The sequence below is a fragment of the Lithobates pipiens genome, unplaced genomic scaffold, assembly GCF_037356315.1.
Source record: "Lithobates pipiens isolate NorthernLeopardFrog02 unplaced genomic scaffold, aLitPip1_a1.2 Scaffold_18, whole genome shotgun sequence".
Classification (NCBI taxonomy): Eukaryota; Metazoa; Chordata; class Amphibia; order Anura; family Ranidae; genus Lithobates; species Lithobates pipiens.
Window position 1 is genome coordinate 559,262,956 of NW_027507758.1, and position 144,179 is coordinate 559,407,134.

General features: G+C 43.8%; 1 protein-coding gene across 1 annotated transcript; it reads right to left on the reverse strand.

The window, feature by feature from the left end:
* Positions 1–13,539: 13,539 nt before the first annotated feature.
* Positions 13,540–98,903, reverse strand: CDC5L (cell division cycle 5 like). Its single transcript, XM_077488956.1, has 16 exons — positions 98,726–98,903; positions 90,293–90,396; positions 89,899–90,060; positions 86,636–86,763; positions 77,364–77,463; positions 77,056–77,274; positions 69,229–69,376; positions 60,704–60,892; positions 57,212–57,360; positions 52,644–52,806; positions 50,697–50,861; positions 48,124–48,204; positions 44,620–44,865; positions 41,997–42,194; positions 20,849–21,061; positions 13,540–15,397 (listed from the first exon to the last, which is right to left on the reverse strand). Exons 1-16 carry the CDS (start codon positions 98,768–98,770, stop codon positions 15,293–15,295), a joined length of 2,415 nt encoding a protein of 804 aa, XP_077345082.1. The 5' UTR covers positions 98,771–98,903; the 3' UTR covers positions 13,540–15,292.
* Between the last annotated feature and the right edge of the window lie 45,276 nt (positions 98,904–144,179).

Genomic DNA, 144,179 nt, shown 5'->3' on the forward strand with positions numbered 1-144,179 from the left:
CAAGATAAATTTAACTAAATCAGAGATATTAAATATTAATCTGGACAAAATCTTTGACATGGAAGACTAGCAATCCCCGACATTCAAAAATATTACAACGCAGTTGTACTGTCAAGAATCCCAGAGCGGGTAAGGGAAAAAAACGAAAAGAGGTGGGTTAAAGTAGAGTAAGGTAAGGTTGAATAGTATAATTTGGGATCCCCCAAACGTTAGAGCACTAGATGATAAAACACACGTTTTAATACAAAACACATTGAATATTTGGGATAAGATTTATAAAAAAGTAATTGGGAAATATAATTCACCATTAATTTCACTATACGAAATTAATTATTTTATCCCGGGGAAAAGGTCAATAGGAGGGAGTTGGATAAAGGGGGCGAGGGGGCAATTGAGGGATGTCATGAAGGAAGGAAAAATTTCGTCACTGCAGGAAATTAAAAAGAAAAGGAATTTAATGGGAATCACTGAGTGGCGGTATCTTCAGTTGAGGCATTTTATAAAAAACTTACCTCAGCCCATTAGAGGTAGCGATAATCTGGTGCCATTAGAAAGGCTATGTATAACGGAAAATACAAAGGATATGATATCAAAAATGTATAACTTGCTGCTGAAGATGGGTGAATTGGAGATCCTGCCATATATTAAACAATGGGAGAGGGAATTAGGATCACAAATTCATAGGAACACGTTAGGAAAGGTGTTGATATTAACCCATAGTTTGTTGGTGGACAGTCAAACTGCGGAGATGAACTACAAATGCTTAACTAGGTGGTATGCTACCCCAGATAAGACTAGCAAATACCATACTGCCGATTCAGCTGAATGTTGGAGAGGTTGCAACATGCTAGGAACAACGGCCCACCTGTGGTGGGACTGTCCCATTATTAAAAATTATTAGGAAAAGATCCTGAGCTACATAAGAAAAATCACTAAACAGGAAATAGTGAACGACCCTTGGGTCATTTTGATGCATGGAGTAAAAGGAGGGATTGCACAATACAAAAACTTGCTAGTCCCATTCCTCTTAAATGCAGCAAAAAGACTTATACCCAAAAAATGGAGATCAGTGGATAGTCCAACACTATGGGAGTGGGTAGATGCAGTAGAAGAAACCTATAATGTGGAATGTTTAAAGTATAATCTGGAGGAAAGAAAATGAGGGGACTAGGGAAAAATGGAAGTGTTGGAGGGAATTTAAAAAAACGTGGAGTTATGTTGAAGCCTTGAGGTCCTAGTAAAAGAAGACGATAGTAAAGATAGCCCGAGGAAGGGAGACAGAAAGTCCGCATGGAGGTAGGGGTGGGTACAGGGAGGTAGGGGTGGGTACTGGGAGGGAGGGAGGGGGGCGTTGGGAGTAAGGGGGGGGGGCTTAAGATATGCTGCATTGTGGAGAATGTGATTATTTTGGAAATGAAAAGATGAGAGGAGGGGGAGGGGAAAAACAAACAAACAAGGGAATTCCTCTGATGTTCTCAAACGGCGGTTTCTGCAGCGCCAATAACACCAGGTTCAGATCCCATGGGGGTAACGGTGAATGCACCAGAGGAACTACAAATCAGACCCCCTGAACAACAGTGCTCACTAGATAGTGAGATGCCAGGGGTCGCTGAAAAAAAGACAGCCAAGGCTGATAATGGTCCTTTAATGGTGCTCAAAGCCAACTTCTGGTATATTCCTCGCTGTAGAAACAGCAGGATCCTTGAAACTGAAAGGATGGCATCCGTGCACCCATTCTCCTCACACATAGAGATGAATGCCTTCCTGGTAAGACAGTATATCTTCAGAGAAGATTTCCGTGCTCTCAACATAGTTGAGATCACCGAGTCCGATAGGCCTCGGTATCTTCGCTTCTGCCTCTCAACAGCCATGCCGTTAAAACCAGCTATGGTAAAACAAGATGGAGAATCGGACCTTCTGACACAGAAGGTCCTCTCGCAACGGCAGTCACCAGGGAGCCTTCGCAACCAGGCGTACTAGGTCGTGCGCCAGGAACGCCAAGACCAATCCGGGGCATTAGTATTACTGGAACCCCCTCGGCCTCCACTCTGCGGAGCAGACGTGGTAGTAGCTTTAACGGAGGAAAGTCGTACTGATCCCATGGAGCCACCAGCCCGATTGACGCGTCTGCCCAAGGATCCCTTATCCTGGATATGAATCTCAGCCCTTTCCGATTGAGATGGAAAGCCAGGAGATCCACGTCTGGTGTGCCCCACCACAGGCACAGTAGCCTGAATATCTCTGGATGCAATGCCCATTCTCCTGGGCCCAGTATCTGGTGACTTAGGTAGTCCGCCTGACAGTCTTCTACTCCCGGGATGGTAATGGTCACAAGGCCGGTACCTGTTGCTCTGTCCACTGAAGGATGTGAGCGACCTCCCGTGCTGCAGCTGAGCTTCTTGTTCCTCCTTGATGGTTGACATATGCCAACGCCGTGGCGTTGCCTGACTGAATCCTGATCGGACACCCTCGTAGTCTCATCGACCAAGTGGAGAGGCAAAGCCTGATCGCTCGGAGTTCGAGCATATTGACCGGCAACTTGGGTTCCTCACCCAACCAGAGACCCTGGGTTTACTGTACTCCGAGCACCCCACCCCAGCCGGTCAGGCTGGCGTCTGTTGTGATCACAGTCCAATGCAGAGGAAGGAACGACTTACCGGACCGAAGTACCGGGGACGTCAGCCACAAAAGCAGGCAGTCCCTGACTGACTGGCTCACCTGAATCTGCCGATCCAGGGATAACGGAGATATGTCCCATTTTGTCAATATCTCCTTCTGCAAGACTCTGGTGTGAAAGTGGGCCTACGGTACTGCCTCGAGGGAGGTCACCATGAGGCCCAGGATTCGCATGCAGAAAACGCAGCGACGACGACCTTTGGTTCAGCAATAGTTTTTCTGCGGGCTCCGAGAGTCTGTCTGGCTTCTGACAGTTTGTCTGAAGGGAGAAAACTCTTGCTTCCAAGGAGTCCAGTGGTAAGCCTAGGTACTCCATCGCTAAATCGGTATGAGCACCTACATTTTTAGGTTCAACAGCCACCCAAATACCTGCAGGGTTTGCCTGGTGATCGCCACATCCTCCTTTAATTCTGAGGCAGAAGCTGCTCTCAGAAGGAGGTCGTCCCGATAACTTACAATTGCGATCCCATGTTGTCTCAACAATGCCAAAATTGAAGTCAATACCTTGGTAAGGACTCGGGGTGCTGAAGCCAAGCCAAAAAGGGATAGCCACAAACTGGTACTGGCTTCCCCGACTGCATTTCACAGAATCCTCTGATGCCTGAGGCATATGGGTATGTGCAGCTTCGCATCCTGGATGTCCAAAGATGCCAGGGAGTCCCTTTGATGGAGTGCAACGACTACTGAGCGAACTGATTCCACACTGAGCCTCTGTACTTAAACAAAGCAATTGAGGCTTTTAAGTCCAAGATTGGACGTACCCCTTCCTTCTTTGGGGACTACAGATTGGCGTAGAACCCCTGGAACCTTTCCAACACAAGAACAGGCACTATCACCCTGTGGCTTAGCAGGTCCCATACTGCCCCCAGCGAGCTGGGAGTAAGGGTATGCTGGAGGGGAAGAAACGGTTTGGTGGCCAATAGAGGAACTATCTTGTAGCCAAGGAAATCAGTTTGCAGACCCATTGGTCAGATAGCCCCGAGGCCCACCGGGCTGCAAACTCCCGAAGGCGACCCCCCCACCTGTATGACGGGCGGGAACAAACCTTCATGCGGTAGCACTTTTCTCGCAGGCTATAATCCTTATTGGTCACAAAGGTATAAATCTACTTATGTGCGCCAAATGCCTTTGCAAATCCAGATATTACCCTGTAAAAGTAGTGGTGTCAATAATTGTGCTGTGCCAAGAGCAGAGCTGTGGGAGGGACCCAGCAGGCCCCACCCACTACAACCTTCCTGCTGAAAGCTACAGGAAGGGGCAGAGACCAGACCAGTTACCCTGCACAGAGACAGCTAGCAGCAGTGGCTGGTCTTTATTACAGGCCGTTCAGTAAAGCTTTACATTGGATTACTACACAGGTCAGGAAGAAATACACAAAGAGTGCCAAGATTCAAGGAAAAATACACATGACTCTTCTATTTAAACATAATTATCCCAGAATTTGGCTTTAAGATCCTCTAGTCTGTCACCCCATGTTTCTAAAATAGCTTTTTTTTTTTTTTTTTTTTTTTACGTTTGCTATAAACAAACTGGGAGTTCCAGGCTGGTTTAAAGTGTAACTAAAGCAAAACTTTTTAGTTCTGGATAGAGCAGAGGTGCATTAGAACAGCTGTCTGTGTCCCCGTTATGGAGATTCACCCTCGCTGTCCTGTTTACCATTATTATCGTAAAAGAAAATTTTGGGCTGTCCCCAGAAAAGTAATAGAAGAGATCATTTTCCAATGGGGACACTAGTTCTGGTGACCTGGGGGTCCCCAAGGAATTCCCTTAATTTTCAGGGATTTTGTCTCACTTCCTGTTTGTCTATGGGACAGGAAGTGAAGGGAAATCTCTGCAATTGGACACAATATCTGACTGTTTATAAACCTATACTCTATATTTTCTATACACACATTTGCCCCATTTTGGATAGAGTTCCAAGTAGTTTTCTAGCAAAAAAAAAAAGATTTTAACTTGTAAACAGATCTCAAAAAGAGACTCAGTCCTTAAGTAGTTAAAGTTTTTGTGTGCAGAGTTTAGCGTTAACATGGGTGACAAGCAGACACTGGGTCTCATCACATTTAGAAGTTCTATATTAAAAATGATTATGACATTCCAGTGTTTGTGATAACGTGTATATTAAATTATACACATTATTATTATAGTGAGAATAAAGAACCGTTAACGTGGGCATGCCCTCTTCTGATTACATTCTCACCCCACCCTACCCTCGAAAAACACATATGAGCTAAACAGCCATCTCACACTGTCTTCTCTCTCCTATAGGCAAATGAGTGATGGGGCTAATGTTTGGACGAGTGTGCCAAGGAAAACCTAATCCAATAAGCAGAATACCTTTCACAAGATGTGACTGGCACATTTTTCAACTGTTTGCCTTGTCCTTTCTTCCAGGCAGGAACTGCAGCTGAATTTCACTGCGTCTGCGAGACATGAAACGTTCCTCCGCGCTCTGTCCATCCACCATAATGGGAAACAGACACGCTGATAGCTTCTCTATGAATGCCGCTGTTAACAGTTACTCAACACGCAACAGTGGAATGGTGGTTTAAAAAGGTATTGTTCGAGATCTTTAACCCCAAAACAAAAAATTAGCAAACTGCAGCTTACCAATTCTTAAAGCCCAACTCTGGGCAAATAAAAAAAAAATGATCCCTTGCAGTGGGGCTGTGCTGGCACTGCAATGGTTAATTGCTTGTTTGTCTAGACCAGCCTTTCTCAACCTTTTCAACACAGAGGAACCCTTGAAATAGTTCTCCGGTCTCTGGGAACCCCTGCTAAAAATTAGAAATCTACAACTCATGATACATTAGTGTGATGGTCAGTGGGAAGAATGGTCCTTACACTTGTGGTCATTGGGAAGAATTACCTCCTTACAGATAGCTAAAAAGATCAATGATGTCGTGGGAACTTATCTGAGAGGCAGAAATTGCCCAATGCTGAAGGAACCCCTAGCAACCTTTGGAGGAACCCTGGTTGAGAATCACTGGTCTAGGGGACAATAAAAGGAAATATATACTGGATATAAAAAAGTCTACACACCCCTGTTATGTCAGGTTTCTGTGACAAAGATAAATAATTTCTGAACCTTTTCCACCTTTATTGTGACCTATAACCTGTAGAACCTGGGGTTAAAATATAAAAAAATAAAATAATGTGGTTGCATAAGTGTGCACACCTTCTTATAACTGGGGATGTAGCTGTGTTCAGAATTAAGCAATCACATCCAAACTCATGTTAAATAGGAGTCAGTACACACCTGCCATCATTTAAAGTGCTTCTGATTCACTCCAAATAAAGTTCAGCTCTTCTAGTAGGTCTTTCCTGACATTTTCTTAGTCTCATCCTACAGAAAAAGCCATGGTCTGCAGAGAGCTTCCAAAGCATCAGAGGCATCTCATTGTTAAAAGGTATCCGTCAGAAGTGTACAAAATCATGTTTTCAAGGCATTAGATATACCATGGAACACAGTGAAGACTGTCATCATCAAATGGAGAAAATATGGCACAACCGTGACATTACTAAGAACTGGACGTCCCTCTAAACTTTATGAAAAGATGAGAAGAAAACTGGTCAGGGAGGCTGCCAAGAGGCCTACTGTGCTGCCCCAATGGTGCATAGAATTTATATAGACTGTTTTCCTAACCATTTTCTATGGACGGTTTATATTTAATTCATACGCTGCCATGTAGTGACCTTTTATGGTAATACACTTGTTTTACATGTCTTTTCCCTTATGCAGGACACACTTCCTTTGTATGTAATGCTCCACCTTTTCTTCCTGTGATTGTATTTCCTGTGTAATGGATGCAGCTACAAGCCACATGTATTCTGCATTGTAAGCTACAGACAATATCTTTTGACCGCATAAATACTACAGCCTATTTATCTGTTTGTATCCGGTCATCTGCTGTAACCTGATGCTCAGAATAAAAGCATCTTGTGGATGGAATCAGTATTTGGCGAGTTCAAACTATCTGATGAGGATTGTCCTCAGTGATGACATCTTATACAGGCCAGGCATAGAGGTCTCCTTAGTGATAAATCGCTTCACAACAATTGGAGTCAGAATACCTACAGCAATATTAGGAATAGGAGCTACATGAATATCTGGCAAGTACCGGCTGTGTGGTACATATGAAGAATACGGGAGATTGTTGTCATATGTCTGGGCTATGGGGTAGAGTGGCAAGACGGAAGCCTTTTCTTACAAAGAAAAACATCCAAGCCTGGGTAAATCTAGCAAAAACAGATCTGAAGTCTCCCAAAAGCATGTAGGAAAATGTGTTATGGTCTGATGAAACAAGGTTGAACTTTTTGGCCATAATTGCAAAACATATGTTTGGCGCAAAAACAACACTGCACTTCACCAAAAGAACACCATACCCACCGTGAAGCACGGTGGTGGCAGCATCACATTTTGTGGCCGTTTTTTTTCTCCTAGCTGGAACAGGGGCCTTAGTCAAGGTAGAGGGAATTATGAAGTTCCAAACACCAGTCAATATTAGCACAAAACCTTCAGGCTTCTGCTAGGAAGCTGAACACAAAGAGGAACTTCATCTTTCAGCATGACAATGACCCAAAGCATACATCCAAATCAACGGCTTCAACAGAAGATGATTAACGTTTTGGAATGGCCCAGAGATGAATATGATTGAAAATCTGTGGGGTGATCTGAAGAGGGCTGTGCACAGGAGATGTCCTGACAATCTGACAATTAGAGTGGTTTTTACAAAGAAGAGTGGGCAAATATTGGCAAGTCAAGATGTGCCATGCTGATAAATTTGTACCCAAAAAGACAGAGTGCTGTAATAACATCAAAAAGTGCTTCAACAAAGTATTACTTTAACCACCTCAGCCCCAAGCCTCTTTTTGAGATTTGTTTAGAAGTTAAAATCGTTTTTTTTTATATATATATATTTTTTTCCCTAGATAATAAAATGGCGGACATAACAAAGCTTGGTCACACTGTATTTGCACAGCGGTCTTACAAGAGCAATTTGTTTTGAAAAGATACACTTTTTTGAATAAAAAAAAAATAAGACAACTTTGGCGTAACATTTATCTTTCACAATATAGAAAAAAATTAGGCTAAGTAAATTGATACCCAACATGTCACGCTTCAAAATTGGGCCCGCTTGTGGAATGGTGACAAACTTTAGCACTTAAAAATCTCCAATTTTTTGTTACAGAGAAGGTCTAGGGCTAGAATTATTGCTCTCACTATATCAATCGCGGCGATACCTCATGCGTGGTTTGAACACCATTTTCATATGCAGGGGCGAATTAAGTACGCTTTCACTTCTGCACGCAAGCTCGGCAGGACAGGGTGCTTTAAATTTTTTCATTTTTTTCTTATTCATTTTTACACTGTCAAAAAAAAAATAAATAAATAAAAAATTGTAGAAGAAAAAAAAAAGCATGACAGGACCTCTTAAATGTGAGATCTGGGGGGTCAAAAAGACCGCAGATCTCACATTTACACTTAAATGCGATAAAAAAAAAAAAAAAAAAATTAAAAAAAAAATTGAAATTTTTTTTTTTTTGCAAAAAATAAAAATCTCCCCTTTAAAGACCATTGGGCGGAAGTGACGTTTGACGTCACTTCTGCCATCTAATGTTATGGAGCCGAAAGAGGGCCATCTTTCCCTCATTCGGCATCCAGACTCGGAGGGGAAAGGACGCAATCATCTCCATCGCTACCGATGGCTCCAGTAAGCGGCAGAGACGACTGGAGTGTGGCAGGAGGGGGCCCTCTCCCACCCGATAAAATTATCTCGCCATTAATCCACCGCAGAGCCCAATTTTATCTTAACCACTTAGGCTGACAATTGGTCCGCCGCTTAAGCACCAGAGGTCTTTATAATTTCGCACTGCTCTGTTTTAACTGGTAATTGCGCGGTCATGCAATGCTGTACCCAAACTAAATTTGCGTCCTTTTCTTCCCACAAATAGAGCTTTCTTTTGATGGTATTTGATTGCCTCTGCGATATAAACGGAAAAAGACTGAAAATTTTGAATAAAAAAAAGATATTTTCTACTTTTTGTTATAAGAAAAATCTAATAGATTCAATTTTAGTCATACATTTAGGCCAAAATTTATTCAGCCACGTCTTTAGTATAAAAATAAAAATAAAAAAAAGTCAATAAGCGTATATTTATTGTTTTGCGCAAAAGTTAGTGTTTACAAACTAGAGTACATTTTCTGGAATTTACACAGCTTTTAATTTATGACTGCCCATCTAATTTCTTGAGGTGCCAAAATGGCAGAGCAGTACAACCCCCCCCCCCATGACCCCATTTTGGAAAGTAGACACCCCAAGGAAATTGCTGAGAGGCACGTTGAGCCCATTGAATTTTTTTTTGTCCCAAGTGATTGAATAATGACAAAAAAAAAAAAAAAAAAAAAAAAAAAAAGTTGTCACCAAATGATATATTGCTCACACATGCCATGGTTATATGTGGAATTACACCCCAAAGTACATTTTGCTGCTTCTCCTGAGTACGGGGATACCGCATGTGTGGGACTTTTTGGGAGCCTAGCCGTGTACGGCACCCCGAAAACCAGTCACCACCTTCAGGATGTCTAAGGGTGAAAATTTTTGATTTCACTCCTCACTACCTATCACAGTTTTGAAGGCCATGAAATGCGGCCATGAAATGGACAAATGCCACAACCCCCCCCCCCATGACCCCATTTTGCAAAGTAGACACCCCAAACTATTTGCTGAGAGGCATGTTGAGTCCATGGAATATTTTTTATTTTGACACAAGTTGCGGGAATAATTACAAAATTTTTTTTTGCACAAAGTTGTCACTAGATGATATATTGCTCACACATGCCATGGGCATATGTGAAATTACTTGTCCTGAGTACGGGAATACCACACGTGTGGGACTTTTTGGGAGCCTAGCCACGTATGGGACCCCCGAAAACCAAGCACCCTGGCATTTTATGCACAACATTTAGATGCTTATGTCACACATCACCCACTCTTCTAACCACTTGAAGACAAAGCCCTTTCTGACACTTTTTGTTTACATCAAAACTATTTTTTTTTGCAAGAAAATTACGTTGAACCCCCAAATATTATATATTTTTTAAAGCAAAGGCCCTACAGATTAAAATGGTGGGTGTTGCATTTTTTTTTCCCACACAGTATTTGCGCAGAAATTTTTTGTTATCTTAGGGAATGTAAATATCCCCTATGATAGCAATAGGTAGTGACAGGTATTCTTTTTTTGAAAAAATTGGGGTCTATTAGACCCTAGATCTTTCCTCTGCCCTCAAAGCATCTGACCACACCAAGTTTGGTGTGATAAAATGCTTTCCCAATGGCGCTGTTTATATCCGGAAGGGGGGGCATTCCCTCCCACTGCTTGTAAAAGCAGTCTAGAGGCTAATTAGCCGCTAGGATTGCTTTTACATGAAAGCCGATAACTGGCTGAAAAGAATGATACCAAGATGATACCTAAACCCGCAGGCATCATTCTGGTATAACCAAAGCCCAGCAACATACCAGTACGTTGCTGTTTCTTGTTGGACATATATTGTAATCTTTTTTTTCATGCAGCCTATTGGCTGAACGAAAAAAAAAAAAGATTGATCGGTGGGTATGCCCAACATTAGAATACCTCCCTTCATCCACCTACTTCTAATGATGGGCATAGGCAAGTTATGCCGCATACACACGGTCAGACTTTTCTACGGGCAAGCCTCCGTAGGAATTTCGACCGTATGTACGCGGCATTAGGAACAAAATCACTCCTCCGCCCCTGCTGCCCCCATGCTTCGCCATATACGCTCTTTTTTTTTTTTTTTAACTGTGGTGGTGAAATCACCTCCTACAGCGTTGGAGTCATGGCTTTATGTATCGTGGGAGCAAACGCTGTTGCTGTCAAGATAAATAAATCCGTGCTGCAACTGAATGACGTACCTGCTAAGCAAATTATGGTTAACATTAAAACAAAGTAACATTACAGTATAACAGTAAGACCATACCATACCTGCAAAGCAAATACCAAAAAACAAAAAAACAGTAACATTGTTTAACACAACCTGTGCCTAAAATATCTATGCCGAAGCATGGGGCATCCTCCCGCAAAAAAGTTATGCCGCGTACACACGGTCTGACTTTTCTACGGGCAAGCCTCTAAATCCGCGCTGCAGCTGAATGGAGCACCTGAAAACAAAAAAAATGGTTAACAAAACACAGTAAACAGTAAAGTATAAAAAATTACATACCTGAAAAGCAAGCATGATAAAACATAATAAAACATTGCAGACTAGAATATAGCAGACAGAGCAACAATAGAGAGAATAGAGAGAGAGAGAGAGAGAGAACACTAAAACAACTTTATTTTATATATTTTTTTTACACTTTTTTTGTAACTGTAATTGTAACAACTAACAGTTCGGGTCTCTCAAAATGCGATGGCATCTTGGGAGACCCGGTGTAAGTGTGTTCTAATCTGTGAAATGCTGTACCCTACACTCGTACGCTACGCTGTACCCAAAACAGTGACACGCTCTTGTAATAATTGTCCACGTACAAGTGGTACCCCTTTCTGAATAAGGGTGACACCAAGTTCCACACTATCTTGCGAGCGCTCCCTATGTAATCTGGGCAGTCGTCCGGCTCTACGTAACTATCTTTTCCCTCATAAACCGTAAAGCTCCATAAATAGCCTGTTGCCCTGTCACAGAATTTATAGAGCTTGATCCCGTATCTGGCACGCTTGCTGGGAAGGTACTGTTTGAAAGACAAGCGGCCAGAAAATTTAATCAGGGACTCATCAACGCAGACAACTTGATCGGGAGTAAACAAGGCTGCAAAACGTTGGTTGAAGTGGTTTATGAAAGGCCAAATTTTGTAGAACCGATCGTATTCAGGGTCTCCACGAGGATGACAAAGTTCATAGTCATTGAAGTGCATGAACCGCAAGATCTGCTCGTATCGTTTCCTGGACATGGAGGCAGAGAACACAGGCATATGGTCAATTGGGTGCGTGGACCAATACGTCCGCAACGTCATGAATTTATGCCCATGTTGAGGAAAAGGCCCAGAAAGGTCTTAAATTCGGAAACTGTAATTGGTTTCCAATCTCTGGCAAGGGAAGGCAACTGGGGATTAGCAGCGATGTGTTGACCAGCATATAAATTAGTTTGGTCCATATTAGATCTATAGAGATTTTCCATGAAAAACAACAAATAAAAATCAAGTGGCGTAAAATCAGCTGTCTCCACCTGAATAACGGGTTGGCCAGTGAATGGGGGAAGTACGGGTTCTGCAGAAGTGGTGGGCATCCAATCAGGATTGGCGAATTTTGCAGGAAGGACACTATGGGAAGGATGGGCCTGTCTTTGTCTTCTTCTTAGTGGCAGCGGGACACTACTTATGCTTGAACTGCACTTATGGGACTCCTCACGTCACCAAGTGTTACTTCCGTGCTGGATGTACTAGGCCGCTGGTGCTTGCCAGTTCACCGGAATAGCGGCGCTAGTACTGACTCTCTGCTCCATACGAGGGGCCTGCAGTTCTTGCACCTCAACAACATCAGATCAGGATCGGGTACACCTGAACTTAACAGGGACCTCACCTTCATCGCCAGAGCTATCTGTCATGGAGCCGCTGGCTACAGGATCGTATTCTGAGCCTGAATCTGACAGATGAGTGACCTCCTCTTCACTATCTGTCATGCTCAGAAACGTGTAGGGCTCTTCACTAGTGTACCTTTGATTTGCCATTTTGGGCTCTAAATTTACTGGTACAACTAGTGAGATTCACAGGTTAAAAACAAAAAAAAGGCACCTAGGCCGTCAGCAACTGTATAAAACGCTACCAAAAAAAAACGTAGCAATCGCAGGGATCAGGCCTGAATGTGCGAAACGCTGCAGATGTGTGTTGTGTTTTGTAATTGACAGTGATCAATACTACACTTGGGTGGGCTGGTCTGGGCGGAGGGGCAAAACGCAGGTATCTGGGCTGACCCCACTAACAATGCGTTTTTTGGAACCCTAAACTGCTGGGGATGCTAGTATAGATCTTATCAGATCAGATATTAATCTGTTCAGATACTATACCACCAAGGGAGGTGTATGCTTTGCGCGTGGGTGTTAGCGGTACTGGCACTAACCTGACGCTGCCTGGGGCGACGCAGACCCTAAAACCTAATTGATATCACCCGCCGGGCGATCAGGGGGTTAAACCTTTATTGGGTAATAAATGGCGGGTGCCCTGATGCTATAAAAAGAAAACTAGCCAGCGTCACCCGTAACACTTATACGGTGATATGGGCTGGTTTACAATTTTCCTGTTTGGCAGTTTCCGGTTCCCTGTAGGCAGCAGTATAGCCCATTATTACAGGTTCTTCTATAGCACTGTTAATTTTTCAAGATATATAGTGTACATTCACATCAGTCTCTGCCCTCAAGGAGCTTACAATCTAAGGTCCACAAGTCACATTTTTATATTATATATATATATATATATATATATATATATATATACACACACACACATACACACACATACATACACACACACACACACACACACACACACACACACACACACACACAAAAAACACTAGGGCCAATTTAGATTGGAACTAATGAACCTACCAGCATGTCTTTGGAGTGTAGGAGGAAACTCACGCAGGCACAGGGAGAACATGCAAACTCCAGGTAGGTAGTGCTGCCAGGCAGAAGTGCTAACCACTTAGCCACTGTGGTTCCAATTGTATTTAAATTCCTGAACCCCTCAGTGGATGAGAAAGAAAATGTGCTCAGTAGCTATACAACTAAAGGTGCTTTCAGAATCTGATAAGCCCAGATATATATAATAATAAAAAAAAATTTAAATATAAACTGAAACCGCATTTACTTTATTATACATTAATATTTATTATACATCAATAACCAGCAGGCAAATAAAACCTCTAAGATTAAAGGATGATCCAACGCTGCCATCATGCACGTTTGGAATGGAATTATAGAATCTTCAACATCAGTAAAAAATAAAAATAAAAATAAAGTAATTCAGCTAGTGAAGTTAGGTGAATGACACCAAGATGAAAAGTATCACTTGACTGCAGCCCATCTGTTTGTGAGCAGATGAAAAAGTAATTCTGGACATAACAAAATAAATTGCATATATAAAATGGTGTAGCTCTAATACTCATACAATGCACCACACTAAATGAATCTAATAAAACAAAAAATGAAACTAAAATAAACATATAATCAAAGTCTTTGTAATGTGTATTAATCCACCGCTGTGCTCCTCAACAATCTTCTCATATAAGCAAGTGTTTCCACCACCAGGTGAATTGTGCTCTCACTCCTATTAATCACAGGCTTATCTTTCTTACAATTTTAGACAATAATCCCCCAGGGATTGATATCGCCTCTCTTATCCTTGGATATGGGTTTCCTCTCTCAAAAGCTTTTCACGTGGACCACATGAAATAAAAAAGCAACTGCATAGTGCTCTCTGTATAAATCATTAAAATAGCCCCATAAAATTGAACTTACAAGAAGTTACATAAAAAAAAAAAAAAAATATAGCATTTCTGGCTCGTGAGCTCACCACGCCACTCAGGCTCTCAGTGGTCACGTAACGATTCAGGGCTGGGCTTCTCCCTCCTACAAGCATGACGCCAATAGTATAGCTTCTTTAGTAGTAGATCCTACTGAAGAAGCCATCCTTTTGGTGACATGCTTATAGGAGGGAGGAGCCAAGCCCTGAATCATTACATGACCACTGAGAGCCCGAGTGGTGAGCTCACAAGCCAGATATTAAGAAAAGCTGTTTTTTATTTAACTTCTTGTAAGTGCAATTTTATGGAGGTATTTTAATAAATGATTTACACAGAGAGCACTATGCAGTTGCCTATTTCATGTGAAAAGCTTTTGCGAGAGGAAAACCATATCCAAGAAGGAGAGAGGAGATATCAATCACAGAGGGATTGGCTGGAGTTGTAAAAAAGATAAGCCTGTGCTTTATACGAGAAGATTGTGAAGGAGCACAGCGGTGGATTAATACACATTACATAGACTTTCATTATATATTTTATTGTAATTTTGAATTTTATCAAATCACAGATTCTTTGAGTATGATACAGTGGAGTGGATTGTATGAAAATAGTGCTGCACCATTTATTTATGCAATTTTCGATTTGTTTGGTGTGGTGAATAACTGATGGTGGTACAGCAGCTATTTCATATCTATTATTGTTCATTAACATTACATTAATATTATTGAGATTTATGTATGTTTTAGTATACAGGTCACCGATTTAGTTTGTTTGCGTTTTAGGATATCAGGTAGCGCCGATTGTTTCACTTTATTTATATAACAAAATAAATGTTCTCTGCTTTATTCATTTCAGGGACAGTCTTTAAACCAAATATGTCTGATCAGTTGACGGCAAATAAAACGGGTTTATGTTTTTATGGGCTATTAAAGCATGGCTCCCCACACGATACAGAACAGTCTTTAGGACACAGCAGACACACACTGTAGCAGTGGGATGTGGTTCCGGCCTTCACTGATCACAGGTAGCAGGAGCTGTACATGCAAAAAAAAGGGCCAATGTCTGGCTAAAACTTATGCGGCTAGTATTTGGATACAGAGCCTTCCTTCTCAAGCAGGAGTTCTGCAAATCTTTGCTGAAGTTCCCTTTCTCTCTCCTCTTGCCGCTGAACATCTTCTTTTAAAAACTAAAAAAAAAAAAAAAAAAAAAAATGGATTAAACATTATTTTAAACTGAATTTATACCATAGTAACACAAATTGTACCTCTGCAACAAACACTTGCAATAATAAAATAGATAAAAATCTAAATTTTTCATATGAGCTTTACCAAATTGCTGTAATTTCAAAGGCCATTTTCATGATTTTTGAATCTGCAGGTTTCATTAAAGCTGAAGTCCGCAAATACTCATCTCTACTTCAGCGATAAGACGTCCGTGAGGTCTCTCGCTGTCATCTTCTCCAAGGATTTCAGGTCTTTGGCCATCTTGATCGGCCAGTGTAGAATAAAGCAACGCCCATGCAGGAGTTCATTCCTTCAGACACCAAAGCACCCACCGTGCCAATAATGTACCCCAAGCTGTGAATGTGCACATTCTAAAAAGGACTTAACAGGCTGCTAAGGTTGGTTCATTGCAGAAAGGAAATACTGTATTATGTCCTTTCTGTACTAAAGAACCTACCTATTCAATGTGTGTATAATTATATATATTATACACACAGTATATACAGTGGGGAAAATTATTTGATCCCCTGCAGATTTTGTAAGTTTGCTCATTTACAAAAGAAATGAAGGGTCTATATTTTTTATCATAGGTATATTTTAAATGATAGAGACATAATATCAACAGAAAATCCAGAACAAAAACATGATACAAATGTTCTAAATTGAGTTGCAGTTTAGTGAGTAAAATATATTTGACCCCCAAGCAAAACATGACTTAGTACTTGATGGCGAAACCCTTGTTGGCAAGCACAGAAGTACAGTGAGGGGGAAAAAAGGTATTTGATCTCCTGCTGATTTCGTAAGTTTGCCCACTGACAAACAAATGATCAGTCTATAATTTTAATGGTAGGTTTATTTTAATAGTGAGAGAACAAAAATATCCAGAAACACAGGTAACGAATTGAGATTAGGAGCACTCTTAAAACTCCTAAGCTCAGCTTGTTACCTGTAGAAAATACACCCATCCACAGAAGCAATCAGATGCCAATCTCTCCACAATGGCCAAGACCAAAGAGCTGTCCAAAGATGTCAGGGACAAGATTGTAGATCTACACAAGGCTGGAATGGGCTACAAGACCATCGCCAAGCAGCTTGGTGAGAGGGTGACAACAGTTGGTGCAATTATTCGCAAATGGAAGAAACACAAAAACAATCATCCCTTGGTCTGGGGCTCCATGGAAGAGCTCACCTCGTGAAGTTTTAATGATCATAAGAAGGGTGAGGAATCAGCCCAGAACTACACAGAGAATCTTGTAAAATGATCTCATGCAGCTGGGGCCAGTGTCACCAAGAAAACAATGGGTAACACACTATGCCGTGAAGGACTGAAAACCCGCATGGCCCCCCTGCTCAAGAAAGCCCATGTACAGACCCATCTGAAGTTAGCTTATGAACATCTGAATGATTCAGAGGAGAACTGGGTGAAAGTGTTGTGGTCAGAGGAGACCAAACTCTTTGGCATCAACTCAACTCGCCGTGTTTGGAGGAGGAGGAATGCTGCCTATGACTCCAAGAACACCATCCCCACCGTCAAACATGGAGGTGGGAACATTATGCTCTGGGGATGTTTTTTCTGACAGTACAACTTCACCACATCAAAAGGGACAATGGAGGGGGCCCATGTACCACCAAATCTTGGGCGAGAACCATTTTTTACACTTCAGTTTCACTTAGAATGCATTAAGATAAAAAAAAAAAAAAAAAATCTTCTGCCTTCACAACCCCTTTAAGAACATATGCATGAGAAATTAGCTTACAAATCTACTTAGAAATAGTGGCTTGAGAAACAGCCTGACCATTGCGAGGACCATCAGGCATCAACCAAACATTTGGTTGCCTTTAAAATCTCCATGGAGGTTGGATACAGTATCTCACAAAAGTATACCCCTCACATTTTTGTAAACATTTTATTAACTTTTCATGTGACAACACTGAAGAAATGACACTTTGCTACAATGTAACGTAGTGAGTGTACAGCTTGTATAACAGTGTACATTTGCGGTCCCCTCAAAATAACCCAACACAGCCATTAATGTCTAAACCGCTGGCAACAAAAGTGAATACACCCCTAAGTGAAAATGTCCAAATTGGGCCCAAAGTGTCAATATTTTGTGTGGCCACCATTATTTTCCAGCACTGCCTTAAGCTCTGGTGAACTCCATGCCCAATGGGGTTAACAGGTTGCCACCGGAGTCCTCTTCCACTCCTCCATGACCACATCACAGAGCTGGTGGATGTTAGAGACCTTGCGCTCCTCCACCTTCCGTTTAAGGATGCCGCACAGATGCTCAATAGAGGCTTCCTTCTGGGACAACAGCCATGCAGGCCAATTTGATGCAGTGTGCGGCGTATGAGCACTGACAGGCTGACCCTCCCCATCCCTTTAACCTCTGCAGCAATGCTGGCAGCACTCCTACGTCTATTTCCCAAAGACAACCTCTGGATATTACGCTGAGCATGTGCACTCTACTTCTTTGGTTGGTCATGCCGAGGCCTGTTACCGAGTGGAATATGTCCCGTTAAACAGCTGTATGGTCTGGGCCACTGTGCTGCAGCTCACTTTCAGGGTCTTGGCAAACTTCTTATAACCTAGGCCATTTTTATGCAGAGCAACAATTCTTTTTTTCAGATCCTCAGAGAGTTCTTTGCCATGAGGTGCCATGTTGAACTTTCAGTGACCAGTATGAAAGAGTGAAAGCGATAACACCAAATTTAACACACCTGTTCCCCATTCACACCTGAGACCTTGTAACACCAACGAGTCAAATGACACCAGGGAGGGAAAATTGCTAATTGGGCCCAGTTTGAACATTTTCATTTAAGGGTGTAGTCACTTTTGTTGCCAGCGGTTTAAGACATTAATGGCTGTGTGTTGAGTTATTTTAAGGGGACAGCAAATTTACACTGTTATACAAGCTGTACACTCACTACTTTACATTGTAGAAAAGTGTCATTTCTCTAGTGTGGAGTGTGGGAGGAAACCCACACATAAATATATATATTATTACTACAATGTGCTCGTTCTTTGTCATATGTTCCAATATGTTTTTGAGTATATACACACTCCGGATGCGGTGATAAGGTCTGCCCGATTAGTAGATTAATGCATCTTAGTTGGAGATGTGTGCTGGATATCATTTAAAAATGCCCCACTATCCATGTAGCTTCTGGCCAATGGGAGATGCAGGGACAGATGGGGTCATCTGTTGCTAGGCTTCTCTGATTGGTTGACAGCAGAGTGGAGGTGATATATAGATTTGTCTATGAATCGTGCCCTCAGTTGAAGTCCGTGTGACGGAAACCGGTCAGAGCGCTGCTTACACAATACTACAGCGGTGGCGCTGTGCGCTCCACAGCCCTCCAAGCTTTAACCAGCAGTGAGAGATACTTCCTGCAGGACGAAAGTGCTTCTGGAAACAGCTGAGTATAGCAAGAGCACCCTCTGCATGTGATGTTGATTACTTTTTATGTGATGTATGCAGCTTTTACCTAAGGAATGATTTTATTTGTATGGGGAAGTTTGTTTGAATAAAAGGTATTACTCTATATGCGAATCTGTTTTGCCTTATATGTTAACCCCCGCATTCCTGGTAAAATATGTTGAGGAGGAAATAGGAAGATTTCTCCGATGTATATTGGATATCTACTTCATGAGAAAAGTCTTTTCCCTTGCACACCTGGTGATCTATGATGAGGATGAGGAAATAAGACACAGCTAATGGTCTGCAAGCTTTGATTGAGTGCCTCCTTACCCAGTTTTTTTCTGAGTTTGCCCACCAGGGGGACTGTGCAAGCCCCCTGAGTTTGCCAGTCTTTACCAACTCTTCATATGAACTGTATATCACTTCGCTATACATCCAATTACGATTTTAAGGTGGATGGGACATTGAGGATTTTCATGATTGGACTAATCTCAGATTTTTTTGCGCTGTTTCAGTAATTTTATTCTCAGCATTTGCAATGCGTTTATATTTTTTAATAACCCTTTGAGATTTTATACGTTTTGACGTTTTAAACAGCAGCTGTATATTACCCTTTTTTTTATATTACTATACTAAAAGGTTATTGTATTATCAGGTATCTGCTTTGCCTGCTCATTTGTTTTGAGGTCAGAATTGGTGCTGAGGTGGGATTTCGTTTTTTTTTTTTTTTTTTTTAACCAAACTTAACCGTCCTGTCCGCGGGCACCTTTTCTGGGAATGGAAACTGGTTATTCATCACTGGCCTGCCATGCTACCACAGGCGTTTTTAGGGCCCATGAGGACCCTGCAAATGGGAAGTGGCCACTTCACTGCCAGCTGTGTTGGCGCCTGAAAAAAACGAAGCTTACACTCTGCAGTCCAGAAGACCCGGGATTTAGCGCGTCGCATGACCAATGAATTAGGCGAGTATTTGAGCCATTTAGGTAGGGCTTTTTTTGGGGGGGGGGGGGGGGGGAATGGGTCATGTTTTGTGTTTGTGTGTGCACATGCATTGGAAGATAAGCCTAGAGATCTGCTTTAACAAAGAGTTCTGGTCTAACAAAATAGCAGGATACTGCTTGCAAACAAGTAGCTGCTGAAATCATTAACATAAAATTCCAAGCAAAAAGTTGTATTTTACTTATCTCAGTTGAAGGGCTAAATAAAAGCTCAGTTTCAGCTGTAATCACATAAACAAACGCCTGCCAGCAATAATAAAAGCATACCACAGACATTTAAAAAATTTTTTAACCAGCTTACAAAAAAGTAATAACAAAAAGAGCAGGATAGTGGGGATTTTGGGTTAATTTGGATAGAATGCAGAAGTTCACTTCTACAATGGTTCTCCAAAAAAGTTTCCACACTTTTTGTAACTATTACATAAAAAAAAAAAAGTTTGGAAACTTTTTGAAGACCCCTTGTATATTCAAGCAGTAAAAGGAGTTGTAAAGGCAGAAGGTTTTTTTTATTTATTTTTTTCTCTTAATGCATTCTATGCATTAAAAAAAAAAAAAAAAAAAAAAAAAAAAAAAAAAAGCAGCCTCTCCAGCAACCCCTAATTTCTTACCTGAAGTCCTTCTCTCTGCAGCAATGTCCACGAGTGCTTTAGCTGTCCCAGACACTCCTACTGAATGGCTGAGACTAAGCAGTGGTGCCATTGGCTCCAGCAGCTGTAAATCAAAACCCGTCAACCAATCAGGAGAGAGGGGGTGGGGCTCCATATCTGAATGGATTCAGGGAGCTCTGACTTGTCTCGGGTGCCCCCTGTAACAAGCTGCTGGCTGAGGGGCACTTGATAGGAGGAGGGGCAAGGAGAGCAGAAGAGGGATCCGAGAAGATGAGGATGTGAGCTGCTCTGTGGAAATTTAGCTGCACAGAGGAGGTATTGCCTGTTTGTTTTTGTTTTAAACGAGCCTTTACAATCACGCCATGAACACACAATCCTGTATTTACCTCTATCCTCCTGGGGATGGCGATATCCTCGTGCCTCTTCAGCTCTTCAAATGTCTTGTACTCTAAGTTTGCCTGCTCGTACTGATCCCAGATCTCATTGAGCTGTTTGATAAGTCCCATGGCTCGCGACTGATAGCCGCCAAGTAAAATTTTTAGTTTCTTCTCCATCTTGGCTGCTCTTTTGGCTTCTGCTGTCATGTGAGCCCTGTTAATCTGAAAAAAAAAAAAAAAAAAAAAAACAACCATTCATTTAGACAGCAGTCTTCGTGAAAATATATATGAACAAAAATTCCTTATCAGAAACTGGACGGCTGCTGGACAACTCCAAAGAAAAATAAATAAAAACACACAACACACGTAGTAGATTTGGTACTAAAAATATTACAAATAATGTCTACAGACAAGATTGCTTAATCTGGTTATACTTGATGTGGTTAACTGTAACCTGTTAGCTGTCACGCAATGATTATCTGCTGCATCCTCATGACTCTGAATCAATGCGTATAAAGTGTAATGCAAAGTACTAAATCAAATAAAACAGTTATTCGAAAAAAAAAAAATATTACAAAATAGTTAAACTAGATATAAATCCAATCACTCAACACTTACATAAGCTTTAAATAAAAAGTCAAAGAAATTTCAAATGTGATATGCAAGCTTTGAAATCTGCAACTTTCATTACAATAGCAGCAGATGATGCTGCCGTGAAGCTCATTTTGCAGACACTTCCTTTTAAAAAGTGATGCTTTGTCCCCGTCTCCCAACTGTGCTCCTGCTTTGTCACATCTTCCAATGGACACACAAGTGGTCTTTTCAGAACACATTTAGCAGAATGGGAAGGCATCAGAGACACTGCTGTCTTCATCAGGCATGCATGACAACAGGACGTGGCTAGAAAGGTGTCAGGAGATCAGCAGCACTGAGATGCAACAAAGAATAAAAAAAGGTGAAATATAAAAACATGATCATGATATATTAAACAGAAACTGTCCTCTTTAGAGGCATTCAGAATACAGAATAAGCAGTGTGTACAGAAAGCTTCTACAAAGCTATTAAGAGTTTAGTAAGCTCCGAGCAGCTTTGCTAAAGGTCTTTGAAGCAAACTACTGCTCTAGTTTGGGGATGCTAAACACAGGCCTTAAAGCAGAACTACATTTCATCTGAGCACCAAAAACCCTACTCAATTCATTTTTAACCACTTTCTGACCACACTATAGCCAAAAGACAGCTACAGCGCAGGCTTCCAGTACCTGGAGGGTGTCAATGGATGTCCTCCCGTGATTGTCGAGTCCTTTGGGCTCGGGCCCAATCGGCTGCAGTGCTGATCCATGTATTCTGACAGAGTATAAGTCCCTTATGTCAGAATACAATAGCTCAGTGGAGAGGATTCCATCTTCCACCTTGCTTGTGTGGATAATAAATACAGTAGCTCATCAAAAAAAAAAAAAAAACTGAATCTATAGCTAGCGTCATTAGGAGTGCTGTCACTTAAAGTGTTATTAAAGTCAAAAAAAAATTTTTTTAATTAACAAACATGTTATACTTACCTGCTCTGTGCAGTGGTATTGCTCAGAGCGGCACCAGTCCTCCTCTTCTGGGGTCCTCGGCGGCAATCTCAGCTCCTCCTCTTTTGAGGGACTACCATAGCTAGCCGCTGGCTATGGGGAGATCGTACTATGCGTGCTCCCGACCTGTGTCTATTTAGGGCCAACTCCCACTTCTTCACTGCATTTGATTGACAGCTTGCTCCAATGTGTAAAGAGGAAATTAAAAGAGAATAGATGCAGCCATGCACAGCGCTGATCTCTTGTCCCATCTATTCTCCTTCACACAGGGAATGGGAGCACAGAGAAAAATTGAATTTTTTTTTTTTTACCTTAACGCAAACAACGCATTAAAGTAAAAAATGTTTTTAGGTTTAGTAACCCTTTAAAGTGGGAGTAAACCCTTTCTTTTTTTACTTGTACCTACAGGTAAGCCTATAATAAGGCTTATCTGTAGGTACAGTGAATATCTTCTAAACCTGCATGGTTTAGGAGATCGTCACACTGCATTCACTCCAGGGCTCCGTGCCACAGTCTGATGGCTGCGCACATGCGGGGGAGTGACGTCATCGTAGCACAGCTAATCAGACGGCCAGAGGACATGAACCCGGGAAAGAAGACCAGATGATGATAGAAGCCCTGTCAGTGGTGACAGCGGGCGGCTGGAGGGCTTTTTTACGGAATGTATCATAAGGGTTTAAAGAAAGCATCTTGCACATAAAACTGCCCCTGTATGCAAGTCAGAAATCAGCACTAGGATGCAGACACAGCTTGACGTGTTTCAGTCTACTGTTCGTTCAAACCTCTTCAGACAGCCGTGATCCTGCTGCACGTCACAGAAGGCCATTCACAGTACAATTGCACAACTTCTCCAGCATAATAAATGAGGTTTGGTTGTCTGCAGATATTCTGACGAACGAACCGTATGAACAACTGTCAAGCAAAAACACAGAGCCAAATGAAATAGAGGCTAAAAGTTCACCGCCATACAATCTGAATATGTTAGGCGTAAAGATGCATTGAGACGTGCACAGGATTACATAAAGGCCCTTTGTGACTGCTCTATATTTGGTTTCACAGAATGCAAATTCATACGGACTGTTATTTTAAAATGAGCAAGAGAACGATTCCTGGAGGGTCATCTTCAGAACAAGGCCTGCTTTCTGAAGAAACACAGAAGATCCAGGCCAGCTTCTCTTAACCACGGTTCTGTAGAACCCTAGGGGTTTCTTTAAGGGGCTAAGGGTTTTTTGAGCAATAAAGCACTTTCTGCATCTCCGATAGATAAAAAGGTCATTGTTGTCAATAGTTACCTATCTGTAAGGGAGGGATTATTCCCAATGACCACAATATGTAAGGAGTATTCTTCTCGCTGACCACCAATGTACTGTACTGGAACATGAGCTGTAATATAGTAATTATCAGTAAGAGCTCACGGAGACCAGAAAAGGTTTTTCCAGGTTAAACAAGTTGAGAAAGACAGAGAACTGGTCTGCTTCCAACTGCCAGAGCACAGTTTAAAGAGACACTGATGCTTTCCCATTCAGGGCAAAGTGACCATGCCACCTGGCAACCACCCTACGGCAATGTACATTAACCAAACCACCATGAATCACAGCTGCAAGAGTCCACCATGAGTTCTCAGCTTAACAGGTGAATGGTGTCACTACCTCACTTTCTCCAAATGAGAGTTGGAGCCAATAGGCCACCCAGTCCTAAGAACACGTTTCCCTATATTCAAAAGCCACGCTCCTAGTGTTATTATCTTATTTAGATATTTTTTTTACCCCATTCTATGTGGGGGTTGTTTTCAAATCCCCCATAGAAATTGTCTCCCTCTTTGGTTCTGGTCTGGTTCTTGTCTTCAAGTGGCTCCATCCCCTCTACAGGGATCCATGAAGCCAATGTGCAAGTAGAATCCAAAAGAAATGCATGAAATGACTGATAAAGTTCATACAATGGTGCAAAAAAATATTAGTTGACAGACGATGTGCGTGAGATCCAACTGTCACCAACATGCTTTATCATCAATTGTAAGATGGACTCTTACCAGAATTAGCGGACTCTGTCACAGAGTCAAATACGCTCAGATAAGTGAATGATCAACAATCACAGATTTTTCCAGAAACAGATGCTATTCAATGATCCCAATAGAAGACAAATGGACGTAGGGCATTGTATACAAGTGGCTGAACAACCACTAGGATTGTTCCTATGGTGAAGGAAATTGGGTATTGGTATTTGATCATCTCTACTTTTTTTGTTTTTTTGCGCTATAAGCAAAAAGACCAACAATTTCATAAAGAAAAAAAAATAAAAAATAAAAAAAAAAAAAAAAAATTATATATATATATATATATATATATATATATATATTGTGGCGGATAAATTGGACACTGACTTTTTGGGGGTCCAGTGACACTAGTGAGCACCTCAGTGCTAAAAAATATGCACCGTCATTGTACTAATGGCACTGGGAAGGGGTTAACATCAGGGGCGATCAAAAAGCCAACCATGTCTAGCTGGTGTTTTACTACAGTGTGAGAGGTACTTTTACTAAGGGAATGCATACATCTGTGCCCCTGCTGTGCAGGAACACAGGATCCATGCCTTCCGTACTGATAGAACAGCGATCTGCTATGTTTACAAATCACCATTCTACCTGTTTACCAAAAGCTCAGCGGGTGTCCCGGGGAACATCAGGTCTGTGGGAACCGCCGATCAGGTTCCGCTGTGTAGAATGGGAGAGAGCCTCAGGCGGTGCACAGTTGCACCAAAGACTTGAGAAGTGCAGGATCACACACACATTATATAGATAATATTATATATATATATATATATATATATATATATATATATATTAAAATATTAACGGGTTAATTGGCGCTACCTAAAAAAAACAGGTCTCCACCGCCGCTGAAGACGTCTATGACGAAACGCGTCCGACGGAACCACGCCGTTACGTCACTTCCGGGTTGCCGTTGGTGTTCTGGTACGCAGGTGGAACGCAAACCGCGTATCTATCACACGGTCCCCGAAGGAAGGATTTCTTTTTGCTCTCGAACACTACGGAAAGGGCCCTATTCCAGGGGGAACACAGCCGTGATCTACCACCTCTATAGGGAGGTTTGTTCTGGTTTCATGAACTATTGTTTCCACTTTTCCGTTTGTGTTCTTAATGATACTACATATGGTCTATGGTAGTTTCTGGGGTTAATCCGGAACTTTTTAGGGGAGATTATCCTACTAACCCCCTGATTAACTGTGGTTCTACAATATAGCCCACTTTATGAGAATTGTGGCCATTGTGAACATCTTTTATTTTTTTGGTTGTTTATTTTTATTTTTTATTTTAGATTTTTTGCTGTGCTGTTTTTGCCTCTCATATATATTTTTATTTATTGTGCCAATAAACCATTTTTATACGGATTACACTATGGAGGCTTCCATTTTTTTCTCATGAGGACTTGTGGATTCCAAGTTGATACAGGCTCGGGCATCTACCACTAAATAAAGAACGGGATATCTGGAGATTGATTCTTAAGGCGCATAACCCCTGTAGGGGTATCTACCTCTGGTGAGTAGGATTCCTGGTGGGGGAGCACAGAAGTCACAGTGAAGACTGAATAGGAAGCACAAAAGTCACGTTAAGGATTTTTTTAGGATCCCTTGGACTAATACCATTGAACTTATATAAAAAAAATGTTGGGACTGATTTTCTTATATATATATTTTCCATTTTGCATATTTTTTATATATATATTTTTTGTAACTTATTTTCAGATTCTATTTTTTATTTTATTTTTATTTTTAATTTTTAATTTTCATTTTTATTTCACTATTTTCACTTTAGGTGTTATTGCACTTCGCACATGTTTTTTAGCTTTTATCGCAAAAAGGTTTTGTATTACTGTATTTTCATTTTTTGTATGCACTAATACACACACAATTTTATTTTTAACCGTTTGGGTTCTGGGGTGTGAAACGTTCACACTTTCAGCTATTTGACCTACACATATAATTTTCTTTTTGGTTTCCACTATACACTGATCTAATATCAATATTGTTTGAGGTGTATGTATATATATATATATATTTTTTTTTTTTTGCCATTACACACTGGTGGGTACACTTATGTGACCCCAGGTTGTTCACTAGTGTACGGGACTTTAAATATATATATATCTTTATCACTTTACACTGATAAAGGGTTCTTCATTACTGTTGCTAATAGGCCTATCACTGTATGTATTTTGTCGCATCTCAGGCGATTTGATCTTTAATCACATCAGGTTGTACATGTAGTCTGGTACATGTGGTTTTTTGGCCTGTATTTTTAACATACTTGAGAATGTGTGTTTGAATATATATTCTTTAAGGAAGTATCCTGGCTTGTTCTAACACCATTAGTTCCTGATATTTCTGCTGTTTTGTAGTATTAATTTATAATGGGTTTGATTAGTAATCCCCGTCATTAGCAATTTATGTTTTGGGACCTTTTTTCTATGGTGGCCCACAGATTTATTAAATTTATTGTTTGATTTAAACCTTTCTTTGGGCGGAGCTGGGGCTTTTTATGGTGTCCTGGCTCTTTAGGTGATTCTGGGTTTGCCAATATACAGTGTCATTAGAAGTAGGTTGAGAGGGAACACTGGGCTTTTTGTAAGACCGTGTCCTGCCTCTCCATTCATTTATTCTCCATAAGACCCTTTTGTAATGGAGACCTGTTTTTTAGGTAGCGCCAATTAACCCGTTAATATTTTAATATTTTCACTCTTTAAAAGGAACCCTATTAAGGGGTTTCCTTCTGTCCGGGGGGCAGCAGCCTATGTAGTGTTTTTACATGCAGGTACGTCATATTCATACAGAGCTTTTTATTTGATTTGGTTTAAGCCTCTCCTGGTGCTGAATAGCGCGGTTTTTATATAGATCTTTATTTTTCATATATATATATATATATATATATATATATATATATATATATATATATATATATATATATATATATATATATATATATATATATATACACACACACACACACACATACATACATGATCCGTAGCTGCCCTGTAGCAGTAAAACTGCTATAGGGCGGCCGGCAAGTGGATAAATGTAAGGCATTGCGCCTTATTGGAGAAGCAGTGTTGTCTTTTGATTCACTTGATGCTGAAAAAGTTACAGTACATTTCAACATATGGACCTTTGCTGTACACAAGTCTCAGACCGAAATGGTTGTCCATTATAAGTGGAAAGCCCCTTTAAAACCATCACCCAAAAAGAACATTTATTGCTGCGAAGGATATTTCCAGGAGACACGAGGACCCTGTTTACTGGAAGACCTCCCTAGGCAGGAGTGAGGAGGCAGATAAGAGGCCTTTGTCTTCATACACGTGAAAGGCACACGGTTCTTTGCCAGGCTTCTCTTCTCATAAATTGCTAATAGCGAAACCCTTGCCAGAAGCAGGATCACACCCGGACTCCAATACCTTCCAGATGCTTCCATAGATCAGCCTGGAAAGCCATTGTGTCAGAACTGGCTGCTGATCCTGGAGTCTTAGGTCTCACCAGCCAGAAATAGGCATGGGCCGCACATAGGACGGGGGTAGGAGAGACACAGCTGTGATTGTATATTCATGCAGATGGATTGCTGCTTCTGTTCACCTGCCCAGACTAGAGCAGAAACAATGGACAGCATGCTCCAAATTTCCACCGACACGCTGAGCAAGAAAAACTGTTACATGGTACTGAAAGTTCACCTTCCAGTAACTTTACAAGCCTGTATAAATACACTTCTATGTCGCAATATTCAGCAAAAGTTTCATTTCCCAATAAAGTTTTACTTTTTAACATTCAAAAGCAGTTTATGAGCGCCATGCAAGTGGCTTTACCTAGGCTGAGATGTCATCAGTTTGTCAAACATGACTCCCTCCTTCTGACGAGAAAAATAGATGAAGGCATTGTCAGGGGGGTAGTGTGATCTCTGAGAAATAGGAAGGTTGCTATATTATTGGGTGCTACAGGCAGGAGTTGACACCCGTACTCCAATGTACACGATTGTGATTTACATATGGATCCCTCACATGCAGTGATTCTGGACCTCAGCTCTGGGCACAACAGCCTACCACTGAGAGCAGCTCTATGATAGATACCAGTGTTAGCGGTGTTTTATCAACTTCTAGAAAAAAATAAAAAATAAAAAGGAGGCTTATTCCAATAGGAGATTCCCTTCCTGTGTTTTCTGGATCAGTCCTAATACAAGCGTGGGACAGCTACAGACTCAGGTTGGCCAAAGATGTATTTCAGCCAGTTTAATAGGGAGCAGCAGAATCTGAATCCATGTGTTGCTCATTGCTCAAGGAACCCTTAGGAATCTCTAGAGGAACGCTACGGTTCCACAAAATCTGGTTGACAAAGACTGCGCCAAACCAAACTCTTTAACTCCTCCTAAACGAAACCCCTCATACTTCAACCCTTTTCTGCTGTAGAAGTTTTTTTTCTTCAAGGCCAAGTTCATATTTTGGAACATGTGTTCTATCCCTATTTAGGGTGGACCGTGTAAAATGTTCCATCTTCTGCGGCCAGTTCCCTTGATCCCACTTTCAGTGTCACATCAGACCGAGGATCTTCTCTCCAGACCCACCCACATGGCCATGTCATTCATTCACAGTTTTCCTGTGAATAAATGAACTACGAGTACCATCATCCACCACTGATGGTTTGTAATTTTGAATGAACTGCAAGGGCGCTGGTCAGCGCTCTCAGTTCAGTTCATTCACAAACCCTGCAGCTTTCAACAGACGGCCCCATAAGAATGTACAGGCAAAAAGCAGCAGGGCTCATCTACAGAAGCCTGACATTGCACCCCTGATCCACTGATCAGGGGTGCAATGCTTTCCAGGCTCTCTAGGGAAAAAATAAATGCACTTTTTTCTGCACCTTTTGTTATTTTAAAGAAATAGCCATTTGTGTCTATGCGCAAAGTGAATGTAAATGGGAGTGACTTTATAATTATAAATTTGCTGCTGTACCTGAAGGGTTCTAATAAGGAAACTGGCAAGATCCACATCCCTTTAGATGTGATTTCCCTTTGGGAGTATCTCACCAAAAATTTGATTTTTGTTGCAGGGAATACCCAAAATCTGATTTGTATCTTAGTGTAGACATCTGGGAAAATCAGTGAGCCAAACACACACCAGCAGGAAATTACATTTCTGGGGGGCTAATTGTACATAAAAAAAAAAAAAACAATTATAAATAATTATTTTTCTTATCTCCCACAAACATGGACTTGCCCTTCAAAGACCTAAAAGATTACAAATGTGGACACATTTGTTAGTATCCTTACAGCTCATTGAAACAATGGTTAATTCCTCCTGAAAAGTGATGAAATTAGAAGCAATTGTCCTGTGTACTGTCTGTCCGTTTCTCACGTGTTTTAGACTACATTCACATGAACACAACAGTCACTAAACTAAAGTTCAGGTACTACTACTGAATGATATAAGCTGAAGCTTTTTTAAAAAACACTATAACCAAATTAATTACCATTTCAGGAATTTATGCATGCAGACATGTTAAAGTGATAGATAAGGGGGGAGTTGCAATACCTAATCCAAGATTATATTTTATCACATCACAATTACAACACTGGCATGGCTGGGAGATACTGGATATGCAGGACCCTGCACAGAAGATATCACAATTTAAAAAACACCCTTTAGTTCAACTAATAGCAGCTCACCACTTTTACAATAAAAGAAAATTTACTTTATTTGATTCATAGGGTATTATGGGGAGCAGTCCAAACTATCACTCAACATAAGGGCTATACGAAACATATGCCACAACTACTACCTTTATGAACTGAATAAACTTTTGGAATATTTCTGTATCAGTTATATGAAGGGAATGTTTTACTTCCTTTTGATATATTAAAAGACAACTATTAGTTAAACAAAAACTTCTACCAATATCTTCAAATACGCCATGCTTTACAGATTCAGACCTCGAAAATTCAACTACAGTATAAATATTCTAAAATCTTAACAAGGGCAACTTCAGTTTCTTGCATGAAACGAGGATTAATAGGTGATCTTTATTCAAATTTACAATCAGAGAACACGGAAAAACATGAAAATAGTTTTGTAAGGTGGAAGAGACACGGGATCTAGAGGAATAGAATAGAATAGACATGTGCCCTGGAAACACTTCCCAGGACATCCCGCTAACCCTCCCAAAAGCCATCTCAGCTTTTTATTATACATAGGGCCCATTACACCCCACAAAAACTCTATGCTTGGTGAAAATACACAACTTCATTATGCCCGCGATGCTCACCATTTAATGGTTCTCTTATTCACATGCTTTGGCGAAGTCCAAAGCTTCATCGTGACTGGGAAAAGATATTTGTAACCCTAAATGTATTGTGCTTCACTGAAATAACAGGAACGCCTAAAAACTTGCACTACTGGGAATCATTTCTGATGGAACGTTGCCAGTAGACAAGCACACTATGTGGATAAGATCCCTTTATTTAGCACGTAAAGTTGTTTTAAAAAAATGGTCATCTGCTGATCCTCCAACCGATAAACAACGGGTTGAGAAACTTAATTACACACTCAAAAGAGAAAAATTAACATATAAACAGAGGTACACCCCAAAGGTTTGGTAAAATATGGTCATGCTGGATAGACCCTAGTAATCAACTATATGATCGTTTACCTAGTGGAGAGGAGTGAGGTAGAAGAGTTAGATGGGGGCAAATAGTAGAAGTAGAGGAGTGAGATGTAGAAGAGACTAAATTAGTAAGCGATAGAAATATATCTTGATGCTGTATAGAGGAAGCTGCCATGGTTTAAAGTTTGAAATTATCGTTGAACAACTTGCTGAGTAAAATGTATCTACGTCTCTGTTTTATTTTGTATACGTTAAGTTATTTTAGTCCGAGAGGTACCAGGTTTATTTATTTGTTTTCTGTGTTTTCCTATGTTTTTCGTGGATTAATGTGACATATCTGCATGTATGTTTAATAATAATAATAAAAAAAATTACTTGATTCAAACTTCACTACTAAAATAGTTTACAGCAATACTTTATAAATAAAACCTTTTCACGACTGAGTGTGTGAAGTTGACATTTTTGTTATAAAATCAGCATGCTCGATTTCTTTGAAAACATTTTTCAGCACACTGCGATCAAAAGGTTGACTAGGCCATCTTTATGTAGAGAAACAATTTTTTTTTCAGATCCTCTAAGAGTTCTTTGCCATGAGGTGCCATGTTCTACTTACAGTGACCAGTATGAAAGTGATGACAACAAATGTAACACACCTGCTCCCCATTCACACCTGAGACCTTGTAACACTAATAGGTCATGGCATCAGGGAGGGAAAATGGCTAATTGGGCCAAATTTGGACATTTTTACTTAGGGGTGTACTCACTTTTGTGGTCAGTGGTTTAGACATTAATGGCTGTGTGTTGAGTTATTTTGAGGGGACAGCAAATTTACACTGTTATACAAGCTGTACACTCACTACTACTAAATAATAAAATATTTACAAAAATGTGAGGGGTGTGCTCACTTTTGTGAGAATATTTTTTTACATAGGATATTTTTTTCCTATTTTCGGGGAAGCACAATTTTATCTATATCTCTCTAATAGATAGAGATATATCTATATATATATATCTATATATATATCTATATCTATATATCTATATAGATATCTATCTATATATCTATATCTATCTATCTATCTATATAATAAAAATCGTGCTTCCCCGAAAATAAGACTGTCTTCTATAATTTTTTGGCTACTACATTTATTCAAATATAGGCATGTCATCATGACAATCGCAAAGTGGTTGCGACCCAAAAAATTTTTTTTTATACTATATATATATATATATATATATATATATATATATATATATATATATATATATATATATATATATACACACATATACATATACATACACACATATACATACACACATACACACACTGATCCTCTAAAGCAGGGGTGCCCAACCAGTGCCCTCTGATGTGGCCCGCTGTGCCCTCTTATGTGGCCCTGCAACCTCCTGCTCTGGGATGGCAGGTTGGCAAGCCCAGATCGTGGATTGCCGACCCGCCCATTCCAGAGCATCAGTGTTGTGAATGAAGCCAGCGGTAGAGGAAGCAAATGGCTGTAGAGCAGAGGCGCATGAGCCTGTACAATGCTCCTGTCCCAGGCAAGGCGATACCATATGCATTCTGCCTGTTGCAGCAACAGCCAGCGATAACTGAATGGAAGACTGTCTTAAAAGTATGTTTATTACTAAAATCACAGTGTATATATGGACATATCTGCAGTGGTTACTGGGCTGTTTTCAAACTGATCGCGCACTGCGCTCCACCTGCGGGTTACCTGCACTGAGCCATAAACTTCTATTAGCTGTGGGTTTGGTGAGCTTTCAAAAAGTGCACCACACCTGCAGGCTATAATAGAAGTCAATGGCAATGTGCAGCAAAGCTGCAGGAAAGCCACAGGTGCCCTGCTCTGCGCCCATGGTGTGGGTAAACCGCAGAGCATCGGATGTGAAAGCAGCCTTAGGCCCCTTTCACACGATCAGTCCCAACCCAATCAGATCATCCATTCACCTCTATGGAGCAGCAGATGTAAACTGACTACCTCCAATCCGAACCGCTAAAAAAAATAAAAAATAAGAGGTTCCGTCCCCTTCCATCTGGGGGGGGGGGGATCAGATTGGAGGGCACATAGAGCAGAACGGGCTGTATCTGAGTCCGCTTTACATATGCGGAGTGGACACGGACCTGTCATCCACCCGCTGTTCTCATTGTGGCCCACGACGGATTACCAAGTTGCTTAAGTGGCCCTCGCTCTTCAAAAGGTTGGTCACCCCTGTTTTAAAGCATGAAAGCATAGTGCTTGTGCTGAGTCATTTACCCCTATGTTCTAAAAATTTGTAATCCCTTTTGTAAAAAGATTATATAATGTCTAGCGAGTCTTTTGTAACTTAATTGCCGAAAATAACCCAATTTACAGCTCCGCTGGGAGCTCACGTGATCAACTAGAGCGCTTTTTCCCAACTCCGAGCATTGCTGAGGGAAGGGCCGAGATCCCCTCTGGCATCAGCCCGCTCTGAGCACTGCCGTATGAGGGGCTGCTGACGTCAACCGGGAGGAGAGAAGATCTCCAGTGGGTCACGTGAGTGCCCAATAGGTAAAGTTGTAAAGTAGGTATTTTTGACAAAGTTACAAAAGGAGACAAACTTTACTAGGGCTTATTTTTGGGGTAGGGCATATATTGCAGCCCTCCCCGAAAACCGCACTAGGTCTTATTTTCAGGGAAACAGTGTAATATACCGTATTTATCCCCCCCCCCACGTTTATGAGGGAATTTTAAGGGGAAACAAAAAACAAAAAACTTACACTTAAATGTACATCAATGCAGCCTTATCAGTGTCCATCTGTAGCCTTGTCCTTCATTGCAGCCTTGCCCAGTGTCTATCTGCAGTCTGCCCAGTGTCTTTGCAGCCCTGTCCCATTTAAAATTGGCACCGGAGGAGAGTAGCTGAAATACACAAAGCCGAGTGTACTTCGGCTAGACTCGGCTCCTCTCAGTCCCACCCATCTACACTGATTACGAGAGGAAAGGAGTGAGCACCGCTGACATACACAAAGTGTATTCGGCTAGACTCGGCTCTGCTCACAGTCAGGGGCGGGACTGCGAGGTGAGCTGAGTCTAGCCGAAGTACACTCGGCTTTGTGTATCTCAGCTCCGCTTGCTCTTCTCTTCACAATCAGCGAAGTTCGGCGTATAACACGCACCCATAACTTTCCCCTGATTTTAAGGGGAAAAGGGTGCGTGTTATACGCTGATAAATACGACTATATATGGCTATATCTAAAATATATACATCTTTATTATTCTGTGGAAATAATATGGTATGGGTGGATCTCTGCCAGTCACATGCTGCATCACGCCTTTCCAGCCTGTGTCTTGGAATAAGATGGGAGGTGCAGCCATAATTATAAAGTGGTAGTAAAGTTACAATGTTGATTTGTTGCCTACAGATAAGCCTATAATAAAGTTTACCTATAGGTAAAGCAAATATTTCCTAAACATGTACCATTTAGGAGATGGTGCATGTGCACATGACTCCCTTGCACATGTGCAGGAGTGACGTAATTGCAGTTTGACCATTCATACAGTCAAAGCCCACGAGAAGATGGAAACACCAGGACCAGTGACCGCGTGGCACTGGGAGGGCTTGGTTTTCAAGCAAGTCTGTCATAACGAGGTAGTAAGCAATGAATAAATGGCGCATTATGACAAACCACCCGGGCCCCAATTTTTATTTCTTTGGGTACAGTTTACTACCGCTTTAATCTACATGGAATATCCTGCCCCTGTTTCACTGGTTAGTGGGCATGGTTTAGGGAAGAAAGGAGGGAGTGAGTGGGCTGTCATTTACCACTGTGTATACGCCTACATGTGTCAAGTGGGCTGCTCGGATGTGATGGAGAGAAAATGCTCACCATAGAAACTCAGTGAAAACTGAGCATGTGCAGAGTTGCACTACTGCTGCAAAATACCTAGCTGAATTGGGGACATGAACAGAAGATGGAAATGGAGAGCAGCAGGATCAACCAGGTTTTTTGCAGAATACAGAAAGCAAATCTCATAGTGACTGAGTGTGTATGAACAGCAAGTAATACACCATTTTATTGATAGTTTTTTTATGATATGGGTCCAGTGACAGCAAGTTACTGAAAGGTCGAATTTAAAGTGAATGTTCAGGCAAAACCTAACACACACTAAACCTGCTCCCTGCCACATTCTAAACCTAATCTAACCCTGTAAAGCAAAAATCGCTATACTTAGCCGTTCTGCAGCCAATCTGGTCCAGTCCCAGCATGAGCTTCAGCGAGGAGGTGGGTGCATGAGATGCAGCCGACAATGGAAGCCCCATAGTGAGTCTATGGGTGATGTCACTTCACAGGCATTTCACAGCCATTGTCGGTCCTCTCATGCTCACAGTTTCCACCACTGGAGACCGGATGGGCTGCAGAACAGGCAAGTATAGCGATTTTTGCTTTATAGGGTTAGGTATGATGAAGTCCCTGTTCACATCTCTGATTTGTTGTGCTCTGCCCATCACACAATAGGAATATCATTGTTGTCTTCGTGGGACATTCACATCTATGCAACTGTGCAGCTTGGAAAGATGTGCAGGTGCTTCATTTGGTGCTCTTTTGGCCCCATAGTCTTCAATAGGAGAACATGAAGAAGCCATGAAGAAAAACAAATGAAAATGCGCACACACACACACACAGGTATGACCCTAACCTTACATATTAGTGTCTATCTTTTGAAGAATTCAGGAATGTGAAGTCATAGTTTGGTCTTTGACAGAGCGGCTGAACAGCCATGAAGTTTCTAAAAGAGACAAGAGCCTAACATGCGACTCACCTTGCCAGCAACCATGCCAGACTGAAATGTCAGTTTTGGGTGGAGTTGGGGTTTTAAAGACTGCTAAATCCCAGGACACGCGCACCCACAATTTCAGCATTACTAAAGGAACAATCTTTAGCAGTTCACAGCCTGCACACAAGAGAAAATCTCTGCAGCATAACAGCTGATTGGTCTCGACATTCCTGCAAGAGCACATGACTGCACTGTGCACATCAGTGAGGGGGTGCCAGCTACGATGCTTCATGCAGCCAGATTAATAATTGTGCACAGTGCCAGCGACATCAGTTTCCAGCTAGAAAAGTCAGTCAATCAATATGATCCAGTGTCGGGGTGATTAATAATACGGGCTCATGCCCAGAGTGCAGTGATGAGAACCAGAGCAGGCAATTCTCAGCCAGTTTATTCAGAAGGACCCTGCCATGTTATTTGCCCGTAACAAGCAAAGTATTACCAGCAGCTGCTTAACCATCATGTACAGGATGCACTCGTATACATGATTTAAAGAGGAATCCGGGCAAAGACAGTTGTCAGAAAACATCAGCTGTCTTTAATGGTTATGTGACCTCCCTTACTGCAAAACACTCAGCTCTGACCCTTACCTAGACTGTTCGCTGTCAAAACACCCCCCAACCTTTTCCCAATGTAAATACTAGAAAGGTACGAATAAGATGCATTGCAGGTATGATTTTGTATCATTTAGCCCTCCCTGGGATTTGATCCTCCAGTGCAGGCGCTCTCAGTTATACTCCATGACAGTCCATGTAATAACACACACAAAAGGACAATCAAAAAATGTTTTCAAGTCAGCAAACTACTCCAGCAACCCCCTACCATCCACCCAAGATAACCTGAGGGCACCCCTCTCTCAGTATACATCCAACATCCCCATAGGCAACACTTGCTTAGCAGGCATTTTACAATGGGAATCTGTATTCTTAGCTCTACTGTGTAAAGCATATCTGGATAACCAGATGTGTAGCTGTACAAACTCCAGAAAGTAATATCCTCTCTATAGTTCCTGATCAGAAGGAAAATAGCCTTTTAGTGCTGCAGCAAAATAATGCTGATTAATGATAATGTAATGTATAAATGGTGATTCGTCTTCAACTGTGTCTCCAAACTTGGGAAGCAAAAAGCCAACCAGCAGCCAAGTCTAAGTATGATACAAGTTTGAAATGACACTACTGCCATCTGCTGGTAAAAGATATGAATGTGTGCATAGTAGCAGACATCTCACTCTTATGCCGCGTACACACGACCGCACTGACAGCAAAGGTCTGACGGAATGAGTCCGTCGGACAATTCGATCTTGTGTGAGCTCCATCGGACCTTTGCTTGCCAAAAATCCGGCGGACTTTAGAAATAGAACATGTATTCAATTTTTCCGCCGGACCGAGAAATCCGTTCGTGTGTATGCTAGTCCGACGGACAAAAACTGACGCTAGGGCAGCTATTGGCTACTGGCTATGAACTTCCTTATTCTAATCCAGTCGTACGTCATCACGTTCGAATCCGTCGGACTTTGGTGTGATTGTGTGTGGCCAAGTCTGTTCATTAGGAAAGTTTGTCGGAACTCCACTCAGTCGGAAAGACCGCTGGACCTAGTCCCTCGAAAGTCCGGTCGTGTGTACGCGGCATAAGACTAGATTCTGAATTCAAATTCAGAATACTTTATTACTCCCAAAAGGCTTTTTAGCATTTTGCATCATTTTAAAAAAAACATTTTTTGATGTGCCACATAGTAACACTTTATTTATGTCACTTCTGAACCTACAACAGTAAAACCAGCCTGTAAATGCAGAAAAACATGCTCGTTATACTCCCTGTGAAACCTAAGGGGTTAAACACCTGCATTGTGTAAAAAGGCTGTTTGATCTGGTCTTCTCTGATCCTCCCCTTCCATAGTCCCCAATCTATCTGCTGATACAACAGAGCACTCTGCAGATGCTCAGTTTGGTTTTGCTAGAGGGTTTGTTTTGTTATTTTCTTGGAAGGGTGCATATGATCAGCAAAAGGACAATCAGATCTGTCCAGACAGAGGGTAAGGGGTCCTTAGTTATGATGATCATAAATAAGACAGTAGAAGGAAAACTCCTTGTACAAGCTTTAACCAGACACTGATAGAAGACTATATACTGCTGATGAGAAAATGTATTTAGCAGTTACATTTACTAAAATAATTGCAGTAGTGTGTTCTGTGGGAGACCAGATACAGTGAATGCAGTGTCCTGGGTTGAGTATCACTAACTGCACCACACATCACATCAGCATTATAGTGTTAAAGGGGCACATAGAAAACTTGTGCACCAGAATGCACAGAGTACGGAACACTAGTCTTACAAAATTCTCTTTAACGGCTTCAGAATTTAATATGTTAAAGATATAAAAAAAAAAATTTGTGTTTTTAAGACATATCACTAGCATCCAAGCTCTTCTACTGCCAGCAATTACCAGTTGTCAAAATGACAGTCGATGACGGGCTTTAACCAATTCAGCTCTGGAAGATTTTCCCCCTTAACGACTAGGCCATTTTTTGCGATACGGCACTGCGTTGCTTTAACTGACAATTCAATTGTGCGGTTGTGCGACCGTTGTACCCAAACAAAATGTCCCCCCCCCACAAATAGAGCTTTATTTTGGTGGTATTTGATCATCTCTGCAGTGTTATTTTTTGCGAACAAAAAGAACCAACATTTTGGAAAAAAAAAAAAAAAAAAAAAAAAAAAAAAAGATATTTTATACTTTTTGCTACAATATCCCCCCCCCCCCGCTAGTTTAGGCCTATACACACACACACACATACTTTTTTTTTTTTTTTTTTTTTACAGCTATGGTGATTTGCGGGAACAAGCCAATTTGCCACAGTATCATGATGGCGGCTGGTTGGCTAGTGGTTAATTTACACAGCTGTAGTAGCTGTCTAAATGTACAGGGAAAAAGTATTCACACCCCTTGAAATTTTCCACATTTTGTCATGTCACAACCAAAAATGTAAATGTATTTTATTGGAATTTTATGTGATAGACCAACAAAGTAGCACATAAATTATGAAGTGGAAAGAAAATTATAATGTATCATCAATAACAATTCCCCAAACAAAAAAAATGAATACCCTATTAAAGTGGTTGTAAACCCTTACAACACACTGACCTACAGGTAAGCCTAGATTAAGGCTTACCTGTAGGTCCAAGAAATATCTCCTAAACCTACACAGTTTAAGAGATATTTGCCGAAAGACAGGCACCACTGTCTACGGTGCATGCGCCATAGACAGCAACGCGCAGACGCACTGAGCGCGCCGCGGTCAACGGTGATATGCCGCGAGTGGCGGCTCCCGTGTGCATACGCGGGAGTGACGTCATCGCGGCTTCGCCGAATGACAGCAGCGGAGCGGCAAGACCCACCGAGAAGATGGATGCGGCGGACTACAGGGGACAGCGGTGACATTGCTGGCTCCTGTGTCAGGTAAGTGACACATAATGGACTACTATGCGATGCATAGTAGTCCGTTACGCTTTACCTTTGCAGGGAATGAAAGAGGAAGTAAACCCATCAGGGTTTACTTCCTCTTTAAAGATACCTGCTGTTACAATATATATCCCTAATCATATACCCAAGTGTGTACAATCATGTGATCACTGAGCCAACAAAGAATGCTAGGATGGATGTGCCCTCAAGCTCAGTGTGGTTAATTTGAAATAAAGCAGAGGGACTGGCAGGAACACCGGGGATTTCAAAGAAAGCGGTACAAAGAGTACCGGATACTTTTTAAAACACAAGTACATGATACAACAGACATGAGGGGTATGAAATGTGGGGGTAACATTGGGGTATACATCTTCACAGGAGAGCGAAAAAAAAAAAAAAGGTCAAAATGCACCCCATGACATACTCTCAAGAATGAGATTTGCAGGCCTCACACTACAGGGGGAGGGGGAGGGATTTCCATGTATGGTGGTACACATTCCTCAATATCAGGGAAAATAAATTCCAAGGATTCACAAGATCAGGTCCACTTCTTTCTGAGCTGTGTGACTTCTCACTTCTTGATGGCTGATGTATGTTAAAGTCCTGGCATTGTTCAGCTGCACCCTGACAGAGAGACTCCAAAAAAGAAAGACAAACCAGGGTAGGAGAGCCAGCCGTATCACTACAGCTTCCAGGCTGTTGACCAACAACTTCAGCACCTTCCCAGACTGACTGGGGAGCATCAGTTGTCAACCTTCCCATTTATCGTCAGGAAGTATTTGCACACCATCCAGTACCTGCATGGATATCCACTATTCTAGAGCTGACCAGGTCTTTAGTCGGATGCATCGGCAGACCCTGGGAGGACATTTCTACAGAGGATTCCCAATCATTGACAGCTTCCTCATCTTAAGGCCGGGTTCACACCGCTGCGGGTGAGAGATCCGGATGTGATTCGCACCGCACTGCAGTGCAAATCACATCCGATCTCCGTAGCGATGTAAGTTCAGCCATACAGATAGTATGGCTGAATTCGCATCGCTCCTGCAGCAAACTCGCACGGGACCCTTTTTTTGGTCCGCAACAGAATCGGATCGCATGGGTGTTCACACCATGCGATCCGATTCCTGTGCGAGTCGGCACATCGCACTGCGATATGCGGACGGATCTGGGGGTGTCATTAACATATCATTGACACTCCCAGCCGTTCGCATAAGGCAGTGTGAACTGCCGGCAGGAGTAATGCGATGCGGGAAAACGCTGCGGATTCGCGGCGTTCCCGCATCGCAGTAGTGTGAACCCGGCCTTAAGGAGGTTCCTCCAATCCTGAAAAAAGTGAGGAGGGAAAGGAAAGGAGAGTACCCAGTTGTGTCCCAGGCATTCCAAGCCAGTAAGAACCACAAGGAGCTTATCTTGCAGACCGGAAAGTGCTGCAAAACAAAATTCCTTTCTTGATACAAAGGAAGCGGATTGTGCATGTTAAAACAGTGAAAATACCACATAAGGGCAGGAATTCCAAACAGATCTGACCAATTGGGGAGGCACTTCAGGGCGATTTGTGTTCCCCTACTTGGTAAAGGAAACTATGAGCCCATCCCATCAAACCCTCCACCTGCCTGCGTGAGAAGATGGCTTGATAAGGATCTGTAGGCCTCACATCCCAAAGGGAGCAGCCACCCAGCTGAGTTTGCTGTAGACACAAGTCACAAAAGCTCAGTAGCAGTAAACCCCTGTGAACATGCGTACCGGATAATTCTTGTGCGGTTTGCATAGACAAAATTGGTAAAATTCCGCCTAGCAAGGTCATCTTTTGTACTGCACCCTGAAGTGTTGGGGGTTTTGGGCAGGGCTGAGCCGCACTGTGTGTCAATGGACATGACTCAGGATCAAGTCTGCATGTGTGCCACCATGGGTAGCAACATCCTATAGTGGCACATGGAGAAGAGAATGAGCCAAGAGCACTGTCTGGGACCCCAGAAGAGGAGGATTGGGGCTTCTCTGTGCAAAACCATTGCACAGATCAGATATGACGTTATTTAATAGAAAAAAAAAGAAATTACAATTTCATTTATGCTGGATATTACACACATTACAACTCAACACTTTACAGCTACCTCCATTCCAGATACTTTAGTTAAAAGAACACTAATACCATGCTACACTGATACCATGCTATCTGTAAATGGACAAAAGGAGAAGGAGGAGAGAGCGAACAAATGGTTCTTTACTATACTGTAACAGCAAATGTCGCACAGCCAGAAGAGTAGAAATGCATGTAGTATCCAGCATAAACAAAACTGTCTTTTTTTTTTTTTTTTTTTACAGACAGCAGCAGCTGTCTACAGTAGACATAGGATACTAATCATTAAAAGGTAACTTATTTCAATTCAATTTCCCCCCAAAAAATGTTTCCCCCCTAGTGTTCCACTTTAACAAGCGGATGACCACAACCAGTTGCTAACTCTTGGAATCAGAGGAAATAAGGCAACATTTCCATGTAGAACACATTGAAAGTCAAATCATCTGCTGCTCAGCGTTTGTGTTTGAATGGTCATTAGAGAAAAATGTACCATATAAGAGACACATAGCACACATACTATATACACATAAACCAAAGAAAAAGGGATCCAGCAGGAGACGTGCACTCACCTCTAGCCTTTTCTCCAGAGAGTCTACCCTGTCCTTCTTGCTTGCCAGGTTTGCTCGGGTGTAACGCCCTTGTCCAGGCAGAAACAACACCTGGCTGTAACATTCCTCCCACACCTGATTGAAGGCGTCCAGAGAGAGGTCTCCGTGCCCCATACCTTGTTTGACCACCTCCATCTCTTGCTTCAGTAGATCCTCTGCCTGAATACAAAAAGAAGCAACAAGGGTCAAGAAGATATACACCCCCCCCCCCCCCATGACTTCCTGTCCAACTGCAGGGGAATGTACACCAGTGGTGGATACAGTTTATTCCCTAAGGCTGTATTGGTTTTGGTAAAGGGTACAGAGTGACTGTCTCAAAACTGTTTGACAAAATATCTAAACAGTAAGTTCAGTACCTGGGGACCCTCGGGGAACCCACAATCCTGGACCTGTAATAGTATCCCGCCAGTAAAACTTTATGGCCTTAATAGCAAAAGTACTGGATCCCGGGATCCAGCTCTCTAAAAAAAAAAACCTCGTTTCTTCAGACACGATGGCCCGGGGACCATTCAAATCAGCCTAAAAGACACTTTGAATGGATCTGGCTGCATAGCTAGCCCCAACAACGATTGCTCCAGCGGAGCTCAGCACAGCTTCACTTGTGACCAACACCTTAGACACTGGCGAAAAACCAACAATGCACTAGCTTATAGGAACCTATTTAGAAAATAAAAAACGAACCTTTACAACCCCTTTAACATCTAGGTTGCTCAAGGGGTTAAATGTGTGCCTGACTATGTACACTGCTTTTACTAAGACCTCAGTTTCTCATTCCTGCTTTGCAAGGATGAGAAATTGACAGATGGATCCCCCTGTACAGAGCTCTGTGTTGTTTACCAACACAGAGCTCTGGGCTGTGATCGTACACAGCCGATCAGGAAGTCCCAGCCATGAATCATTGGCTGGGATTTGTTGACAGGCTCCGCTGTGTACAATTAGAGCGGGTGCCAAAGTGGTGACTAATTTACAAACAATTTTCAACATTACACAATGGGGAAGATTTACTTAACCGGTTCCCGAACGGGGCACGCCGAAGTACGTCGGCAGAATGGCACGGGCAGGCATATTGGCGTACAGGTACGTACAATCTTTAATGCCGCCCTGCTTGCGTGCCGGTCGGGACCCCGCGAGTCCGGTCGTGGGTCCCGCGGGCTCTATCGCCGCGGGCATACCCGCAATCGTCTCACGGGGCGGCTGAATGGAGTAATGCCGTTGTGAACAGCATTTCCCCATTCTGCCTAGCAACCATGTGATTGGAGCAGAGATCAGTGTTCACTAAATGAAAGCTCAGCCCCCAAAGTTAGTAACACACCCCTAGGAACACTTAACCCCTACGCTGCCACCCACTGGTTAACCCCTTCACTCCCAGTGTCATTTTACACAGAAATCACTACATTTATATAGCAGTGATTGCTGTATAAATGACAATGGTCCCAAAAATGTGTCAAAAATGTCCGATGTGTCCGCCATATTGTTGCAGTCACAATAAAAATCGCTGATCGCCGCCATTACTAGTAAAAAAAAAAAAATATTAATAAAAATGCCATAAAACTATCCTCTATTTGTAAACGCTATAACTTTTGCACAAACCAATCAATAATTGCTTACTACATAAAAATATGTAGAAGAATACGTATCGGCCTAAACTGAGGGAAAAAAAATAGTTTTTTTATATATTTTGGGGGATATTTATAACAAAAAGTAAAAAATAATGCTTTTTTTCAAAATTGTCGCTCCATTTTTGTTTATATCGCAAAAAATAAAAACCGCAGAGATGATCAAATACCACCAAAAGAAAGCTCTATTTGTGGGAAAAAAAGAACGTCAATTTTGTTTGGGAGCCATGTCGCATGACCGTACAATTGTCAGTTAAAGCGACGCAGTGCCGAATCGCAAAAAGTGGTCTGGTCTTTGACCAGCAAAATGGTCCGGGGCTGAAGTGGTTAAACTGGAGCACTCAATCTAGTGCAGCTGTGCATGGTAGCCAATCAGCTTCTAACCTCAGCTTGTTCATGTAAGCTTTAATAAAACTTGAAAGTGGATTGGTTTCTATGTAGAGCGGCACCGGATTTTGCTCGCTGCAGTTTTAGTAAATCCCCCCCAAATGAGTCCAGACTAATTATTGTATATACCATGACCTGATGATATCGGACTAACAGGCAAATAACAATTTCCACAACACTGTACAACCTGTTCTATTCAATTCAAGAGGTACCAGAAGCCCTGAATTACTTTCTCTCCTTCTTCCGTGGCTGAAACCACAGCTCTAGGTTCCTACAACAGCTGGTCACATGACCAAATTACATTGGAAAATGTTATTGCTGCTGTCAGTTTAGATTGGCTGACTAGTGTTCTTCCAGTAGGAAATACTTGTGGAACCTCATAGAAAAAGCCCCAAATCCCAATTACAAAAAAAAAGCAAATATACGTGCCGATATCTCTGTACGCTAAAGTACAAACATTTAGCAGAGAGAGAGAGAAAGAGACACCCCCCTAAGAGGCTTCCCAGCACTGCATCACAAGATGTCGTAATTTTTAGGACTGGACTGTGAAGGAAAACTTTCAGCTGTATGTTTTTACTTACGTATTTTAGCTCTGCTTGAGACACCTTTTCATAGGTGTTCTGTTCCAAGTAGGCCACATGCTCGGCGTTGGTTGTAACAGAGCTTGGCATCTTCCCTTTCTTGCTTGTTGCATTGTCCCCAAACGGATGGTGGACAGAGTCATAGTGAAGCATTGTGATCATTTCCTTCTTGATTATCTCTTCGGCTTTCTGCAGATCTGTCAGCGGTGGCTCTACATTCCCAGGCCTCAGTATCGTTTCATTTACCTAGGATACAGGACACATACATTACAACTTCAGACTGGATGGAAATGCCCAACGTTCATCAGATAATGCCCAAGTGAAACCTCCCATTTACAATTGAAGAAAAGGAGTGAGGGGTTTCTGAGAACTCCATTTCATAGACTATTCAGCACACCCTAAAAACTCACCTCTGGGTCTTTAGCCAGAACATCTTCCCACCTCATCAGATGGTTATGTTGAACTCTTTCAACAAATATAAATCTGCACTAGGTCTCTCCGATTCCCCCTGTATTAAATTGTAATTGTACTGTCTGCCCTCACATTGTAAAGCGCTGTGCAAAATGTTGGGGCCATAAAAATCCATAATAATAACAATAAAAAACAAATGTATGTAGATCATCAAAATGACCGAATTCAGCAGTTTCCTTTGAAGGGCACTGTTGATAGTAAAGCATACAAAGACATTTCAGACAATGGTGCCCACATCCAACCTTGTGGCAAAGGTTGAGGGAAAGCCTTTTTTTTCTGCTTTAGCAAAACTGTGCCTTCGGGCACAAAGCCATCTCTATAAAGGTATGCGTTGATAAGCTTGGTGTGGAGGAACTCAGGTGATCTGCACAGAGCCCTGACCTCAACTATATTAAACAGGATACATTTAAACATTGACTACGAGCCAGGGTTTCTCATTCCAACATCATTACCTGAGGAAGTCACAAGGTTGTGTTGTACAGCGTGGAAGGAGCTGGGTGACGCTGATGCCGAAAGAATTCATCACGGATATTTTTATATCTTAAAAAGCAATTTTACTTTTTAACTGCAAGTGCAATACTTTTAATAAAACGTTGGTACTTCTAAGCTATGAGAGTCCATCTGAAGTCTGCTTGAGCATTTTAATAGTGGGAAAAGGCAGAGATTGGAGGTCCCTTAAAGGAACACAGACCAGGTAGCAAGCTAAAGATCTTTATGTGAGGAGGCACTGCAGCAAATTCATACCCCAAGGGGACACAGACAGACCTAATAAGAGTTATAGGTCCATGACGGGAGGTGAGTGCATTTGGAGAAAGGTGGTGGGACCCACTGCATGTTGATGATTGAAGTGATCACACAGCAAAATGTGGGAATAAAACAATATTTGTTCTGAGTCTTGTGGACTTTATATTGGGAGCACATATGTATATGGGATATACACTCACCGGCCACTTTATTAGGCAAATCTGTTCAATGGCTTGGTAACACAAATTGCTAATCATTCAATCACAAGGCAGCAAGTAATTAATTTAGGCATCTAGACATGGTGAAGACGACTTGCTGAAGTTCAAACCAAGCATCAGACTGGGGAAGAAATGGGAATTAAGCGACTTTGAACGTGGCATGGTTGTTGTTACCAGACGGGCTGGTCTGAGTATTTCATAAACTGCAAATCTACTGGTATTTTCCCGCACAACCTTTTTTGGTGGTCTTGCCCAAAGATTAGAGCATTTTGGGAAGAAATAGCCCCATGGATCACATTTACTAAAACAGGTTGCATGCCCTACTCTAGCAGAATGGAAAAGGAAGTGGATAAGGGAGGGGAGGCAGAAAGGTGGGCTTATGAGACTAGAAACCAACAGGAGAAATTTGAAAACACATGGGGAGGTTGGGAAAATGTTGCCTGAGATATAGGAGGAGATAAAATGGACTAGAAAGTAAATCATGGAAAGCCTAGATGCCATTTTTTAAGGGATACCTATGTATAGGATGATAAAGGTGGAAAGAAATAAATTTTTTTCACTACTGTGATGTTTTTTTTTTTTTTAGTTAAGTGTTGATGATAAAATGTTATGTTATATGTGGATTATGGGAGCAACCCCACTGTACAATATTTCTGTTCCCCCCCCCCTTTTTTTTATATTAAAAGGGGAGTTCCAGCCTTTTTATGTTTATTAAAAGTCAGCAGCTACAAAAAGCTGACCTTTAATAGACACTTACCTGTTCCACGGTCCAGCGATGCGGCCGAACAGGGTGTCGCTCCTCTCCCCCTCCTCTCCGCCGGCGCTTCCATTGTCACTTTACAACCACTTGAAAGGGAAAATACCCACAACAGTTGACAAGGCAGATCCGGACAATCAATGAAGCGAAGCTGCCCCATACACCCCAGGAATCCATTGGGGATTGTCACTACACAACAAGCCAAAAGAAACTTCCCTGCCAGCTGCAATAGTGTGATCTATTCTATACATCGAATCTGAGCAAGACGCATGAAGTAGTTGATACTCGGAAAAAAGTTCAAGCAGAAGTAGTGGGCCTCAGGCTCGGTTGGCACAGGGGCGACTTGTCCAGGCGACTTAGCCGCCTGACAAGTCGCGCTCCGTTCTGTACTATGGAACCGTTCTAATAGAAGCGACTCAAGTCGCTCCGACTTAGAAAAAAGGTTCCTGTACTATTTTTGGGGCGACTTCAGGCGACTTGCATTGACTTCTACACAGAAGTCGTTTTGCAAGTCGCCGCTGAAGTCGTGCGCAGGTCGCGTCTGAGTCGCGCTGCAAGTCGTGCCGCCCCTTGTGAACCAAGCCTAACAGTAAATTAATTTAAACATATTTAGGATAAACATACATATGTACTCAGACAAAAAGGTTAAAAAATAAATAAATAAAAAAAAGGGCAAACTCGGGCCACTGTTACTGTTAGAGTTCTATTTTGAACACAGGTTAGTTACATTTGACAAATTAGCTCCTCTCAGTTGTTCAACTGTTGATGACAGAAGGCTCATTGTTGGGCATAATTACATCGTGTGCAATGGCCAGCTTGCTTGAAAACCAAAAGCGATACTGACTGTAAGAGACACTATTACTTTGCCCATGCAGACATTTTATGGTCAAGAGGACCTTTCTTTGTTAAGCTTTCCATAATATATATATATATATATATATATATATATATATATATATATATAATATATATATATATATATATATATATATATATATATATATATATATATATATATATATATATATATGGAACCCTTAACAGATTTGCATGCGGCAGCTGATGGGCCCATCCCCGTCTATCAGCTGGTATTTCCGATATTGAAATTTTTGGAGAATCCATTAAGTAGAAGCACTAAAAACTAAATTTCTGCTAGAAGTCCTACAAGATTTAAAAGGTAGTGGTTAATTATAACTCTTCCTACTATCTATGGAAATGCATAATAGTCAATTTTTACTTAAATTTTTCCGATTCCTCCCATGATTAGAACTCAGTTTGGTGAATGCAATATAGACAAGTACTGGTCTTGCTCACCTCCGATGGCCTGGGTAAGTCCCTCTGTACTGCTCGGTGCCTTTGTTTTAACTCTCTGGCCCGCTGTGCATCTCTTATTGCCTAAGAAATCAAACAATCACATTATGCATAGGCTATATTTTTAGAAAATTATATTCTTTATTATATAACAAAATGGCATTGAAAAAAAAAAAAAAAAAAAAGGGATCAGCATACACAAATTCAGAGTTGAAACATCTCAACAAAGGAGGTATTAGGGGTGGGAGAAGTCTTGCTTGCCAGCATTTAATATTTTTCTCAACATAAAGGTGATAAACATCATTGACTATAAGGCTACATGTACACCCTGACTGCATTTACCGTTGCAGTGGGAAAACAAAACACTAGACCACAATTTTGCATTTTCCTGTGGCCGATGGTCAAAACATTCCTATCCTGAACGTGATTCTTCCACATTCAAGAGAGGGAGGTTGAAGCGCACCTAACTGCAGCAGCTCCTAAACTCTGCTAAAAGCCTATGTGTACATGGACACAGACTTTCGTGGAGTTGGAGTTTAGCAGCTTTGGCAAAAGAGCGCCAAAAGCTCCTAAACTCAAGTTTAGGATATGTAGCATGCATGAAGCCTTAGTACAGAGTATTGATACTATACTCCTGTTGACAAAAACAAAAAATTGGCTTACAAGCGATCCACATGTGTATACTGTACATGTACACAAATTTACGGCCTGCGTTCCCATGCGACTCCTGTGCGATTCAGTGTGCTGCGATTTTCAGCTTACTTATTTGAATGGACTGAAATAGCACAAAATGTAGTTCAAGCAATACGACGTTTCAAAAACGCACCACACCAAAATCACATGGATCTGGTGCAGGAAAAACACTCTGTTTGGGATCTTCATTTGCGGTGTCGGTAAGAAAATATTGACAACCGTAGCTGAAATCACCAGGCAATTTGAGTGCAGAGTGCAGAGTGGGAAACGTGCAAGGAACGCACCTGTTATAGTTTGAACTGACCCTTAAAGTGCTTAATCCACTTCTACAAAATCCTCCCATCCTCTCTGTAATATAATAAGTGACCCTGTGCCTGTGTAATGTAAAAAAAACTGCTGATCTGTACCTATATAAACTAGGTTCCCAGAACTCAGCTGGTGCGAGCAGACAGGAAGAGAAGGAGGGATGAGGACAGAGGAGACACAGGAGAGCAGTCTGCATATGACGGAGGCATGTACGCTGTCTCCGGTGTCAGGGCTCAGCATCATTGATATATCGGAGTCAGAATACAGGGGGAAGGGCATACCCAGGCAGGATCAGCCAGATATTATAGGAGGCCAAAGTACACAACACAACTCTGCTGTATACTGTGCTTTAAGGGAACAGGATCTTTTTTTTGTTTTTTTGTTTTTTTTGTTTTAACAAATGCTTTAAGTTTAATTAGTCTGCCTGCACAATGATGGGGCCAAGAGGGAAAGAGGATAAATGAGTAGCTCACACACCGGGGCTGTTTTTGAATATAGTGGGCTTAACTCATTGTAATATATTAGAAATATGGAAGAGCATGTAAAAATGTAAAATATAACACGATTTAAAGGCAATACTAAAAAGAACCAAAATACTTTCCCTTTATAGTGTATTTCCTACTTACAAGGTTTCCCCACACAGAGGAGAATAAATCTACAATGTAAACAAATAAAGGCCTATTGTTAAAGTGGAAGTAAACTCCCCTATCGTTTTCAGCCAAGGAAGCTGCCATCTTTGCCTCTGTTTAATCTTCAACTGCTATGGTGCAGCATATGTGATTCGTTATGACACCAGCCATTGGATGGTTTGATAGTTTGGCTGAGAGCACAGCCAATGTGCAGTTGGCATTCCCAGCATGCCTTTTTTTTTTTTTTTTTTTTTTTAACTGTTTAAATCAATGCGTTTACTTCCACTTTAAGGTAGGGGAAGGCTAAAGCCTCTGTTCAGCCTTTAATCAGTGCACATGTCACTGTTGAGAATTTTCCTCACTGATTAATCATTTTTAGCAGAACAGGAAACCTTAATTTCCTGTTCTGATGAAAATGATTTATCAGCGAGGAAACTTTTTCAACAGTGTCCCAAATGGCAATAAAACTAGACAAGGGTTTTTTTTGTTTTGTTTTAAAATGCTTTGGCTTGGTATATACCTAAAAGGCATGCAATCGCACCTATCCACACATAACACTAAGAAACTGCCTCACAATTAGCAGCAGGGTTACCAGCCTATCATATGCCCTTTGGCCTGTCTATCAGATAGGTGGTCAAAGCCAACTGAAGGAGCTTCCATGTAGTCTGACAATACTGCTGCTAACTGAAAGGCAATGGCTTAGTGCTGTCTCCCTGAAACAGAAGTTCTGTTGTTGGCAGGATCGCTGGGTAAGTAACTTTGCAGCAGATTCACATTTAAAAAATAAGTATAAAGGGAAACATGCCAAAACATAAAGAAAAACAGATGGCTTTACATATACCGACACTTTAAAATGAGCGCAATAAAATACTTTGAGAGAGGCATCGTCTTTTGGGCAACATAACACTTAATGCCTTTCCTCTAGGTTATACAGAGAATGATCCCCACCTGTTTGCGAGCCTCGATATCTGCTGCATCTTCTACAAACATCTCTTCAGTGTCACGCTCTTCCAGTTCTTTCTCAGCATTTTCTGGCAGGACAATCTCAAAGTCATTCTTTGGGGTTGGTAGAGACATTAAACCAAGGCGTAGGTGTTCTCGTGATTCTCTTTCCTATGTGTATATAATGAGATGCTTTATAGGTCTAGGTAACAAACAAACATTCGATTCACTCAACAGCAACACAGCTTAAAGCCAAGGCAATATAGAATTAGGACCTACACCAGTGTTTCTCTTCTCAGTTCTATAAACATATACACAATATACATCTTTAAAATAGCACCCCCCCCCCCCATGACACACTAGAATTATAACTGTATTGTTTTCCCAAACAATACCTTATTCTTCAGTACTTATCAAGATCAGATTTCTATTACTTTCTGCTAAAACTCTACATGGTTCTCAATTATTATTTTTTTTGGAAAGGGATTGCCTTCTTAAAAAAGGAAGAAGGATGGATGTAAAAGGAAAGCATTCTCTATTGTCAGATATTTACTCACTTAAAAAGTATTGAATATTGCTGCCATTATAAATGCCTTTGACCTATCCACATACTGGCTTAAGAGTTAGGTTGGGTTCACATCCATCTGCTGTTTGCAGTCCAGTTTGTTTGTTCACTGGTTCAGGTTTTGACCTGCAAAGGAAAAAGGCATAATGAGCTAGTATGCACCACATACTAGCTCATTATGAAATACTTACCTTAGAACGAGGCCCCAACATCTGGCCCGATCCACGCCGAGGGAGCGGACATGTCCCCTCGGCGTGTCTTCCGGCGCCGTGAGTGGCCGGAGCCGCGATATCGTCACTCCCACGCATGCGCGCGGGGTAATTACTTCTGGCAGGGTCCGGCGTCAGCCGGACTTTTAGCCGAGAATCCCTTGAGGGCATGCGCTGCTGCATTCAGCGGCGCATTGCAAGGGGAATATCTCCTAAACCTGTACGGTTTAGGAGATATTATTATAGGCTTATCTGTAGGTTAAACTTATAAAAATGACTATACAACCACTTTAAGGACCGAGCCTCCTTCTGAGATGTGTTTACAAGTTAAAAACATTTTTTTTTTGCTAGAAAATTGGAAACCCCAAACCTTAGATATTTTTTTTTCTAAACACCCTAGAGAATAAAATGGCGGTCTCTGCAATTTCTGTCACACCATATTTGCGCAGCGGTCTTACAAGCACACTTTTTTGGGGAAAAAAATGTTTTTTTAATCTAAAAAACAGTAAAGTTAGCCCAATTGTTTTTTTTTATATTATGACATTATCGTGCCGCCAGTCATGGCAGGATCGCACCCTTTCTTCAGTACGTCATCGGCGCAAGTGTATGTGGTAAATATCTCCTAAACTGTGCAGGTTTAGGAGATATTTCCAGTATCTTCAGGTAAGCCTTATTATAGGCTTTAACCTGTAGGTAAAAGTGGTGTAACTAGGTTTGCAACCACTTTAAAGAGGAAGTAAACCCTGAGGAGTTTACTTCCTCTTTCATTCCCTGCAAAGGCATGCATAATGGACTACTATGCATCGCATAGTAGTCCATTATGTGTCACTTACCTGACACAGGAGCCAGCGATGTCACCGCTGTCCCCTGTAGTCCGTCGCATCCATCTTCTCGGTGGGGTCTCGCAGCTTCGCCGCTGTCATTCGGCGAAGCCGCGATGACACGTCACTCCCGCGCATGCGCACGGGAGCCAACACGCGCGGCAGCTCCGTCGTTGAAAATGCCGTACTCAGTGCGCCTGCGCGCAGCTGTCTATGGTCCATATAGGTTTAGGAGATATTTCTTGGACCTACAAGTAAGCCTTACAACCACTTTAACTACAGCCTGGACAGAGACATTCTTAAGAATACACTGCAAACTGAAATAAGAGACATATAAAAGGTGCTTTTTTTTTTTTACCAGTTGCTTTATGTAAGCTGGGTCATTATAATCTACCGATCCGTCCTCTGGATTTATGTTCAGCTTGTCTCGCAGTGGTGTTCTACCTGGTGTTGCACCAATAACTGGCTTTGGAGTCATGCCACCACGAGGGGTTAAACCTTCAGTGCTCTGGGAGGGTGTTCTAGAAAACGAGAACACACGAAGATGGTTAATGCAGATTAAGAATCAAGACTGCGAAATTGTAATTATAAATTTTAACAAATAACCAGGAGTGAATTCTATTTAGGAGGTTGCCACCAAAAAGTAATACTTTTTGATTACAGGTGGAACCAAGTGGGATGAGTACGCTCCTGGTTTCTGATCAGCTTTGAATACCCCAATAATGTGATTTCATCCATCTGCCCATCTTTGTATTGTCCTAACTGCCCTAGTTACATTATCCATAAAATAAAAATAATACAATTTTAAATTGATGCAAGCCACAACTATGCCACCGTCTGACTGAACCATGACCAGATGAGTGGTCAGAAAGGGGGGGGGGTCTAGTGAAGTGATGAATGAGACCAACAACCTTGAACAGAGAGATTGCCCAGCACTCTGCACCAACCCAGAAGACTGGAGGCCACTGTGACAATCTTACAACATAAAGGGAAGAAAGACAGGCTTGCCCTCCAACAATTCCACACTGGAGAAAGTGAGTGGACATTTGAAGTTTTGCTATCAAAGGAAGCAAAAAGTTGCATTACCTGACTTTTGTTGTATGTCTTAATGGTCAATAGCGAAATCACATTAAGGAGATTTAAATAACTGCAGTCAGCATACAGATACCGTAGACTGGAATTCTACTTTAAAGCTGAACTCCAAGTAGAAATGTTATTAGAATATTTTATATATATATTTTTACAGCCATGGCCAAAAGTTTGGAGAATGACACAAATATTAATTTTCACAAAGTCTGCTGCCTCAGCATTTTAGATTTTTTTGTCAGATGTTACTATGGTATACTGAAGTATAATTCCAAGCATTTCTTAAGTGTCAAAGGCTTTTATTGACAATTACATTAGGGTTATGCAAAGAGTCAATATTTGCAGTGTTGACCCTTCTTTTTCAAGACATCTGCAATTTGCCCTGCCATGCTGTCAATCAACTTCTGGGCCACATCCTGACTGATGACAGGGGTTTTGTTCAACCCCCCCCCACGCCCTTCTTTCCCTTCCCATCCTTCTCCCTAGCCTCCTACTATAGGCCATTTTCACTTTCCCCCTCCTGTCCTTAGCATATTACTCCCTACCAACGTATTACCTGGTTGCGCCAATACGTCATAATATATTATTCCTTTACATTTTTATTTTGTTCTTTATATTTATTTTCAGTTTTATATTTATTCCGAATATATATATATATATATATATATATATATATATATATATATATATATATATATATATATATATATATATATAAATATATAAATTTCTCTCCGTATTCCCCCCCCCCCCCCATCAGCCTTTTCTTCCAGACCAATAGAACTTATTGATTCGGCCTCTCTCCATACATATACATCTTGACACACATATGCTTCTTGTTCTGGTTCATAATTACCCCTCTCCTTTGTAAATGTATTCCCCCGTTCCTTCTACCAATCAGAGTATTAGTCACCGCCCCCTGTGATTATTAGTTGCCTTCCCCCGTGTTCAGCATATCCCCTCCCTCACACACATGCCCATATATATTAGCATAATCTTCCTCCCTCTGTGTGTGACACTTGTATTCCCACACACAGGTACGTGCCAACCCGTTCATTCCCCCTACGCCAAGTCTTCCACTACTCAATTACGCATGCCCAGTCTCCATGGCTACCGTAACACATGTAGCCCAGCTTCCTTACATGGCCCGCCCCCTCCACTCCACCTCCTTATTTATTCTGTACCACAAGCAATATGGCCACCCATAGAGCCTGAGGAAGGAGCACGCATGCTCGGAAGCGGCGCTCATTCAAGCCCATTCCCGGAAGTCACGCTATCAACACACAGCGGAGCAGGACGAATACATTTATCGGCTACGTTCCAACCGTCCGGCAGTGCCATGGAATACACCACACCGCCGGCCATTGGCTAAAGGATGGATGCCGACACCTTTGTATATCAGCTCCCACGGTCTGTCCTTCCTAGGTATATACGGATGAACCTTGTAAAAATATTGATGTGCCTGTGCACCACCTTTGGAACTGCTGCATTTAGAGGACGCCGTCACTCTCTCTCTCTATCTTGTCATGGGTTTTGTTCACCCGCCTTTTGAAGATTGACTATGAGTTCTCAATGGTATGAAGGTCTGGGGAGTTCACTGGCCATGGACATAAAATTTCAATGGTTTGTTCCACAAGCCAATTAGTTATCACTTTTGCCTTATAGCAAGATGGCATTGTTCCTCAAACTGATCTTGGATGGTTGGGAGAAATTGCTCAGAGGATATTTTTGTACCATTCTTTATTCATGGCTGTGTTTTTAGGCAAAATTGTGAGTGATCCCAATTCCTTGGTTGAGAAGTAACTCCACACATGAATGGTCTCAGGATGCTTTACTGTTGGCATGACACAGGACTGATGATGGTGGCGCTCACCATTTCTTCTCTGGACAAGGTTTTTCCCTGGATGCCCCAGACAATTGTAAAAGTAATTTTCATCAGATAAAATTACATTACCCCAGTCCTCAGCAGTCCAATCCCTGTACCTTTTGCAGAATATCAGTCTGTCCCTGATGTTCTTCCTGGAGAGAAGTGGCTTCTTTGCTGCCCTTGACACCAGGCCATCCTCCAAAAGCCTTCTCCTCACTGTCCGTTCAGATGCATTCACACTTGCCTGATGCCATTCATGAGCAAGCTCTGCACTGCTGGTACCCCCATCCCGCAGCTGAATCAACTGTAGGAGACTGTCCTGGCGCTTGCTGGACTTTCTTGGGTGCCCTGAAGCCTTCTTCACAACAGTTGAACCTCTCTCCTTGAAGTTCTTGATGACCCAATAAATGGTAGATTTAGGTGCAATCTTAGTAGCAGCAATATCCTTGCCTCAGAATCCCGTTTTGTGCAAAGCAATGACGACTGCTCGTTTGCAGGTAACCATAGTTAACAGAGGAAGAACAATGGTTTCAAGCACCACCCTCCTTTTAAAGCATCCAGTCTTATTCTAACCTCAATCAACATTACAGAGCTATTGCCAGACTTGTCCTCGTCAACACTGACACCTGTGTTAACGAGAAAATCATTGACATGTCAGCTGGTCCTTTTGCGACAATGCTGTAAAGCAGTGGAAAGTTTATTTTGGCCGATTTTAATGGCAAAGTGAGACTTTACATATAACTGCAATTCATCTGATTACCCTTCATAACATTCTGGAGTATATGCAAATTCCCATCATAAAAACTGAGGCAGGCTTTGTGAAAATTTATATTTGTGTAATTCTCAAAACTTTTGGCCACAGCTGTGTATACACACACCGTCCCATACCTTTAAATAATTTCTGTGTGTTTTAATGTACAGTCCCCTTGTAAGTCATAAATCCAGCTTTCTTTATTCTGTGAGGCGCCCTCTCTGTTCCCCTCATAACCTGTTCATAAGACCAGTTGCCTTTGTGCTCTCTATCCCCCGGCCACTGATCTTGTACATTTCCCCCCTGTAGTTCTCAATAAAGTGATTGGTAAGGCGATTACTTCACCACTTGCTGCAAAGTGTTTCAAACTCCTGGTCTGACCCACCCACTGTACAGCATAGGCCAGGAATCTGATGCATCCCATACATGCCCACAGTCCTAACCATGCAGACTGTGGGTGGATCGGACCAGGAGCCTAAGACTATCTCACTGCTTCAAGATCTTGCTTTACTGAGAACTACAGTTTCAATGTGGAGCAATATGAGGACTGTGGGCATGTATGAGATGAATCAGACTCTGCTCGTCAACCCAATTATGCTGTACAGTGGGCAGATTAGACCAGGAGTCTGGGCCTCTCGGATCCGCCCACTGTAGTTAGATGGGCAAGCCAGGAGTCCGACTCATCCCATAAACTATCAGTCCCACACACACTGTCGCCCATTCAGACTCTAAATCCCAGGGCATGATGGGATTTGTAGTCTTAGTATGTGGTAACAAACACTAACAGGAAGTAATGTCGCCAGCTCAGAGATCCCTTCTCCTGGAACCCAAGGATAGAGAAAATTCTGTGTAAAGAGATCACGTCACAGATTTTTAAAAACTGAATTTTGTACACAGCATGCACTTTTAATCCAAATCAAATTAGCAGTTTTGCCCAACTACACAGGGCTAATGCAAAAATGTTATCACCATCCTGGAGTTCTTCTTTAAGCAATCAAAAAGCATGATAAGTTTGATTTGCGTCTATAATTGTACATTTTGAGCAGTAATCTACACACAGCATAAATGAGTCATCCGGATATTAAATGTGTATACCCTTAAAACTTCAGCAGCCTTGTAAATGCCTTGCTACCATGACTACCACTGGGATGAGCTGCTGGATCAGCGAGAAAAGCAGCCACACACTTTAGCCGATTGCAAATAAGCAGAGTGTTATTCTCACCTGAATGGTGTGGACAGCACAGTGTTTGGGGTCTGCACCACTTGTCGCTGCGGAGTTACCCCTGTGAAATCACTTTCATGGAGGGGCGTGTTAAGCCCACCTTTTAAAGGGGTATCAACATTTGTAAGTGCCATCAAGTTCTGTGCTTCCTGCAAAATACATAAAAATCACATCATGTTCATCAAATCTTCAGTTATGTTTGATGCTCACGGCAGAACATTTAGATTTGTTAGCGCAGAAGAAAAATGCACATGTGGGCCTGCTGGGTAATTATAGGTTATGGTACTGCATTACAGGGACTCTGTGAATATTGTTATGAATGACTAACATTTTATAATATATTCAGCCTTGTATACGGAATGTGCAGGTTGCGTCACTGCAGTGGAGAGCACAGAAGCACGTACTGGTACAGTGACAGCGAGTGCCTGTGGATGCATCGGTGCTGTGGCAATGAGCACAGAGGTAGACTGATGCAGTGGCAAGTGAAGGGCATGAAGGTGGGAGAATTGGTATGAGGAGGTTGGTGTGCACGTGTGGGGTAACACGTAGAGCGGGGATCAGCTGAACTTGAGACAGCATGGGGGGGTCAGGTGAAGGTTCTTGGGCACTGTGGGGAATGCAAGCACAGTGGTGATGGGGTAGAGATGTTGAGGCTGTGGCGGTGAGGGAGTGGTTACAGGAGCTGTCAATTGTAAATTCAGAAGAGGCAGGGGAAGTTGGTGGTGTGAGCTGCCAGGCTTGAGATAACAATGCCTGTGTAAGCCGCAGCAAAAGTGAGCCAACATGGCCAAAAATAGTCCCACTGCAAAACACTGACCCTCTACAGGGACCACAGTGTATCTGCCCCCTGACTGTTGTGGATGGCACATTTGAAAGTTAACGCTACTGTGAACACGTAGTAGATAATGTTAACTTAAGATTGTAAGCTCCTTGAGGGTAGGAACTGGTGTGAATGTATATGTAAAGCGCTGTGTAAATTCACAGCGCTATACAAGTACCTGAAAAAAACAAAAAAACCCTTTTTCGGTGTGTCCTGGCAGCCCTTTAGACGGCTTTCACACCAAGCCGCCCATAGCGTCGGAGGTAAAACGCTGCTATTTTTAGCGGCGTTTTACCGTCGGATTTGCAGCGCATTTCGGCCGCTAGCGGGGTGCTTTTACCCCTCACTAAAACTGCCCGCAATAGTGGCATTTTTCCGGCGGTATTGCAGCGCTGCCCCATGGATTTCAATGGGGAGCAGCGGTGGAGGAACGGTAAACACACCGCTCCAAAGAAGCTGCTAGCAGTACTTTTCCTGACATCCTGCCAGCGCACCACTCCAGTGTGAAAGCCATCGGAGACAATGGTGAAGCAGTTTAAGGGCGGATTGCAGGCGCTATTTCTAATGCTATAGCGCCTGCAAAGCGCCCTCGGTGTGAAAGGGGTCTTAAGGAGTTTGACATATTGGGAGGAGGGGGATTGTGACTATATGACTGCTGTGATTGGAGGTTTTCCAATCATGTGACTGCCAATCGTAAGCTTTTCGTCACTGTGCGATATATGTTTATGTCTGAAAAATGTAATTTATAACAATACTTGAGGAATTGGAAGAAACAAAGTGCAACATTACCTGGTGTCCGTGTCAAATAACTGTCAAGAGCTTTGCCTTTCAGAACACCCAAGATTCAGCCATAACAGCAGCAGTTACAGTTAGGTCCATATATGTTTGGACACCAAACAATTCAAGCTACAGTTATATAATGGATATGGGTTGAACATGCACAATGCGGTTTAATTTGAGAGTATGTAGATCTGAATCGGAGGAAGGGTTTAGGAATTACAGCTCTTAAGAATAGCCATATCCCCTTTTTTAAGAGCCCAAAAGTAATTGGACAATTGAATCAAAAGCCGTTTCATGGCCAGGTGTGGGCTACTTTATTATTTCTTCATCAATAAGGCAGGTAAAAGGTCTGGAGTTGATTCTAAGTGTGGTATTTGCATGTGGAATCTATTGCTGTGAACCTACACCGTGTTCAAAGGAGCTGTCCACGTAAGTGAAACAGGCCATTGTAAGGCTTCAAAAACGAAACAAATCCATCAGAGAGATAGCATTAGGAGTGGCCAAATCAACAGTTTGGTACATTCTGAGGAAAGAACGCACTGGGGCGAGTTCAGCAACATAAAAAGGCCTGGACATCCACAGAAGACAACAGTGGACGATCGTGGGATCCTCTCTATAGTAAATAAAAACCCATTCACAACTTCCAGACAAGTGAAAGACACTCTCCAGGAGGTGAGTGTATCATTGTTAAAGTCTACAATCAAGAGAAGACATCACAAGAGCAAATACAGAGGGTTCACCACAAGATGCAAACCATTCATAAGCCTGAAGAATAGAAAAGCCAGATTAGACTTTGCCAAAAACATCTAAAAAAGCCAGACCAGTTCTGGAAAAGCATTCTTTGGATGGATGAAGCTAAGATTAATCTGTACCAGAATGACGGGACAAAAACAGTGTGGAGAAAACTTGGAACAGCTCATGATCCAATGCACACATCATCTGTAAAACATGGTGGAGACAGTGTGATGGCATGGGCATGCATGGCTTCCAGTGGCATTGGGTCATTGGTGTGTATTGATGATGTGAAAGAAGACAGAAGCAGCTGGATGAATTCTGTGTTTAGAGATATACTGTCAGCCCAGATTTGGCCAAATGCAATAAAAGGCGCTTCACAGTACAGATGGACAATGATCCAAAACACTGCAAAAGCAACCCATGAGCTTTTGAAGGAAAAGAAGTGGAATATTCTGCAATTGCCGAGTCAATCACTTGAGCTCAACACAACTGAGCATGCATTTCACTTGCTGAAAGAAAAACTAAAAAGGGAGAAAGACCCACAAACAGAACACAGCTGCAGTTAGTGCCTGACAAAGAATCAGAAAAAGAGGAAACAGTCTTTGGTAATGTCCGTGGGTTCCAGACTTCAGGCAGTTATTACCAGTAAAGTATTCTCAACAAAATATTAAAAATAACATTTTATTTCTGATTATATTAATTTATCCAATTACATTTGAGCCCCTGAAAAAGGGAGGACTGTGTATAAAAATGTGTAAAAAAAAAAAATACAGTTCCTAAAATGTGTACTTTGATATTTTTGTTCAAACCTTTGAATTAAAGCTGAAATTCTGCACTTCAAATTCATTTGGATTGTTTCATTTTAATTTCATTCTGGTGGCATACAGAGGAAAAAGTATGAAATGTTGCCTGTGTCCAAATATGTATGTGGACCTAACTGTATGTGCACCTCTAGGTGTCTGTACTTTATACCTACAACAGTTCTTTTTTTGTTTTTAATTTACAGGGTCTTTATTTCGGGCCATGAAGAAAATGGGAAGGAGTGGGGTTACAAAAAGAAAATTCATTATTAGATTTAAGTTTTGTGTTTCAGTGGCAATAACGATTAGCGTTTAGGTGGCCATTATGTGCTGCCGATTTATCAATTTATATGTTACCTGCAGGATACGGTCTTGTGCGGCAGGCGTTTTGGGCGTCCTCAGGGCGATGCTGTTATTGGCAACATTATATTCAGAAAGCAATGTGCTGGATGCAGAGTTTGTGATTCCAGATTCCTCCGCTGTCTGGCGGGCAAGCTCACTGGCTTGGCCAATCTTTACAACTTCCTCCAGCTCTGTGTCCGATATCTGAAGAAAAAAAAAAAAAAAGGCATTTGCTTATACTGCAATTAACATTTCTGTAACACAAAAAAGGATGAGAATTCCAGGTGCTAGGAGGATTCTTTCACACAAGAGGGCATTTAACACAATCTCCACATATTGTGGAATAAGTGAAGCCTAGGGGTATGACATATTCTGGCACAAAGAACTCTGTGCTCAGTCCACCATGAATCGGACAAGATAGTTTGACACAAAAGCACAACACAACCAAAAGTGTTTTGGTACAGCTCTATTAATAAGCATGAATGAGTAGGGTATCTAAGCGCCATGCTACATTAAAAGAGATGTTTTGCTTTGTTTTTTTTCCAGAATCATACTTACCTAGGCACTATCGGGCTGATGCTGCATCTGCCCCTCGGCGCCTCTGCACCGAGAACCGAGCGATCGCACATCGCCGATGACTCCGTTCTCACAGCTCCCAGAGCAGAAAGCTGACTGACAGTACGGTGCAGGCAAACCACACATGGAAGATGCCTTTCTAGCACCGTATTCTGGTGTGAACCTGATCTAACAATAGGACACTGTGCCCAGTGATCTTCGACTTCATCAGTGTTTTTCAAGCAGATCTCTGTCTCTCTAAGGTTGCCTACCCCTGCTGTATGTGGAATACATCCAATGAAAAAATACTCTTTAGAAGGCGACACCTGCTATTGTGCCCAAGCAGGAGCCTGAAAAATGTCTTCTTGAAAAGAAGCAGTGTACTTCCTAGCATCTGACTGTGCCTATGCACTCCTGTGTCTACAGCCTCATAGCTGTATATCTGTAGTGTGAGGCAGCGATTCGCCTGACTGCTAATCTCACAAGATGTAGAGTAATATTTGTTAATGTCACTATTGCACTGCTCAATATTTTCCTTGTTGTAGAGAAAGCAGAGCATGCATGTCCCTGCTTTTGCTTCATTCATTATGTAGATCTGGGCTTTCTAAACATTTTCTGTGACTTCCTGAATATTTCCCAACCAGTAATTAGATCACTAGTCATCGGGGGCGTTTGGGTTAGCTCTGACATAAGGAAGCAAATCCACAGTCCTCCACAAAGATGATCACCTCCAAGCAGAGATGCATGCAACGCCAGAATTGCCAGTATTATAGAAAAAAATTAGCTGCAGGGGAGACCACAAGCAATGCAGGTTAATATTTTTGGTTACCTTCTGCAAGGCTTTTTAAAAAAGGCACAGCTTTTGTTCCAGTCTACTTTTAGCTCCAGTTCACACCAGTGCGGTCCAAGTCACACAGTACTGTCCGTAATGGAACTGTTCAAATCGGTACGACTGACTTTGTGGTGCAGCTCCGATTTGAAAAAAAGGTTCCTGCACTATTTTTTGTGATTCCAGGTGCGACTTGAATCTGAAGTCACACTGACATGGGGCTTTGAAATCGTGCGACTTCAAGTGAAGTTGCATGATTTCAAAGTCAAGTTCAGTGTGAATGGGGATTTAGGGTGCTTTTTTCGCTCTCAGTCATTTTGCATGAAAGCCCAATCTCTCCAACTCTTGACTAGCATGTTAAACATTTGCCTTCTCTATCAGCTTTATTTTCCACTTGCAGACTGGCAACATCTCTAATGGGTGAGAAAGGCATTTCTGAAAATGCGAGGGCCTACAATTATAAGTTACAATTACAATATTTAACCACTTCAATACCAGGGCACTTACAGCCCCCTTCGTGCCCAAGCCAATTTTTAGCTTTCATCACTGTCACACTTGGGCGGTCATGCTACACTGTACCCAAACAAAATTGTTATCATTTTGTTCCTACAAATAGAGCTTTATTTTAGTGGTATTTGATCACTGATGTGGTTTTTATTTTTTGCGCAACAAATAAAAAAACATTAAAAAAGACAGAAAATTCAGAAAAAAAATAAATAAAAAGTTTGTTTCAGTTATAAAATTCTGTAAAGAAATAGGATTTTTTTCTACTCACCGTAAAATCCTTTTCTCGAATTCACCGACCGACACAGCTCCTCTCTGTAACAAATGGGTTGTTAACCTTATCAGTAGGAGAATACTAGGCATAGTTGTAATACAACACTCAGAACTCTTAGTTCCGCCTAGGGGGGCGGTCCCTTGGTTAACAACCCTCTGCAGACCTCAGTACGTCAACAAGCCGTATAACGTAAAGATAAAAAGGAGGGGCGGGTGCTGTGTCGGTCGGTGAATTACAGAGAAAAGGATTTTACGACGAGTACAAAAAAATCCTATTTTCTCTTATATTCACCAACCGACACAGCTCCTCTCTCTAACAAATGGGACACCCCCAATTAGTGCCAAAACGAGGGGTGGGAAAACAGCACAAAACTTCATTCACCATGGCAAGTTGGAACTAGTGAAACTTTACCCACAAAAAAAAAAAACAGTACGTGGAAAAACCACCACAAAAATCAGGGTATCCTCAACAGGAGTGATCACCCAAAACCGTGCATCAACATAACAGTACTGTGTTTTTTTTATCGAAAAACCAGGAAAAACAAAATATATTTTGCATATTCAATTGCAACTACATGGCCGCCTGCAAAACTTTGCGGCCAAAACAGGCATCAGCCGATGCACTGACGTCTACCTTGTAGAACTTGGTAAACGCGTGGACAGACGACCAGGTCGCCGCTTTACACACCTGAGCGACAGACACTTGGTGTTGGAAGGCATAAGATGTGCCGATTGCCCTTGTGGAGTGGGCCGTGACCGGAAAGTGCGGCACATGCCCCTTCGAGGCGTAGGCTTGTACTACAATCTGTCTGATGCACCTGGAAATGGTGGCTGACGAGACCGCCATGCTTTTCTTTGGACCGCCAGCCACCAAAACAAACAGTGAGTCTGACTTCTGAAAAGGAGCCGTGGCAGACAAATACACCTTTAGAGCCCGAACCACATCCAGAGCATGAAGGGCCACCTCCTTAGGGTGCTTCGGCTTAGGACACAGAGATAGCAATACAATGTCCTCATTGATATGAAAAGCCGAGACCACTTTCGGTAGAAAAGACTGTTGCGGACGCAACACCACCTTATCCTTGTAGATAACCAGATAGGGCGACTTGCAAGACAAGGCCGCCAGTTCCGAAACCCTCCTGGCCGATGTGATGGCCACTAGGAAGACCACTTTCTGGGAAAGAGTCAACAGGGTATTCTCCCCGTTTTCAAATGGCGGTTTTTGAAGCTCCGACAACACTAGGTTCAGATCCCAAGGGAGTAACGGTGGACGCATCGGAGGGACTACATGTCGTACCCCCTAAACGAAGGTACTCACTAAGGAGTGAGATGCCAGGGGTCACTGAAAAAAGACAGCTAAGGCTGAAATTTGCCCTTTAATGGTGCTTAATGCCAATTTCTGGTTTATTCCTTGCTGAAGAAACAGCAGGATCCTGGATATCGAAAAGGAGCGCGGATGCCATCCTTTCTCCTCACACATGGAGATGTAGGCTTTCCAGGTACAATGGTATATCTTCCGAGAAGAAGATTTCCGTGCTCTCAACATAGTTGGGATCACGAGTCCGACAGACCCCGGTTCCTCAACACCCGGCTCTCAATAGCCATGCCGTTAAAGCCAGCGATGGTAAAGCAAACCTTGAGACAGAAGGTCCTCTTGCAGCGGCAGTCGCCAGGGAGCGTCTGCCACCAGACGCACCAGGTCTGCGTACCAGGGATGCTGAGGCCAATCTGGGGCAACCAGTATCACTGGGATCCCCTCGGCTTCCACTCTGCGAAGCAGACGTGGTAACAGTTTCAGTGAAAGAAAGGCGTAGATCAGCTGGTACTGATCTCACGGAGCCATCAGCGCGTTGACTCATTGACCCACAGATCTCTTGTCCTGGACACAAATCTTGGCACCTACCGATTGATATGGGAGGCCAGCAGATCCACGTCTGGTGTGCCCCACCTCAGGCACAGCAACCTGAATGTCTCCGGATGCAATGCCCATTCTTCTGGGTCCAGCATCTGTCGACTCAAATAGCCCGCCTGCCAGTTCTTCACTCCCGGGATGTAAATGGCCAACAGGGCCGGTACGTGTCGCTCTGCCCACCGAAGTATGTGAGCGACCTCCCGTGCAGCGGCTGAACTTCTTCCCCCTTGATTGACGTATGCCACAGCCGTGGCGTTGTCTGACTGGATCCTGATCGGACGCCCTTGCAGTCTCATCGACCATGTGGAGAGGCATAGCCTGATCGCTCTCAATTCGAGCAGATTGATCGGCAACTTGGATTCTTCCATCGACCAGAGGCCCTGAGCCGACTGAACACCCATCACTCCACCCCAGCCGGATAGACTGGCGTCCGTTATGGTCAGCGTCCATTTCAGAGGAAGGAGCAATTTCCCAGACTGAATCACCGGGGACCTCAACCACCAGATCAGTGAGTCTCTGACTGACTGGCTCACCTGGATCTGTCAATCCATGGACAACTGAAATTTGTCCCATTTTGTCAAAATCTCCTTCTGCAGGACTCTGGTGTGGAACTGGGCATAAGGTACTGCCTCGAAGGAGGCTACCACGAGTCCCAGTACTCGCATGCAAAAGTGGAGCAACGACAACTTGTAGTTCATCAGCAGTTTTACTGCGGATCTGAGAGTCTGCAATTTGTCTGAAGGGAGAAAAACTCTCACTTCCCTGGAGTCCAGCAGCAAGCCTAGGTACTACATACGGTGGGTCAGCACAAGCACCGACTTCTTTAGGTTCAACAGCCACCCAAATTCTTGCAGGGCCTGCATGGTGATCGCCACATCCTCCTCTAATTCAGAGGTGGAAGATGCCCTCAGGAGGAGATCGTCTAGGTATCCCCCGATTGCGATCCCACGTTGCCAAAGCAACGCCAAAACAGGAGCCAATACCTTGGTAAAGACTTGGGGGACTGAAGCCAGACCAAAAGGAAGCGCCACAAACTGGTAGTGGGCTTCCCAGACTGCAAACTGCAGAAACTTTTGATGCCGGAGGCATACGGGTATGTGCAGGTAAACATCCTGGATGTTTAAGGACACCAGGGAGTCCCCTTGATGCAGTGCAGTGACTACTGAGCGAACTGATTCCATTCTGAACCTCTGCACTTTTACAAAGTGATTGAGGGCCTTTAAGACCAAGATCGGACATACCCCTTCCTTCTTGGGAACCACAAACAGATTTAAGTAGAATCCCTGGAAGCGTTCCGCTTCCGGAACTGGTACAATCACCCCTCGCATTCAGCAAATCCATTACCGCCCCCAAGAGGGCCTGGGGATACGGGAATGCTGGAGGGGAAGAATCTGCTTGGCGGCCAAGAGAGAAACCATCTTGTAGCCTGTGGAAATCAGATCGCAGACCCATTGGTCGGATAACCAGGACTCAAATAGCCCGCCTGCCAGTTCTTCACTCCCGGGATGTAAATGGCCAACAGGGCCATTTACATCCCGGGAACTGCAAACTCCCGAAAGCAACCCCCCACACAAGAGCACTTTTATTCGCAGGCTTGTTAGGCTTGCGGTTCCAGGGACGTTTTTGACCGTCCGTGGACGTCCTGTCGGGCTGGGGGGGCTTTCATCGAAGCTCTGGGCGGACGAAAAATCTGTTTGAGCGGGAAAAAAAAGGGGGGCCCTTGCCTATGGCGTGGCTCCTTAGCCTTCCTGGCCTGTGGGAGTAAGGTACTCTTACCACCGGTGGCATTTTTTAATAATGTCGGTGACCTGCTCTTTGGAGCCTCATTAGATAAGGAAGGGAAGATCCGCCAGGGCTTTTTTGGATGCCTGGTCAGCAGACCAGCATTTTAGCCAAATTAGATGCCTCAGCACTACAGCTGACACTGAAGCCCTGGATAACAAAGGGAGAGTATCCAGAGCCACGTCACAGACGTACTTAAGGCCTTGCACTAGTTGGTCTGCTAGTTCCACGCAGACAGGAGAAGCCTGTTGCTTTCCCAATTCACGGTGCAAAAGTTTTGCCCACTCAGTCAGTGTCTGCGACACCAGTGCGGATGCCAGTACTGGTCGCACGGCTGTCCCCACAACCGTAAACAAGAAACAAGCCACTGCCTCGGCCTTCCTGTCCGTGGGATCCTTGAATGTAGGAGTCCCCTCAACTGGGATCGTGGTTACTTTATTTAACCTGGATACGGGGGGGGGGGGGGGGGGGGGTCCACAACCGGAGGAGCCAACCATTTTTTGAGAAGGCTCTCCTCAAAAGGGTAACGCACCGACATGTATTTAGGGACTGAAAAGGTCTGTTGTGGGCAACCCTATTCCTTGTAAATAAACTTGTCAAAATAAGTCAGATTTGGGAACACGCTGGCTTGCGGGACCCAAAAGGGACCGGTACATCAGCAGGAAGATCCGCTGGCTCCTGAATCTTCAGGGTATCATGCACAGCTGTGATAAGTGCTCCAACAAGCCCTTTGTCGCCCCCCAGACCCGGACGGGGACTCATCCTCACTGTCTGAGCGGTCCTGGTCAGCGTCGTCTGACAAGAAAGAGCAGTGGTCACCAGCCTCAGCAGGATCCTAGTCTGTGTCAGAGCTCTCTCCAGAGGATAGGGGGTGCAGGGGCCTCTTTAATACACCTTTCTTCCCACGCACCGCCTCCATCTAGGCAACAAATGAACTGAGGTCTGCTGTCAGGGTGTCCATGGGCACTGCACAGTCAGCAGGTGACCCGGTTGCAATTGCCTGGATTTCGGGGGAAGAAACACCAGTTTCTGAAGCCATGCTGACCCTACCCTGTCGGCCACCCGAAGGGGACTTAGGACAGTGACAGTCCCATCCTCCTTGTTGCCACTGACTGAGGGGCTCTTTCCCACCGGACTCCCCACCCTGAGGAGTTTTGCGCTGTTCACAAGTAGAGTCTGTAGTCCCTGAGTGCTCCCAAGTGCAGAGGAAACAAAAGCTGTGTCGGTGACAGCCGCCAGAATGAGTCCTAAAATGTTCTAGAAAAGTGCTCAGGCTTCAATAAAATGGCCACCCAGCATCCAGTACACAGACAAGAAACACAAGGAAAATGGCTGTGAGCACATGAGCCATGCTGCCGCTATAGAACACTGAAAAACATGTTCAGGCTTCAAGAAAATGGCCGCCAGTGTCCTGAATAGTAGACATTCAATTTGTAGATGGCTGTGGATAAGAGTGCAGCTCTTTGAAGTGTGTTGGGGAGGAGGGTTTGTCCTTTCCTCGTAGCTCAAGAGTTCTTCAGATATAGATCTCTCTCTATAATATATAATAATATATAAATATATATTATATATATATATATATATATATATATATATATAAACCTGAAAGATACTGGGTACATAATCAAATATTCATGTTCTCTGACTGGGAATAGTGAAAAATAGCATTAATGAAATATACGTGTTCCCTCAGTGGGAATAGTGAACAATAAAGTGAACACACTCAAATAAATGGAATAAAAATAAGAGTCCGAATGCACAAAAATAATCCTCAGAGTCTTCTGCATAAAAAACGCACAACACACCACCAGTGCATAATCATTGAAAATGCAAGTGCTCTCCTCCACCTCAATATCCTAGCTGCTCACCTCACGTTCTGACCCGTTTCACCAGGTGGTCAGAAAAATCAGGTTCCTTCTCTGGGATCCAAAGGGATCAGCTGATGATGGAACTCCTATTCCTTCCGTGCTGCCTCCAGCCGATTGGATGGATACCAGCCAGTACAAATTCCCTCAATGGGGTCCGGTGCACATGGGAATAGAAAAGGCAAAATCTAGTGCTCTCTGTGTGGACTTTATCTTTATTGTTCACTATTTCCACTGAGGGAACACGTATATTTCATAATTGTGTATTTTTTATCTATTCCCAGTCAGGGAACATGAAAATTTGATGCACTCAGTATCTTGCTATATTGCAAGTTAATCACAATCACATATTCTTATTTTAGGATTTATTGGGAGTTATTTAGTAAGCGCAACACTGTTTTGTATGTATATTTTATAGCCGAAGCAAACGCATTTTCTGTGTGTGCAGCAGCTAGGGGGGGGGGGGGGTATTTTTTCATTGTTTCTTTGTTTCTTGGTATATCACTGTTTTATTTGCGCTGATAGAAATTTGATATATTGTTTGAGTTTTTTTTTTTTTATATAAATAATTTTTTTTTATATACATATATATTTATATTCATCTGATCATCATGTCCGAACTGTCAGTACAATATGTGAGCTGAAATGGGGGTGTCATTAACAATGAATTGACACTCTCTGCAGTTCACATATGGCAGTGTGAACTGCCGTGCAAATCGGGTGTGATGCCCAAGCGTGAACCGAGCCCAAGTAGTAAAAATGAGGTTCCTGAGCTTGTTTAATCCCCAGACAATATGACATCAGTGTGCTCATCTCATACCTGAGGAGAAGGTAGAACTAATTTGCTTCTCTTCTTAGTCAGCTCAGAGACCCCACCAGTCGTCTGAAGGATGGCAGCAGGCAGATCAGAATCCTTCTTCCTTTTTATGTTCTGCTTGTCCTTTTTCCTTTCTTTTGCCTCTTTTTCACTGCAATTGAAAAGAATATGAGTAAACAAAATTACATTAACCATAAATACAGGGTATGGAATCCTGAGTTAAGCCCTTCACTACCTAAGCTGTTTTTGTACCCCTATAAGAAAAAAAAAAAAAAGAAAAAAAAAAAAGGGAGGAGTAGGAGGTCAGGCCTAAAGATTACTTAAAACTAGGGTGTGGTGCTGATAATAAGAATTAGCACGAGTGTCAATAACTCGTGCAAATGCACCGAAACTTAGGGGAAAACTTTTTTTCCCCCCCGTTTACATAGAGCAAAGGAAGGGTTAAACCCCTTCACTTTTTTTTTAAACCATCTGTGTCCAGTGGGGAAAATTTCCCTTCACTTCCTGCCCAATAGCCAAACAGGAAGTGAGAGGATATCCCTGCAAATTAAGAGAATTCCTTGGGGACCCCCAGGTCACCAGAACTAGTGTCTCCATTGGAAGCTTTTTCCTCTTTTCTTTTTCTGGGGACAACCCAAAATTTGGGATTTTCTTTAACTTTCACTTTTAATAATGGTACACAGGACAAATAGAGAGGATGAATCTCCTTAATGAGGGCACAGACAGCAATAAAAACTGTCAGGGGTTTCAATCCCTCCCCACTATTTCCAAAGCTAAAAATGTTGCCTTTAGTTATACCTTAAAAAGAAGTTTTGCCCATTTATACTTACCTAGGTGGATGCAGCATCGGTCTCTACATTGACAACTGAGTGATCAAACATTGCCAATGGCTCGGTTTTCCCAGATCCTCGAGCGGAGAGCTGCCGACTGTCAATCAGCAGCTCTACTTCTCTGCTCCTCCACGCTCACTGGACCGCTGAGCTGTGGAGGTGGAGTGGCCATTTCAGGGTCTCAGTGGCTCGCTCAGAGGCTGAGGCAGGCATCAGTCCATGCACCCGGGCGGATCCAGACTTTGTCGTGGTGACGTGATGCCTGGACCGATTCCTGTGATGTCAAAGAGCGGACTTCAGTCCGCTCACTGCTGAAAATGGGTCATAGGAGTGCAAAACAAATTGCACTCCTTTGGCCCATAGGAGAAGCCCAGCCAAACAAGCTCAGGCTGGACTACTCTTTTAAGGACCAGGCCGCAGCGTCCTTAACAACCGATGACTCGGTCAGCTGTCAGTGGGGTTCCGTGTTGACAGCTAAAGTGTTAAAATAGTCCAGCAACTGGAGCAGCGGGGCAATGTTTATTAACAACATTGCTCAGCCGCTGAAACACTAAGATAAAAAGAAACATGGATTCTTTTTGTACTAGTTTCTTCATCTACAGATCAAAAGGGATGGACTTCCATACGCAGATAAAATCAGTTTTAACCTGTTCCCGACCGCCGCACACCGATGTATGTCGGCAGAATGGCATGGGCAAGTATATTGGCGTACAGGTACGTCCAATCTTTAATGCCGTCTGCCATCACGATTGCGCCGTTCGGGACCCCCGTGAGTCCGGTCGCGGGTCCAGCGGACTTGATTGCCACAGGCATACCCGCGATCGTCTCACGGGGCAGCTGAACGGAGAAATGCCGTTGTAAACAGCATTTCCCCATTCTGCCTAGCAACTAGTGATGCTGATCTCTGCTCCATGCGATTGGAGCAGAGATCAGTGTTCACTAAATGAAAGCCCAGCCCCCCACAGTTAGTAACACACCCCTAGGAACACTTAACCCCTACACTGCCACCCACTGGTTAACCCCTTCACTGCCAGTGTCATGACAATGGTCCCAAAAATGTGTCAAAAATGTCCGATGTGTCCGCCACAATGTCGCAGTCACAATAAAAATTGCTGATCGCCGCCATTACTAGTAAAAAAAATAAAAATTATTAATAAAAATGCCATAAAACTATCCTCTATTTTGTAAACGCTATAACTTTTGCGCAAACCAATCAATAATTGCTTATTGCGATTTTTTTTACCAAAAAATATGTAGAAGTATACATATTGGCCTAAACTGAGGGGGAATTTTTTTTTTTTTTTTAGATATTTTTGGGGGATATTTATTATAACAAAAAGTAAAAAATAATGTGTTTTTTTTTCAAAATTGTCGCCCTATTTTTGTTTATAGCGCAAAAATAAACGCAGGGGTGATCAAATACAACCAAAAGAAAGCTCTATTTGTGGTAAAAAAAAGGACGCCAATTTTGTTTTGGAGCCACGTCGCATGACCGCGCAATTGTCAGTTAAAGCGACGCAGTGGCGAATCGCAAAAAGTGGTCTGGTCTTTGACCAGCAAAATGGTCCGGGGCTGAAGTGGTTAAGCAACCTGTCAAGTAAAATTAAAATGCTCCTTTGTTTAACAGCTTTTTAATTCTTAATTTAGTCTAGTCTAATCAGCCTTAATTAACTCCTTATTCTCCTCCAATTATTTTCCTACCGTTTTTTTTCTTCCCCAAATGTCAAAAAAACACACCCCCAACAATGCTTTGTACTATTGCTGTCAGCATTAGTATCGATACTCAAAAAAAATTCAAAATTTTTTTTATCATTGAATCCCTACTTAAAACCCCCAAAAACATTTATGTTATGAAAGAAGAGGCCCTGGATAATAGTGGTAGTTCCAATGTGTTATGTCAAAGGGGGACAAATGTACTGGGGAGTGTGGAAGCAATGCACAACTGTTCAGCTGCCTTGTCATATTTTCACACCATTCCCAAATGCTGCCCAAGAAGCATAAATCCAGCCAACATTGATATCCCATGGCTGGTAAGGGGGTTAAAGCCAATTTAGGCTGGCTGTGAAAAGGAATGTATACATTTTTCAATGTTTTACTTAAACCTATTAAAAGACATGAGCGTGATATAAAAATTTCTTTCAAAGTGTGTTAAACAAAAATCTGAAATACCTTCTAAAAATTCCTTATTTCCTTCAGAGTTGCACATAGAGCTTGGTCCTGTTTTGACCCTTGGCCTTGTTGTGTGTTAAAAGCTCATTTTTATTCTGGCTGTGCTGCCTTTAATTTCCCCCCAGGCTGAAGCCCAATTTGTGGGCGTTTCTATAAAAGGGAGCTAGAACAAGCACTACAGCCACTGCCCCCAATTCTGTGTGGATATGACGTGCCTCTCTCGTCTGTTAATGTGGCAGAACCATTTTTAAACTCCCATGGTAGAGCTGCACGATTCTGGATAAAATGAGAATCACAATTTTTTTTAACTTAGAATAAAGATTACGATTCTCTCATGTTTCTCGGTATAACATCTTTCACATTATACAGAAAATTGGGCTAACTTTACGGTTTTGTTTTTTTAACCACTTGGGTACCGCGCTATTGCCGAATGACGGCATTAGCGCGGACCTAGATTTCCGGGACTACGTCTATTGACGTCATCCCGGTTACGAGCGGCCTGCGCGCCCCCTGAGGGGCGCGCGCGGCGCGCTCTGTGATCGGCGAGTCCGTGAGACTCGCCTGATCACCGATCCGTGCAAGGGGTCGATCCCGACCCCTTATCACGTGATCAGCTGTCAGCCAATGACAGCTGATCATGTGATAGAACGGAGCCGGTAATCGGCTATTATTCCTCCTCGCGCTGACAGCGCGAGGAGAAAAAAAAAAAGCCGATCACCGGCGGCCGTGATCGGGACATCAGTCCCGATCACGGCCAGCAATGCAAGGCACCACATGCCACCTGCCAGTGCCCACCTGCCTCCCGCAGTGCCATCCTGAAGGATAAATAAAGTAAAAGTAAGTGCCCCCCGTCTGTGCCCATAGTGCCCACAGTGCCACCCACAGTGCCACCCAATCTGCCTCAAAGGTGCTGCACCCCAGTGCCCAGCAGTGCCGCCCATCAGTGCCCAGCAGTGCCACCTATCAGAGCCACCTATCAGTGCCACCTATCAGTGCCCATCAGTCCCATCTATCTGTGGTACCTATCAGTGCCCATCCGTGCCACCCATCCGTGCCACTTATCCGTGCCACCCATCCGTGCCATCTTATCTGTGCCCATCTTTGCCCATCAGTGCCGCCTTATCTGTGCCTATTAGTGCCGCCTTAACTATGCCTATCAGTGCCCACCAGTGCAGCCTATCAGTGCCCACCAGTGCAGCCTATCAGTGCCCACCAGTGCAGCCTATCAGTGCCCACCAGTGCAGCCTATCAGTGCCCACCAGTGCAGCCTATCAGTGCCCACCAGTGCAGCCTATCAGTGCCCACCAGTGCAGCCTATCAGTGCCCACCAGTGCAGCCTATCAGTGCCCACCAGTGCAGCCCATCAGTGCCCACCAATGCAGCCCATCAGTGCCCACCAATGCAGCCCATCAGTGCCCACCAATGCAGCCCATCAGTGCCCACCAATGCAGCCTATCAGTGCCGCCTTATCAGCGCACTTCAATGAAGGAGAAAAATGACCCGTTTGCAAAATTTTATAACAAACTATTAAAACATGATTTTTTTTTTTTTTTTTTTGCATCTTTTTTTGTTTGTTTAGCAAAAAAGAAAACTCAGAGCTGTAACTAAATACCACCAAAAGAAAGCTCTATTTGTGGGAAAAAAATGATAAAAATTTCATTTGGGTACAGTGTTGTATGCCCGCGCAATTGTCATTCAAAGTGTATCAGCGCTGAAAGCTGAAAATTGGTCTGGGACTGAGGGGGGTTTAAATACCCAGTAAGCAAGTGGTTAAAATTCATTGAAGTGTATTGTTTCTTTTTATCTCTCAGCACTGAGCAATTTTGTGATAAAAAAGGCAGCCGGTGTTCTGTCAAAAACTGTCCGCCCATCGGATAGTGTCTGCCCCGTACTGCGCAGACGGAGGAGAAGGAGACTGCGAAAGTCTCCCTAGAAGAACGGCACCTGGGCACTGAGTCCAGGTGCAAAGCCCACCATCCAAATAGACATACGGTAACAAATGGTAACAGGGCCCCTCACCACGCTTTGGGTGCGGCCTCGCTTCGCTTGGCTATTTTTTATTCTAACTCTATGTCCACTTGGATGGTGGGGCTTGAACCTGGACTCACTGCGCAGGCAACGTTAATCTTCGGAGACCTTCGGCATCTCCTTGTCCTCCTTACTGCCCAAGCACAGTACAGGGCGGACATTATCCGATGGAGGACAGCATTTGACACATCACCGGCAAAATTTTGACAGCTGTGAGCAGAGAGCGGCTCCGCACTGAATCGTGAAAATGACGGATTAAGATCGGGGGGGTTGAATAGAGATTGTGATTTTTTAATGATTAATCATGTAGCTCTACTTCATGGAGCTGCCACAGTCAGTACTGGCAAGGCTGAGTTCAGGCACTGTTTGTAAGCATTTCAAGTCCTTTGTTGCCTGGATGCATCTCTGGGAAGTTACACAAACGATTCAAACTCACTTTGTGATGGCAATAAGTCGCTACTATTAAACACAGGCTGTGCAGACTGAGCCAGAATAGTTTTTATAATATCAGTAGTGACTAACCACACAGCCCTGCCCACACTATGGGGGTTATTTACGAAAAGGCAAATCCACTTTGCACTACAAGTGCAAAGCGCACTTGAAATTGCACTGAAAGTGCAGTCACTGTAGATCTAAAGGGGACATGCAAGGAAAAAAAAAAAAAAAAAAAAAAAAAAAAAACAGCATTCTAGATTTCACATGATTATTTTATTATCCAAAATTCCCCTCATTTCAGTTATACCCCTCAGGTTTACAGCAATTGCACTTCCAAGTACACTTTCAGTGCAATTTCAAGTGCACTTTGCACTTGTAGTGCAAAGTGGATTTCCCTTTCGTAAATAACCCCCATAGTGTTTAATTCAATCTACCCCTTCTCCCTGCAGAATGACAATGCTCATTTCCAGCGTAGGCCAGCTTAACCGTCAAGCGCTGTCGATCAGCCCTCGTTATGCATTTGTTTTATTTGCCAGTAGCATGGCTGTGTTTTTCGGAAGGAAGGGGGTAAGCTGTCCAATCGCACTGCTCAGCATCCACCGTGCAGATCAGAACTGGTACATTGAGCTCAGATTTTTATGTAGTGGTACTTCTTCAATGTTTTAAAAGGTCCGCTTTAATGTCCAAAGGTCTCTTTAAAGTGTAAAAAAAAAAAATTAAGTCCTACTATACCACTTGAGACTTGCCCCTTTTACAGGTAGAACATGAAGTGTCTATACGGTTTAAAAACCAGTAATACGCGGTCTCACCCTGCTCTGAACATGCTCAGTTGCTCTCTATTTTTGTAGTTTGTAGAGGCCAATCTGCTGACAGCCTAAAGGTTTACTGCTGTTCAGGTGTTTTGGGCTTCAGCAAAAATGCCAGCAAAAAGAAAAAAACAGGAACAATGCTGGAGGCAATTTACAGCTCTCACTCATTTTGGTAGCCTAAATTATAAATTTGGAATGTACGTTCCTTGCTAAAGAACAATTTTTTTCACAAGTTACAGGTAAAAATTCAATTAAGTTTCAGGCCTCATGCACACTGGACGTTAAAATAACGTTATAAAAAACGCAAGTAGATTTTGCAGTGAGTTTTTTTTTATGTTTTTGCAATAGCGTTTTTTTTTTTCAATGGATCAAAAACGTCAAACGCTGAACCATATTTGAGAGTTTCAGCATTTGACGTTAGATAGTTTTTCAGCTGTAAAAACTCCCCTCAGAAACCACCCAGCCAAGAACTGCCGATAACAGCCTATGGGGGTTATTTACGAAAGGCAAATCCACTTTGCACTGCAAGTGCACTTGGAAATGCAGTCACTCTGAATCTAAGGGGTAGATCTGAAATGAGTGGAAGCTCTGTTTTTTTTATCATCCAATCATGTGCAAGCTAAAATGCTTTTTTTTTTTTTTCTTGCATGTCTGCTTGGATCTTCAGCAACTTTAATTTCAAGTGCACTTGCAGTACAAGTGGATTTTCCTATAGTAAATAATCCCCTATGTGTGCAAGGACACATAGGATAACATGATGGGGAGATTACCGACTGTAGAAAAAAAAAAATACAGCATGCCTCATTGCCTGGCTGGAGGATGCCCAGCATTATCTAGTTCTTTCCTCTTTCAAGCTTTACTTTCCCTGGCACACCCCTTTCAAGGCTTCAATTTTGATGTTTGAAGAACATCCCTATAAACAAACATTTACTATTAATTCAAGGCTGGTTAACACAACAACTTCTGGACTTTCAATCATGAAGGCTTAGCATCACACGTGTCATTACCCAGGGTACCTGAATAGGAACATCCACTCCTCCAGACTGATATTCACTTTTTGGCATTTTGACATGGAGCCAGCACACTGCCTGCATCTGAGATGAGGGCTCTTCAGAGGAGTACTGAGTTAAGGTGCTCTGATGCTTGAAGGAAGCCATCTACAGAACCCTGCTGACCCCTCCTACCAGATATGATCTGCCTGCACTGCATAGAGAAGCACAGATCTAGCGGTGACATCATTGGCATTATGAGGTGTGCAATGAAAAGGGAAAGGTTTAAAAAAAATTCATTAGTATGTGTGTGTGGAGCTTAAGCCAGAGCCCCTTTTTTAACTTTAAAGAGTGGTAAGGGATTTAAACATCGGACAAGTTATTAGTAGGCTCCAATGGAGAGATTTTCCATAATTTCCTATCCCTATGACACCCTTTTATCAGAGAGGAAGTCCTATGGTGGCACAGAGACCAAAAAAACAAAAACACTTTAAGTTTTAACATGTCCCAAACCTAATCAAAGCAGAAAAAAAAAAAACCTTTGGCTGGAATCAGGCATTAATAACTTACGATCTCAGCTCCCCATCCAGGTCCTGCTGCCGCAATTTTCTGAAATCTGCATTCAGAGCATCATAGTTCTCCTCTGAGGTATCATAGAACCCTGGTGCAGGTTTCTTCTCAAACGGGATCTCAGCATTGTAATCCACGCCTCGCTTCTTCTTTCTCTTCTTCTGAATATCAATCCCCGCCGCTCGCAGCTCCCGCCTCTTCTGAAGAGCCGCTAAACGCCTGGGAGAAGAGAACGACATCAGCAACCATTATATAATACTACACAAAAAGACAACAGTATGTCCGCCTGAGCTGAAAAAGCAACATACCTCGCCTCCTCAAGCTGCTTTTCTCTAGCTTTTCTCTTGGCCTTCTTACCCTGAGTATTGGCTAGACGTGCTCTGGCTTCAGACAACATCTCAAGCTCATCTGGAAAAAAAAAACATGTCTTATTTTCAAACTATTTGCTGCTGTGTGACAAGCTATAAGCAATGAAAAGCACATACTGAGGGAGAATTCTGTATATATAATTCAAAGTTCAACTCCAGGCAGAAAAAAAAAAAAAAAAAAACAAAGTATGCAGCTAGGCATTATTAATAAACCAACACAAAGTAGCACATAATTGTGAAGTAAAAGGAAAATGAGAAATGCTTTTCAATTTTTTTTTTTACAAATAACAATGTGAAAAGTGTGGTGTGCATTTGTATTCGGCCCCCGGGTAAATACTTTGTAGAATCACCTTTTTCTCTGCAATTGCAGATGCAAGTCTGTTTGGAGACGTCTCTACCAGCTTGGTGAAACTTTTGCCCATTCTTTTTTGCAAAATACAGTGGATACAAGAGGTCTACATACCCGTGTTAAAATTTCAGAATTCTGTGATGGTAAAAAAATAAAAAATAAAATAAAAATAGGAGACAAAGATAAATCATTTCAGAACTTTTTCCACCTTTAATGTGACCTATAAACTGTACAACTCAGTTGAACAACAAACTGAAATATTTTTAGGTGGAGGGAAGTAAAAAATAAAATATGGTTGCGTAAGTGCGCACACCCTTAAACTAATACTTTGTTGAAGCACCTTTTGATTTTATTACAGCACTCTGTCTTTTTGGGTACGAGTCTATCGGCATGGTACATCTTGACTTGTCAATATTTGCCCACTCTTCTTTGAAAAAACACTCCAAATCTGTCAGATTGCGAGGGCTTCTCCTGTGCACAGCCCCCTTCAGATCACCCCACAGATTTTCAGTCAGATTCAGGTCTGGGCTCTGGCTGGGCCATTCCAAAACTTTATTCTTTTTCTGGTGAAGCCATTACTTTGTTGATTTGGATGTATGCTTTGGGTTGTTGTCATGCTAAAAGACTAAGTTCCTCTTCATGTTCAGCTTTCTAGCAGAAGCCTGACGGTTTTGTGCCAATATTGACTGATATTTGGAACTGTTCATAATTTCCTCTACTTTGACTAAGACCCCTGTTCCAGCTGAAGAAAAACAGCCTCAAAAGAATGATACTGCGACCACCATGCTTCACTGTGGGTATGGTGTTCTTTTGGTGATGTGCAGTGTTTTTGCACCAAACATCTTTTGAAATTATGGCTAAAAAGTTCAACCTGGGTTTCATCAGACCATAACACATTTTCCCACACTGTTTTGTACCTGTCTCCTGACTGATACCTTTTAAAAACAAGATCCCCCTGCTACTTTGGAAGCTCTCTGCGGACCATGGCTTTTGTTGTAGGATGCGACTAAGAAAATGTCAGGAAAGACATACTAGAACAGCTGAACTTTATTAAAGGGCTACATCCCCAGTTAGAAGAGCGTGTGTGTACACGTATGCAACCACACTTTTTTAGTTTTACTTCCCCCCTAAAAGATTTCAGTTTGATAGCTTCCTGATGATGCATTGAGACTGCACGCTCGCCTATGCCAACGTCATTTCCGGTACGGCTGGTTCCAGGTTTTGCTGTGGTGGAACACAGGCTGAGATGTGGGGAAACTGTCGCTGTACATGCTGGTGTTAGCACATTAGCACCTTACAATGTATGTGAACACTTTACCTTCTTTTTGGGCATTTGGGTAATTGAGGTATATTGCGCTATGTGAAAAAAAAATGATTCTGCTTCAACGGGCCACATTGCCCCATGAGCATAAGAATACATCAAGGGATGCATCCTACCTTCCAAAGAATCTGAGCTTATGAGGTTTCCCATGATTTAGCCATCAGGTGAGTCAGCATTTCTCCCGCAAGAATGAAGGTGAAACACAGCTCATCTGGAGTACCTGTACACAGACTTTCTTTGGCGTTTGGTTTCCTGCTTGAGGACTCATTTCCAATTTATTTTGTATTTGTGTGGCTACTATGTATGCACCAAGATATCAATTGATATTTACATGCGAGTTAGCGCCAATTATTTATATATATTTTCCAATGGATTGCTAGGCGATTTATTCACTTACACAAAGGGCTGCTCTACTCTTCCCCCCCAAAAATAGATTTCAGTTTGTTTATAGGTCACATTAAAAAGGTGCAACAATTAAACATTTCTGAAATTATTTATCTTTGTCTTTTTTTTTTTTTTTTTACACCATGGAAACCAGACCTTTTAAATGAGGTGTGTAGACTTTTTTATATCCACTGTAGCTCAAGCTGTTAGATTGTATGGAGGGCATCTGAACAGCAATTTTCAAGTCTTGCCACAGATTCTCAATTGGATTTAGGTCTGGACTTTGACTGGGCCATTTTAATACATGAATATGCTTTGATCTAAACCATTCCATTGTAGTTCTGGCTGTATGTTTAGGGTCGTTGTCCTACTGGAAGGTGAACCTCTGTCCCAGCCTCAAATCTTTTGCACTCTATCAGGTTTTCATCTAGGATTGCCCTGTATTTTGGCTCCATCCATCTTCTCATCAACTCAGACCAGCTTCCCTGTCCCTGCTGAAGAAAAGCACCCCCACAACATGATGCTGCCACCACGTTTCACTGTGGGGATGGTGTGTTCAGGGTGATGTGCAGTGTTAGTTTTCCACCACACATAGCATTTTGCTTTTAGGCCAAAGTTCAATATTGGTCTCATCTGACCAAAGCACCTTTCTCCAGTTCTCGTAAACTGCCGACGAGACTGCTTATGGTTTTCTTTTAACAATGGCTTTCTTCTTGCCACTTTTCCATAAAGGCCAGATTTGTGGAGTGCACAACTAATAGTTGTCCTGTGGACAGATTCTCACACCTGAGCTGTGGATCTCTGAAGCTACTCCAGAGTTACCATGAGCCTCTTTGATTAATGTTCTCCTTGCCCAGCCTGTCAGTTTGGGTGGATGCCCAGGTCTCGGTAGATTTGCAGTTGTGCCATACTCTCTCCAATTTCAGATAATGTATTGAACAGTGCAAAGTGAGATGTTCAAAGCTTGGGATTTTTTTTTATTTATTTTTTTTAAACCAAACCCTGCTTTAAACTTCTCCACAACTTTATCCCTGACCTGTCTTGTGTGTTCCTTGGCCTTCATGACGTTGTTTGTTCATCAAGGTTCTCTAACAAACCTCTGAGGGCTTCACAGAACAGCTGTATCCATACTAATATTAAATAAAACAGTGCTGATTGGCCCTGTGCTAATCACATGCACCCTCCTAAGAAGAAAAAAATAATCAGAGAAGACAGGATCAAACAGCCTTTTTATACTTAGGTTCCATAGTGAGTATAACAAGTATGCTTTACTGCATATACAGGCCGATTGTGGGCTTAGTAACACAAGTCTTCATGTACAGGACATTTTTACAATCTCTCTTGAACGATTTAACTTGACAGATAGTAATCCATGTTTAGGTTTAGAAGCATTTTGAAGAAAAATGTTTTTTGTTTTTTAAATAGCCAATAATGAAAAACACCTGTAAACGAAATGCAGCTAAAACACAAGTTACCTCGTTTAGAAGCGTCTGAAATGTCTCTAAACTTTCAAACCCATGTTTTTGCATTCCCAAAAAAAAAAAAAAAAAAAAAAAAAAAAGCTTCTAAACTCAACTGTCTAGAAACAACTGTAAAATGACCTTGTGTACATGTACTGATAATAGAGGAAAGTTCAGGAGCAGCAGGAAATTTTTTTTTTTTTTTTTTAAATGCCCAACTGCTCCTAAACGTCCATTTAGCAGCAGTGTACATGAGGCCTTAGGCCCCTTTCACACATGCGGATGGTATGTCCGTATTTCATCCATCCGTTTGCGGATGAAATACGGACATACATTCATCCCTATGGGATAGCGGGTGTCTGCGGATGAGCATCCGCAGACACCCGATTTCGTCCGCCTCCACTATTGTCCAATTCTGCAGATGGAGGAAAATCCTATTTTTCTATCCGTCTGCAGAGCGGATCGGATGAACACGGACAGACGGTCCGTGCTCATCCGATCCCCATAGAGGAGAACGGAGATCTGACAGGGCGGTCCCTGCACAGTGTGCGGAGACCGCCCTGTCCGCCGCCGGCTCAGCGGGGACAACGGAGCGATCCCCGCTGAGCGAGCGGATCTTCACGGGGCGGATCATTACTTATCCGCCCCGTGTGAAAGAGGCCTTAGTCATCCCAGCATTGCTAAAATTGTGCATGTGCAGCTCAGTGTACAGAAGTAATCAGGTAAAAAAATTTAATGCAGAAGACCTATCTCCTCGGCTTTAAAAATCCTCCCTGTTCTCCAACTTTGTTTTGTTTCTTTTTTCCTACTTTTTTAAAGTTCCACCTAAAAAAAAAGGGAAAAAAATAACAAATACACATTTTTGCAGGAAAATAAAACTTGCATTTATTATTTTTTCCCACAGGAGCCTTCAAAGCATTGCATCCTAAACACAGGTGTAATATATTCCAAAAGGTGAATTTGGCCTTTACGTTTAGTTTCTTCAGTGAGGACAATGAAGGTCATCTTTGTTCACTTCCCTCCTGTATTTTCAGGGTTAGATCAAAAGTTTCTGACCAGCCGAGAGCAATGATCCCCTGTCTTTTAGGGACAGTTCACATCATAGAAACACAGTCCGGATGTATTCCAGATGCTTTTATGCATGGGCATTTTTTGATGCAGTCCAGTGCATTTTCTCCCTTTGTTCTTAACCTTAACCACTTGCCACCCGCCATATAGCAAAATGATGGCGGCAAAGTGGTTTTAATATCCTGACCGGACGTCATATGACGTGATCAGGATATTCAGCCACTGCGCACCCCCGGGGGCGCGCATCATGGCAATCGTTGTTGCGGTGTGTCAGTCTGACACACCGCAACTACCATCTCGGTAAAGAGTCAGAGAGACGCTTTACCATGCGATCAGCCGTGTCCAATCACAGCTGATCCCAGTGTAAATAGGAAGAGCCAGTGATCGGCTTTTCCTCACTCGCGTCTGTCAGACGTGAGTAGAGGAGAGCCGATCGGCTACTCTTCTGACAGGGGGAGTCTGTGCTGATCGATTATCAGCGCAGCCCCCCCCGAGGATGCCCAAACTGGACCACCAGGGACGCCACCAGACCACCAGGGATGCCCAGCACCAGGTATGCCCCCCTAGACCACCAGGGATGCCAGTCAGTGCCCACAATGGGCATCACTGATTGGCATCCATCCCTACAATACTGCCTATCAATGCCCATCCGTGCCGCCTATCAGTGCCCATCCGTGCCACCTATCAGTGCCACCTATCAGTGTCTGTGTCACATATCAGTGCCACATCATGAGTGCCCATCAGTGCCCGTCACTGAAGCCCTGTCAGTGCCCATCAGTGAAGGAGAAAATGTACTTATTTACAAAGTTTTGTAACTGAAACAAAAAAATAAAATAAAAAATAAAAAAAAAAAGTTTCAAAATTTTGTCTTTTTTTTTTATTCGTTTAGCAGAAAATAAAAACCCCAGACCAACGCTCCTTTAGCCATCGTTGGTGCCCTTCTTCCTTGAAGTACTTAGGAGTTCATCTTACTTCCTCGTACGACTCCCTTTATCAAGCAAATTTTCCTCCCATGTTTGCAGAAATAACCCGTCTCTTAAATCTGTGGTCCCCTCTTCCTATTTCTCTCCTCGGTAGAATTAATGTCCTTAAGACGTCAATACTTCCTAAATTACTGTATTTATTTGAAACACTTCCTATCCCAGTCCCAATGTCGCAATTGAAACTTCTCCAAAGAAAATGCCTCAAGTTCATATGGAATAATGCATCCCATAGGATTGCACGCTCCGTAGTCTACTGTTTAAAGTCTAGAGGTGGACTGGCGGCGCCAGATATCATTAAATACTATTACGCCTCTCACCTCCGGGTATTGACTTCCTGGATCTCTAGAAAGGCTCCGAGCAGGTGGGCTGAGATTGAGATGGGGGTCACTGTCCCAGTACACCCGTGCTATTTGTTATGGCCTTCCTCTGCTAAATTTATGCCTCAATTGCGATCCTTATGCCTAGCACCAATGCTTTTCACCCTTTCCATTTGGAAGAGATGTGCGGAGCAGTTTTCCCTATCCTCTAAATGTCCCCCATTCCTAAATGTACTCTTTAACCCGGATATACCCGATGGTCTGTCTTATACAAGGATGCTTCCCTGGACGCAGGCGGGAATCTTTCCGTTGCGACATCTCGTACATCCGGCTACACGTAAACTTATGCCTTTCTCAGATCTGCAAACAAAATATGACTTGCCTACCTCCCTTCTATACTCATACCTACAGCTTAAACATTTCTTCCACTCTAACTCCCCCTCTCTTTCTTTGGAGAAACCGACTGATTTTGAGGCCCTGTGTGCCAACGGCCCCTATGAAACCAAACAGATTTCCTCTATATACAAAATCCTACAGGAAACCCCACCTCTAACGGAACTCACTCATAATTACATGAAAAAATGGTCCCGCATACTGCAACGACCAATCTCTCTATTAGACTGGGGTAAAATATGGGAATCTACATCCAAAACGTCACGTTGTGTAGTGCAGAGGGAAACCGCTATTAAGATCTTGATGTTTTGGTACAGGACCCCGGACTTGCTGCATGCTCGCAACCCAGCCATCTCCAATATTTGCTGGAGATGCGGCGAGTCTGTAGGTTCTCATTTCCATATATTTTGGGAATGCCCCTTTATTAGCCCTTATTGGACTAAAATTCAGGATCTTTTACAAAAGGTACTAATGTCACCTATCCCTCTGAATCCCATGCACTTCCTTCTAGGCCTTCCTTTTCCGAGACTGTCTAAACCCTTGCGCAACCTGATGTCCTTTATCCTTCTGGCCGCTAAGAGAGCAATTCCTAGACATTGGCTATCCACCACTCCCCCCACATTCCATCTTTTTCTTTCCATAATGGCAGATATACGTAGGATGGAACACTTGACTGCTAAAACGGAAGATACACTACCCTCTTTTTATAAAATATGGAAGAAATGGGACGACTCTGAGTTCCCCCTTGAGTCTGCTAACCCTTAAACCTCCTGATTCCCATGATGCAAACGTCTGATTAAGTTGTACCCTGCTATCTTTTTCTCTCTTTTTTTTTTTTTTCCTGTATTGTTGTTATACTTAACTATATATCCTCTTCCGCTTTCATTTATCACATGATATGGTATGCTAATTGCACTTGAATGATCCATGGTTGGAAGATGCTTACTTTATGAACATACCTGTATGTACGCTCAATTTCGTACGTTTCTATATACATGGCTTTGTATTATCGAAAGTTGAAATGCTTTTTCTTTATACTGTATTGTACCTTTTTCTTTTTTTGGAAAAAACTTTATAAATAAAAAATTAAAAAAAAAAAAAAAAAAATCCCAGAGGCGATCAAATACCACCAAAAGAAAGCTCTATTTGTGGAAACAAAATGATACAAATTTAGTTTGGGTACAGTGTAGCATGACCGCGCAATTGTCATTCAAATTGCGATTTCGTCTGGGCAGGAAGGTGTACAAAAGTGCCCTGTATTGAAGTGCTTAAATAAAGGACACGTGTTTTCCATTGCATTTTACAGCTTTTCAGTACAGTCTACTGCAGGAAAAATGCAGCATGTTCTACTTTTTTTCTTTAACACTCTGAAGCTGCAAGCACCAGTGTGAATTATGCCATCGAAAACCATACAACCTACTGTCCATGCGTTTTTGATGCAAAAAAATAAAAAACTGGACTGCATGTGGTGTGAACTGGCCCTTAATTAAATTTATGTCCACATGAAATTACAGAAGCAGACATCAGGATTGGTGTACAGCACCTTAGAGAACATGCACTCAAATATATATCAATTTTATAACTAGCACCCTGATTAAAGTCTAAAGCCAAAACATTTTTTTTTTTATTACTTTGGTTTGAATATTGAAGAGCAGTTAGCTCCATTGGATCCCCTCTATTCCTGTCTGGGAGGCAATTAAAAAATTTGGGGATTTGCACTCACTCATTCCTGGTGTCAGTGTGGTCAGTACAAATCGGCAGTGACTCCGACAGGAAAAAACTGATTTTAACTCCTTACCATTGTATACAAATCTTAAAAAGTTTTGTCTTTAGTTATGTTTTAACCCCTTTGCACCGACCACACACATATATACGGCCTTGCAAGGCTGCATATATGCATATATGCGTACTTCACTTAGTGCTGGGAGCGCACTGCACAGCGCGCTCCCAGCAAAGAGACTGGGGTCTCACTGAGAGCCCCGGGTCTCGTCCCAACGAACGCAGCCATTGGCTCCCGCTGCTGTCAATCAAAACCAATGATGCGGGCACCAGGGACGAGTCCAGCATTCTGTGCCTATGGACGTAAAAGCCGGACTCGGGAGCGAGCCCGCATGGTAACACCCAGGTAAAGCACTTCTCTTAGGGGGTTTAACGATATGGGAAGGAGCTGATCGCACCACCGGGGGGCCTTAGTAGAGTGGCCACTCTGTGCAAAACTAACCACACAGTGGAGGCAAGTATAATGTGATTTAAAAAATAAATAAAAAGGAGGGTTTACAACCACTGTAAGATAAAAAAGCCTTGGGCAGCAACACCCCCTAACACTTACCTGAGGTCCCTCTGTCCAGCGAGGTCCACAAGTGTCTCAGCTGTCTGAGATTCTCCTTCCCGATTGTCTGAGACACAGCAGCGGCATCATTGGCTCCCTGCTGTTGTCAAAATCAGATAGCCAATCAGGGAAGAGGGGGTGAGGCCAGGGCTCCTTGACTGAATGGACACAGGGAGCTGTGACTCGGCTTGGGTGACCCCATAGCAAGCTGCTTGCTGTGGGGGCACTGAACAGAAGGGAGGGGCCAGAAGCACAGAAGAGGGACCTGAGAAGAGGGGGATTGTGGCTGCTCTGTGCAAGTTCATAGCAATACAGCAAGTAAGTGTAACGTGTTTTTTTTTTCTATAAAAATAACAAACAAGTTTTTACAATCACTTTAATTTGTGTCTTTTACATCTGCCTGCAGTTCAGCTACTTTACTGAAGGCCCTGCACAGGTCTGTTTTCCTAGCACAGGAATGGTCTGCATCCCTGTGCCAACGTCCCATTCATTTCTACTGGGACACGTGGCTGTACCGACACAGCCACTGTGTCCTAATATGACATGCGGGTGAGTGCAGGTGAAGCGCCCCATGTGAATGAGCCCTTAAAATGTGTTGAATGATTCACCTTCATCCATGTCCACTGGGTCTGGTCTAGCAGGTTTTGTTTCTGGATTTGGGTCAATTTCTCCAGGTTTGAGTTTCCTGGGGTCATCTGCAGTTTCTTCTTCATTATCTCTCTGTGCAGCTTTATCTCTAGGAGGGAAAAAAAAAAAAAAAAAACACACAACACCACATTAAAACACATAACCTTACAAGTATGCAAATACTGAAAAGGTCTGTAGCAACAAAGAGAAAAAAAAAAAAAAAAAGGAAGCACATTCAATAACTATGGATGCGTAACTATACAAACGTGTTAAGAACGGTTTCTAAGGTGGTCTGCAAAAAATAAAAACTGCTACAGCAGCCACCTGCACTTTGAGAGCGCTGGCTATCAGACCCTTTTCCACACAATCTTGTAAAAATTCCAGAATTGAAGGTCTTTCAAGATGACGATTAGCGGAAACACACACACTGTTCAATGGCCCTGAACTGCGAATAAGGTCAAACTTTCCCAAAGGTTTTCCAACCAGAAACCATGTAGGAGTAAAATCCCTGCTGTTCTTCTGGTGGTACCGGTATAATAACTCTGTGGAATCAGTCCTTGGACGAGGGACTTCATGCCTACAGATGTGACTGGACATTTCAGAAGCTGTGTCTCCTTGTCGGGGCTTTCGCAAACTAGGACGTAACCTTGGAAGACAATACCCAAAATACACAGATTTGATGGCCTCTCACTACGGAAAAATATCCTTGCAATCATCCTCCCACAGGGAAGGTCGAGTCATTAGGAATTTTTAGCCTACGCAGGAGGATGGAAAAGGACCCTCCTTCCTTTGTTTTTTTTTGTTTTTTTACTTTTGAGAGGTTTAAGTAATCTTTTTTTTCTGCGACTTGTCCTCTTGCTGTTGAGCTCATGGAGAATGAAAAAACTCAGGAAATACTTTGTTTGCTGTACAATCCAGAATTTATTCTAGTTCTGGATCAAACAGGAGGAGGTTACCTGAAAATGGTATACCACACAGCTTAAAAGGGATACTAAAGACAATTTTTTTTCCTTTAAAAATAACAAACATGTTCTATAAACCTGCCCTGTGCAGTGGTTTTGCACAGAGCCGCCCAGATCCCCCTCTTCTCTCTGGAGCTCCTGACCTCTCCATCCTCTTGAGTACACCCCACAGCAAGCAGCTTGCAAAGGGGGTATCTGAGCCAAGCCGCAGCTCTGTGTCCATTCAGACACAGAGCTGCGGTTTTGCCCTGCCTCCTCTCTCTCCTGGTTGGCTTACTGACTGACAGCAGTGGGAGCTAATGTCGCCGCTACTGTGTCTCAGCCAATCAGGAGGGAGAATCCCTGACGGCCAAAGCACTCATGCACATTGCTGGATAGAGATGCGGCTCAGGTAAGTATTAGGGGGGCTGCTACACATAGAAGGCTTATCTTAAGGCATAGAATGCATTAGGATAAAAAAAAAAAACTTCTGCTTTTACAACCACTTTAACAATGGAGTTTCCTAGTCAAGTCTTTAGCCATAAGGCTCCTCTGACAGAATTTGTAAGTACCTCCGATCTGGCTGACATTCGTATGGAGACGCAGGTTCTTTCATGCTATTACTACTGTAGGACTCACTGATAATGGGGTACTTTGACGCAGGAAGTGGGCTTAGCACTATATGACCAAATCCCATTTTTTTTCATATGTTCAGGTGTTTTTAAATAGCCTTGCAGGATTTAAATTTTTGTATGTGGGTGCTATAATCTATTTTGTTCTGTTTGAGGTCTTATAGCAGCACCATCCCCAAGTCTGTTTGTATTCGTATGGCTGAGTCATCAATCTATCCCACAGCCCTAGACAAGGTCAAAGAGATTTCAAAATCTCTTTTTGACTGTTCCCACCATATGATATGCTTTAACGGATTTAGCTAGTATTCAAGGTTCCTAGCAATACAGGAAATTGCCATAGCAGGCTTTATGTTCCCCATAATAGACAGCCAGGATCTTTTAAGCAGCAGATCTATATATTTTTTTGTCCATCGGCTCTTTTATGATGCCAATGTCCTTAAAAAGCTAAAATCTGTATTTTCTGTGACCTGGGGAATAGGACGCTTCTAGTTTAGGCATTTTATTCCATATGGCAGTTGGATCTTCCTCAGAAGGGCATCTCCTCTTATGAGCTTTTGAGAAGAAAATGTCTCTTTCCAGATCCTGCTATTCTCTTGTCACAGAATCAAAAACAAGAAGGCGAACCAGTTGTGCCAACATTTTCTGGCTCCTCCATCCCGCAGAGTCTGCAGTGAAAATCATGGCTTGAATGCCAGTTCTGAAATCAAAAGAGGCCGCTGCGCTAAAGACCAAAACCAGAAATTGGCACCAGGTGGGTTTTGCCTCCTCCCCCTGCATCCTTGCGGCCGAAACAGATGCTGCAGTCCTCTCCTGAAGGTTTCCCCACTTTGGGAACTGATGACGATGGACATTGGACATGTCTGAGGATGCTCCTCAGCTACCAGAAACATGTCGGCAATACAGAGACCAGAAGCACCCACTACCTCCTAATGAAAAACTGGGGCAAAATGATAACAGACCAGTGCAGGCTTTCTCCCTGCACATACTGAGAGGATATTTGAGAACTCGTAAGCAAAAGAAAGTTTAAAAAAAAAAAAGTGTAAGTTCGGAGGAAACATGAACACTGAGGATAAGTGGGGATAGGCCTCCTTTTAAAATTTGATGGTGAAGGGTTTCTGTATCTGTGGGGGAGAAACTACAATCTCTCAGGTGTCATCCTGAAAGACATTTTGGGAAAATTAAATAAAAGTGAATCCTGAGAGATAAGGTTGCAGTAGTATAGCCAACCAAGGGTGAAGATCAGATTCCCATTATTCAGTTATCCTATAAACCACTTCTCCCAGTCTAAGAAAGTTGACAGATCTTACAGCAGACCTCCAGTCATTTTACTCACCTCCACCACCTGTAATAAGGAGAAAAGACCTTCCTTATTTCAGTCACGCAAGCAGTTGATGCTCCATTTTGAGACTCTCACACCAGAATTTGGGCAGGCACATCACATACAATGCAAGATTATCAGGAGCTACCAATTACATTTTAAGAAGTGCTGGTGCTACAAATTGTTTTTACAGCAATAAGTGCCATATGAATCACTATGCACACCAAGGTGACACACAACAGATCCTGGCAGTTACAATGACAGGAATTTGCACAGCCGAGAAGTGGCATACAGCATATAACACTATGAAAAACCTTAGAGATAAATCAATTAAGTTCCAGGATTTTACTTACAGTAAATATTCGTAATGTTCCAGACACTGAGCTGCTGTGCGACCTATGATTGGGGCAATAGTTCTCCATTGTGTAGGCATCAGCTTGGCCAAGTGCAGCAACTTCTCTTCCTCCTCACGAGACCATTCTGTCTTCTTAATACTCGGGTCCAACCATTCATACCTGTCATCGGAAAACAAACATCAACATTCTTGCAGCAGAATTAAAAATACACTCAAGCCCAACTCCAGCCAAATCTCCCATTCATTCCAATAAAAAAAAGCCATCTATTATTTGCTGGTATTGGGTTAGGCAGAGCCGTCTTAAAGACAGGCCCCTAGAGTGAGACAGACACTTAAACCGGCTGCGTTGTCCTTTTGCAATATTCTAGATGTATTTTTACAGTCTGACTTACCATCGGGCTTTGCACTGTTTAGCAGATTTCCTGTGTAGCAAAGATGCAATACGAGACCACTGGTTTTTGCCATATTTCATAACCGCAGCTTTAAGAATTTCATCCTGTGAAAAGAAAGGCAGCACGATTTACCTTCTATAAGCAGCAAAATAAGAAGCAGCCGTTTCACACGGAAGTTATCGCATTTATTAAAAAGGCATATACACTTACAGTTTTCTCTTAGTTCACCTAATGCAGTCTCCTATGGTGAGGCGATGGTGATGCTACACTGCTCCTGAATTCAGTGCAGTGTTAAATCAAAGTAGGCTGTGGCTGCGTACACATCGATTTTCTTCATAGGATTTAGGCCAATATGTATTCTGTTACATATTTTTGGTATATTGATTGGTTTGCACAAAAGTTAGTGTCTACAAAACTATGGGATATTTTGATTTATTTCTTTACGAATAATGGTGGGGATCAGCATCTTATAGCCGGACTGCTACATTGCAGAGGAAAATCTGACACAGACACTTTTTTGGGGACCAGTGACACTAATACAGTGATCAGTGCTAAAAATATGTTTCTTCTCGGGCCACTGGCTATGGGGAGAGAGTCCCCACGCTTCCGACCTGTGTGTCTACAGAGCCGCGCTCCATAGACTTACACAGCGGGACTTGGGCTCACCCCCCCCCACTTCCTCCTCACTGCATTTGATCGACAGCAGCAAGAGCCAATGGCTCCTGCTGCTGCTCAAATGCTGTGTAAGAAAAGAGGGGTGAATAGATGCAGCCATGCACAGCGCTGATCTCTTCTCCCCTTTCTTACTCCTTTTCATACAGGGGAATGGGGTGCACAGGGAGACTGATTTTTTTTTACCTTAATGCAAACAATGCTTTAACTAGAGGTCGACCGATATATCGGCCGATATTTGCCGTTTTTTAAATAATCGGCATCGGCTAAAAAGCCGATTTAGAACTACAGCAGGACTTTGAAATGACTTCTGTAAGAAGTCAGTGTAAGTTGCCTGAGTCGTCATAGCAACACTTTCCTCCTCTCTGGGCAGACTGCCAAGAAAAGAACTAAATGATACAATGTTTACACTGAATGAATGAAGTCATCTCTGTGTGTAGAAGTTCTCAGTTTAACCATTTAAAGACCAAATCTTTTCTGACACTTGTTGCTTACAAGTAAAAATCCTGTATTTTCTGCCAGAAAATCACTTAGACCCCCCAAAAATTATATATATCTTTTTAGCAGAGATCCTAGGGAATAAAATAGCGGTTGTTGCAATATTTTATGTCACACGGCATTTGCACAGAGGTCTTTCAAATGCATTTTTTTGGGAAAGAAATACACTATTTAAAAATAAAATAAAAACAGTAAAGTTAGCCCATTTTTTTTTTCTTCGTCCGAAAGTTTTGACTACCTGTTTTTATTTAAAGCGGAGGTCCACCCTAAAATGGACCTTCCGCTCATCGGATTACTCCCCCCCTCCGGCGCCACAATTGGCACCTTTCAGGGGGGAGGGGGGTGCAGTTACCTGGATAATCCAGGTAACTGCACCCACTTCCGGGCTAGCTCTCTGCGGAAAGGGGCGTACATTACGCCCCTTTCCGCAAGTGCCCGCCCCCTTCCGCAAGTGCCCCGCTGCCTGCTGGGAAACACACAGATCCCAGAGGCAGCGGGGACCGTCCTCATTGCACAGCGCGGCTCGCGCATGCGCAGTAGGGAACCGGGAAATTAAGCCGAAAGGCTCCATTTCCTGATTCCCATACCCAAGATGGCGGCGGCAGCACTCGAGTGTCGATCTAGAGATCGGCTTCGGGTGCCGACATCGCGGGCGCGCTGGACAGGTAAGTGTCACTATTTTAAAAGTCAGCAGCTGCAGTATTTGTAGCTGCTGACTTTAAAAAAAAAAAAAAAAAAAAAACGCGGAGTCCCGGCGGACTCCCACTTTAATAAATACATAGGTTTTTTTTTAATCTAAATCATACATACAAGTACACTGATTGGAGGTTTGTTTTGTTTAATAAATGTTTAAATGTAAGAAATTTTCTGTATCACTTATGAAGGCTGCTTTCACACTGAAGCGGGCAGGCGTTGATGGTAAAACGCAAGTTTTAGCGGCTCTTTACCATCATTTTAGCGGTGCTATTTGGCTGCTAGTGGGGCACATATAACCCAGCTAGCAGCCAAGGAAGAGGTTAAATGCACCCATGAAGCACTGCTGCCAAATCACATTGCATGCGCTTCGGCAGTGGTGCCCATTCATATCAATGGGCAGGACTGGTGGAGGAGCGGTATACACCACTCCAAATGTGCTGCTTGCAGGACTTTTTTTTTTTAAGATCCTGCCAGCGCATCGCCTCAGTGTGAAAGCACTCTGTCTTTCACACAGACTGCAGGGGAGCCATTTTGCAGGCACTTTACAGGCGCTATTTTTAGCCCAAAAGCGCCTGAAAAACGCCCCAGTGAGAAAGGTGTGTTAGATCAAGGGGGATTAAAAAAATAAAAATAAATAAAAAAGGAAAAAAATAAATAAATAAAATAAAATCGGCCTAACATATCGGCCCAAAAAAAAAAAAAAAATCGGCATCATATATATCGGCTATCGGCCACCATGATTTCTAAATATCGGCATCGTCATCGGCCAGAGAAAAACCCATATCGGTCGACCTCTAGCTTTAACCACTTAAGCACCGGAAAATTTGTCCCCTTAATGTCTGGTCCATTTTTTGCAATACAGCACAGCGTTTTAACCAATAATTGCGCGGTGATGCGATGCTGTACCCAAACAAAATTGATGTTTTTTCCTCACAAGTTTTATTTTAGTGGTATTTGATCACCTCAGCGGTTTTTATTTTTTATTCTTTGCTATAATAAATGTATCTGGACAGGACCAAGTGCTATGTGCACTCAGCACCAAGGAGGATCCAACAAGGATTTTCAAATTGTGGCGATACTTTGTATGTAACTTCCCATATGTATAGTGCACAGCATTGCATATATTTGCTTGTACTAACTGTACCCATTTCCCTGAGGCACTATAAAGCATAACCGGCTATACACCTGCTGCAGTGCATGAACCCTTGCATAGGGTTGTCTCCAAACCACCCCCCCCCCCCATAATGACAACACTGAGCCAATCTACAAGCACCAGCATTGTTCCATTGACTAAGCCACACCGGAGTACCAGATATCTTCTTCTCTCAAGGCAGCTGAACAGTGCAGCAGGAGAACATAGATGATATGTTTTGCTGCGGGATATTTATTCTGTTATTCTGCCTGTCACAGGTCCACTTTAAAGTTTTACTGTGAGCAAAATAGAGCTGCACGATTCTGGCAAAAAAAAAAAAAAAAAAGAAAAAAAAAAAAGAAAAAAAAAAAAAGGTTTTGCTTAGAACAAAAGATGCCGATTCTTGCAGCAGAACAACATTTTTTACTGAATTTTTTATTTTTATTTTTTTATTCATTGAAGTGTAGTATTTCCCCCAAAAATGTGTTTGAAAGACTGCTGCGCAAATACAGTGTGACATAAAATATTGCAACAACTGCCATTTTATTTTCTAGGGTCTCTGCCATTAACATCTGCCGCTCCAGAGAGGTGAATGGAGGGTTTGATTTGGGTTGGACCGATCATGTGAAAGGGGCCTAAGACTGCTTTCACACTGATGCACTGGGGTTTACCCACACAGCGGGTGCACCAGTGGCTTTCCTGCGGGTTAGCTACACTTTGCCATAGAAGTCTATTATATCCTGCAGGAGTGGTGCACTTTCTAAGAGCACCAAACCCCCAGGTAATAACTGAATTCTATGGCTCAGTGTGGATAAGTTTGAAAGCAGCCCAGTAACTGTTGCAGAACAGATATGCCCATATATACAGTCATTTTAGTAATAAACTGACTTTTAATAAGTCTTTCATTCAGGTATCACCTTCTGTTGCTGTGCCAGGCAAAGTGCATTTGGTATCACTCTGCCTGTGATGGAAGCCAGCACTATACAGGAAGCATTTGCCTATGTGGCTCTGCTCCGCAGCTGCTTGTTTCCTCTACCACTGGCTTCTTTTACAACACTGATGCCCTAGAATGGTGGGCTGGCAACCCCTGATCTGGGCTTGCCAACCCACCATCCCAGAGCAAGAGATTGAGGGCCACATGAGAATGCACCACATGTGGCCCCCGGGTTAAAATGTCTTCATTTACAGACTGAAGTTCATTACTTTGGTCTAAAAGAACCAAAGAAGATGCAATGGTGGTTATTTACTAAAGAAAAATCCACTTTGCACTGCAAGCGCACTTGGAAGTAAAGTGGCTGTAGATCCGAGGGGGACATGTAAGGAAAATAAAAAAACAGCATTTTAGCTTGCATATGATTAGATGATAAAATCTAAAATCAGCAGAGCTTCCCCTCATTTCAGATCTATCCCTCAGATTTAGAGCGACTGCACTTTCAAGTGCTCTTGCAGTGCAAAGCGGATTTGCCCTTTGTAAATAACCCCCGATGTTTATAATTACTTCTCAGCGCTGACAATTTTGATAAACATTTGCTAGCTTTTTATTTTTTCTTTATTTTTTGACAACTGAGTGAGCAGAGAACAGCTCTGCACTTACATGAATGAATCATGGAAATGCTGGATTAAGATTGTGAGGGGGGTTGAATCGAGATTGCAATATTTAACGACTAATCATGCAGCTCTAGATCACAACATTTCTAATATCTTTGTGGTTGTTCACTCACCCATTAAGGCTCTGTTCACATATATGTGATGCAGCACATCGCATATGATTTGCGCAGGAATTGAGGAATTGCACCGCATGCCTGTGCGGATCACATGCAATGTCTTGGCAGTGCGACTTGAGGCTTTCATTTGTATGGCTCAAATTGTACCGCATTTGCACAAGAAAAAAAAAAAAAAAAAAAAAAAAAAAAGGGCGGGAGGTGCAGGACTCTTTTTTTTTCTTTACACTGGAATCGCATTGCATGGATGGTCACACCTATGCGATGCGATTCTGTCAATCGAACTGCCTTTTGTAAACTGTTTTGCGGTGCTGTTTACTTAGCATCGACACCCACTGGAGTTTGCATGAACGCCATGCAATTTCAAAGCAGTGCAGGAAACACATAGGATTCACTGCATTTCCCGCACCACATATATGTGAACTGAGCCCGAATGTGACCTTATTTGTATTCCTTCCTGTAATGAACAAACTTATCTCCCTGTTAAAGTACAACGACTATGGACCCCAGGTATCTTGATAACCCCCGTGAGCTTTCCTAATCAAAAAGCCCAGACCACAGAATCCTCTGGTTTCTGAAATGGGGGGGGGGGGGGGGGGGGGAAACACACACACAGGGGAGAACACAGACAGGACTATGGTGTTGGGGTCAGTAGGTGGCGAAGACACAACGGTGCTGGGCTGGTGGACTTCCACGGTGGCCTTATAAAATTATTGCAGAAAAAAAACAAAAATCACACAGACATCCACACTGCATGGGTAAGAGGAAAAAACTAAAAATCTAAAGACATTTTAGAAATGTTGTGCCCAGCGTTCAGCTTTAAGTGTTGCTCACACCATCCTGGTTGAACTGCATAAGGCAGCATTACACAGCTTATTCCCAACACATAGACAAGGCAACCTGCTTTATTTTTTTCCTATTGATTCAGTTCACACTGTCATGCTGCATTGGTGTGTGCTGAAAAAAGTAGAACTGGTTGCATTTTTATGCAGTGCATAGCATCACACTTCACTACATGCATAGGGCTGAAAGAACTGTCATTTTGAGACATTTCAAAAAGTTAAAGTGGAGTTCCACTCAAAAGTAGAATTTGCTCTCATTTGTCTCCTCCCATCCTCCAGCGCCACCTTTCGGGCGGAGCGGATACCTGTCTTTCCCCACTTCCGGGAGACCGGACCGCGGCGCATTACATCAGCAGCTCGGCTCCCTCTGTCGCTGGGGCAGTAGGAGAGCGCAGTGGTGCCTCACGCATGCGCAGTACTGACCTGGCACAAAGCCGTAATGCTTCACTACCGGGTTCCCTTATCGGCAATGGTGGCAGCAGCACCCGACAGCTGATGGAAACATCAGTTGTGGTGGCAACATCACTGGACTGCAGGACAGGTAAGTGTCCGATTATTAAAAGTCAGCAGCTGCAGTATGTGTAGCTGCAGGCATTTAATTTTTGCTGGGGTGGGCAGAACACCGCTTTAAAGAGGAAATAAACCCTCCTTTCCTTTAGACCACTTTCACACTGAGGCGCTTTTCAGGCACTTTCACGCTAAAAACAGTGCCTAAAAAGCTCACGAAAACTTGTTTCCATTAAAATCAACGAACACTTTCACACTGGGGCAGTGTGCTGGCAGGGCTGTGAAGAACTTCCCTCTCCACTGAAATGAATGGAAAGCTCTTCAAAAGCGCCTGAAAAGCTCTTCAAAAGTGCCTGAAAAGCTCTTCAAAAGCGCTCAGTGTTTTTACTGGCAGTTTAGAAGCGCCTCAGTGTGAAAGTGGCCTTAGAGTTGTCTTAGCCTCTATCTGATCTACAATGGACATGATGCACATTTGTGATCAGTTATGACAGCGGCCATTTGATAGTTTGACAGTTTAGTTGAGACCACAAGTAACTGTTACAGTTATCATTTACCCTGTGCCTTGAATGTAACAGTTTGGTGAAACGGCTAAATCAGCGGTTTTGGTTAAAGTGGTAGTAAACCTCTGGAAAAAAAAAACCTGCAAGACAATAGCATAATGTGCTAGCATACTAGCACATTATGAAATACTTACCTTAGTAAGAAGACCCCGCAGAAAGACCTGCACACCGATGAGGGGGCTGACATGTTTCTTCTGCGTTCGCTGGCTGGGGTGCTGAGAATGGCCAGAGCCGCAATGACGTCACTCCCATGCATGCGCACAAGTTCTGGCACAATGCGCCTCTGACATCAGCGGCTGCATACGAGGTGAATATCTCCTAAACCATGCAGGTTTAGGAGATATTCATTTTACCTTACAGGTATAAATTATTATTATACAGGATTTATATAGTTCTGACAGTTTACGCAGCACTTTACAACACTAGGGCAGACATTACAATACAATTCAAGACAGGGGGAATCAGAGGGCCCTGCTCATTAGAGCTTACAATCTAGGTAAGCCTTACCTGAAGCTCAAAAATTCACATATAGGGGAATACAACCACTTTAAGCTTTACAAAGTAATGCTAAAATCAAAACTATTTTTTTTTTTTAAAGCCGAACAATACTCATTTCAGCTCCAGCGATGCACTATCCCCAGAACTCCCCGCCCAAAGAAATCTTTGGGCAGCTGGCTTCTGGGTCTCGAGCTGTACGTGCGTGGCTCACTGTACAAGGGCTGACAGGCATTGAAAATCCTGCCTGTCTGCCAATTTTATTTCCGTAGGCTACAGTTCCACTTTAAAGCGGAGGTTCACACAAAAATGGAACCGCCGCTTTTTGGAACCCTTCCCCCCTCCGGTGTCACATTTGGCACCTTTCGGGGGGGATGCAGATTCCGGTCTAAGACAGGTATTTGCACCCACTTCCAGGCACAGACTCCCACGGGAGTCTACGCCTCTTCCCGCCCCCCTGCGCTATCTTCTGGGACACACAGGTCCCAGGAGATATAGCGGGGACCAGTTAAGATGCACAGAGTGGGGAACCAGCCAAGAGCCGAGCGATTGCTCAGCATCGCTGGACCCTGGGACAGGTAAGTGTCCATTTATTAAAAAAGTCAGCCGCTGCAGTATTTGTAGCTGCTGGCTTTTATAATATGTTGCTGGAGTCGGCGAGCTGCTGCGGCAGTAGGAATGGGATATATATATATATATATATATATATATATATATATATATATATATCACCCTACGAAATGGGTGGAACGCCTAATATGTTCCCAAAGGTGAACTTATCCTTTAATAAATGTGATGGGAGTGAATAGCAGCTCCCACTAGCCATACATAGTGTATACCAGGCCTCAGTCACACTGAGAACGGACAGGCCCGCTCTATATATAGCCTGAGCCCCCCTAGTACTGTGAGGAGCCCATGTGAGGACACATCCTATATGACAGGTAGGTATGTGTGGGTGAGTGCCCCCCCCCAATGATACAGACTGCCTTCAGGGCCATCAAATGAGGGCATGTGTAGACAGACAGCGCACCCCCCCCATACACATACATGGGGCCTCAGTGTGTGTGAATGAGGCCTAACACACATAACTGGGGGGGGGGGGGGGCAGTCCTCTCCATACCTACCTGTCATGTCCTTCCAGTCACAGTCCCCCACCCACCATGTATACACAACCCCCACAACAGCCAAGCAATGAGCATTTCCAGTCATGGCGGTCACCACAGCTGACTGGGGCTGTCCTGTCTCCTCCATGGAGGACTACACACAGCACCCATCACCAGGGTAACCTGGCCGCTCTATCCCCTCCTCACCTCGGTGTTCCTCCACACCCCGCCCTTTATCATAATCCGCGGCATGTTGGCGGTGTTCGGTCACGTGATGCACCGGGGACTCTCTACTACTATTACACACACACGGGAGAGGCAGCAGGGGCCACGCTCGATCCAGTCCCGCTTGTTGTGGCTGCCGATGACGCGTTACGTCCGACACCAGCGAGCAAAGACCATCGTGTAGAGCGACGCTACTCCGAGGAGCACGCCCTCTGCTGGCTGGAGGTCACCTTTCGCTACAGGTTAGCCGAAGAACACAGAGCGTGTATACGGAGCGCCCTCTGCTGGACAGAGGTCACCTTCACCCAGGAACAGAGCGTCTTCGTCTAGACTAGACAGAAGCGCCTCAAGGCTGACAGAGAATTAGTTGCTGTATAGATCGCCGCCTGCTGGCCGAAAGGTAGAATGAACAGAAGCATTTTTTTTTTTAAGCGGAGTTCCACCCAAAAACTTCTGCTTTAAAGTGGTTGTATAGTCAAAATTGTAACTTTTACCTACAGATAAGCCTATAATAAGGCTTATCTGTAGGTTAAAAAAATAATCTCCTAAACCTGTATGGTTTAGGAGATATTCCCCGTGCAATGATCCGCTGACTGGAGCTGTGCATGTGCACAGGGGATTCTCAGCTGAAAGAAGTCTCCCACACGCATGCGCTGGAGTGACAAAATCGCGGCTCCGGTCACTCACAGCGCCGAAGCCGCGATACACGCCGAGGGAACATGTCAGCTCCCTCGTCGTGGACCAGGTGAGATACCGACGCCTCGTTCTAAGGTAAGTATTTCATAATAAGCTAGTATGCGGTGCATACTAGCTCATTATGCCTTTTGCCTTACAGGTGTAGAAAAAAAAAAAGTAGCAGCGGGTTAATTAATGCTTTAAGTGTTGGTGACCCCCTGACATACCACATTCTCCCAACTGTCCCTGATTTGGAAGGACTGTCCCTGATTTGGTGCAATGTTCCTCTGTCCCTCATTCCTCCGCATTTGTCCCTCATTTTGGTCTGATCCATGTATATAAAATGCACTTTTTACCTATCAGAAAGTGTTCCCCAGAGCTAAACCTTTCATCTGATTTATAAATTGCTGCATTTGTAAATTCCAAAACCAATATAAAAGAATAGTAGTGGTAAAAAAAAAATCACTTGTGGGTTTAATTGAGTTTTTTTATACAATTCTCCTTTAAGGGGGCGTGTCAGGGGGTGTGTCCTATGCCTGCATACTTTTGCTGATAGGTGTCCCTCATTCCCATCTCAAAAAGTTGGGAGGTATGACATTTGGATGTAATTTTTTTGGGGGTGAAGCAGATACCCAGTTTTTATGGGCACCCAGCTCTAGAGTTGCCACCTCATCCCTTTAAAACCAAACACATATTAATTACATAGATTCTGTGGCTGATTAAGGTGATAATTAAACTCACTTGGTGCCTTATCTGCATTCATTTAGCCTGATAACCTGTGTAATTATGTGTTTGGGTTTAAAGGAATGAGGTGGCAACCCTACCCAGCTCCCACTTCCTCCCAGGCCTCCGCAGCGCCGGAAGGAAGTTCACCTCACCCCCCCCCCCCTCCCTCCCTGCAGAAGGTTGCCCGGCCATCCACAGCGTGGCTTGCACATGCGCAGTGTGTGCCTGGCTGTGCAGCCACAGCCGGGCACCCACAGTTAGAATGCCGACACCTGCATTGCTGGACTGTGGGACAGGTGAGTGTCCGATTATTAAAAGTCACCAGCTACACTTTTTTTAGCTGCTGACTTTTAAATGGGTGGAACTCCGCTTTCACCACTAGCCTACTGGGCACGTTCACCGCCTTCCTGCCCAGACTAGTTTTCAGCTTTCAGACCCCTTTCACACTGAGTTGTTTTTCAGGCGCTTTAGCGCTAAAAATAGTGCCTGTAAAGAGCCTGAAAAAATGCTTCATCTGCAGTCCCAATGTGAGAGCCTGAGTGCTTTCACACTGGAACGGTGCGCTTGCGGGACGTTAAAAAAAGTCCTGCAAGCCGCATCTTTGCAGCTCTGTAGGAGCTGTATACACTGCTCCTAAAGCGCCCCTGCCCATTGAAATCAATGGGCAGTGCCGCCAAAGCGGCTGTTAAAAGCGCCCCACTAGCGGCCAAAAAGTGCCCCAAAAACGATGGTGGTCATGCAACACTATACCTAAACAAATTTATTTTATCATACATATAGAGCTTTCTTTTGGTGGTAATCAATTTTTGCTAAAAACAAAAAAAAAAAATGAAAATTTTGAAAAAAAAAAACCTCAAAAACTTTCAATAGTTTGTTATAAAATTTTGCAAACACAGAATTTTTCTACTTAATTGATGTGTGCTGATGGGCAGCACTAATGGGCACTGATAGGCAACACTGATGGGCAGCACTAATGGGCACTGACAGGCAACACTGACAGGCAACACTGACAGGCAACACTGATGGGCAGCACTAACGGCACAGTGGTGTAGTGGTTAGCACTCTCACCTAGCAGCAAGAAGGGTCACTGGTTCAAATCCCAACCAACTACCTGCCTGGAGTTTGCATGTTCTCCCTGTGCCAGCATGGGTTTCCTCCAGGTACTCTGGTTTACTCCCACAATCCAAAGACATGCAGGTAGGTTAATTGGCTTCTGTCCAAAATTGGCCCTAGTATATGAATGGGGACCTTGGATTGTGGAGGGTAGGGACCAATGTGAGTGTGCAATGTACAGGGACAATTGTAGACATTCACTCAGGTTGGACTGGTGTCTTTATTCAACCTTACTAACTATGAAACTATGATGGGCACTCATGGGCGCTGATAGGTGACACTGATGAGTAATCATTATTATCAGAAAATGATCACTACTTTGGACTTGTGTGTCCATTCCCCTCCAGTGAATTCCTAAAAAAAATGGTATTCCACTTTAATTCAAAAAACCAAACAATCCAAGGATACCATTGTTAATACCAAGTTAAAAAAAAAAAAACGAAAGAGGGACCTTGAAGATTACCAATAATCCTGAGTATTCTCTTGGGATAAAAAATCCTTGTATACTCCTGCTCCTCCTTCATTCACTCATGTTCCCCCTCCTCAACTCTGCCAATCCCTCCATTGGCTGCCACTTGCCCAACAAATAAAATTCAAAATACTAACACTTATTTACAAAGCCATCCACAGCTCTGCCCCGAGCTACATCACTAGCCTAGTCTCAAAATACCAACCTAATCGCCCACTTCGTTCCTCCCAAGACCTCCTGCTCTCTAGCTCCCTCATCATCTCCTCCCATATCCGCCTACAGGACTTCTCCTGAACCTCGCCCATCCTCTGGAACTCACTACCCCAATCTGTCAGACTGTCTCCAAATTTATCCACTTTTGGGCGATCCCTGAAAACTTTCCTCTTCAGAGAAGCCTATCCTGCCTCCATCTAACAACTTCACTATTGTCTCCATTAGCTCATCCCCCACAGCTATTACCCTTTTGTATAACTTGACCCTCCCTCCTAGATTGTAAGCTCTAATGAGCAGGGCCCTCTGATTCCCTTTGTCTTAAATTGTATTGTATTGTATTGTAATGTCTACCCCAATGCTGCAAAGCGCTGCGTAAACTGTCGGCACTATATAAATCCTGTATAATAAAAATAATAATATGAGGAAATAAAGGTATAATCATCAGAAAAAAATGATATAATAGACGGAAATGCAGAAAATCTCCCACCTTTGGTATATTACACCAAGCTACTAATTAATCTTTTAGCAAGGATGAAACTAGAAACCCAGCCATAATTGAGGCCTGACGGTCAAAACGCGTTGGCTTTCTTTTTGACTGCTGTTCACATGCAATAATAAAACAATATTTTTGCTGACTTTCATAGCACCAGCCTTTCTCCATTTTTGCATAAACTAGAAACCTACTTTCTGCAATTCCTCAAGAAAGTGCTGACAATGTTGAAACAATCTAGCTAACTCCCTCTATCTGTAAAGCCTTGTACACACAATCAGATTTTCGGACAACCGTTCATCTGTTTTTCTGTTGCATGCTAGTCTCATGTCAAAAGTGAAGAGGTTACACACCATACAAAAATTCTCGTACGTCAGAATACAACTTCAGAAGTGACGTCATGTGTTGAAAATTTTGTATGTATTCTTTAGTTTCCGTAGATTTGCTTCTATGATTTTTTTCAGACGAAAACCGTACTAACTAAACGAAAATCGGACCTTGTATTCACGTACGACAAACATTTTATAGTCTGCACATCCAGCTTTTGTTAGACGAAAAATCGTAATCGGCTGTCGAAAGCACCATACTAACGATTCGAAAATCGGCAGATCATTCGTCTGACCAAATTTTACTTCTGATCTTCGTATCGTGTGTACGGGCCTTTATGAATCAGCTAACAAAGTTTCACTTTCAGACCCCCTGGTACCAATGCTTTTAATGTTCAGGCTCTACAAACAAGCAGGAGATCCATACCGATCATTTCAAATTGGTCCTCAAACCTGTCAGTAAAAGGTTTGAGGTCCTAACACATGAAGATCCAATTGTAGAACCTCTCCCCCCCCCCCCCCCGTATTTCCCACTGTATTTACCGTATTTTCCACCAAATGAGAATCCATCTGCCTCAGAACAAGATACAGAAGTCCAGGCCTCCTCTTTTTTGGGTCTTCCCCTCTCTGGCCTCACCAAAGAAGGTATCAAGATGAGTGCTTGCTGTATTTAGTTAGCCAGCTTGGCTTTCCATGCCAGTGGGGAAGGGTTTAATGCTTTTGCGCCTTCCTTGGCAAGTGTGCCTATTTTTCTCATATATTATAAAAAGGGAGAGGTCTGGGTCTCCAGGGTGTGGATGGGAACAATTGAAGAAGGTTTCTGGGATCAGGGTTCCACCACAGGAATGCTAACTCATTGGAACCCTGTGACAAAAGACACATCAATCCTGCATTCTCCAATTACGGACTTCACCCATAAGGACTTTACCTGTGCAGGTACGCCAGGCAGGTGCAATTATAGTTAGCTCGGAAAAGGAAGTTTTATCCTTTTGCATACCTCTCAACATTTTGAAATGGGAATGAGGGACACCTATTAGCAAAAGTATGTAGGGATAGGACGTATCCCCTAAACAATAAAAAATACTTAGGTAAACCCAAGAGTGCTTTTTTTACCACTACTATTCCTTTATACCAGCTTTTACATTTAGAAATGCAGAAATTTGGAAACTGGATGAAAGGTTTAACACTGGGAAACACTTTTTGAAAGCTAAAAAATGCATTTTATATACAACTATATAGATCAGGCCAAAATAAGGGACAAATGAGGAGATAAGAGGGACAGATGGGACTTTATTCCGAATGAAGGACAGTCCCTTGAAATCAAGGACAGTTAAAAGCTATATTGCATTTTTCATGCCGAGTTTCCAGTAAAGTTGTTCATCTTTTGGAGCCTGGTCTGAAGTTATTCAAAGGGTGCATGTTGGGTCTTGGAGTACGCTGAAGAATCTGGGTCTGTAATAGCACTATAGGATATGTGTAACACTACTACAAAAAGTTAACTCGCAAGACAAAAGAGGAGAAGTAGATAGCCCCAGTGCTAGCTGATCACCTGGCTACTGAGCCCAGTATCACATGTTCAGGCCCTGCCAGCCCTCCTGGCTGCAGCTGCCTCTCTCTCCACTGCCCATGCCATCACATTCCACTCCACTGGCTCTGCAGCCATCCCAGACTACTTGCACCCTGTCCTCTCAGGCGTGCCTCCCAGACCTCTCAACTGTATGACAGTCACCAGTCCTGGTTGCAACTTTTAGTACCTCCCTGGAGACCTTACCTGGCAGTACTCTCCTGCTGTCCTCTCCTTGCTCCTGTGCCACCTGTCCAGGACACCTCTGTGTGTCTTGAGAAGGTCCTGTTCACACTTGAGCTTAGGCCCAAGGTCACCCCCCCCCCCTCCCAGAATTGGGAGCTCCCTCAGAGGCCACAACAGCCTAGTACTTCATCTGCAGCTTCCACCAAAACTACTCCTCCCCCAGCTGGGTTGACCCTGGGTATTTAAGGAGGCCTGCCCCTTGCCAATCCAAGTTGGGGATTGGTCAGGGCTCCTCAGAACACCCCACACTCCTCTCTTCCTTCCTTTCCAGAAGATTCTAGAATGTTCAGGAACGAAGTGGGAGGTCTCAGTGATGCTGCCTGTGAGTCACCCAGCTCTGCCCGAGTCACTCCCAACCCAGATAAAAACAAATAGACAGACTTGGCTGCGAGCCAAGCCTGGAATTTACCCATACTAACAAAACCCTAACCACTACCACTTTTTTCACACTAGAGGGTGCTACACATATTTTTATCATTTGCCCAAGATACATTATACCCAGATAACACCCCAGGAAGACCTATTTATTGCTGCCATAGACAGTATCACTAATGGTTTATCTACTGTACGTATATAGATCATATTTTGCAACCCCTGGTTACCAAACTTCCTTCCTACATAAGAGATTCCTTGGACCTTCTTGATAAGCTTTAGCACTATAGATGGGCAACTTCCCTCAGATAGTTCTCCCTGGATGCGGCCTTGCTTTATACCTCCATTGCTCAGGAGGTAGGCCTCAGTGTGGTACATCATTTTCTTAACAAGCCTCCCTGTTACATTACAAGCAGTTCCAGGTCATAGCTTACTGCATGAAATATTGCCTGAAGCACAATTATTTTGTTTTGGATGGGGCCTATTGGAAGGGGGTAGGGTGATGAGGTGGTTGTCATGTCCCTCATGTTTCCCTCCTCATTGGGCATGAAGCAAGGGTCCCATGATTGGCCTACCCCAGGGTGGGTTCTTCTGAGCTATGCTAGGCACTTTGGTTAGGGTCACCGTCTCACATGTGGGGCAACTTTACTTGAATGACGGACTGAACTCTAATAAAATCTCTTGATGTAATATAAACCACCATGGTCACTTGTGCATTTAGGAGGGACACGCAGAGCCCAAGCCCTCTCTGCCTGTCCAGTGTACCACCGTTCCCTCACTAGCGAGGGCTCCATGTGCACACTTCACTTAACTCTTCCTCTGAGGACCCCTGAAAGAGAAAATCTGCCCCCATTGTTGTGGGAGATGGATCACCGCAGAAGGAGTGCCAAAAACATTTCCCTCGCTGCAAGAGGCTATCTCACCTGCCACATGTACATGCTTACGACAGGCTGCTAGAAAAACCTTCATTATCCTTGGTATCCACTGTATCTTCACACTATATGAACTCTTCTACCATTATCTTCATACAATGTGTTTAGTGACCCGAGTTGTAGACTATGGGGGTTATTTACGAAAGGCAAATCCACTTTGCACTGAAAGTGCACTTGGAAGTGCAGTTGCTCTAAATCTAATGCCCCGTACACACGACCGGACTTTTCAACATCAAAAGTCTGACGGAATGATTCCGGCAGACTATTCGATCGTGTGTGGGCTGCAACGGACTTTTGATTCACAAAAGTCTGACAGACTTTAGAAATGGAACATGCTTCAAATTTTTCCGCCAGAACTCTGCCGGACCCAGAAATCCACTCGTGTGTGTGCTAGTCTGACGGACTAAAACCGATGCTAGGGCAGCTATTGGCTACTGGCTATGAACTTCCTTATTCTAGTCCAGTCATACGTCATCACGTTCGAATCCGTCGGACTTTGGTGTGATTGTGTGTGGCCAAGTCCGTTCATTCGGAAAGTCCGTCAGAACTCTGTCAGAACTCCGTCAGAACTCCGTCGAAAGTCTGCCAGACTTAAGTCCTGTCGTGTGTACGCGGCATAAGGGGTAGAAATGAAATGAGTGGAAGCTCTGCTGATTTTATCACCCAATCATGTGCAAGCTAAAATGCTGTTTTTTATTTTCCTTGCATATCCCCATCGGATCTACAGCAACTTTAATTCCGAATGCACTTTCAGTGCAAAATGGATTCTCCTTTAGTAAATAACTGCCTATATGTGTTGGTTACTTGCATTACATCACTTTAGTAACTTCCGACCAGGCAAAGACAAAGTTTCAAAAGTTTTACCTAAACAAATTAACATAATGACAAAGACAGACGATGGCCAGGAATAAAATGAAAATGTTTACCTAACTACATTCCCTAATCCCTAACTCAGGCTTGTGGCTTGTGCCCCAGCATACCTGAAGAGGAAAGAGTCCATCCCTGGCAAAATCCATAGTTGGTGTGTTAAAGAGGGACTACAAGTCCCAGTAATCCTCCTGGGCAGTGGAAACTCCAATTTCAGCACATCACTTGATTTCCAGACTCCAGTAGAACAACAGTATGAAAACCCTAGGTTTTTCCTATGTTTCCCTCCCAGGGGAAAACCCTCTGTTCCTTTTAGATCAGACAGAACCAATGGGTAGGACCCAGTGAAACCTGCCCAGAAAAAAAAACCTGGGAACACAATTAACTCTTAAAGCGGAGTTCCAGCAAAAATATGACTTTTAAGCTAGAAATACCCTTAGAATACTCATGCCTCATGCAATGTAACAAAGGTATGCTGTAATCTATGTCTATCTGTGCAGCACTGTTTTCTTATTTTGTGAAGTTTCTGAACAGTGTGGCCATCTTTAGTGTGGGCCTTTGAAGCCAGTGTCCTTCTTCTTGGATTCTGTGCATGCTGGCTACCCAGCATGCACCTGCCAATCTCGCGAATGTGCAGTGCGGTGCAATTTTGGTCAGCCTGGCATGGCACAGCTATGCTAAGCTAACCAAGATATCCATAGACGCTAATGTTAAATGTTACTGTAGCCATGCAATGTCAAGCTGGCCAAGAACTTCCATATACGCTATACCAAGCTGACCAAGATTTCGCAGGAGCCAATGCAAAACTGGAAATGACGCACAGTGCCATGGGCGCCTATAGAGGGAAGTGAAATTAGATATAGGCATAAATCAGGTAAGTGAGAAGAAAAAAATAAAAATAAATTGCCAATTCATTTTAAGGATGCACATTAGTGCTGCATAGTGAGGAGTGAAAAATGTGGGTGGAACTCCGCTTTCACTTCAGCAGTGTTAACTATAACCTGCCTACATGTTACCTATAGACCTATGACACAACCATAGTTGCCAATTGTGCACCCAGTTATGCCAGTCTTGCCATGGGTCTGTGGGAAGAGAACCACATCTGGACAAACTACCCCTTCTAGTCCCAGGTTGTTATATTGACAACATTGTAATATATATGACAACATATACTTTATACTTTAAGTTGATTCTTTGTCTAAAGTTATTGTCACACTGCAGCTCTTGATGTATCCTTAACTGTTGAGTGCCGTTCATACTAACCTCAGCCAGCACCGCTCCTGACAGCATAAATTGACACAGGTAGCTCCGCAGAGAATGCTGATGAAAGGGAAGATATTCCAGAAACCAGTCACTGCATGGCATTGGTGGTGCGACATCATTCCTCTGGATGGGATGTAACCTGGCAGTGGCTGGTGTTGAGCCTCCTCAAGGATACAGAGGCACCTTTCACCATCTGAAGCTTCCACCACTTCACTTGGCCAGGGTAGATTCGGACTGACATGACCCACACTGGCCTCCTGCCATACGGCACTGCTTTAGGCTTCTCGTCAAACTCCTTTTGTAAGTGCAATGTATTTACGTTTGTTTTAATAAAAGCATTTGTGTTTTTACTAACTACACTTAGAGGCTCCTTTGTGCTGCTTTTCTCTTTTTGTTATTTATCCTTTAAGGTCTGGAAAATTCACTTATGTTCAGGAAATGACCCAGTCAGACTGTATACTCTCTGTGTTATTTGTGCTATGCATAAGAAATTAAGTAGGTTAACACACTGAGGAGTGAATGATCTTTTGTAATGATGGAAAATACAATTATATATAAAAAAAATAAATAAATAAAATTGTGTTGAAGCAAATCTTGTGGATAACATATTATGAATCTTCTTTACTTTGGAGGGTGGTAGCTAACATAAACCTGAAGGAGAGACTGATTTAACTGTGGCATTGCCCCCTTGGGGGTTGCCTGGTAACACATGTTCTCCTGTGCAGACATGACCCTATGAACTCTCCAGCCCCTCTGACACTCTAGGTTCAGACACGTTGTACTGAAACCGATACTAGTATCGGTGTCGATACCGAGCATTTGCAGGAGTAATTGTACTCGTGCAAATGCTCCAATGCTTGACCCGATACTTGGACAGTCAGGAACGGTCGGTGCAGCGGTGGGGGAGTTACAATCACCGATCTCCCTGCGCGGCTTTCAATAACGCATCTGACAGCCGTTTTTCCTCTGCTCCCTCCTGCCGCTTTCAGATGCTTTATTGAAAGTCATGCAGGGAGATCATATATACCGGCTCCTTCCTCCGCTATCCATCCTTAAAGATCTGGGAAAGGGGGGCAGAGGAGCACAGAGGGGGACTGGAGGAGGACATGGGGGAACCAGAGGAGCACATGGAGGAGGACCCAGAGGGGGACCGGAGGAGCACACAGAGTAGGACTAGAGGAGGATACAGTGGACAGTCAGGAATGATCGGTGCAGCTGTGGGGGGAGTTAAAATCACGATCTCCCTGCATGACTTTCAATAATATTCTGATATGTCATTCAGTAAGTTTGAGATCTGTGAGGAGATCAAAAGGGTGAGCTGAGGAGTGGAGAGATAGATCTGGGTGTCATCAGCGTAGAGGTGGTATTGGAAGCCATGGGAGGTTATCAACTGGCCCAGGGAAGAGGTATAGAGCGAGAATAGGAGGGGCCCAAGGACAGAGCCTTGGGATACCCCAACAAAGAGAGGAAGAGGAGCGAAGGAGATGGAGTTGTAAGTGACACTGAAAGTGTGCTAAGATAGGTAGGAGGAGAACCAGGATAAAGCAGAATCACAGAGGCCAAGGTAGTGTAGTTTACTGAGGAGGAGCAGGTGGTCAACTGTGTCGAAGGCAGCAGAGAGGTCTAAGAGTGTGAATATGGAGTAATGGCCATTGGTTTTCGAAGTTAGTAGGTCACTGGTGAGTTTTAGTAGGGCAGTTTCACTGGAATGTTGTGGACGGAAGCCGGACTGTAGGGGGTCAAGAAGGTTGTTGTCCATGAGTTAGCGACTCATTCAGTCATGGACAAGGCGTTCGATGAACTTGGAGGCAAATGGGAGCAGGGAGATGAGTCTTAAGTTATTCAAACAGGTGGGGTCTACTGAGGGTTTTTTAAGTATGTGGGCAACCAGTGCATGTTTGAGCAGGGAAGGAAAGGTGCCGGAGGAGAGGGAGAGGTTGAAGAAGTGGGTTAGGGAGTTTAGGATAGAATGGGAAGGTGGTCGCAGCAATTGTGAGGGGACAGGGTGTCACGTACCTGGTAGGTGAGCCCAGGGCCTCTTGTAGCCTCTGGCTCGAGAACCCCTGAGGGTGGTAACAGGGATTCAAAAGTTCAGAGGGCACAAGTGCCTGGCTGGTGTAAGGCAGATCCGGATTGTCAGCAGCAAACACAGGCAGCAGATAGGAACGGCTGGTGACAGTCGGCAGGTGGCAGCTGGCACAGGCAGTCGGACTGGAACAGCAGAAGGTCGTCAGCAGGTGACAGCAGGCTCAGGCAGTCGGACTGAAACAGCAGAAGGTCGTCAGCAGGTGACAGCAGGTATTGGGTATCCATTCGGATCAGCAGGAGGTAAACAGCAGAGTCGGGTACAGGCCGGGTCGGTAACAGGCGGACAACAACGGTACACAGGAAGAGGCAGAGACGTAGTCAGACAGGCAAGGGGTCGTGGCAGGCAGCAAACGAACGTAGTCAGGAACAGGCCGGGTAACAGGAATCAAGGCAACAGATAGCGGGTAACAGAATCACCGGACACGCTGTAGACTGGACAGCAAGAGGGAAACGGAGGCAGAGTCCTTAAGTAACCTTTAGGGCGCCAAGGCGGTCGCACGGCGAGTCTGCGTGCCCCCGCGAGTAACCATGCGTCCATTCGTGACCCCGCGCACCCGCATGCGCTCGTTCGCAACATCGCGCACCCGCGTGCACCCGACCGTACCAACGCACACCCGCATGCATCCGTTCGTGTTAACACGCACCAAAGGGTAACGACAGGTTCTCAGCAACGGGCCCCTGCAAGCAGATCTCCCATGTGCGATTGGATCGCCAGGACGGTCATGACACAGGGTCCAGGGGACAGGTGGTGAGGTGGGCCATGGAGACGAGTTTAACAACTTCATCAGTGGTAAATGGGCAAAAGGTAGAGAGTATTGAGTGTGGTGTTGGACCTGATGGGTAGGGGAGGAAGTTAAATGCTGGATATCCCCTTGCAAATTGTGTTGATTTTGCTTTTGAAATGGTTGGCAATCTGTTGAGCGGTGAGCAAGTTGGTGGGTGGGGGCAGTGGGTGGTGAAGTAAGAAATTAAGGGTAGAAAAGAGTTGACGAGGTTTGGATGAGAGGGTTTTGATGAGAGTATTATAGTAGGTTTGTAGAGGTTAAAGTCTTGCAAGGATTTCGATTTATGCCATGCTCGCTCAAGAGCACGGCTGCATCTCTTGAGACTTCTGGTGTCGTCTGTTTGCCAGGATTGTGGCAGATGGGGCCTGTTTCTGCATGTAGAAAGAGGAGCAAGTACATCTAGGGAGGATGACAGCATGTTTTGTTGTAGATGGAAGTGGTTAGGTCTGGGAAGGACAGGGGTGAGATTTTTGTCGTAAAGGCCATCGGTAGTAGAATGAAGAAGGGAAGGGTTGAGGTTGTGAAGGTTTCTGCGGGTAGTGGTTTGTGGGTTGGCAGCATGGGAGGTAGGAGACAAGGAGAGTGTGAAATGCATAAGGTTGTGATCAGAGGAAAAGGGATGTTAGAGAGGTTGCAGGGAGTGCAGCTATGGGAGAATATGAGGTCAAGAGTATTGCCCTTGGAGTGAGTGGAGGTTCATGTCCATTGCGTTAGGTTAAAACAGGAGGTTAGGTTGAGTAGTTGAGAAGTGGTTACAGTATTAATATTGATTGTAATGATAAAGTCACCTAGGATGATGGCAGGTACTTCAGAGGAGAGAAAGTAGGGTAGGCATGCAGAGAAGTCATCCAGAAAGCGTGACACTGGTCAGGGAAGCCGATAAATGACTGTGACCCTCAGATAAGCTGGAGAGAAAAGACAAATGCAGTGCACTTTGAAAGAGCAGGGGGAAAGAGAGGGAGGTGTGGGAAGAACCTGGAAGGTGCATTTTGAGGAGAGGAGAAGTCAGACGCCACCTCCTTTTTGTCCACTGGGTCTGGTAAAGTGAGTCCAGAGGAGGTCACTGTGGTACAGAGCAGTTGGAGACTTAAGCCCCGTACACACAAGCGGACTTTTCAACATCCAAAGTCCGTCAGACCGAGTCCGTCAGACTATCTGATCGTGTGTGGGCTGCAACGGATTTTAGCTTCGCAAAAGTCTGACGGACTTTAGAAATGAAGCATGCTTCAAATTTTCCGGACGGAACTCCGCCGGACCCGGTCCCCTTCGAAAAATCCGCTCGTGTGTATGCTACTCCGACGGACTAAAACCGACGCTAGGGCAGCTATTGGCTACTGGCTATGAACTTCCTTATTCGAATCCAGTCGTACGTCATCACGTTCGACTCCGTCGGAGTTTGGTGTGATGGTGTGTGTCCAAGTCAGTTCGGTCGAAAAGTCCGCCAGAACTCCGTCGGAACTCCTTTGGAGGTCTGTCAGACTTAATCCCTCTCGTGTGTACGGGGCAATAGTGTCGAATTCCTGGAGCCAGGTTTCGGTAATAGCAAATAGATTAAGGGACTTGGAGAGGAAAAGGTCATTGACAGAAACTAGTTTGTTGAAGACCGAGCGGCCATTCCAGAGAGCACATGAAAGAAGGGGGCTGACATGTGTAATCAGGGGAATTGGGATGTGAAGGTGGGAGTTACGACTACTGTTGGAGGAGGTATACAGCCAATTTTGGGGATGGGAATTGGGTGTGGGAGGGCTGGGGTTTGGTGCGATGTCCCCAGACATTAGGAGTAGTAGGAGGGTGAGGGTGGTAAGGCAGGAGTGGGATTTATAGGAGGGCAGTGGAGTGGAAGTGGTGATACTGTGTGGGCTTAGAATGAGCAGGAGGTGATAAGTGCAGTAATATTGAGTGGGCAGAACAGAGGGAGATGTGTACAGGTTGTGGGCTGGAGAGGGGGGGTAAAGAAATTAGAGTTTGAGGAGAGAGGACGTTATAGCAAAGATTAGTGTGAGCATGTTGGAGGTTGGGGTGATGGGAATAGATGGAAGGCTGAGGAAAGTTAGAGGATGAAGGGGAACTTCGTGTAAAATAGGTGTGGAACACTAATGTCTGTACTTACTTTTTTGTAGAAGTGCCTTAGTCAAAGTGCCGCGTACAAGTGACAAACACTTGTCGCCGGAGTGAGACTTTGCGCAAGGAGTGGTCAGCCATCCCATAAAAATGAACTACATTTACACAGGGATAGTGTGGGGGAAGATTCACAATCTTTCAATTAGGAGCTGATACAACCAGGCTCGTGGGTGGGTGGGGTTTATAACTGGCCTGGACAGAGTGCAATGCAAGAGGGGGCAACAGGATAAGGTTAAATGTTTGATCTTGTGCAAGACGGCATAATACAACATAAGTGACACTTTAAAAAATAAACAAACAAATATAGACAGCAGATTCAAATTATTAGTAAGGCAGAATTAGAGTTCAGTTAGGCAATGTAGTCCAGTGTTTAAGAGAAGAGTGGAGTCTGTGCATTTACCAGAGGGTATGAAGTGTCAGGTGGAAAATCGCAGACAGGTAGCGCAACTTTGTGTTGCAGGGAAGATCTATGCAGTTACCTGAAAGAGTAGAGCAGAGAAGGCATGGTGAGGAGATGGTGGAGATGACAAGGTAGTCTTGTTAGAGGAAGTGCCCGTGTACAAGTGCCAAACACTTGTCGCCGGAGTGGAATGGCTTCATCCCCACAGACAGCTACCACCATCATGGCTCCGTTCTGTCCCAACATAATATTTGGCCATTATCACCATGTTGTTGAACCAGCATAACGTGATGTTGCAGATACAGGCTCTGCCAACATGGGTTTCCATAGAGGCTATGCCTATGTCTAACCCTAGTGTTTGAGGTTGGTGTCACAGGGACCGTCTATCATAAGCCCCCAGTTCACATGGGGGGTCTGTTTTCTGTTATCACCACCTCACACGAGGTTGGGCTTGTTTCTGAAATAGAGGCTTGACCCTCTTTCTCAGCATCTGATAGTAAGGCTTGGTTTAACATGACGTTGAGTGGTGGGCTTTGTTCGCATTGGTATTTCACCCCCCGAGGGTGGGGTTCGGACTGCATGCGATGGCGCTATTTCCGCCCCTTTTCGAAGCCATTTGTGCTTTCAGAAAGAGCCACTCCCGCTGCATTTTGTCCGGGACAGGAAGTAAGCAGATTACACACAATTGCTAATGAAGAAACAACAAAGGTCTGTTTCTCATTATGGGAGACACACTACTGTATTTAAACGCAATTACGGCAGTGGATCAGCACCCCAAATGATGTCTCGACAAAACGATGATTATCCGACAAAACGGTCCGATAGGACACATTCCGTCGGAATCTCCGACTGTGTGTACAAGGGCTTAGACGTGATTTCCTTTTGGGAGTGTCTTATCAAAAAGGACATTTTTGTTGCAGGGGATGCCAAAAATCTGACTTGTATCTTAGAGCAGACTTCTGGGTAAATCAGTGAGCCAATCACACAAGCAAGAAATGATGTTTCTGGAGGGGTGTTCTGTATACATTCTGTGTACAGAACAACTCCATGTAGCCATATTGCATTACACTTTCCAAAAAGTTGCAGAGCTGCAGATTCAAAGGAAAGTCAATTGTATATGCTATATATTTTTTTTTTATTTGCTATTTTTTTCCCCCATAAAAGTGGAATTACCCTTTAACACAGAAAGTATGTACGTGCAGTTTCGCTGCACAAATGGTGAATTTTTTTCTTTCTTTCTTTTTTTCTACCCCAAAGGTTTTTCTAAGTTCATCATGGCGGTGAATGAACAGATGTGTATGTATCTCCTTTACATAGGTACAAGTTGTATACCCCGACACTTCATTACTTTCAACTAACCCAGCGGTCATCTAAGGACACTCACCTCGGAGCTATTCATGAGTAAAGCGGAGTGCTGAATGAATGGATTTTTTGGAATGCTGAATTATTGAAAATAATGTCATCCTTTCATAATGTAACCATTTAAAAACACACAATAAATGAAATTACAGTGCAGTCTGTAAAGAATTCCAGACATGCCAGCTGAATAAAGGACACAAAGGTCATAAGAGGTTATATTTTTAGACATAAATAGCCATAAAGAGCTATATTAACCATTTAACCACTTGAACTGCAGAAAGTTTTACCCCCTTCATGATCAGGGCATTTTTTGCTATTCAGCACTGCACTACTTTAACTGGCAATGGAGCGGTCATGCAACCCTGTACGCAAATTAAATTGATATAATTAATAAGAATAAACATAATATCAAATAATATCAAATAATAATAAATAAAATATATATTTTTTCCCCACAAAATAGAGCTTTCTTTTGGTGGTATTTGATCACTACTGTATTTTTTATTAAACATTAAAAAAAAAAAAAAAAATCTATATTTTGAACTTTCTGTTCCATGTTCAATTAAAATAAAAATCGATTTTTTTTTTTAATTTAGGACAAATGTCTGTTACATGTCTTTGGTAAAGAAAAAAAATTGAAACAAGTGTATATTAATTGTTTTTTGCGAAAGTTATAGCGTCTACATATACTTTAACCACTTGGCTCCCAAGGTACGTCTTTCCGGAGTTATCTGAATGATGCCTGTAGCCACAGGCATCATTCAGATATATCTGCATTTTCAGCCGGCGATTCCCTGCACCATAAGAATGATCATAGCGGCTGTTGCCCCCCCTCTCGCCGCCGTCCGGTGCTTCTACCGACTCACCGCTTCCATCGGTGAGTCGGACACAGGATCCGCCGGCCCCTGGATGGTCATCATAGATGGCCGCCGGAGTCTCTATGATCGTTTTTTATTTTAGGCTTCCCAGCCTAGAGGTGAGATGTGGGGTCTTATTGACCCCATATCTCACTGTAAATAGGTCCGATCATGCCATATTCCTATTACAAGGGATGTTTACTTTTATTCCTATTACAAGGAATGTAATCCAATTTTTTTTTTTTTTTAAGTGTCAAACAAAAAAAAAAGTAAAAAAAAAAAAAAAAAATCTAAGCGCCCCTGTCCCCGTGAGCTCGTACGCAGAAGCGAACGCATATGTATGTCCCACCCACATATGAAAACGGTGTTCAAACCACACATGTGACCTCCTCTGTAACTCAAAACATGTAACCAGTAAACATTTTTAAAGCGTCACCTATGGGGATTTTTAAAGTCCAAAGTTTGGCGCCATTCCACGAGCGCGTGCAATTTTGAAGTGTGACATGTTGGGTATCTATTTACTCTGCGTATCTTTCTTTCAATAAATTTTTATTTAAATTTTTACAGAATACAATAATCAAATCATAAAGACTTGAAACCAAAAACAGAAACAAGGAATTGCATAATCAAAAACAGAAAAAGTGCGATATACACAGCCTATTCTCACATATTGGATGTGAGAGTATTGTGGGGTTCAGCTAAAGTCTAATAAGAGCGTAAAAAGAAATACATAAAAACAAACAACTAGATATCAGTGTGATCGATACCGAGAATCTCGAATGAAGATTGGTTGGAACCAAGTGCTTCGTCCACTTCTCAGGGGATGTTATGTTTAGTCCAGATGGACCAACTTTTATCAAATTTCTTACTCTGCAGAGAGTTAATAGCAATAAGGCATTCAAATGTGTAGTTCCTGTGGACTGCCTTTGATACATCAGAAAGATTTATAGTATTATTTGTTTTTCACGTGCGTAATATGAATGCTTTGGTCTCTAATAGGATATGACTAACTACCACTTTATGCTTAGGTGGGAATTTTTCAATGCCTACACGTAGTAATGCCAGAGCCGGCGAGGGGGAAGATAGTATCCCAGTGAGGGAAGAGATTTGACCAAACACTTGGTTCCATAAGCTTTGCACATTTGGACAATCCCAAAACATATGCAGCAGATTTACTATTTGTCCGCAGTGTCTCCAGCAGTGTGGTAAGGAACTTAGAAAATATTTTGATAGTCCATATGGAGTATATTGCCATCTGTTTACATTTTCTATCGTCATCTCCCAATGTTTAACACAGTGCGTCGTGTTATGTATTGCTCTGAAGGCTGATTGCCATTGACTATCAGAGAATGTGGTGTTTAGGTCAGTTCCCCAGTTGCGCATTGCTGTCGTTTTCTTAAAGGTTAGTTTATTCTGTAAGTGATTATAGAAAAAAGAAATACCCTTCATGTTTATGTTCGGATTAGTGTAAAATTGCCAAATATTTAGTGGGACACAGATTTCAGGATTTGGCTGACTTTTGAGGAAGCTCGTAATGCGCAAGCAGGAGAACATTTTAGTATTAGGTTGTATTGGGTTAGTAATTGTCCTATGGATTTGGGTTGGTGGTTGTCGTATAAGTCCGATATAAGGAGATACCATGATCTCTTAATTCTTTTATGCCCCGTACACACGAGCGGACTTTTCGACATCCAAACTCCGACGGACTGAGTCCGGCGGACTATCCGATCGTGTGTGGGCTGCAACGGACTTTAGCGAAGCTAAAGTCTGACGGACTTTAGAAATGAAGCATGCTTTAAATTTTCCCGACGGAACTCCGCCGGACCCGGTCCCCTTTGAAAAATCCGCTCGTGTGTGTGCTACTCCGACGGACTAAAACCGACGCTAGGGCAGCTATTGGCTACTGTCTAGGAACTTCCTACGTCGAATCCAGTCGTACGTCATCACGTTCGACTCCGTCGGAGTTTGGTGTGATGGTGTGTGGTCAAGTCCGTTCGGTCGAAAAGTCCGCCAGAACTCCGTCGGAACTCCGGCGGAACTCCGGCGGAACTCCTTTGGAGGTCTGTCAGACTTAATCCCTCTCGTGTGTACGGGGCATTACTGATAGCATTGGGATTTTGGCTTTGAGTAATACTAAAGGTAGCGGATAAGTCATAGCTCGGGCTGCATTATTTGTCAACTTAAGATAACGCCTCCATGCTAATAAGGAAGTTTGCATGGGCGGAGACAGGGATGTTAAGTTCCAGGGAGACCAGTTATCGCTCAAAAGGAGTAGTTTTAGGTCGTCAGTAGGTGATATTGATTTTTCAATATAAAGGGGGCTCCTGGGCGTCTAACCAACATTTGAACAAGTCTGACTGCATGCAGGTAGTCCTGTATATTCACTAGTCCTGCACCACCTACCTTCTTGTGGATGATAAGGTTGTTTCGTGAGCATCTGGCTCTTTTCCCTCCCCAAATGAATGACCAGGCCATACCCGAGAGCTTGTTAAGGTATTTAGTAGGAATATGAACTGGAATAGTACGAAATAAATATAGAATTTGTGGTAATATGATCATTTTATATGCCGTAATTTTTCCCATCCATGAGTTCTCTCTTTGACATCTCTTTAATTGGGTGTCTAGTTTAGGTATTAGCTTAGCCATATTGGTCTTAATGAGAGTGGAAATGTTATCTGTTAGAGTAATGCCTAGATACACAATACCGTTGTCACTCCACGTATAAGGTAGTTGGTTTTGCAGTAAGTGTCATATTTCAGGGGCTACTCCTAAATCTAGAATCAGGGATTTGCCAAAGTTCACCTTATAGTATGATACCTCCCCAAAATCCATTAGGATTTTATGTGCTTGTTGCAATGATCGTTTCGGGTCAGTCAAGAGTAGGGTGACATCATCTGCGAAAAGGTTAATCGAGTGCATACTGGGTCCACATGGAAACCCTTTTATAAGAGGATGGGCTCTAATCGTTTTAACTAAAGGTTCTATCATAAGATTGAAAATGGTAGGCGATAATGGACAGCCTTGCCTTATCCCATTCGTTATATTGAAGATTTTGGATAAAAACCCTGCTCATTGTACCTGAGCTGATGGACAAGAGTAGAGAGCTAATATAGCCATTAGGATATTGCCTTGAACTTGCCAAACTTTGTTAAGACTGAGTGCATATATTCCCAATGTACCCTGTCAAACACCTTCTCTGTGTCAATAGATAACAGCAGAGAAGGCATTTTGTTCACCCCAGCAGAGTGTATTACATTTATTATTCGCCTGGTAGCATCAGAAGTCTGTCTCCCCTTCACGAAGCCCATCTGGTCGCGTTGGATAAGTGTCGGAATTATAGACATCAAACGTATGGCCAGTTCTTTCGCATAAACTTTCACATCTAAATTGAGTAAGGAAATTGGCCAAAAATTTGCTGGGGTTGTAGGTTCTTTCCCTGGCTTTGGAAGCGTAACTATGTGGGCTCTTAACATTTCTTGGGGAAAGGAGGCGTTTTCTGCTGCTTCATGAAAAACTTGTGTCATGTATGGTAGTAAAGTAAGTTTAAATGTTTTGAGATATTCATTAGAGAATCCGTCAGGCCCTGGTGATTTACCATTGGGAAGGTTATTTATTACTCGTTCTATCTCCTGGTCCGATATGGCAGAGTTAAGGTCTGATAATTGTTGTGTGGATAGACAGGGAAGTTTTAGGTGTCGTAAAAAGGATTGAATCTTATCTGTAGATGGTTTGACTACAGTGGGGTCCTTGTGTGGGTTATATAGTTTGCGATAGTATTCAGCAAATTGGTTTGCTATGGCTTGTGGGTCTACTATTTTATGGTGGGTTGCGGAATGGAGGAGAAATGGTATTCTGTATTTTCTATGTACAGCTTTTAATCTGTTTGCTAGGTAATTTATTTCAACAAGGCGTTTAACTTTTGTGTGTGCTTTCTTTTTTCCTGAGCTCCTAATTGGATAAGTATACCCCGTATATATGCCTTATGGGAGTTCCATAGGACAAAGGGGTCTTGGACCGAATCTTTGTTGTCTGTGAAAAAATTTCATAGGTGTTTTAAGATTTTATCATGTGTAAGGGATTCCTGTAGTAGTCGTACATTACAGCGCCAGATGGGAGGTGAAGAGGAGACACCCTTCTCCAGTATAGACAAAGAAACAGCAGCGTGGTCTGACCACGTTATATTATAAATCTTGGTAGAGTCTACATATTGAAGTAGCCACTTGTCCGTTAAGAACAGGTCAATATGTGAATATGAGGAGTGCCTGTGCGAGAAGAAAGTGTAGTCTTTTTCGTTGGCGTGGTGGCACCTCCACACATCAAAAAGTTCCTCAGACTGCAGAATGGTTTGAAGGGAAGCCGTACCTTTATTCCTGTTGGTGGTGTCCATTGTCAAGTCCAGTACTACATTAAAGTCCCCGCAAATGAGGAGATGGCCGTATTTCATAGAGGCTGCTTCTTTAAGTACCTTTTCGTAGAAAGCGAAGTTGATGGGAGTTGGGAGAGTATAACATGATCAATGTGTAGGGTTTAGAACCAATATCACCATTGAGAATGATATACCTCCCATTCTCGTCCAGGAAAACTTCCTTGAGTTGAAAGGATACTGAGTCACTGATGGCCATAAGGACTCCCCCTTTCTTGCGGTCAGGTGTGCTGGCTATAAAAATATGTGGAAAATTCTTGTGTGAGCAGTAAGGGACCTTACACTTTTGGAAATGGGTCTCCTGGACACAAAGTATGTCTGCTTTCTGTGTAATGACCTCCTTCCATAAAGAGAATGGCGGGGTGGTTCAGACCCCTTACATTAAGAGATAAGCAGTTAATTAGCATTGTTTGGGTATTGAGTGGTAGCATGTGCGCACATATTGTGGTTACTCACTGTGCAGATGGAGGTTCCGGCGATGGAAGATGGCCACCAGGACAGGATGGAAGAGGACCTGGCGATTACCGTGATAGAGATCTTGTGGGTTTCTGGAGATCTGTGTATAGCAAGTAAAAAACATGAGGAGTATAGGGTATTAAGAACAAAACAAAAAGAAACAGTCAACATAGTAAACATAAGAAATGGATCTATAAACTGATCCTCGTGCAGAGTCATCTGCTATTGGTTACCAGGGGTGGATGGAGGAGAACTAAGTATGTGTCTCCCGTCCCTGGAGAAATAGATGAGATGGTTATTCATTATTTCCCGAATTTCCATCAGTTGTTTTCTTCTGAGAACGCTTACGGGATACCACTTGCCATTCCTCCTGCATGTATGTCGGGTGTTCCGGCTGCGGACGTGCAGCTGTTTGGTCAGGTAAAATGTTCCACTTCCTTAGGGTCATGATCCCTTCATCTAGCTTGGAGACCATTACTGTGACCCCATTATGCGTGATACAAAGCGTAGATGGATATTTCCACTTGTGGGGGATGTCATGGTTCCTCAGTGCTTTAGTGAGGGACGCTAGGTTTCTGCATCGCTGTAGAGTGTGTCTGGATAAGTCAGGCATCATCCTTATATCAGCGTATTGTGGGGACAATTTGTCCAATTTGCGGGATGCTAACAGGATTCTTTCCTTCATGTGATAGTAATGAACTCTTAATAGGACATCCCTTGGTGTTTCCTCAGGGAGAAAGGTGGGCTTGGGTATCCTATGTATTCTGTCCACTATAAGATCCTGCACTGTCAATTCTGGCACCAGTGTAGAAAACATAGCTTGGGCATATTGCAGGAGTTGGGTAGAGGGGATAGATTCAGGAATACCCCGCAACTTAAAGGTTCTTTCTCCTGGACCTATCCTCGAGGTCTACGATTTTATCCTTCATCCATTGTATGTCTTCCCCCTGTGCAGCGTGTGCTTCCATAATGATGTTGTAGAAGGATGTATATTCTCCCATTTTGTGTTCCACCCTATCTACCCTGGTGCCCAGTGCTTGTACTTGTTTGTGGCAGTTGTTAACCTCCCTGGCGATATGATTCATTCTGGTTTTAGGCGCTGAAAGCGGTACAATTATTTTGCATGGAAATTTGGCGTTTTATATTGTAGTCCTGTAATTCTTAGGAATAACTCTCTTAAATCTGTTCAAACCAGAGTCTAGCAGACATCCCGGGTATGATAAAGTTTATAATATAATAAAGAATAATAATAATAAAAATTATTCAATAATGTAATCAAATCCTAAAACACTGAAAAAGGGACACTTTTTGGTTGCTATGGACAATCTCCAAATTTCAGGCAAAAAAAACAGTATTTATAAAAGTGCATGCAGGACACTGCACAGACCACTAGGGACAAAGGGGTGTGTAATTTATTAATACAGTACTGTGATCTGTAAGATTACAGTACTGTGTGTGTTTTGTGTCTTTTTACTTTTTTGAATTTGGTGCCGATCTCCGCTCCCGTGCGTCGTAACGTCGCAGGGAACGGAGCTCGGCGGCATTCGGCACTGTGTGAATCGAGCGGAGGACAGCTCGATCACACAGCGCGGAGGACATTGCTGGATCCAGGGGACAAGGTAAGTAACTTCTCTGTGTCTTCCCTGTATCCAGCGATGTGATCCCGAGTCTGGCTCGGGGTTACCGCTTATGATAGCAAAATCCCAACCCGAGCCAGTCTCGGGATTACCGCTAGGGAGGTTAATGCCCCTCATCATGTCAGAATGAAGAGATGCTCGCAGTGACAGCAGCATTTCTTTTAGGGTATTCTCAGAAACTGGTGCATCTGTGGTCGGGAAGTCTGTAATAGGGTCTCCCCTAGGCATGTCCTGTGAGGCTGTGTGGTGTTGTGGCCTGCTTACTAGTGATGGACGAACTTCCGACGGGACGTTTCGCGAACGCGAAACGCGAACGGACACAAACGTTCGCGAAAACGACCGTTCGCCGCGGGCTCCATTGACTTCAATGGGAGGCGAATTTCGCAAACCTTTAGGTCGAATTTGCGGCCACGGGGTAATTATTAGGGGGTAGCACGTAGTCCCACCACCTGGACAATAGCATAATACATGTATGAGGTGAATTTGGGATCGATAACTACAAGCATTTTTTTTTTATTTGGGAAATTGTTCTGACAATTCAGGACTATGGAGCTAATGAAGGCAATGGAGGAGAGGGAAGGTCAGGGACCAGGGTAGGCAAACAAGAGGGTGCAGGAGATACAGAGCACTGACAGCAGCACCGTAATACAGAGCACTGACATCAGCACCGTGACATACAGCGCTGACAGCAGCTCCGTGACATACAGCGCTGACAGCAGCTCCGTGACATACAGCGCTGACAGCAGCTCCGTGACATACAGCGCTGACAGCAGCTCCGTGACATACAGCGCTGACAGCAGCTCCGTGACATACAGCGCTGACAGCAGCACCGTGACATACAGCGCTGACAGCAGCTCCGTGACATACAGCGCTGACAGCAGCTCCGTGACATACAGCGCTGACAGCAGCTCCGTGACATACAGCACTGACAGCAGCTCCGTGACATACAGCGCTGACAGCAGCTCCGTGACATACAGCGCTGACAGCAGCTCCGTGACATACAGCGCTGACAGCAGCTCCGTGACATACAGCACTGACAGCAGCTCCGTGACATACAGCGCTGACAGCAGCTCCGTGACATACAGCGCTGACAGCAGCACCGTGACATACAGCGCTGACAGCAGCTCCGTGACATACAGCGCTGACAGCAGCTCCGTGACATACAGCGCTGACAGCAGCTCCGTGACATACAGCGCTGACAGCAGCTCCGTGACATACAGCGCTGACAGCAGCTCCGTGACATACAGCGCTGACAGCAGCTCCGTGACATACAGCGCTGACAGCAGCTCCGTGACATACAGCGCTGACAGCAGCTCCGTGACATACAGCGCTGACAGCAGCACCGTAAGCAGCCCCAGGAGGAAGTCAGCACAGCACAGGGATGGTGTGATCCCCTCATAATAAGAACCCCCAGGAGGAAGTCAGCACAGCACAGGGATGGTGGGAGCCCCTCATAATAAGAACACCCAGGAGGAAGTCAGCACAGCACAGGGATGGTGGGAACCCCTCATAATAAGCAGCCCCAGTAGAAATATGACACCGCTCAACCTCTTCAAAGAGGAGGGTAGGGGCATATAGTACGGTGTGCTTTTTTGGGTCAGGGAAGTGAGCCAAATGAATTAAGAAGGTCTGTGTGCTTGATTCCAAAAATTGTTTATAGACATATACATGGTCTACTGATCACATGTGTTGAATTCCTCCGAGATCCATGCCTCATTCATTTTTAGAAATGTGAGGTAGTTAACACTGTCGTGAGCTAGGCGAGTACGCTTATCGGTCACAATCCCCCCTGCTGCGCTGAACGTCCTTTCGGACAGGACACTGGATGAGGGGCAAGCCAACAGTTCGATTGCAAATTGGGCAAGCTCTGGCCAGAGGTCAAGCCTGCCCACCCAGTAGTCTAGGGGTTCATCACTCCTCAGAGCGTCCACATCGGCCGTTAACCCAATGTAGTCGGACACCTGACGGTCTAGGCGTTCCCTGATGCTGGATCCGGATGACACCTGTCGATGGGTCGGCTGAAAGAATGACCTCATATCCGAAGTCACCAACACATCTTCAAACCGGCCTCTTCTTGCAGGCGCTGTTGGATTGGTACCCGCAAATCCTTCTCTGGGAGTGGGAATTGCTCCTCTGCCAGCGCACGCAAAAGCAGAATGCAGCATTTCTCGAAGCAAGGCCTGGAAGTGCTGCATTCTGACAGCCCTCTGCGACGGCGGTAACATTTCCGCCATTTTGTGTTTGTACCGGGGATCTAAGTACGTTGCCACCCAGTACTGGTCCTTGACCCTCATGCTTTTTATACGGGGGTCCCTATTAAAACACTGGAGCATGAAGGCCCCCATTTGCACTCAAGCGGAAGGTATGTGGTGGTGGTGGTGTTGTTGGTGGTAGTGTCTTTGGGGGTGCACATAGCAGAGAGTGAAGAAGAGGGTGCAGATCGAGAGGATGAGGAGGGTGCAGAAGAATAAGGCTGAGTGAGCCACTCAACCAAGTCTGGTGCGTCCTTTAAAGTAATTGAACGCACCTTCTGCAACTTCCCACTTTGGCTCAAGGCTGTTGCTCCTGCCCTACCCCTACCACCCCTGCGGAAGGGCCTGCCTCTTCCTCTGCCTGTCATTTTTTAAATCACCCTGTGACAAAACTCTTAGTCCCTATACCGCTGAAGGACTGCTGCAGTATAGGGCAGCGGTCAGCAGTAGTGCACGTCAACCCTATGTATTGTGGACCGATAGCGGTCCTTACAGAACAGCAGACTGTACTGCACTCAGGCCTATGTACCGTAGCACCCTATACCAAGTTACCAGTCCTTATAAAAACTTTTGTGGACCAAGCAGGTTGTGTGTTAGTGTTTAGCAGACTGTGCGTCAGTCCCTATACCGCTGAAGGACTGCTGCAGTATAGGGCAGCGGTCAGCAGTAGTGCACGGCAACCCTATGTATTGTGGACCGATAGCGGTCCTTACAGAACAGCAGACTGTAACGCACTCAGGCCTATGTACCGTAGCACCCTATACCAAGTTACCAGTCCTTATAAGAACTTTTGTGGACCAAGCAGGTTGTGTGTTAGTGATTAGCAGACTGTACGTCAGTCCCTATACCGCTGAAGGACTGCTGCAGTATAGGGCAGCGGTCAGCAGTAGTGCACGGCAACCCTATGTATTGTGGACCGATAGCGGTCCTTACAGAACAGCAGACTGTAACGCACTCAGGCCTATGTACCGTAGCACCCTATACCAAGTTACCAGTCCTTATAAGAACTTTTGTGGACCAAGCAGGTTGTGTGTTAGTGATTAGCAGACTGTACGTCAGTCCCTATACCGCTGAAGGACTGCTGCAGTATAGGGCAGCGGTCAGCAGTAGTGCACGGCAACCCTATGTATTGTGGACCGATAGCGGTCCTTACAGAACAGCAGACTGTACTGCACTCAGGCCTATGTACCGTAGCACCCTATACCAAGTTACCAGTCCTTATAAGAACTTTTGTGGACCAAGCAGGTTGTGTATTAGTGTTTAGCAGACTGTGCGTCAGTCCCTATACCGCTGAAGGACTGCTGCAGTATAGGGCAGCGGTCAGCAGTAGTGCACGGCAACCCTATGTATTGTGGACCGATAGCAGTCCTTACAGAACAGCAGACTGTACTGCACTCAGGCCTATGTACCGTAGCACCCTATACCAAGTTACCAGTCCTTATAAGAACTTTTGTGGACCAAGCAGGTTGTGTGTTAGTGTTTAGCAGACTGTGCGTCAGTCCCTATACCGCTGAAGGACTGCTGCAGTATAGGGCAGCGGTCAGCAGTAGTGCACGGCAACCCTATGTATTGTGGACCGATAGCGGTCCTTACAGAACAGCAGACTGTAACGCACTCAGGCCTATGTACCGTAGCACCCTATACCAAGTTACCAGTCCTTATAAGAACTTTTGTGGACCAAGCAGGTTGTGTGTTAGTGATTAGCAGACTGTACGTCAGTCCCTATACCGCTGAAGGACTGCTGCAGTATAGGGCAGCGGTCAGCAGTAGTGCACGGCAACCCTATGTATTGTGGACCGATAGCGGTCCTTACAGAACAGCAGACTGTAACGCACTCAGGCCTATGTACCGTAGCACCCTATACCAAGTTACCAGTCCTTATAAGAACTTTTGTGGACCAAGCAGGTTGTGTGTTAGTGATTAGCAGACTGTACGTCAGTCCCTATACCGCTGAAGGACTGCTGCAGTATAGGGCAGCGGTCAGCAGTAGTGCACGGCAACCCTATGTATTGTGGACCGATAGCGGTCCTTACAGAACAGCAGACTGTACTGCACTCAGGCCTATGTACCGTAGCACCCTATACCAAGTTACCAGTCCTTATAAGAACTTTTGTGGACCAAGCAGGTTGTGTATTAGTGTTTAGCAGACTGTGCGTCAGTCCCTATACCGCTGAAGGACTGCTGCAGTATAGGGCAGCGGTCAGCAGTAGTGCACGGCAACCCTATGTATTGTGGACCGATAGCAGTCCTTACAGAACAGCAGACTGTACTGCACTCAGGCCTATGTACCGTAGCACCCTATACCAAGTTACCAGTCCTTATAAGAACTTTTGTGGACCAAGCAGGTTGTGTGTTAGTGTTTAGCAGACTGTGCGTCAGTCCCTATACCGCTGAAGGACTGCTGCAGTATAGGGCAGCGGTCAGCAGTAGTGCACGGCAACCCTATGTATTGTGGACCGATAGCGGTCCTTACAGAACAGCAGACTGTAACGCACTCAGGCCTATGTACCGTAGCACCCTATACCAAGTTACCAGTCCTTATAAGAACTTTTGTGGACCAAGCAGGTTGTGTGTTAGTGATTAGCAGACTGTACGTCAGTCCCTATACCGCTGAAGGACTGCTGCAGTATAGGGCAGCGGTCAGCAGTAGTGCACGGCAACCCTATGTATTGTGGACCGATAGCGGTCCTTACAGAACAGCAGACTGTAACGCACTCAGGCCTATGTACCGTAGCACCCTATACCAAGTTACCAGTCCTTATAAGAACTTTTGTGGACCAAGCAGGTTGTGTGTTAGTGATTAGCAGACTGTACGTCAGTCCCTATACCAATGAAGGACTGCTGCAGTATAGGGCAGCGGTCAGCAGTAGTGCACGGCAACCCTATGTATTGTGGACCGATAGCGGTCCTTACAGAACAGCAGACTGTACTGCACTCAGGCCTATGTACCGTAGCACCCTATACCAAGTTACCAGTCCTTATAAGAACTTTTGTGGACCAAGCAGGTTGTGTGTTAGTGTTTAGCAGACTGTGCGTCAGTCCCTATACCGCTGAAGGACTGCTGCAGTATAGGGCAGCGGTCAGCAGTAGTGCACGTCAACCCTATGTATTGTGGACCGATAGCGGTCCTTACAGAACAGCAGACTGTAACGCACTCAGGCCTATGTACCGTAGCACCCTATACCAAGTTACCAGTCCTTATAAGAACTTTTGTGGACCAAGCAGGTTGTGTATTAGTGTTTAGCAGACTGTGCGTCAGTCCCTATACCGCTGAAGGACTGCTGCAGTATAGGGCAGCGGTCAGCAGTAGTGCACGGCAACCCTATGTATTGTGGACCGATAGCGGTCCTTACAGAACAGCAGACTGTACCGCACCCAAGCCTATGTACCGTAGCACCCTAGACAGACCAAGTTACCAGTCCTGATAAAGAGCTTTGTGGAACAAGTGAGTTGTGAATGATTAGCAGACTGCAGCAGAAGGGCAGCAGTCAAGTATAATATTCTTTCTATATTTGGAAGAAAGAATATTATACGTGTACAAGCCTATTACCGTACCACTGATACCAGTCCTGAAAAGAACCTTTGTGGAACTAATAGTAACAGCAAGTCTTTAAAATTATCCTCACTGCCTGACACACTGCTTCCTGCCTGTCCCTATACAAATTGGCAAAAAAGAGTAGGCTGGAACGATTAGCTGGAACAGCTCTTTTGTGGACCTGATAGTAACAGCTAATGATGATGATGATGATGATGATGAAGAAAGACTAATCTGGCTGAGCTGTCCCTAAAATAGCAGCATACAGCGCTCTGTCCCTTTATCTAAACTGACAAAAGAAACTCAGGCTGCTGACCTAACACCTATACCAGTCCTGAAAAGAACTTTTGTGTACCAAATAGCTAGCGTTTTCTCTGTCCCTACTCCACACAGGATCCTTTCCCTACAGTGACAGAAGAAAGAATGTAAAATGGCCACCGGATCGGGTGTATTTATAGGTTAGGGGGAATGTCCAAGTGTCCATGAGCTGTCATGTCTCAATTGGTTGTCCTGTAACACATGATAAACGTGTCACGAAAGGTTAAAGTTCTTGTATACATTAAACACGTAAGTCCGCCGGGGCGAACGACGGAAAAAGGCGTTCGAACCCGCGGACGGCGAAAGTCGGAAATTCGCCGCGAAACGACCGCCGGGCGAAACGTTCGTCCATCACTACTGCTTACCTCCAGTGAAGGATCTGGTGCGGCGTGCGGCCTAGTAGGGGATTCCCTCCGCGGCCTAGCTTTAACTGGACTGCGCGTGGAGGGGCTCGGGGCCTCAGACGAGGAGCCGCTGTGGAGGATGGCAGGGTCAGAGGCTCCAGATGGTAGATGGCGACTGCCTGTGATCTGTCCGGCCATATGATGTGGCCGTTGTGCTTGCACGCCTCCGCCATTTTTGCCGTGGCCCACCCTGGCCTGAAGTAAAGTACGTTTCCAGCTTACACGGTGTGCCCCAGCAGGTGAGCTGTTCGAGGATGCCCGAGATGTTTGTGTAAGCGTTCGGTGGTCGGATGTCGATGGATTTCTCCAGCAGGCGATCGGAGCTCTCACACTACACGTCCGCCATGGAGCTCGGTCGCCACGCCCCCCCCCCCTACTCGGCGTATCTTCATCGTTCACATTATGCAAAAAAATTGGGCTAACTTTACTGTTTTAGTTTTTTTTAAAGTATGAAACTGTTTTTTTTCTGAAAAAAAAACGCGTTCAAAACATTTCTGTGCAAATACCATGCGAGATAAAAAAAGTTGCAACGACCACCATTGTATTCTCTAAGGTCTTTGCTAAAAAAAAAACATATATAATGTTTGGGGGTTCTATGTAATTTTATAGAAAAAAAAATATGAATTTTACATGTAGGAGAGAAAGGTCAGTTTTGGCCTGGATGCAAAGTGGTTAAAGTGGTTGTAAACCCTTACAGACCACTTTTACCTACAGGTAAGCCTATATTAAGGCTTACCTGTAGGTGCAAGAAATATCTCCTAAACCTACACGGTTTAGGAGATATTTGCAAAAGACAGGCAACGCTGTCTACGGCGCATGCGCCGTAGACAGCAGCGCACAGGCACACTGAGCGTGCTGCTGCTAAAGGCGATCATGCATGCGTGGGAGTGACATCATCGTGTATCTGGCCAATCACAGTGCCGGAGCCACGATACCCGGAAGGAAGATGGACGCTTTGTGGAAGAGGGGACAGTGGTGACATCGCTGGTTCCTGTGTCAGGTAAGTGACACATAATGGGCTACTATACAATGCATAGTAGCCCATTATGCTTTACCTTTGCAGGGAAACGAGGAGGAAGTAAAACCCATCAGGGTTTACTTCCTCTTTAATGTACAAAGCTATAGACGCTATAATGTAATGCAGGGGTCAAGTCCTGGAGAAAAAAGTGTGGGAACTCCCAATTTTCGTATTGTGTGTATGAAGCTTAACTGTTAATACATAAAAAAAAAAAAAACAATCCTCAATAAACATAAATCCGGTAATTCTCTGAATAATCAGCATTCATTCAATTGTGCTTCCATGCAAATGTGAACCTCATGTTCTGATCTTTATTGGTAAATTTTATTTTGTATATAGAGTATTTATTTGGTAAGTTTACACTTTTCATTGAACAGAGTTTGGATAACATAGGGTTAAACGGAAAGGTCATAAATTAACTGCACATTATCTGGACAGAATGCTTAGGGAGATAGTGATGTGTTCCTGCTTAGTAGGGATGAGCTTTGTGTTCGAGTCGAACATACGTTCGACTCGAACATCGGCTGTTCGCCCGTTCGGCAAATTCCGAACGTTATGGGCCATTCGCGCCAAATTCGTGTGGCGCTCACTGCCCACAATGCACTGCGTCATCGCAGTGCATTGCTGGCTCATGATTGGCCAAGCATGCACTGTGACCCCGCATGCTTGGCCAATCACAGCGCCAGCAGTGAGGAGAGCCATGATTGGCCACAGGCAGGATGCCTGTGGCCAATCATAGCTCAGGCTGTGTAGTACACGCCCCACACTATATAAGGCCGCCAGCGCGGCGGCCTAGTGTAGTGTGTTGGCGTCTGAAGCAGTTAGTGGGTGTTCTGTGTACCTTCAACACAGTACACACCGATCGTTTTTGCCCGATTTTCGATCTTGTTGTTGTGTAGTGGTTGTTGTCTGTGTGCCCTGACCGCAGAGTACACAGCTATATTCACCTCACCTATATAGCTAGTGATCTATCTTTTATAATAGAGCTTGCAGTCAGCAGTGTTAGGAGCTTGTGCGTGCTGTCTGCGTGCTCTGTACCCAGTACACACCGCTATATCCACCTACATAGCTCTTATCTATTTGAGCCCACTTGCCATCTGCAGGAGTTATTGGAAGTTGTGTGTGCCTCCAGCACAGCACAGTATACATCTGTATATACCCCTTTATCTCTGGTGTTCTATAAAAAAGGCATCTGCAGGAGTTAGTGGGTTTTTTGTGCCTCCAGCACAATATACACCTGTATCTACCCTTTATTGCTGTTCTCTAATAGAGCCATCTGCAGGGCTTAGTGGGTGTTGTGTGACTCAATTACAGTATACCCCTTTATCTCTGGTGTTCTATAATAAAGGCATCTGCAGGAGTTAGTGGGTGTTGTGTGACTCCAGCACAATATACACCTCTATCTACCGTTTATTGCTGTTCTCTAATAGAGCCATCTTCAGGGCTTAGTGGGTGTTGTGTGACTCCATTACACTGCTGTTTTACCCAACTCCCTTCAGGGCATTACCATGTCTGGAAGGCCAGCAAGGAGAGGCAGACAGGCGCGAGCCAATAAAAGAGGGCAAGCAGGCTCTGTGTCTAGAGACAACAGTGCTGGTTGTGGACGCGGTGCATTGTCATCAGCACGTGGCCATGGGACACGCTTGTCCTTCTTTTCGGCAGCTGGACATGTTGAACCGCAACATGCCAACGACTTGGTAGAGTGGATGACCAAGCCCTCTTCATCCTCCTCATCCTCTCTCACCCAGTCTCAGGGTACTAGCAAAGCAGCTGCCAACGCATCGTCTTCCCTCCTCTCAATGTCATCATCAGTGACTCCTTCCCTAGACCCACCACGTCCTCCTGAGGAGTCTCCTGAACTCTTTGAGCACAGTGTTGGGTACATGCTCCAGGAGGATGCCCAGTGTTTTGTGGGCTCTGATGATGACACTCAGCTAGAGGAAGGCAGTAGCGTGAGCGCAGAGAGAGGGGATGCTCAAGAAGGACAGCAATCTGGCAGTCATGTTCCACAAGCTGCAGCATACTGCCAGGTTTGCTACAGCGATGAAGAGGGAGGGGATGATGAGGGCACTGACTCCACGTGGGTGCCTGGAAGGAGAGAGGAGGAGGAGGAGGCACATGTCCAACGAGGCAGGATGCCCTCCGGGGGCCAGCTTAGGGGCAGCACACCGACTGAATCACACTGCAGAGCTCCGCCTGTGCAGGGCGCTGCCTCTGCGCGTTATTCTAAAAGTTCTTTGGTGTGGGCCTTTTTTGAGACGAGTGCATCAGATCGCACCGCTGCTATTTGCAACATATGTCTCAAGCGTATCTTGCGTGGCCAAAACATCAGCCGCTTGGGCACCACATGCTTGACCAGACATATGTTGACCTGCCATGCAGCTCGTTGGCAAGCGTACCTCAAAGACCCACACCAAAGAACAAAGCGGACCTCTCCTTGCTCCTCATCAGCTGGCATCTCCAACCCCACTAGACCTTCAGTCCTCTCTGAAACCTGCTCTGAGAGGAATGAAGGTGTAGAATTAGGTGTGTCACAGCCAAGTGCTTCCGGGAACTCTGCTAGCGGTACACCCACGTCCGATTATAGCAGGCAAATGTCCCTGCCCCAGCTGCTGGACCGGCGGAAGAAGTTCACTCCCAGCCATCCACATGCCCAGCGGTTGAATGCTAGCTTGGCTAAATTGCTAGCACTTCAACTGCTGCCTTTTCAGTTGGTAGACTCGGCCCCCTTCCGTGAGTTTGTACAATGTGCGGTTCCTCAGTGGCAGGTCCCCAAACGCCACTTTTTCTCACGGAAGGCGATTCCGGCTCTCTACCGGCATGTGGAAGGCAATGTCCTTGCCTCGCTGGACAGGGCGGTCAGCGGTAAGGTGCATATTACCACTGACTCATGGTCCAGCAGGCATGGACAGGGACGTTACCTGTCTTTCACGGCCCATTGGGTCACTCTTCTGGCAGCTGGGAAGGATGCAGGACAAGGTGCAGTAGTGTTGGAGGTTGTTCCACCACCACGCCTCCAAAATGCTACTATTGGTTGTGACACACCTCTCTCCTCCACCCCTCCTCTTCTTCTTCCTCCATGGCCTATTCCAGTGCTCTGTCCTCAGAACCAGCGGTGCTTCGTAGGCGTTCCAGGGGCTACGCAAGTACGCAGGCAAAACGATGCCATGCCATGCTTGCGCTGGTTTGTTTGGGGTACAGGAGCCATACTGGGGCGGATGTTTTGTCAGCTCTGCAGGGGCAGGCCGAGAGGTGGTTGACGCCACGCCAGCTTAAGCCAGGAATGGTGGTTTGTGACAATGGCACCAACCTTCTCTCCGCCCTCCGACAGGGACAACTGACCCATGTGCCCTGTGTAGCTCACGTCCTTAACCTGGTGGTGCAGCGGTTCTTGGGCAGGTACCCTTACAGGATGTCCTGAAGCAGGCCAGGAAAGTCTGTGTGCATTTCCGCCGATCATTTAATGCCTGTGCTCGACTGGCTGAGCTCCAAAAGGAGTTGAACCTGCCCAAGAACCGCCTTATATGTGACATGCCCACCAGGTGGAACTCAACGTTGGCCTTGCTGCAGCGGCTGCACACGCAGCAGAGGGCCATCAATGATTACCTGTGCGACTATGGCACCAAGACAGGGTCAGGGGAGCTCGGTTTTTTCTTACCACGCCAGTGGGGCATGATCAGGGATGCATGCACTGTCCTGTCACCGTTTGAGGAGGCCACAAGGATGGTGAGCAGTGACAGTGCATGCATCAGTGACACTGTACCTCTTGTCCACCTCTTGGAGCATACGCTGCGTGGAATAATGGACAGGGCACTTGAGGCAGAACAGAGGCAGGAAGAGGAGGACTTCCTTGCCTCTCAAGGCCCCCTTTATCCAGACAGTGTTCCTGCTGTGCCACCCATCACACAGGAAGAGGATGAGGAGGAGGAAGAGGAGGAGGAGGATGATTGTGTCAGCATGGAGGTGGAGGCTGGCACTCAGCATCAGCATCAGCAGCAGCAGTCTTGTAGGGATGATTTACAGTCCCAAGAAACACATGGACTTGTACGTGGCTGGGAGGAGGTAGCTGCGGATCATGTTGCCCTTAGTGACCCAGAGGACTCCGGACCGAATGCCTCAGCTAACCTACGCTGCATGGCCTCCCTGATCCTGCAAAGCCTGCGGAAGGATCCTCGTATCCTTCGGATCAAGGAGAGGGACCATTACTGGCTGGCCACTCTCCTTGATCCACGGTACAAGGGTAAGGTTGCCGACCTTATCTTGCCATCGCAGAGGGAGCAGAGGATGAGACATCTCCGGGAGGCCTTGCAGAAAGGTCTGTGCAACGCGTTCCCAGAGACTGGGAGGTTACAAACTCCTGGTCCTGGACAACGTGTTGCTGAGGCATCGGTCAGAAGGAGCTGTGGGGAAGGTGGCCGTCTGACTGATGCTTTCAGACAATTTTTTAGTCCGCAGCCCCAAGGTATGATCGGTTCCAGCACCCATCGCCAGCGTCTAATTTACATGGTGCAGGAATACCTTGGGGCAAGGTCAGACTTGGACACCTTTCCCACCGAAAATCCTCTGGCTTACTGGGTCTTGAGGATGGATCACTGGCCAGAGCTTGCACAGTATGCAATTGAGCTACTGGCCTGTCCTGCATCCAGCGTTCTTTCGGAACGCACCTTCAGTGCTGCTGGTGGCTTTGTTACCGATCACAGGGTGCGCCTGTCCACCGAATCAGTTGATCGACTGACCTTCATCAAGATGAATCAGTCTTGGATCACCCACAGCTACCAAGCACCTGAAGCTGATGTAACAGAATAATTTTGAAATATCACATCCCTTCAAGACTGCCTATGCTGATGCTGAGTGACTGTCCTGTTATGTTGATTGTCTATCCTCTTCCTCCTCCGCTGATATGTTGGAAGAACATTTCTGGTTCTGGGTGATGCCTAAGGCCCAATTTTTCTGCCCCTGTTTAACAGGGGCGTTTAAGTACAATTTTTGATGCAATGCTTTGCAGCAGGGCTAATTCCTGCAATAAAACTAGAGTATATGGAAGAGGTTGCAGTGTGGTGGCACCAGCACCAGTGCCTAAGGCCCAATTTTTATGCCCCTGTTTAACAGGGGCATTTAATTACAATTTTTGATGCAATGCTTTGCAGCAGGGCTAATTTCTGCAATAAAACAAGAGTATATGGCAGAGGTTGCAGTGTGGTGGCACCAGCACCAGTGCCTAAGGCTCAATTTTTCTGCCCCTGTTTAACAGGGGCGTTTAAGTACAATTTTTGATGCAATGCTTTGCAGCAGGGCTAATTCCTGCAATAAAACTAGAGTATATGGCAGAGGTTGCAGTGTGGTGGCACCAGCACCAGTGCCTAAGGCCCAATTTTTCTGCCCCTGTTTAACAGGGCGTTTAATTACAATTTTTGATGCAATGCTTTGCAGCAGGGCTAATTCCTGCAATACAACTAGAGTATATGGCAGAGGTTGCAGTGTGGTGGCACCAGCACCAGTGCCTAAGGCCCAATTTTTATGCCCCTGTTTAACAGGGGCGTTTAAGTACAATTTTTGATGCAATGCTTTGCAGCAGGGCTAATTCCTGCAATAAAACTAGAGTATATGGGAGAGGTTGCAGTGTGGTGGCACCAGCACCAGTGCCTAAGGCCAAATTTTTCTGCCCCTGTTTAACAGGGACATGTAATTACAATTCTTGATATAATATTTCACAGGAGGGCCCCTTCCTGTGCCCACCCAGAGTAACGGTGAGGACTTATAGTGTTGCACCAGCACCACAACCACCAAAGGTCAATTTTTCTACCACTGTTCAACAATGGCATGTAATTACAATTCTTGATATAATCGTTCACAGCAGGGCGCTCCAGCGCCCACCAAGAGTCACTTTGAGGGCTTACAATGTTGTGGCAAAACCAACACCTTGTTCCGCCATTTCTGCAGAGCATATAGGGCAGGCCCCTACTTTCAAACATCCAATTTACAAACATCTCCTACTTGCAAACGGAAGGAGACAACAGCAAGTGAGATGAAAAAAGATGGACGACAAAACAAATTATACAGGGGTGATAACCCTTCCCTATGTTTTCCAAAAAGCTTAAAAATAGTTTTTTTGACTGGAGCTACACTTTAAAAATGTACCAGTTGAAAATTACAAACAGATTCAACTTAACACAACAAACCTACACAGTCCCTGTCTTGTTTGCACTGCCTGTATACTGCTGTTCTGAGTATATAGGGCCTGGGGGCCACACGCATTTCCTTTTTTTAATATGGGTACAGGGTTCCCCTTAATATGCGTACAAGACCCAAATAGGCTGGTAATGGGCAGGGAGGGCTACCCATGCCATTTTTCTCAATGATTTTCAACCATATTGCAGGAACCAGATATAACATTAAAACCGCAAGCAGTTTTAAATGGTGTTATTTCCGTTTAATGTCATTTTGTGCAGGGACTGTTCTAAACACGGGAAACACGTGGCACTTCACAGGCATACTACAGACACCCCCCAGGCACCATATTTAAAGGAATATTTCACTTTTTTTTTTCACTTTAATCGTCATTAACATCAGTGCTCCCGCCAAAACGGCCATTTTTAAAAACATTTTATGCATTGACCCATGTCCCCTGGGGCAGGAGCCAGGTCCCCAAACCCTTTTTAGGACAGTATCTTGCATATTAGCCGTTAAAATTAGCACTTTTAATTTCGAACGTTCGAGTCCCATAGACTTCAATGGGGTTCTAAAGTTCGTTCGAATTTGGGGTCCGTTCGAAAGTTCTGGTGCGAACCGAACCGGGGGGGGTGTTCGGCTCATCCCTACTGCTTAGGAGATGTATGTTACTTTGGGGGGCTGCAAACTCTGCAAGGCTCCAGCACACACTCGCTGCTATTCCAACCCTTCACATATTTCCACATAAATTTCCCTCCTGGCATTAAACTTTGCCAGGTATTGTGCTCAGCTTACCACCCCAAACTGATGTTCCTCCCTCAGCTCACCTCTCTCCCTGCATGTCCTGTTAGCAAAATAGCTGTGCTCCTCCTCTGTCATGGGGCCCCCTACTGGCAATGCCTGAATGGTCAGGTGTGCGGCACTTAGTATTGTGAGCTGTGTCGGCAGCTGCTGCTGTAGCACTTACCACACAGCTCTCATACTTCAAAGTCTTGCAGGACACGGCTGCTAATGGAAACTGAGTTCCTGTTGTGGAAAAAGTACGGGAACTCCGTGCCCATGAGTTCCCGCAGGACTTGAGCCCTGATGTAATGGAGGTAATCAGCCCCTCACATTTTTGTAAATATTTTATTCTATCTTTTCATGTGACAACACTGAAAAAATTATGCCTTGCTACAATGTAAAGTGTGAGTGTACAGCTTGTATCACAGTGTAAATTTGCTGTCTCAACACACAGCCATTAACCACTTGACAACTGGGCACTTAACCACTTCCCACCCGGCCAATGCACATATACGGCCGGGTGGGAGCCGTCTACTCCTGATAGGATGTTCAGGAACGTCCATCAGAAGGAGCGGGATCGCGCGTGCCTGCGCAGCGGCGCGATCCCGATGCGCCCGTGTCACCCGGACACGGCGCATCTCAGATCGGCAGGAGGGCTCTGTGATTGGCCCTCCTGATCACATGACGGCCGTGTCAATCACGGCCGTCATGTGATGTAAACAAACAGCCGGTTGCTAGGCAATCGGCTCCTCCTCTCCTCACACAGAAGTCATCGCTGAGGAGAGGAGAGCAGATCGCTGCAGCCGGCTGATGATCAGTGAGTATGAGCTGTTTTTTTACAGCTTTTTACTCACTGATCACCAGTCTAGTGTAATGCCCCGTACACACGAGAGGACTTAATTCCGAAGGAGTTCCCAACGGAGTTCCGCCGGAGTTCCGCCGGAGTTCCGACAGAGTTCCGACGCAACGGACTTGCCTACACACGATCACACTAAAGTCCGCCCCTCTGGTCCGCGGTGACGTACACCAGGTCCGACGAGACTATAAAACGGAAGTTCAATACCAAGTGCGCCACCCTTTGGGCTCCTTCTGCTAATTTCGTGTTTATCTCGTGTTAGTAGAAGTTTGGTGAGAGACGATTCGCGGTTTTCAGACTCGTATTTTTCAGAACGTTTTTCACTGCTTTTCAGTTTGTGCTTGTGAGGTTTGTATCTGTTTTTTAGTGCGTGTAGTCAGTTCGTGTCTGTATTTTGCAGTGCGATCTAACTGCGCTCGCTGACTTTCAGCTCGCTCTTCACAGGCCTTGCTGTTCTTCAGTGACGTCTGTTAAGTTCGCTCTGACAATCCGACCGTTTTGAAGCCATGTTGCGTGTACGTACTCGTCGTCGAGTTCGTGCTTTGCTTGCGCTTGGTGTTGTAGTTCATTCTGCAACCCAAGAACAGTCCTTGGACGGGGTGTTGAGGAGTTCATGGACGAAGAATTGGTTGCTCCAGCGTGACCAGTTCTCGCACATGCCTTTGCTTCGTGAGATCCGGGAGAATAATCCTGATGATTTCAGGAATTATCTCCGGATGACGGACCCCGTTTTTCACCGTCTGCTGGCTTTGCTGACCCCTTATATCAGCAGGCAGGATACCTGCATGCGGCAAGCCATCACTCCGGAGCAGAGGCTCGTCGCCACGTTGCGCTACTTGGCGACAGGGAGAAGCCTTCAGGACTTGAAGTTCTCGACAGGCATCTCCCCCCAGGCTCTGGGGATCATTATCCCAGAGACCTGTTCTGCCATTATACAGGTCCTGCAGGAGGACTATATTAAGGTAAGATTTTAGCATTTAACATCACATTTTATTGTCTTTAATGTTTGCTAATGCCTTGTATTTCTTTCCTCAATCTCTAATTACCATGATTGCAATATGCTGTGAATGTCCCCTTTGTCCTCATGCATGCTGCAATCTTTTAATGCTCCTTTTTTCTTTTTCATGCATATTTGCCTTCATTAAACCTCACCAACATGCTATGGTAGGCCCATATCCACCTAGTCTAGTCACTTAAAATGTCTTTTGTCAGCTCCATTCTATTGCTTTATCCTAAAACCAAACATTTTAAAGCTTATTCCAAATGGTCTGTGTCCCCTTAACTGAATCCCCCCCCCCCCTTAATAGTATCCCAAATGGTCTGTGTGTCCTTTAACTGGATCCCCCCCACACACACTTAATATAATTCCAACGAGTCTGTGTGTCCTTAAATTAATGTTGAATTATATATTGTATTTTTAACACACTTCAACCCTGGAATGATTTTCCCCCCTTCCTGACCTTCATCACTTTTTTGGGTGATTTGGCAGTGCGTTGTTTGAATTGACAATTGTGCGTCCTTGTAACATGGCTCCTCCTAGTAAATTATCTTCATTTTATTAGCACAAAGCGATTTTGTATTTGGTTGTCTTTGATCACCTCTGCTTTTTTAGTTTTGGTGATTAACCACCAACAAACCCAAAATGCATTTTTCGAAATATGCTTTTTTTTCTCTCTTTTCGCTCTAAAGAAAGATAGTCACAAAAATATATCACCATGATTTTTTGGGACATCATTTGATGCTGATACGTAGTCTTTTAGTAAACCAAAATGTGTTAAAATGAATCACAATTTAAGCGTTTCTTGATTGTTTTTTTTAAAAGTTCTATCGTTTAGTAAATATGGTCTATTTTGCTGGCATTTGTAAAATCTTGCCATTTTTGAAAATAGTAATGGCGTTGCTAACCGTTTTTTTTTTTTTTCTGGTGACTGCCACATTATGGCGGACACATTGGCCAATTTCCATACATTTTTGTGACCATTGTCATTAATACAGTGATCAATGCTGTCCAAAATTGTCTTGATTACTGTAAAAATGTCACATGCAGTGAAGGTGTTTTATTAAGCACAAGGGGGCCAAGGAATGGTTTAAAGTGTGTTCTGGGTGAGTGTTTTTCTTAACTGTCTGGGGGATGGGCTAGCAGTGACATGACCCTGATCACTGCTCCCAATGACAGGGAGCAGACGATCGGTGTCATGTGACTAGGCAGAAGCGTGAAATAAAGTTTGTGTTGTAATGTACAATGTTTAATGTGCCAAAGTACTTATTTTGTTTTTTTTCTGCTTTTTGCCTCCCCAGTTTCCTTCATCGCCACAGGAATGGCAGACTGTGGCATCCCATTTTGCCACCCGGTGGGACTTTCCTAACTGCGGTGGTGCCATAGATGGGAAGCACGTCCACATTGTGCCACCACCCCATTCGGGGTCATACTTTTTTAATTACAAGGGGTTTCACAGTATTGTGTTAATGGCGGTGGTGTCGGCACAGTATGAATTTCTCTATGTGGACGTGGGGAAGAATGGCCGCATGTCGGATGGAGGAGTCTTCGCCCAGACGGAGTTCTACCGCCGTCTACAGACAGGTGGCCTGGGCTTGCCACCTGATTCGGAGAATGTGGAGGAACTACCCTTTGTATTCATTGCGGATGAGGCTTTTGCTCTTGACAACCACATAATGCGGCCATTCCCCCAAAGAGCCCTCACCCCGGAGAGGAGGGTTTTCAACTACCGGCTGGTCAGAGCGAGAAGAGTGGTGGAAAATGCTTTTGGAATAATGGCCAGCCGGTTCCGTGTATTTCTGACGGATCTCAACCTAGCGGAATACAAACTGAACTATGTCATCCTTACGTGCTGCATTTTGCACAACTTTTTGCAAAAATATTCCAATACATATTTATCAGGAATAATGCCGGAGGCTGGAGTTGGGCCAGAATCCATGACAGGCCTGGATACTGGCCGTACTGGCTTGGCCCCCCAAAGTGCACGGGAAGTGCGTGAAAGATATGTGACTTATTTTAATGGTAGGGGGGCCATTGCAATGCCACCCAATATTTAATTTTAAAAAAGAGGAAAATAATAAAATAACCTCAAATCTGAAATGTGTTTTCTTGCTTGCTTTTGGTTTGTGCTGTCTCCTATGTTATCCTAGTGCACTTGTAGTGCCAAGTGTATTTTCATTAAATTCAATAAGGCCCATTGTCACTGGATACACAAAATCCCTTTTCCCAAACTGGTATTAAGCATTGAAAGAATACGCCACACATTCTTGATTATTCAAAATTTTAATTTGGCCACATTCACATGTGCCATTGAATATTTAGTGATCTAAAATTTTTTTGGGGTTTATTTAACTTTCTTTGCCAAACATTTTTTGGTTTCCTTTTTTTTCAATTTTTTATAAACTTTTTTTTTTTTTTTTTTTTTTGGTGGTTTTTATTTTTCTAGAAAAAATATGAAAAATGTATAAAACAACAATCAGCCACAATCGTAAAAATTGGTGAAGTAAAACAATCTTTGAACTAAAACAAGGGAAATGAAGAACATGATCGATATTATGGAGAAACGGATTATATTCTCCCCAAAATATCGATCATGTTCTTCATTTCCAGCTGCATATTGTCAATCTGAGTCTTCATGAGATCCAGGCTAGTCCGCATGTCATCTAGTTCCCCATTCCAGCCCATTATCTGGCCAATCAGCCTTTGTACGCTGTCACTGGAAAATGGGGCCCTTTCCACAAACAGAACATCACCTACAATAGATGGGAAAAATTGGGTCAAAAATTAGGCAGTCATACATGGATTTCAACAAGCTGGGGTGTCAGACACTCACCTGGTGGGGTGCCCAGCTCCCCTACTTCCTCCACCTCTCCTTCCTCAACCTCTCCTTCCTCGACATCCTCGGGGGGGGCACTGGTGCTTGGAAATGTGTCGCTTTCCACAACCACAACATCACCTAAAATAGATGTAAAAACATGTGTTTGGAAATATGCAGGTATACATCGATTGTGAAATAAAAAAGGTATGGCGCTAAACCCTATCAGTGATAAAATGAATTAACTTATCAAGCCCTAGTGTTTGTTTTTTATATATAAAAAAGGGAAGAGAAAAGAAAAAACTGTTGGTGCTACCGTGCAAAGATATCCTAAAGCAATTTTGTCCAAAGCAAACTATGTGTAGATAATGTGTAAATAATGTGAAATCAACATTCACATTTCATTATAATAAAACAACAAATGAGTGTTAATTGTCCTGTGCGTATCAAGTTATTAAAAACATTCATTAAATGTGCAAAAAGGTGAAATTGTTATTAGTATTCGATGATATATTAGTTGAAAACAGATTGTGCAAACATGTGCAAAAAATTGTGCAAAAAGACAACTACAGATCAGAGCAACCAAGGATCAGAAATCATTCAACCAAAAAACCGCATAAAGGCGTTAAATGTGCAGATCAACAATGTTTTCAACCAATAATCGCATGAAGACGCTTCTGAGTCCAATATAAGTCCAAAATTAATATTTGGCTTGATAGTGCTGCCTCTTCGGATTATTGTTGTAATGATTACAAAAAAATCAATGGGGGGTATTTGATTCACTTGTGCAAATAGTGTGGACTTTCACTTAGAAAACTTCATCCCCGGTGCGCCACTCTGTGCTATGGTATATAAATGCTCTCACCAGAGTTAATGCCCTCGTGGGGCTAGATGAACCTTCACAATGTAAGCCACTGTGTCGCTCTCTGGCTGCTGCAGGTGCACTGGGTGAAGCTTCGTTGTTCCGTCCGTGTAATATCCAACGTTAATGTATAAGGAAAGACATATCCATAGTGTAATACGTTCTTAACCAAATCGTTCGTTTATTAAATTTAAAATCTACTCACATTTTGTATTAAAAGCATATGCGTATAGTAAAAACTCCGTTCGTCTCAAACGAGTGCACACAACGTGGCCACACGCACAGGCAGCTCTAACCCAGCATATTTCTTTTCCTTCTTTTAATTTTACCACATATTCCTATCACAGCGGAGATTTGTTTGTCCATAGCGCGACTTTATTTATTCATTTATCTATACATCGATTACCTGAAGCTGTGGTGTCAGACACTCACCTGGTGGGGTGCCCATCTCCTCTCCTTCTTCCACCTCTCCTTCCTCCACATGCACATCCACGGGGGGGATGGGGCTAACCTCACATTCCTGCTGGCAAGGATGGCGGTCCCTGGGATCCTGCTTTGTGAGGCTTTTCTCCCCTATGAGAAATTAACAAACCAAAAGGTATACTTTAGCACACAGATATTTAAGGCCAGAACTAGGAAGATGAAACCTTGATTAGAAGTGTTGTACAATTGTCGGTTTATGAAGAGATGCAAAATGTGAAGACATGAGAAATCAATTCACTTTGCCAAAAAAGCAAATAATTTGCTTTTTGTGCCAAGGTTCACACATGCCCAACCCCCCCCCCCCAAGTATACCAGGGAACCCCGTGTGGCGTGTGGTTTACCCTAATAAATGTTCTCTGGTGTCCCACACCTTTGCTCATGAGTGCAGATGTGTTTTTACCCAGCTGCCAAGTGTCCTCTCCTTCAATTACACTGAATGTTCTTTTCTAGTCATTGTATTTTGAAACACATCTAAACCACAATGTCCTAATCATTTGTTGTGTCCTAAAAATTACACACCCAAAAAATGCTGTTCAAACCCTGTATCATAAACGAGGTTTGCCACGAACAATTTACGAGGGTTTGAAAAAACGATACGATTCTTTTACTGTATACAACATGAAAGCAGCAATTTTTTACATTGTACAAAGGTAAAGCATATGGATCTGTATGCAATAATCATAAAATAGGAACACACGACAAGTACTTACTTTTTTTCAGAACTTTCTTGATCCTTCTGTATTGATCCGGCTCCCTCAATTTCAGGTCGGACCACCGTTTCCTCAATTGGTCTTTTGACCGTCGTACCCCAAAACGATTATGCAGGGTCTTAACTACTTTGGCCATGATTCTGGCCTTGCGCAAGTTCGGATGGGTGTATGGTCCATGCTTGCCATCATAATCCTTACTTCGCAAGATTCCCACCATCTCCACCATCTCTTGAAATGCCATATTTGAGGCCTTAAATGTCCTCTTTCCGGATCGGGACGTTTGTGGCTCCGGGGATTCCTGACTACTGGAGTCGTTCATATCAAGCACCTGTTGTGTTTCCGCCATGTTTCTCCTACTGCGCACCGTAGAGAAAAGGGGGCGGGAAATATTCTTGTAAAAGAACGTCATGGGCGGGCAAAGCAGGCGTAGTTCTACGCGTACGCACTGGATCTTACGCCAAAATCACACGTCGTACGTACGTTAAGTGCGCAGAAAGGGCGGGAAACCATGAACTTGACTAAAAGAACGTCAGGGGCGGGCAACGCAGGCGTAGTTCTACGCGTACGCACTGTATATAACGACAAAAATCACATGTCGTATGTTCGCTTGCGAAAATAGGAACAGAAGTTGGGAGCAAGAAAAACGAAGGTAAGTTTAAACCATTTCCCCAAATAAGTGGCAGATCCTGGAGTCTATCTTGGGCTAAGATTAGGAGAGTCTGAGCTAACATTATGTTTTTTGGCTTGTGTATTGTCTTGCAGAAAAATGAATAAAAAATTCAGGGATCCAGAATTTTTAAGTCTGTTTATCGACAAGTATAAAGAAATGTCTAATCTGTGGCATACCAAGCAC

Excerpts from the sequence above, each read along its gene's own strand:
- CDC5L (XM_077488956.1), bottom strand. The coding sequence starts at position 98,770 with ATGCCGCGGATTATGATAAAGGGCGGGGTGTGGAGGAACACCGAG. Across the intron at positions 77,464-86,635 it reads CCCAGTGGACATGGATGAAG|ATGAGCTTGAGATGTTGTCT; the intron begins GTGAATCATTCA and ends TTTTTTTTCCAG. Across the intron at positions 15,398-20,848 it reads CCATCCCCAGGAGGATAGAG|TTTTTAAAAGAAGATGTTCA; the intron begins GTAAATACAGGA and ends TTTTTTTTTTAG.